This window comes from Chlamydotis macqueenii, chromosome 11 (assembly GCF_036417535.1).
Source record: "Chlamydotis macqueenii isolate bChlMac1 chromosome 11, bChlMac1.mat, whole genome shotgun sequence".
NCBI lineage: Eukaryota > Metazoa > Chordata > Aves > Otidiformes > Otididae > Chlamydotis > Chlamydotis macqueenii.
Window position 1 is genome coordinate 14,233,997 of NC_141566.1, and position 121,896 is coordinate 14,355,892.

At 47.1% G+C, this 121,896-nt stretch overlaps 1 protein-coding gene across 6 annotated transcripts; it reads right to left on the reverse strand.

Moving 5' to 3' along the window:
• Nucleotides 1-5,657: 5,657 nt before the first annotated feature.
• Nucleotides 5,658-104,050, reverse strand: MBNL3 (muscleblind like splicing regulator 3). Of its 6 annotated transcripts, none has more exons than XM_086756406.1 (9): nt 104,035-104,050; nt 40,453-40,617; nt 31,633-31,833; nt 29,973-30,209; nt 22,034-22,184; nt 19,677-19,712; nt 17,501-17,595; nt 15,959-16,032; nt 13,244-13,384 (listed from the first exon to the last, which is right to left on the reverse strand). In XM_086756406.1, the coding sequence occupies exons 2-8, from the start codon at nt 40,504-40,506 to the stop codon at nt 15,976-15,978; spliced, it is 831 nt and encodes a 276-aa protein (XP_086612532.1). In that variant the 5' UTR covers nt 40,507-40,617; nt 104,035-104,050; the 3' UTR covers nt 13,244-13,384; nt 15,959-15,975. The 6 variants fall into 6 exon arrangements, 4 of the variants coding, with proteins under 4 accessions (XP_086612530.1, XP_086612532.1, XP_086612528.1 ...); XM_086756402.1 differs by lacking the exon at nt 104,035-104,050 and adding an exon at nt 68,271-69,098; XR_015259702.1 differs by lacking the exons at nt 17,501-17,595; nt 104,035-104,050 and adding an exon at nt 68,271-69,098.
• Nucleotides 104,051-121,896: the final 17,846 nt, after the last annotated feature.

The following is a 121,896-nucleotide window of genomic DNA, read 5'->3' on the forward strand; positions in this document are numbered from 1 at the left end:
TGGGCGAGCCCAGCTATGGGGTGCTGGGGAGGGGATGCTCTCGCGTCTACCTTGTGCCATGGCAGACCCGGAGGCAGGCCCAGTGCGGGGATGTGGGGCTTGGGATGCTCGGGATGTCACTGTCCTCAGCATCACCCACCAAGTCTCAGCACAACGGGAAGGGGGAGAAAAAAGCCGTGTCCCCGGGCACGGAGAAGTTGCGCCAAGAGCAGGGAAAATTGATCTCTGGCTGCTGAGCCTCTCTAGCACTTTGTGCTGCTGAAAGGAATAATCAAGCCCAGCCCTGGAGAAGACAAAGATGGAAAGAAAACAAAAGCTTTCCCTGTCAGGCTGATTTCTGCCTGGGGTTGGGGCCCTCCCTAGGGACCCCAGCAGCGGTTTTGTGAGACAATGCGCTGGGGCTGCTCTTGCTCCTGAGGCTGGTTCTGTGGTGGATCTGTGAGTATCCTGCAAAATATTGCTTTTCCAGCTCATTCCCACTGGGCTGGAGGGAAGGGGAAGGGGGAGAGGGAGGGCAGCTGCTGGGGCTCCCAGCCGAGCCCCTGGCCGCGGGGCTGCCACATGTGCTCACACTGGGCTTGCCCAGGGGACATCGCTTGAGCCACAGCCACAACTTGCCTCCTGTCCTTCTTGCAAAAGCCATGTCTGGTGCAAAAGCCTGGCTTTCACCTGGCCGCGGCCCTCACGCAGCTGCACAGGTTGCAGTTAGGGGACAAGGAGCAAAGCGCCGACATGCTGCTCAGGAGGCAGAGCAGGGAATGGAGGCGCTTGAGGGCTCCTGGCCTGCAAGCCGAGGGCTGAGCTTTACCCACGGCAAGAGCATGGGACATTTGCTGCAGACACCACCACCAGCAGCTCGAAATCTGGATCTAATGCTCCATTGCCTCAATGATTACCAGAGTAAAGGACAAACCCACACCAAAATGGAGAGTCCAGAGGCTACTCCTGCTCCCAGCAGCACACCCTGAGCTGCAGCTACTTGCAGTCCGGGGGACACAGGTTTCAGCAGGCAGCCCCCCAGCCCCATCCTTGCCAAGCTGTCCAACAGCGGTGGGCAGAGCTGCGGCAGTGCCGGGCACCTGCGGGCAGAGGTACAGGGGGGACCACCATGTCCCCACATGGAGCAGAGCTGGAGGGATGCTGCATCGTTTGGTGTCTGACGGAAGACGCAGGGCCATGAGGCTGGAGGTGGGGAGAGGCAGAGGAGGAACAGCTCTTCTCTCCCCACTCCTGCCCGTGCGCTGCAACCCTGCACCAGGATGTGCCAGGATGGCTGGCGGTGGGCGTTCGTGACTCATTATCCCCGATCGCCATCGGATGACACATTTACTGCCAGCAGGATGGGCCTCCTGCCAGCACGGTAGCACCGGAGTCTCATGGGAGGGTGGCTGGGCTCTGCCGGCGGCTGGCCTGACGCAGATGGGCTGGGAGGTCACCAGCTGCAGCCCTGGGCTGGGTGGGTAATAAGGGCAGAGCAGGTCCCTCTGTCCTGGCAGCAAGTGTCCCAGTACTCAGGGTGTGAGCGCAGGGCCGGCTCTGGGTGCGGGAGCTGCACAGGCAGTGTGTGGCAGGGTGCAGGCAGGGCTGAGAGCGGCAGGTTTGGGAGCCAGCTCAGCACCCTCACCCCCCACAGCACCCATCCCACTCGCCCCAGCATCCTGGCTCGCGACGCCAGGCCCACGATACAAATGCCTTTAAAACACTCTTTATTAAGTGAGAAGTCTGACTCCGCTCCCCAAGCCAAGCCCTAATACAGTGCAGACCTAAATACAGCACTAATGCGAAAGCTTAAAGGATTTCCCATAATTGAGCAAAGCTGGCAGAGGAGCGAGAGCCTGGTGGGGGGAACTGCAGCCCACCTCCCTCCCTGGCACAGGCCACCCTCTGCGCAACCCCACTGGCCCAAATCTGGCCACAGTCCCCACCCCTGGACTGTGTGATGTGGGGAATTAAAAAATCTTCCATGGCCTCATCTTGCCCAGCCCAGAGCCCCAAGTTGCCCTTGTTACCCTCTCAAAAATCCCCGTTTTATGCAATAGCACAAGTAGCATCGCCACCTGTCAATTCCCACATCCCCCCGTCCTCGTGCTGCTGGGACCCTGCCTGCCCCTGCCCACCCCAACCCCCCACTGCAGGGCACGATGGGGCCAGGGGAGCAAGACCAGGCACATCCGGCTCCCAAAGCCCAAAGGATGCTCGGAGCAGGGGAGCAGCCGAGCCAGCACCCATTCCTTCTGCGCACTCTGATGTCAGGGCGCTGGGGTGGCCTTCAGCACCCTGCACCTCAGCAAATACCAGGACCTACCTTTGCATTACCCCCACCCTGGCACCGCTGCACGCCGGCTCTGAGAGCAGCGATGGTTTAATGGGCCGTGTTCTGCATCTCCTTACCGGCGCAGCAGAACGTGACCCTCAGGCAGGCTTACCCCGCAGGGTGAGGTGGCCGATGGCTTTGGTTCAAGCTGTGTTTCTACAGGAAAAAGCAGAATATTTTTCCTCAATAGTTTTCTAGAGGCTTTGCAAAGCACCCACAAGCACCTTTGCTTTGGCACAGACACATGCACCCCAAAACACCACCCAGAGCCCCTTGGCACCCCAGTGCAATCACCAGGTGCTGCTGGCCATCGGGAGCCCTTCCAGGCATCCATGTGTTGCCGCACTGTGGGCAAGGCGGCAGGAATGGAGGGCTGGCAGGGCTGCGGGAAGAGCGGGGTCACTGGCGGGGACACGGTCGCAAAGCTCTCTGCCAGCTGCCATGGCACGTGCAGGACAGACAGAAGCTGCAGCAGAAAGGCTGCCACAGAGATCAGCTGAATTACAGTGGTGCAAAGCATTAAAGCAGAAGCTGCATCGATTACAAATGCAGGCTTCAAGCACGCAATGGCTGCAGAGGGGAGGAAGGCAGCCACTCCCTTGGGAAGGCGCAGATGAAGTTTATGAGCAAATAATTTACATGCACCATGGAGCAAAGCAGAAATACCTCTGCACATCCCAGCTGCAGCTGCGAAGGGATGAATGGTGCAGCATCGTACCATGGCCGCCCACCTGGCTGTGGTGATCCGTGCTGCAGCAGCCGGCGCGGGCGGGTGTCACAGTGCTGTCGCCTCGGGGCTGGATTTACACCTTTGGATCCAGGGCAAGGGCAGCGGGAACAGCCGGGGAGAGGATGGGGTGCACGGCTGCTAAACAGCCTGGCAGAGTCACCCTGGAAAAGGCAAAACAAGGAGAAAGGGCACAGGCATTTGCAGCAAACATCTTCCAGCCAAGCCAAGCCTAGCTGGGACCCCATCAGAGGCAGCTTGCTGGGCGCCTGCTCCTCCAAGCCCAACCCCGAGGCCTTCAGGCTGCGGCTCTTTCCACCTCCATGCAGAGCCCTCTGCCCACAGACACCCCAGAGGACTCCCAGGCCCTTCACAGGGATCGCTTGCTGCCGTTTCAGAGCTGTGCTCGAGGCAAGGTCCCACCTACGCTGGAAGGGGCACCTTGGTCCATCGTCTGCAGTAACAGCTTAGAGCAGAACCAAGAGGGGACGGGCTACTCCTCGTGCTGCAATGGGCTCTGACACGACCCCTCCTGAGAAGGGTTAACCGGCTGCTTACGTTGGAGAGGATATTTCAGATCCACAGCTCATCAGGGATTAGCCAAACATTTCTTTCTCCAGTCTCCTTTTTCTCATAATAAATAGATCAAAGTGATCTATTTATCCAGCACTGTGTCCAGCTTGAATAAAAACTGGCTTTGGACCACAGAGGCTCATCTAAACATGGGGCAAGCCTTGAAAAATGCATTTTTTTTTCCCCCACATTTCCCACTGAAGCTTCAACAGCTGAGGACCTAAATGGGGATTTTTATTAAACTTGGCTTTCCTGCACAAATGCGCCCCAGTGGAGAGGAAGATAGATCAGCTGGGTGCTGTAGTATTTCCAAGTGACACATGCCATAAATACAGTATCATGTATAGTTTGTTCAGATCCTTTAATTCAACTTCATCTACAAAGCGGTTTGCAGCAGCTCCTCCTGTGACTTCTGCAAATGGGACCCAGGTGAAATCCCACATCCCTGGCCCAGAGATGCTGTTCAACCTTGAAACATAATTTAAAGTCTCTTGTTAATGAGCTACCCTTGAATTCCGTGCTAGGACAGGACTCACAGCCCCAGCCCTCCCTCTCCCCACAGGGGATGCTTCTCCCGAGTGGAGCTGGTGACTCCAAGCAGCCAAGGCTCAGCTCTTCCCATGGCTCTGAGGAAAGCATCCCCTGCAGGTCCCCGTCCCCTTCCCGTAGAGAAAGCAAAGCAGAGGAAAGCAATAAAAACTCATGAGTAATCATTCAGGAAGGATCCCATCCTCTAACAACTTAGAAAATTTTCAGTTCTCCCTCTTCTTTGATTTTAGAAACAACTCAGACATTTAATTGTGCCATCAGAAGCAGGAGTCATTTATAGAAAAGAGCCGTAAGTGGCCTTGACACACAAATGGAGCCAATTAACCTGCAAGAAGTCAGGGAAACAGGCTGATGAAAAAGAAACAGTTATATAATTTGTCCTGGGCTAGGTCTGTCTTTTCTCAGTCAACAGCTTGTGCTACTAAGAGTGATGGGGAGGAGCGGTGTCTGCACAGCCTCCTCCCGCAGCGCACCTCCTTGCTGCAGCGCTCCTGCCCTCGACCAGTTCTAGCAGACCTGCATCCCCTGAAAATGCTTATTCTCAAACACCTATCTTCCCCCTCGAGTCAGATTCTTGAATTCCTTTGGGAAAATGGCCAATGATCCCTCCTGTGCTGTGCTCCCCTCCTTCCTGCTGGCATCAAATCTCTCTCGTTGCATGATCTGGGCTCACCCACCACCTGGGTGTCCCGTGTGGCAGCAGCTTGGGTGTCGAAGCCAGACCACCACGTGGACATCAGCAGAATTAAGTTACTCGCATCTTCAGAGGCTTCCCGATGTGGTCTTCTGCTGCCCATGAGACCAGCAATGCTGCAGCCCAGCACAGCCATGCACCCCAGTTTGGTGCCTCCAGCTGGACCCAACGTGTCTCGAGATGGGCCGGCAAAAGCGAAAGCTTATAGGGAGCGAGTGGCGATCTCAAGCGAGTTTAAGGGTAAAACCCCTCTTTCATGGCATTGCTGCTGGCATGCAGGTGGCATGCCGCTGAGCCATTTTCTTACCTCTAAACCTAAGCAACACTACAGAAGGGAGAAACAAACTTGGCAAGAAGCAATTTTTCTCTTGCAGAAGCCTAGATCAAGCTTAGCCACAGTTGCTCCGGGCCACAGCGAGAGGCACCCGCAGCCTGCGCCAGCCAGAGGCGTGAGCCCGGCAGCGCAGCCCAGGGCTCAGCCAGGCATTCGGAGGAGAGCTGGGGAATCCGGGCCGCTGCCAAAGGGAGCTCACTGTTGTATTACTGCACTGGGACGTTCAAAACGGAATCTGACACAAATGCTGAAAGAGAAAAATCAATACACACATCACTGTGCTACAAAAGCTGCAGGCCTTTGAATGATCATTTATTCTTCATGGTTATCTTCAAATGCACAGCTCTGATCTCCTCTCTAATTACATCACAGGGTCAGAAAGGAAGCATGGAAAAATACAAACCAAGCACAGCAGATCATATGTGTCTCAGAAGGTCTAAGGCACAAGAGAAACCAAAAGGCAGCATCTGGAAAGTTTTACTTTTTATTTTTCTAAAATACAAACGTCTTTCTTGTGTTAGTAACTTTAATATGATAGGCCGAATGCATCCAATAAAAAGGAGGCACTGGCTACAGAATTCAAAATACTGAAGGTATTTTCTGGAAAGAAATTTATTCTGTTGTTCTACACTTTAGATATAACATTGAATCAAATTCATTAGTTATTTTTTACATCAGAACCTTTAAAGATCGGGATTAATAAACTGGAACTTGAAAAGTTTTGAAAGTAAACTCCTATTAATGCGTAGATATGGATCCATAAAAAACATAACCAAGAATTTTATACACTTTATTAAAAGATCAAAAAATAAACAATAACAATATAGAAGTAACATACTAAAATGAGTAGCATTATGCACATTTCTAAAGCACGTACAAGCACTACAGCAATATAACGTGGCAAAAAAAAATAAATTCAAAGCGTACACCCTGTTGGTAGCAGTTGAGGGAATGAACTATTGTGTTACGGAACTGAAATATTGCATTAGCCTACGCCTGTCTGGATCCAATGATATTTTAATTTCTTACAATTCCACAGGGCTAACTGTAATCATTTGTATATATTTTCTAAACTATACCATTAAATTGATAGCTAATGTTTCCCTTACTTTGTTTTACCAGAAATGCCTACAAAAAGAAGAATGTGCTTCAAAGATCTACTTCACACAGTACAGTATAAATGTTTTTATATATTTAAATTAAAAATTGACAATTTAGGAGAACATTCTCTCTTTGATTTCAGTGATCGCCTAAAATACAACTCTCTATTTATAAAAAAAATCTGTTGTCAGGTGATATAATAAAGAGTGGGGGAGTCTCGGTTCGTTTTCATGATTTAAAATAAAAATATAATTAAAACAAAGCTAATTGGAATGAAAAAAAAATCCCATAATCCAATCTAAGAATGGTCTTATCATCCCCTCATCTGCTAGGATACAAAAGCCATGGCAACAAAATCATTTGGCTTCCACCACTATCAAATAGCATCTGTGTACAGTAATAAAGAACTGGAACCTTGTAATTTGGTGTCAGGTAATTCTCTCTGTTGTGTGTTTGGAAAAATAACTTAATTTTATTTAATAGTTGCGTTATTTTTGCATGTTTAAATATCTCATTTGAGAGGCATATAGATTTATTTTTGATGATAGAAGATGTCAGTAAAGATCACTAGCAAAGATTTTAGCAGTCTTGTCATGATCATGCTCATACCCCAAGGAAAAGAAGTTTGACCAGCTACGATTCATTTCACACAGTGCAAAATATTTTTCTCCCATAATCCTACAAATGAGAAACAGCTCGATTACAAAAATTGATTAAGGGAAAGAGAAGCCTTAATAGCATGGTGGCTAGAATAATCTGATTATTTTCTATTAAAATCTAAGTTATTATAAAACCCATGAAAAGAGGCAACATCTGATTTTTCCCTCTTTTAAAGACACCAAAATCGCATGATGCTATGGCTCCGATTCAGCAAACCACTTAAACCCCGTGGTGCAATGCGGGCTGGCTGAGCACTCGCTGGCATCACGAGGAGCTGGAAACCCCTGAGACGCCAGCAGCGGTGGCTGAGGTGTCTTGCGCTTGGCGGTAACACCTCAGCCCCCAACCCTGGAACAGGCTGGAAACAGAGATGGTGACATCAGGTGCCACCACCCAGCACTTCTGTTCTGGGGTGCTCGGCTCATCGCTTGAGTCAGAACCAACAGCAAAACCAACGGCCCTTCTGAAGCAAATCTGAGGCTCGGGTTTTGCCAAAAATACTTGTTTGAATCAAAAATAAAAGGGTCAAGATAGGCCTTACACTTTCTCCAAAATCCCCCTGGTACTGCAGAGCCCTGGCAGTGCCACCAACACTGTGCAAAGGGAACCAAGGGGCTGCTCAGCAGGCCGGGGGGTCACCACGGCTGTGCTCTCCTTTGGTGGCAACTCAACGGGGCTGTTTAACCCCAGCCAGAAGCACTGTGCTGGCCACACTGCTACGGTCAGCTTCCACCTCCCTGCCCCAACATCCATCCGGCACGCCGTTTGCGTGGACAGAACCTCTCAGATGAACACCATGGCTGTCATATGGCAGGGCAAACCAGGCCAAGACAACCCAAAACCACCCTTGTCCATCCACAGCTCATCAGTCCTTTCCATTCTGTTACCTTGCCCCAAAAGGTTAAAAAAAAATTAAAAATTTTAAAAATCAGCAAGTTGTGCCATTTCAAATTCCCTCTGGGATTTAAAACACTTGCTGCAATGACAGTCACCTCTCACAGACTAACACTTTCAGCTAGAAATAGGATTAGGTGCTAGGAAAAATGTGTGCACGCCGCCACAGACCCATCGGTCCTAACAGGATTCACCGAGAACACAACCTATCAGAAACATGACCTAGCATGTGTTTGAAAATGTAGGCTGATTAAAAAAGAAAAAAGGTAATTCAAATCTTTGCTAGTGACCTTACTAATTAATTAAGCACTGTTTCCCATTTCTCTGTGCTGCAGGTTGGAGCTGACCTGTTATCAGTCTGCTGTATAATAAGCTATGGCAAACTACAAAGCTTTTACAACAGCAAAGCAACATCATGCTTTCAGATAAGTTTTATAGCAAAAAACTCCTCCTTTTCAAAGCCTTAGTAATACCTATCTCTTTTACAAACTTTTCCTGTATTATTACAGACTTTTTATATTCAAAATAAGTTCCAAGGATTTATTTCGTGGACTATGTACATAAGTGCAAAAAAGGTGTGTCTCACACATTCGTACACGAACTGAATCAGTTTAACTGCAGCATATTTGTATCTTCAACACTGTTACGGGGTCATTCCACAATATTTTTTTTTCTTATGTACAGTTTTTGCTAATATAAATAAGTATTAAAATAGTTATATGCTTAATTATTTAGCCCTGATCGTAACATAATTGCGTGAGTGCTCAATTTCTGGAGAAAAGAAAATTGCAGGCAGAGCTACAGTACTGAAACAGATTAATTCTGAATTCCCACTGTGTGAATGAACGTGAAATGAAAGCAAGACCGGTCACTACATCGTAAATACAGGCTGCCGTGTTTCCGAAGTGAAAATACTGTGGAATAACCCTTGCCACACAACAATTTCTACAAGCTATAAAACCTGACTCTAAATCCATGTGTTGTAAACTTCTAGACTGAAAAAGTGACGTTAAAGACACAAATTCAGCGTTCACATGGGACTTTGGGATTTTAAAAATATTCAATCATATCTTTATCTGACAGTATCGAACTGTACCTTTAACAAGCTCATACTGTTACACATCACTTTTAATTTACATGTGAAAATTTCACAAATAATGTATACAAAGGTAGCCATGTTGTAGTTTTGTTGCCATAGCAACAACAACTTAATATAATTAGTTAACAATGAATCTATCATTGTAGGAGTTACATACAAAGTTAATTTTGTTCTTAAACTGTAAACTATACAAACTAGTTATGGACTGTATTCTATACCTTACCATGCTTCAGTGTTGGTTTAGAATATAACTAAATGGGCTGAATACATGTATTAAAAATTTTAAACTTTCTCTAACTCTCCTTCAAAATTAAATTCATTAGTTACTAAAGATATCAAAAAAAGCAATAATGAAAACCTTAAAAACTAATGGTAGAGAAATGAAAATATATGACATGAATTAATGCGTTGTAGCCTAGTAACAATGTGTTGTAGCTATATTTACATTTGGATTAGGCTATCAACTATTTTTTTTTTTAAAGTTATTACAGTCTTTAACATACAGTATATACTCTAAGGCCTTCAACAGGCACATGGTAAAATCAGGTCAATATCAAACTAAATCCATTCAACAGGAATGGGAAATTAGATTTTCCTCATAAATTTCACCTTTTTCAATTTTCATGTCTGTGAAATGTACAAGGGATAAACAAAACGAGGACTCCAGTTTCTCAATCATTGTGTACCCGCGTGTCCTAGAGCTACTCTACCGTGCCACCCAGCAGCCCTCAAGCTGGAGGAGAAGACATCTCACCCGGAAACGCGTCTCCTCCTCCGGCCAGCCGCACCCGCGAGACACATACCCATCTCCATCGCTGCCTCGACGGTGGTGGCCCAGCTCCGGTGGGACGTCTGCCGCCACCGGCACGCCGCGCAGACCACGCTGTGGGAACCCGGAACGCCGGTGCCAGCGTGGCTGCAGTCGGTAGCCAGCCCGGCGGTGCCGCCGTTCGGGAACACTCCGAGCGCGGTGTGAGACAGCAGGGATGGCAAAGAGGAAAAGCGCTGTGGGGTGTTCGGGAAGGGGGCCGGCACGGGCTGGCCAGGGAGGTAACGGTTTCTAGAACATCGCGATGCAAAAATACACAGTCAAAAATCTAGAAATTTCCAACTAAAAAACACGGCTGATTGTGAAATCATGTTCCAAATTACTAAAAACACTGTATTTAACAAAAATAATCTTACTAGTTTTATGAATCCATTTTATTTTAAATCCCTCTTTTATTGTCTGCTTATGTTACAGTTTAGTAGTAGTACTTCTTATTGAAACTACTAACAACCTTTTTCCATGAAAATGATCAATCTCAGCTTTCATTTTCCCTCTGCATGACCCGTTTTATCCAAGTTTCAGCATTTCTTGCATATTGTTTGCATAAGGCTGAGAGAAATGGACAAAGAGAAATAACTTTGGATAAATAAAAAATATAGGTTCATGGAAAGTGGGAAGCTTATAAAAATGTCACTAAAATTATATCGATTTAAACAAACTTACATACATCTCTCGTCAAATAAAGGATGATATTCATGCTTTTACGACATTTGTTTAGAGTCACTAACTAGCTCGGTGACTTTGTAATAGTCTATTTAGGAAATTTATAGTCTGGCGACTGTTTTTTTTTTTCTTCTTTTCTTTCTTGAACAAAGAAAATTAGAGCAAGTCATTGCACAACTAGTTTAAATAGTGCTACCTCAAAATGGCATTTTTGCCGAGATTGTTTTGAATTTGGTGAAGTTTAGTGCTTCAAGCTTTTCTTTCCTTAAACTCATTTACAAATTAACTCTAAATTTGCCAGCAATATAAAAACTGTTGTGGCACCTAATACAACTACCCTGAACATCCCTCATTGGACCTCTTTAATAAAAAATAATCCTTAAATGCTTTTTTTTTTCCCCAGTGCTTTAAACGTGACATGAAAACAGTTGTATTCTAGGTTTACATTCTATGCACATCTATGCCAGATGTTTAAGTCGATAAATAAAATAGGAGGTTACATCAAAGTGTCAAGATATACAAAAATCCATTTAGCACTGAAAAAATTCCAACCTCCTTGAACTCATAAAGCCATACAAGCTTGAATGCATCCTTTCTGGCTTAAGAAGATCAGGTCTGTTCTTTGTTGAGGCACTGGCACAGGTTGTGCAAAACCCATTTTTGATACACAAATAATTTCAAACAGGAAGTACTCAAATCCACTTTTTCCACTAACAACGTTACGGTTTTGGGAAACAGAAACTTCGTGGTGAAAAGAACAGGTATGCGGTCGCCAGTATAAACGAGAGTCGTTGATTTCAGGCAACGCTGCTGCTTGTGAACACTGATGGCTGGGAAACATCTATGTTGGCAAGCAATTGTCAAAACACGGGGTACACAAAGGAGGGTCGAGGGTGGGAGGGATGGGTTTTTCCCCTCTCTCAGGGTTTGGTTCAAAGCCTGCTGAAATGAACGGAGAGATTCCTTCTGGCTCAAGGTCTTTTTAGCTGGGCTTTTCAAGGTTCTTGCTAGGAATGAGTTTCCACAGACAGATGGTCGGAGCCTGCTCTGGGACACAGTGGTTGTGCCCCAGATGCCCATCGCTTATGGTCCACGGAAACACACTTCTAGCAAACTATCTGTGCTCACACTGGAGGGAGAGGGGAGAAGGAAAGTCTGTAACCAAGGCAAAGGAATTTGGAAAAGAAAATACAACCTGGTTGTCAAAATCTGGCACTCTACAGGACCACTGTGAGTTCAGGGTGGCTGGCCCTCCAGACACTAGGAGCTGGCCTCTTGCTTGGTTTCAATAACAATTCTCTTTCTCCTAGTACAGTTTGTGGATTTACCGGAGCAAATCCATCTTTTCCATAATGCCAATGATACTGTAGAGTTATGACAGGGACAAATTTGGTTGTATCCTCAACCAAAATGCATTCTGCAGCCAGACTGTTCAACAATGCAGCGTAAACGACAGGCTGGGCTGTCCAGGGTGCACGGGCTGGAAATAATTTTACTCGTGCGTATGAAAAGGAGGTATTGAGAACTAGCCCTTGTTTTGTGGCAAACATTGCTATTGATCAAGTAGAAGGTGCCAAAATACATCCACTGACTTACAGGAGCTCTATTAAGATGAATATTTATCTATAGCAGAAAGCTTATGCTGAGCTTTTTCCTGCTTTGTTACTGCTGTGTTTGCTTTAAAGGGCCAGAGATCACAGGGAAAAAAAAAATCACCCACTTACAGAAAATGGTGTTTAAGTAATCGGTGCACGCTGACAAAATTTGAAGAAGAGCCACATAAGATTTCAGGCTGAAATGTTTCAGTATGCTCAGTGGAGACAAATTCCCGTGCATGGTATTACCCAGCTTGGGCTAGTCACAGCTACGGGCCCACTCCAGCTAACGCCTGGCATTTGCTCCTCTCCAACGCAGTCAGTCTTTGCCCAACTGAAGCTGTCTCACCTCATCACTCATCACCTTGTTTTTTTTTTTTTTTGACTGCACCATGAGAACAGCAAGAGAGATTGTGCGCCATTTGCAGCTGAGAATGCACTTCAATGGACAACAGAACTGCAGAAATCCCTTGATGCTTACCACTGTCTGAGCAAATCGTTCCTGTCCCCTTACCGAGCGTGGGCTTTTGTGGGTTTTTTTCTAAAAGTTTCCAGAATCAGCTCATTGTATTGAAAGAAATACGCTGAACTGGACTAAAATGACAGCCATCCTTTCATATCACTTCTACTACAAATTTGGAGACTCTATCTGAAGGCAAATTTTAAATGATAAAAAGAGCTTTTAACACAAGCAACTTTAGCTGACATTAACAGCAAAATCCAGCAAAGGGCAGAACATTCCTGTGTCGTGTTTTTCAAGCACATAATTCCTGTTTCCCACAATAACATTTTTAGTAAAAACAAACAAAAACCCATAAAACCTACAGTATATGAAAACTTAAGACATAACAATAATGAAAAAATGGTATTGAGTATACTTGATAATGATGTACACTTTAAAACAAATCAATAGACTATGATGTAAACAAAACAGTAAGATAACACTTTAAAAACAAGACAAACATTTATCCATCGATAGTATACAGTAAACCAACAGTCCACTGTGCAGATGCACTTATCAGGATGGTAGTCATAAAATGATTAAGTGTGTTAAAGTAATGTGTTATAAAAGTCTATTATAATTTTCTACTTTTATATCTCATATAACAGAGCGCTGTTTGTTAATTGTTTCTATAGTGCTTTTTTTTTTTCTTTTTTTTTTTTTTTTTCTTTTTTTTGACATTCCCATTGATCAGTTTTTGGTTAACATGTAGGCTGCAACAGGCTTACTGTAGAGGTGGTAGAGAACGATAGAGGGAAGAGGAAGTATATACAGAAAGGCCATGCGCAGCTTCCCACCAAGAAGTCCTGTTGCTCCATAATTTTACTGTTCAGAATTTCAACATGGTCTGCTGCAGGTGAAAGAAAACAACAACAAAGAAAGAGTGAGAAGTTAGAGAGAGAAATATCTATATTTTAATGAAAGTCATTCTAATAAGATACATCTGCATCCTCACTGTGTTGCCTAAGAGGTTGCCATTAGTATGTCGCAGAGAGAAAACATTTTATTCCCTTAATTTTCTGACATGGGGTGAAATTCCTAATAACAGACTTGGCATCCTCTTTAATCTGCACTTAGGGCTTCCCATTTCCAGTGTGCTTCACACATGCTGACAAGACAATTAGTGAAAGAGGGAGCTGTGCGAATAGTAGTCTGACTTTTGAGACAAGATGGCAAGTAGAGAGTGACTATGGAAAGGGTCAAAGAAATCCCTGGCCACAGTTAGCTCCTGTTTCCTTTGGAGAGAGTCACAGACAATTTCATTAAAATCTGATCCCAAGGCACCACGAGCCAAAGGTGAATTGCGCCCAGAGACAAAACACAAAGAAACTCTGTGTTCAGGCAACCTTCTTCTGGGAGCAAATCGCCTCTCTTGGGCTGTACTTGTGAAAATCCTCTCCTGAAGGACCCAAGACTTTTATCTCCTGCAGAGCCAGGCTACCCAGCCTGGTTACCGGGACCTTGTCAACCATGGAGGAAAAGAAAAACATCTGCCAGAGCAGCAAGTGTTTCAATTACTCAACTCCCACTCAGGGCAGCTTTGGGAATCGCCCTTCGGCACTGTGCAGTACCAACCAAGGACCTTGTCTGGCAAAACAGTTCAGCACATGCACAATTCCACATGCTCAGGTGGTGGCATGAAACAATGCGTCCTCTAGAGATTTGCTGGCCTTTAGTTTACAAACGGACACAGAGCGTAACAACCCAGGAATGGGATCAAAAAACACACATGCTGCTGCATAGAAATGGTTGCTTGTGGGTCTGTAAGCACTGGGGACACTGGGGGATACTGCCCTTTGCTACCTGCCTCCAAAGGTCCTTTATGTCCTGCAGCTGCAAGGTGTTATGAGGACAAGAGGCAGAGTGGTGGCTCATGCATGTGCTCACACTGCCCTTGCGAAGAACAGGCACCGTGTCTGACCCAGACCCTCTCCATGCCCAGTAACCTGATCCCCAGGAAATCCCATCAAATTCAGTACGTTGCACTACTTCTTTCAAGCAAAGGTTTTTCACGGTCCTTAACAGCACAGCTAATGCTTTATTCAGGCAGACTGTGCCATGCTCCCTACTTGCTAAAGAAATATATCCCATGGAAGTTCCTTGCCTAGTCTGAAATCACTAACTATTGACAGCGTGAGCTTAAGCACATATATATAAAAGTTAAAAGAATTTAGAAAAAAAGAAGTTTCCTGAAATAAATGCTGAAAACAAAAGAGTTCAAGAATGAGGCTCTTCCCAGGCAAGAATCTCCTTATCGGATAGAACAGACTGTTCTGCATGTGTTCTGGAAATGGGTTAACGTATCAGGTGTCACGTCTGCCTGTTGTCTGGGGGAGCAGTACGCTGCATAACACACGTTTTCACTAATGGAGATCGCTCAGTGCTCACCCCTAAACTAGCAGGGGTCCATGGCCATAGTTAGTGGGCCTTTTATCCATACAGTAGATTAGTTAGGTCAGCAGAGATAAGGGCCACCACCAATATGAGTAACTTCTGTTGATTGCTAAAGATGCAATTAGAGAATTGCTTCCCAAATTTATCTATAACCTTTAAGTACTTGCCTGTAATATGTGAACTAAGGAAGAAACGGGTTGCATATCTAGTTCTCCTAGAATTGCTCGTTAGTCTTTTGGGGTAAAAAAGTACAGTGAAGAACTGAAACCCTCAAGGGATTGTCTCTCGTGAACATCAGCTAACACTCACAAATAAAAGCAATGGAAAAATGACAGTGCTGCTACGGCTGTGAAATAATACTCTAAGTCAAAGAAAAGGACAAACTCCTGCACCATTCCCACTCAGAGAAACTCAGCAGCCTAGGGAAGCCCAGGATCTGCAGGCAGAATGAAGGATATGTTGCTTGTGGCATTCACCCTGGTCTTAAACACATACAAGGACCTCTGAAGAAACCCACCATGAGCCAAGCCCCCACTGCAGCTTGGGGAGAGAGAGAGATCAGACCTTGCAGATGCACAGCAGCTGACGATGACCCAATCCTGCTTACCCCAGGAAAGGAAATATGCCACTAACAGCAAAAGAGAAGTTACACCTTTTCAGCCGATTCATTACCAGAGCAGTTTTTGCCATCAATAGTGGAAATCCCTGAGGCATCTGCAGGCAGCTGGGAGCCGTGCAGAGCAAGAGTAACCTGTAAACACAGCCATCAGACTCAGGGGGATGCAAGAAGGGAGGCTATGAACACTGTAAATCAGATTTTTTAGATGCAAGGAAACATTGCTTGTTATAAGTCACAGGGCTGGTCCGTATCTGCACTGCAGCTGCTGAATTTCCTTTGAGCTGGCAGAGCGTGAAGCCACTGGGGTCCTGCAGGCTTGGTCCTTGTGCCCAATCCAGCCCCTTTTTGGGGGATGCAGTGCCCTTGTACAAAACAATCCATGGTAAAGAGAAATACCAAAAAGGAACTTACTGTTCTATTGGGAACTTCTACATCTGTGAAACAAACATGCTGCTACTCAGTTCATCTACTGATAACTGGGATATCTACAGCAAAAAAAACAAAGAACACAACACATTAAAACATTGTCTTGAGATTGGGCTGCTCATTCTGTCTTCAGTATCAGGTAAGTAAGTACACCAGTGGCTTATAAAACAGGATCCATTCCCAAGACATTTTTATTTTGCCACACATTAAATACAACATAGCTGTATCACTACTGATGCCTTGTGCAGTACGTGGTGATTGTACTGGGATTTTAACTCCATAGACCACAAGTAAGACAGAAATGGCCTGAAACTATCGGGCTGAAACAGGACTCATACAGCCACAGAGCAATGCTGCACAGGAATTTCTGCTTTCTTCTCATGACCAATATGAACATGAGTAAGACCTGCTCTACCTGGAAATAACAATAAAGCACAGAAAAAAGATTAACAATCCCTACTGCAAGCAGTAAAACACTGCCTAGGACTTATGCAGGCAAAACTTCTACTGAAAGCCTCATGACCTTGTACTAGCAAAAGACTACAGGGTGCCCCCCGAGATATTACTGACACTCGGCATGGCTAACAGCCTCCTACAGAACAAAATGACACCCCGTTCTCTTTGCAATAGCTCTAAACCTGAGACCATGACAAATAAAAATGCTAAAATTAGTATTGGGGGGGGAAATTAAAAAAAAAAAGTTTGAAATGTTTCTGGTCTAACTGGGAAAAGTTGTGGCACACCAAATTATCAGGAAGCATCACTAGGACAGGTTGTGCATATACAGTTCAGGACTGGTGCGGAAGCAGCCATCACAACTCAGTATTTTCAGAGGAAAGTTTTGGAGAGAATTATGGCTCGGCAGACATGCATGAGATCCTGTACACTTATGGCAGTGCTACAACGGCACGTACTGCACATCCAGAGTCATTTCTGTAGGGATGGGTGACATGCTACTGGTATAAATACGCTTCAGACTTCATAACCTTGCCCCTGGTTTGGGGGGTTTTGGTTGTTTTTTGTGTTTTGTTTTTTTTTTTTTTTTTGTCATTTTTAGAGTCCAATCTTGCCACGGGAGGAGGCCACTTTGTGTTTTCACTTCCACTTTCCAGCCAGGAGAGGACATGCCAAAATACCACGGGGAAGGATGCTCAGGGTGGTATTTCTGCTTGAGACTGAAAGCAGAAGTACTGCAGGTCTTGTGTGACAGTGTACTTGGGAGTTTTACAGCCCAGTTTTTCAGGACCGCGGGTGTTGTTTTTGGACAAGTGCCTGCACCCCTGCCAATCGCCCATCCCTACGCTCCAGCCGGGCTTGCCGCCCATCCCGCACACAGCAGGACTGGCCGGTGCCCCCTCACCAATCCCCGGACACACACACACACACACACACACACGCTGCCTCTGCGCGCCCGAGCCTGCGCCAAGCCGAGTGGGTCGGGAAGGCGCTCGGCCCCGCGCAGGATCCGGCCCTTGCCCGGTCCTCGAGATCTGAACACGTGAAAGAAAGCCATTGAAAGGGCCAAACCTGATTGGCGGTAGCTGTTGCAGCGAAGGGGACGCTGGTGGCAGGAGTTGTTGCTGCAGACACAGTGGTGGGCGTAGCACCGTGCATCATGGGCACTTTCGGAAGGGAACCATGGAAGCAACATACGGGAGGGTGGAGCGTTTTGTTTTTTTTTGTTTTTTTGTTTGTTTGTTTTTTTAAATGTAACCATGGCAACATGTGGTGGATTTGGGGGCGTGGCAGGAATCACAGCAACAAGCCATGTGACATCGTCATGAAGGACACATCGGGGCGCAGCATGCAATCACAGTGCAAAGCAAGACAGCGTTGGGAAAAAAAATAAACAAGAGAGAAGGGGAAAAGCCAATTACAATTATAATTAAGGAAAAAACCAAAACATTCTCAACACTTAGTACATTTATAAGCAGAACAATGATGTATTAGACTCTGAGGGCCAAATTTCCAAAGGGGGGAGAGGGTGGGTGTGCTAGCAAAAGCCCACGTCAGCTCGCACCCGTGGGGAGTTAGACACAGCCAGTGCACGTTCCTTTGGGTGGGGACATTTTGGCAAGCGCACCCTCCCGCCCACCTGGGAAAGCTTGTCCCCTTCCCTCCCCACCCCATCCCCACCAGCAACCAAAGGTACATGATGCACTTTGTGGTGGCCGCCACAGCCCTTTCACTGGGTTTTCTCGCCTCTCTCTAGCCAGGATGATGATTCGGCATGGGACAGAGCTGGAGGCACTGCAAACGAGCGGCTAGCAGCCCAAGATCTCTCTGCACAAATTCAGCATGCTTCCTTTCCACCCTAATTCTAGAGGATTTGGCAAAACTCCCCTCTTGTGGTGTGGGGAGGGGTGTAGAGGGGAGGGGGCCAAGAGGGAAAAATACACAAATGCATCTGAACAGCTACAATTTGCAGAAAGAGCATCCAAAAGGACAACACATTAGCAGGGAGCTCGGCAGCCTCCTGAAGCTGCATGTCCCGCAGAGCACAGTGCTGGAGGGGATGCTCTGGGGCACACACGGGCATCCTCCAAACGCAGGGGGGCTTTGTGGGGCTGGGGAGCCTGCGGGAAGGCCTGGTTGTCCCTGCAAACATGTGGTGGGGAAGCAGACTTGCCTTTCCCTCCACCCCAGCAGAAACGACTGTCCCCAGCGAGTAGCACGTGTGCCTGTGGGCTGGGCACGCTCCAGCCATGGGACACTGGAGCATGTGGGTTGGGGTTTCCTAGAGGCAGAGGTGCATTTGAAGGGCTCAGCTCCTTGTCATGCAAGCGGTGTGTCCTCCCTGTGCTGTAGGGTTGAGGAGGTTTGAGAGCAGAGTGCTTAGCCTTAGCCATTCCTGCCAAAGCTTTCAGATCTGCTCCCTGAAATCCTCGCACTCTCCCCAGGGCTCCTGCTCCCGCCTCTCTCTCCCTCTGGCTGAAGCAGGCACACACTTGGATGCTGGTAGTCTTGTATAACCTTGTTTGGAGGATGAAAACTCAGCTTTCACACACTCTGCTGTGCACAAAGACCTGCACAGGTTCTCATAAAGACTCAAGACTCTGAGCCTGAACGTACTGGATCCCTGCAGCAGCTGTGAGTATGTACCCAGCCCGGTTGCCTCACTGTATCCCAGCTAGACCAGCAGTGGTATCTCCCTACGTTCCTTGTACCTGCACAGCTGACACTCCACTAAAGAGATGCATCTTCAGCCAGTCCACAGTTTATGCCCTGCTTCTCTCACTGTACAAGCAGCCCACTGGTCTGGCAGAAGGGCTGACCCAAGACGTGTTCCCTCCTTAGTGCCTTTATTAAACTACTCTCCTAAAATGTCCTCAGAAGGAAAACTGAAAATCCAAACTCTAATCCACCTGATGTCTGACACAAAAAAAATAAATCAACAGGATCCTCCCACTGCTATTTCCTTTTGTGGGTGACTTAAAAGGGTTGTAAAGACATTTAAATGAGAAATCTTTGTCTCTGCAGCGGAACTAAATAGGGGTGGGAACATATCACCTTGGATTATCTTATTAGTCACACAAAACACTGCACTGCACGGAAATTAAAAGGGATACAACCATTTAAGCCTCAAAGAAGACAGCAGATAGACAGTCACACCACTCAGCCACCCAGGTTCTCACTGATGCATACTAACTTGCTGTCTCTTTCAGATTAGGAAAAGTTGAGAAGTTTGTGTAGAAAAACCTACCAACGCTTGCAGTGGGTGTCATGCACAGAACTGACCCTGCACACCATGCATTGAAGCGTGAAAAGATGAACAAAAGGGATATTCCATTAGTGAAGCTTCAGTGTTAGAAATCACTTTAACTAAAAAGCAGGTATTCTCTTTGCAGCATTCTGTATTTAAGCACATGCAAACAGGTTCTGCATATTGGTACATAAATAGTTTAAATTCAGTTTTAAGAGATCATAGCAAACCAAATTAATTCTTGAATTCTTGGGTAGTAGAGAATATATTTCTTCTCACACCCTGGTATTAAATTATATGATCTATCCTAGAAATCAGGGTTGTTTGGGTGTTTTTTTTGGTGTTGGGTATGTTGATTTCTTTCTGATCCTATCAGCAGAAAAAAAATTGCCCTTAGAGGAACATTACACTCATGTTAAAACTGACTTTCCAAAAGCAATTTACTCCTGCAAGCAGGGATCGGGATTCAAAGTCTCCAGCTTAAATTGAAAGAGGCAGTTTTTTTCTGGACTTGAAACAACTGTAGTGATGATGCCATTTTCAATAGACAGCCTGACTTTCCCACCCATGGCAACCCATGGTGCTGATCTCTCAATAACTGAACAGGAGAAACTAAGAAAAGCAACAGCTCGCTTCCCCTCCTCAAGATGTGAGCTGCTACGTGCCACTTCTCTGCTACACCTTCCAGAGCGCTGCAAAGGCCAAGATCAGATCTGCAGTCTGAGCCATAAGGGAAAATGGGGATGCGTAACGTAAATTCATCAGAGATCTGTCCTCTGACTGGAAATTTGCTGCTCTGCCCAGCACTAATGTCCTCAGAGGAGGGCAAGTGCCAGCAAATAGACCTGTTACGCATCAGCCCTCTGCGTAATTTCATTGCCACAAGACAGGGCACAACAGCACAGTGAGAATGCTGGGTGAAAGCTAATTTATGGTGCTCACACCAGAAATACGTGTCCTTATGTCAACTTTGGCAACTGCGACCTCATGAAAGAGCAGCGTGTAGCCAGTTTGGGGAGCTGGCACTCTCAAAGGTGTCAGTGTTTCCTGGAGAAGCATTTCGCTTGGCAGCTAAGAGAGAGTGGTAAGGTCAGCTCAGCTCAGCCCATCCCCTCTAAGAGCACTTTGCAGAGCACGTGGAGGGAGGCTCCTACCGGAGTCCCTCCCTCCACCTCTCCATAAAAAACTGCACTTCCCTGGAAGAACATCTTGGCAGCTGCTGAGTTCTGAGTGCCTCCAAGTGCTCTCAGAACAGGAAAGCCACACAAGCACAGGGTTTAGGTCTCAGCTCTCTGGACCCATGCTCACACTCGAGACACAGTTTGGTCTCAGTCTAGGATTGCCTCTGAAGCTTTTCCCCTGACCCCAAGGAAGAGCAAGGCCAAGGTGCAGATTCACTGTGTGTTCACCTCGAGGGGCCAGCCCAAAGGAAGACTTCATATATTTTTGTAAATATCCTCTGGCAAGTTAATATAGCAGTAAACACTAAAAACATAGGGCATTCATTTTCTTATGATACTCTGCAATGATAATAATGATAGTGAAAAATAAGCTATCAACTCCAGAATATTCCTAATTCAGCCACTTATAATACTTACTACTCTAAGCAGGTTTTGTTTTTCATTTGGCTGCAGTGAATAGAGGTTAATTGGCTAGTCAGCAGTCACATCTGCCATGTCAATATTTCGAGTCCTATATGAATTACTGAACTGCATCTTTCAGTTTTACTCTGAGACCTTAAAGGTAAAATAAAAGCTGGGAGTTAAATTGCTTTTTAAAAGCTTAGACTATTGTACTGGTCAAAAGACAAGCAAGAGGGAAATATATGCCTTTAAAGAGGATTATATAATTTGTATTTACTAAAGATGAGCTGTTCCCTCTATAAACATCATGGCTGCTGGAATATGTAGGTCACTGAGACAAAAGCTCAGAAAGATACCTGCAGCTTCAAGTGAGTGGGCACAGAGGTCCACAAGACATTTTAACATGAGTCTGTAAGAGTGCTACGCAAGAGTCAAAGAATTAATTTCGGATTAACCACTTGAACCATAAGGAGGAGAAACAGAAAGTATGAATTCGAGAAACATGCAGACTTTTTTCTTAGTTTGACCGCTCAAAAAAAACCCCAAACCAAACAAAAAAAGGCTAAGAAGGGATCTCTACAAGTGAAAAGCTCTGTTTTGTAGGAGGTGAAGGAAAAAAAAAGTCAAACAAACGTTAACTTTTCATCCATTTTTTACATGAAACTGCACACCGATACTCTTTTGCTAAGGACTCTTACAAATCTGCTCATTAGCTCAACATCTAGGTCATTAAAGAGACAACTACAATGCTGGGGAAAGCAAGGAGACACTTACCTGTAGGGATGAATGTAGGCTGTTGCAACTGCATGTTGGCTAGAGCCTGTTGGTAGTGGAAAACGCTTGGGTTAAAGACTGTGGTGGCACCATTGTTTTTTTCAAGTGCTGGCCTCTTTGGTAAAGGTTGAAGTGCACCAGGCGGCAGGGCCTGTGGATAAGGGAGTCATTAAAGACAAGTGGAGTAAAAAAAGGGGCCCAGATGTAGATCAATCATGCAATAAATAATAGGGAGTCTTGCCTGCAAATCACCTGCAACTGTGTCAACTTAACAAGATAGGAAAGAGAAGAGCAGCTAAATCACAGTAGTAGTAGGTGAAACCACAACTTCACTAGGTAAGCAGTTAGTAAATGCACCAGGAGAAGGGGCAGTCGAGAAGGAGGAGGGATGCTAAGGGAGCTTTTCAGGAGGACTGACTTGGGCACACAGAAAAAAAAAAAAACAAAAAAAACCAAACAACAAAAACTTGAGGAAAAAGGGGAGAGGTGGTCACCTGAACAAAGAGCAGTTGCAGGCAACAAGCATTTAAAAAAAAAATACCAGCTAAGAGAAATACAGTTGATTACTATTTAAAAATAAGAAGATTAGCATAAGCAACAAATGCCATGGAAAAAAAACAGGCAAGCCTCTTCCTGTTTCAACACCTGCCTACACATATGCGCAGAAGCACGGAAGTGTGCACACGCATCTGCAGCTGACCCATGTGCCAAGGTGGCAGAGCAGTAGCTGTAGCCAATTACATGCATGACATTATGTTTGTAGTAAAATACATTTCCACTTGTCAGTGGAGAGGCTGAGCAACACGGTCAGGAACAGGCCTGATTCTCCACTGCCTGCATCAGCGGCACAGCTCACCACCAGCAGATCTGGATGCGCTCCTGATTTCTAGAAGGCCTCCAACAGTTAAATACTGCTTGCTCATTATTAACAGTGGAAAAAGCCATTGACAAATCTGGTGTTCAAAGAAGATTTGGGTGGGCCCTGCTATCAGGCAAATCCTCTCTTTTTGTTCCGTCACACCACTGAGCTTCTTCCAGCCTGTTAAACTTGTTTCATGATCAGACTTGGTAAAAAGCATTAACCCGACTCAGGAACTTTTCTCAGTGAGTTACTCATCATTCACCCAAGCATGTCTCAACAGCAAAGTAGTATGTCAGGTTCTTAGGAGACAGGAATGTTTCTAATGATTTACAGCTTTTCATTGTACCCAAGTAGAAACCACATTTTTTCTCCACATTGTGATAGAAAAGGGTCTTTCTTAATTATGCCCTGCAGTCCTTTTGCACGTAAGGCTCCCATTGACGTCAATGAGATTTACGCACGTGGAAGTCATGCAGAATCAGGTCACTTCTGCCTAGCTGTGTTAGTCTATATCATGTAGCAAAACAATGGCTGAAAAATAGGGTTATCACTCCTATTTTTTTTTTTTTAATAGGTGACACTGAAGGGTAGGTAATAGAGGAGGTTTAGCTAATGAAGGGTTAAGGCTACAAACACAGTACCCTGAAGTAAGGAGATTTTAAAGCGTTATGAAGATCGACATACAACAGAATATAAGTGAAAGCTTGCAACAGTTTGTCACCATCTAGAAACAGGTTTCACTTTAAATTTAATTTGCTATAGGAGACTGCTCATCTGAGAAATGTTAAGCAAGATACTTCCATGCAAAATATTACACCATCCTACCTCTATTCATATGGTGGCTTTTAGGTGGTTTTAATATTAAAAAAAGAAAATTAGAGGAAGAAATTGCATTTGCAAAACTGCCCTCAGACATGCACACATCCTCTGCTAATGCTAGCAGGCATTCAGTGCCAGCATTAGGACTTAATCTTTCCAGATTTCTTCTGGCTAGTACCAAAAGACAGCAGTCAAACACGAGACATCATTCTTGGACAAAGAGACCAAAATCTTTTGCTTAAGATTCGTAATTTAGGATAAGGTCTTTTAGTTAAAGATCTAAGAGTTTCAATTTCCAGGGGAGCCCTCATTGGGCTGCATCTATGTTAAATCTGACTGTATCTACATCTCATCTATTTAATGATGGCTATATGAATGTTCCTCCAGGCATGGGACAGATCTGCAGCTTGCAGAGACTGGAGTAGCTCCACTTACATCAGAGGTGTTTGAGAGATTTACAGTGACTGAAGAGCTTGCCGCTTAAATTCACGCTCCTTACTGTGCCTGATTGCAAAACATTCTTTTTCAGATGCTTCCAAAATCTGCCTCAGAAAAAAAAAAATTACTAATTATAGCAATGCAACTGTGCCAGACATAATGGACTTTTGACTCCTTGCTTCTTGGCCAAAGGCTGTCACCACCCCAAAGCCCATTATCCCATAATGGCAGTGCCAAAAGCAGAACAGCTGAAAGCTTTGAGACCTCGCCGTGATGTCCTCCCTCTTTACACGTGAGACAACTCCTGAGGCCAGCTTTGCAGACAGAGGGAGTACACAAACACCAACAGGCTATAGGGATGTCAAGGCAACAGGGACTATCCCATCATCTCTCTAACATCACCCTTCCTCCTACTCTGCTACAGCCCCTTGGGAGGAAGGGAAAGAGAAGCCACAGCAGTCTCACTGCTGCTCCCTGAACAGCACCTCCAAGAAATGCCTGAACAGCACCTGGGCGAAGAAGCCCAAAAAAACACAAAATTCCAGTGTCTTCTAAAGAAATAAGCACACTGCAGCAGCTGCTGTGCAGCCTGAAGGTCAGCTCTGCCATGTGGGCTCTGTGGGCACAGGAGCCCGTCTCGGGCTGCTTCTGGTTCCACATAGCCTTGTGGGTCACCTCTCCCATCCCAGCAGCTGGGCGAGCATCCGTACAGGAGCATGCCCTGAAGACACGCTCCTCCTATTGCCACCCTATCTTATTTTAGATATTAAGGTGCAGGGGGGCCCAGGGTGACAGAAGGATCTGGCTTCATCACTTCTCCGGCCCTTGTGTCAAGGTAAGAGCACCAAGCTAGGAGCACACTCACTGAAACATCTATCTACAAATGCCCAGAAGAGGTAGCTAAAATCGCACATGATAAAATTGGGCCAATACAGCTCCTGCACAGGGATCTGGCAAGGATACAGGAGTCTCATTTGTGTCTCATTTGAAATGGGCCAGAACTTTTATATCAGTTCCAGGACCTGCAGGAATTATAACAGCTCGTAGGGATACAACATTTCTGTCTTGCCTCGTGTCCTTGTTCTGAAGGAATCCCCCAAGTGTGTCCTGCAGCACCTACAAAAGGCAACAGTAGACTCCTCACCACATTTTGACTTTACCAAATTCTGCGGCAAGTGCCTGTCCACTGCAGGACAGGAGCTAGACTAAAACCTTATAGAAAAGAACTTACTTGGTGAGTTTACCTCATCCTGCTGCTTGTGATTTTCCTCTGGACAAGCTCTGACCATCACAGATGTAGCAGTAGCATTTGACGGTAACCTTTTCCGACTTTCTTTTTTGCCTGTGTGTTTGTGTGCACACATGGGTATGCAACCTATACAATATGATCAGACCATCTGCACTGGTACAAGGGTTAATTCAGTTCAGTATCCATGTGATAGCCCACACTGATCCCAATGAACGATTCCCACCACAAAAATGCCAGGCAATCTCCCATTTTTGGGCTGGGAAAGCCACATTCCTGCTGGAACACGAGCATCTGAACAAAGAGGTTTGTGCCACTTCTCTGCATGGCATGGAAAGCAATCTTTCAGCATGACTGACAGATAAAAATGCACTGCATGCCAAAGTCAAAATTTCCCACGTGCCAGTTAACAACCTTCTCTTGTTATTTTTTGCAAGACGAGAACTGGATTAAATCTTTGCAACAAACAATCACACCTCAAAGTTCCCCTCAGATTACTGTCTCTTGGGAGCAGATCACCCCTTTGCACTTAGCAAAGAGGGGCTGGGTCTGCAGCTGACTTGCTGCTTCAGTCCAAGGCACGACAAAAATTATCTGAGAGAGGGCAGAGATAGTGTCCACTCCCTGGCAAGAAGCAGAAGCAATCTGAGCAGTTTCCTCTGAAGATTTACACGCTCTTATCACCACTAAGAATCTTTCTCTTGTGCTGCCTTCCTGAAGGGTTCAGAGCAAGTGACATATTCCAACATTGTGGCTGCAAACCTTCAGATGCTTCTGAGCAGGAAGATCATTAAAAGTAACTTATCTGATGGCGTTTGTTCAGTGGGGGAGGTCAGGAGGGTAGGGGAATTAAAGGGCTTTCCCATTCTCTGCCAGATCCTTTCTCCTCAGAGAGGTGGCTCTTGGAGAGGGCAGCGAGGCACTGGACGGGTCACTGCCTGCACTGGCTTGGGGCTGTGTCTGTGCCAGGCATGAGCAGTGGGGAGTGAGGGGCTGTTATGTCACCTACAGCATAATTCCACAACCGCTAGCAGAAGCTGGTCCCTAGCAAGATTTCCTACTGCTGCTGCCTATAACTCTGATGAGGAAGCCTCTTGATTACTTAAAAAAAAAACCAAACCAAGTCTTCAGAGGGGAAGGGGAGCAAATCAGTCTCTGCTTCTCAGCAGAGGGAATGAGGACCAACACTAGCCTGAAGGTTTCAGGGCTCCTCTGTGTTTACTCTTCCCTTTCTCCTCTACAGCTGGGCTATAGAAGCTGGGAGGTTTTTAGGATGTACTGGATCTCTCATTATTTGGAAAGAATGGGAAGGAGTTGTTTTCTATGGAGCCAGGGCTGACAGTAGACTGGGAGGATGACTTTTGTCTCACTATGAGTGTCATGAAAACAGGTGAAACACTCAGAAAATAATCAAAGGTAGCTTATATGAAGACAGCTTGCAGACAGAAGTCTGGGGAGCAGATTCTGTGCCTGAGACTGAAGCAAAAGACACCCAGAGCGAGCTCGGTCCCTTTGCTAATGCTGTCCCACTGTGGTATGGGGGCAGGAACTGGAGACAGCCAGCTGGAGTGGCAGGCATCTCCCCAGCTTACCAAACACACGACCAAAGTCCTGCACTGCACCTGCTTCAGTGCCCAGCACAGACCTCTGACAGTGCTGCTTAGCTCTCTCCCTCCTAAATTTGAGTTGTGTCCATTGCACAGAACACCCTTCTGCAGGGCAGTACCAGCACGACACTGCCAAGCAAGGCTGCACTTTTGGGCATACCATGAAAAGTTGCTGGATCTGTCCTGCACCACCCAGTCCTCTGGCATGTCAAGGACACTGCAGACCTGATGAGTTAAATGCTCACCGAAACATTGCGTCTTGCGATTCCAAAGCTGCTGCTGTTTGGAAAAACACTTCAAAACCCAGAGCTGCCTCCCCTCGGGATCATTCACTGCCTCCAAAACATATCCAGGCTTTGGGAGGCAAAACTCAGACAGTTAATGGATGGTATGTAGGGTGCAGGACTGGCATGTCTGAACACACACTGCAACATTTCTGACTGGGATGGGCAGTCTCCCCAGGCACTAACACAACAGACCAAGTGCGGAAGGCTTTCATGCAGACTAAGATGGTTACGTGCAAAGCGAGAAGGTGAAAGGTCCAAGTACCAGGTCAAAAGTTGCCTCGAGCGGTCGCTTCAGTGATCTGACAGCTGGCTGAGTCTTAATTAGCAGGCAGCGAGCACATGATGGCAATGGGCCGGGGAGGGGGGATCAAGCACAGTAACAAAAACAGCAAGCAGAGGTGTGTCAAGAGAGAGCAACATTTTGGGGAGGCGAAGAGAAAAACAACAACAAAAAAAAGAATGCATTATACAATATATTAAAAAGACGAGGCATGCACAACGTGGGGCGTCTGAGTAATTACCTGGCCTAGTGGCTACTCAGCTATTTTGCCTTGGTAAGTTTTAAAAGTAAAGAAATGTCATCATGGGACATGTGCTTTAGAGCATCTTCACTGCAGCTGGCACAGTGGGTCAGGAGTGCACCTGGAAGCGGACTTGCATTGAGCTTCAGCTCTATTTCTGCAGCTACACGCCATGCAGAGGTCAGCAGGAGCGCTTGTGGCAAGGGAAGGACCACTGGTACAGAACGGAGGTTCAAGCACACGCTTAAGTGCCATCCTGAACTGGGGACTGAGCCTGACCCAGTTCATCTGATTGTGCTGCACTGACTTCATCCAAGCAGGAGTGAGTAAAGCTACTACTTGTGCATGTCAAGTAACTGCAGGATTGGGTGCCTCAGAAACTTCTTCTGAATTTAGATTTAAAGTCATTCCAAATCTATTTTAGAAGGTACACCCATTTGTCTGGCATATGTTTTTTGATCCAAGAAAACTGGGCACCATTCTTCCCTTTATTAAAGTCTTATTCCTCAACAGGTACAGTAAATGCATCAAACCTTGAAAAATCAATGAATAATGTAAGCTGTTTTGGTAGCAGGGGTGATGCAACAAGCCATCAATAAATATTTTAAAGATTCTAGTTAGCAGCATACAAATAAGGTTAATTACATTTTTAAGAGAAGCCAGCAGCATGAATAAAACATGAATTGGCTTTGGTTAAGTAGCAATGTCCTAGATAATTAGTGAAAAAGTGAAGATTCAATTGTAAAAAACACTAGAGTTTCCTTTCAGAAGGTTCCTTTTCAACAGACCTGGGCCGTTGTTTCAATAACTATTTTTATAGTAAGAAATCTAATAAATAAATTCTCCAGGACAAATAAATAGTATAAATTGGTTTTTCAAATTACATTCCAGGTAACACTGATGCTACAAGCAGGGCAGCTGTTTAATTTCTAGAATCTTTCCAGTTTCACATTACATTTCACCATGAATGAAAGGCAACCTCTTTTACTGCCTTTAAAAAAAAAAAAGTATTCAGAAAAATTTTAGTAGCTCTACTTGTAAATGAAAAAGGAGGCAAGAACCTTTTTAACATTATGTATAAAAAAAAATATCACAAAATGGATGAGGTGATGAGGTTGGACAGGACCTCTGAAGATGATCTAGTCCGACATCCTGCTCAAAGCATGGTCAGCTAAAGCAGCTTGCTCAGGACTGTGTCCAGGAAGGTTCTGAGTATCTCCAAGGATGAAGCAACCTGTTGCAGTGTTTGATCACCCTCATGGTAAATAAGTTTTTTCTTATGTTTAAATGTAATTTCCTATATTTCATTTTGTGCCCATTGCCTCTTGTCCTTTCACTGGGCACCACAGAGAAAAGTCTTCCTCAGTCTTCTCTACTTCCTCCATCAGGAATTTATACACATGGGTAAGATCCCCCTGAGCCTCTTCTTCCATCCCTAGGCTGATCGTCCCAGCTCTCTCACCTCTGGAATAAAGAGGTGCCACCAAATAAAATTCAACAGAACGGCAAACATTTAGTCCAGCTAGAAACTTGATCTGGTAAGTCTTCCTTGACTTGTTTTTAGAATTGTAGGTATCAGAAGTTACAATTTAAATTAAAATGTGAGTGGGACCATATCTACCAGGTCCAAAGTGTCAAACAGGTCAGGAAGTCATCCTTGGTTTGAGTCTTGGCATTTCACTAAGCTTTGACAAAAGTATCAGGCACAAGTTGAACAATTGCTATCTTGTCTGCTTTTAAGTCAGTGGAAATTTTGCTATTTCAGCAGGCCAGGATCTCCCTGCAAAGGATGTATTATGGGATGGGCAGTCTTTGCTTCTGTTGTGTACTGAGGAAGCGAAACTGACACCTATGACTTCGCCAGGGAAGGTGTTGGTTCCAGGCGCTGCTGTATGTGCATTCATGTCACCTCACGATGTCATGTCAGAAAATCACAGGGTTTGCCACTGGGTCCCTAACTGGTGAGAAGTACCGCGCCACTCAGGGCTTCATGCTACGGTGAGCACACAGAAAGGATGAAGAGATGGGATTCATATTGCACATGCTCTCAGCTCTCTAGTCAGCCATTTACAAAGCACTTACTTTTCCACAAATGACACACGTGACACAAATGAAATCTCTTAGCAATGGAAATACAGCTTGATAAGAGCTCTACTTACCATTGCAGCTGCAGCTGTCTGGTTCACCTGGTGTTGAGCTGCCTTGATTTTGGCTTGCAGGTGTGCAGGGGGATGAAAGTACTTGCATTTCTCCCTAGAGCATCGACCTTTGATGTAATCCATGCAAACTGTAACAGTATTTTCATTTGTGTCTATCATTGCAATATCTATAGGGTGAGCATAGCGGCAATCATTCTCACCACGTGTGCAATTTCCACGCTGAAACTCTCGACAAACCTTAAAAGAAAGTCACATTGTTGAGCAGAACATCAAGTCACTCTTCATTCAGTATTTTCAACACAGAATATCAGTTCAGTTGGCCACATTAAACTACTTCTGTATTCTAAATCCACACTCATCTTGGGTAGCACATATTCCTACAGTGACAGGGGCAACTGGTGCTACTCACAGTTGGTTCAGGGTATGAACACAATGTTACCAAGGCCAACTACCAAATGCAAGTGAAGTGCAGAATTTGTGCAGGATGGAAAGTGACCCCAGAAAGTTAATGTCTTGCCAAAACTTTTGGAGCTCAGGATTCCTCCCCTGCCTCTAAAGCTTAAATGTTAATAACTTTGCCATTTGTGTCTCAGCTGGCATATTTCTTATGGAGCATACTCTCGGGGAGGACATTTAATTCTAAATGTTGTATGCTGCTGTTATTTGCAATAAGTACCTTTTCTCAAATGGGAGGAGCCTCTTTCACATAAATAGTCTCACTGCCCTCCACAATAAAACTCTGAGTTTTATTGTAACCTGTGTGTTCACCTTATGTGTTCATAAGGTGCAACCAAAATGGCTAGCTTTATGAAGATCTTGCAGATCCTCGTAAGCTATGAGCACAGAAGCATCAAAGGCAGAAAAAAAGGTTTCACAAACTGGATCTGTACGGTTTCCTTGTCTGAGGAACTAAGAGAAACTGTTGAAGACTATAGCTGGTGGTGTGGATCATGTACCTATGCGCTATCAGACTGAGTGTGGCGAAAGGTGAGACATCATGTGAGAGTGGAAGCAATCAGTAAGGCAATATAAAGTACATAATACAAAACAATGTGTTTTGAAATTGCACCCTTCTCCGCTACCTTCCTGAGTTATAATTTACACCGGCAGGGGCCTTTGAATTCAAGTCCTCAGCCCTTATCTCCTGCAGAGCCTCTCCTTAGGGTTTGGAAGACATTTACAGCGCCTTCAACACTTAAGTCTCAGCATGCCCGGCCAATTGGGGGCGGAGAAGAGATGGCTTTACAATGCCCTGTACCCAGCATTCCCAACAATGTAATGCTCAAAGCTTCTTGTAAAAGCTCAATAAGACAAGGGAAGTGTTTGTTACTTCCAAAACATCTCCCACTCAACTCACTGAAACTGCAGACAATCCACTTGCATTCTTAAAGTGTGGCACGTCACACACAGAAAACAACAATCCAGCCCTGCTCTAACGCCCACTGAAATCAGAAGAATGAGCGCTCCAAATTTCCAGCGCCTCCCAAGGTTTTGTGATCAGGCTCTGCATGAGAGTCTGCTCAAGCAGAGCACAGCAGCCCTATGTTAGGAAAGCTGCAAGTTAAATTCTGTGCTGTGCTGCATCAAGTCATTCTAGCAGAGAGCAACAGCTGGGCCCTGTTCATTCCCATCAGCAGTATTGTATCAGACATCCAAATACCTCCAGTTTATCCGTACGCATCAGTTTCTGCCCAGCAGAGCCTCCTGGTACTGTAACAGTAGGATTTCCGGAAACCAGGACAGGAGTATTTGGTAAAAGCTCTGCGGGAACCAAGCCCATCCCAGGAGAAACGTGACTCAGGTAGGGACTAAAAGCCATTGTGGGGCTTGTTGCAAGCGATGGAGTCACAGGAAACGTTGTCTGTGTGTAGAAAGAGGAAAAACAAAATATTAGTTAAAAACCTCTGTCTTGGATTACCCATCAAAGCCTTGCAGCACTTCAATCCTTTTAGACAATTTGATTAGCAACATCAAAATGCCGTGCTCTCCAATCTATTAATTTATCGCCATTTTCTTGCGATCCATTCGTTTCTCCTGACTCACAGATTTGTGACTCATCCTGAACACAAGGCATCTTTATTTGCCAGATCAAAGCATGTTGGTGATCTTTATAGATTAATGACACAATTAACGATTTCATGCCAGCAATTAGGGCAGGCCCAAATTAAACAGATTTCTCATTCCCAAATGAACATCTCAGCTTCTGTATGCCTACACTGCAATGCTGTACAGAGACCTCAAGGCAAGCTGCAGCTTCAGGATCTGGAAGCACGCAACTCCATTAGCTACACAGCTGAATTCACTATCAGCCTGCACAGAGCTCCATGTTATCATGGCTACTGTGGCTCAGGTAGACAAATGGGATCATTTAGAGTCAAGCGAGACATCTACTACAGTACGCTGGGAGGTCTAGCTTTCTGCACATCCAGGGTTTGTTTCAGACTTTCAACAGCCTCTAGGCAAAAGCAATTTTGCAGGAGTATCCTGAGCCTATGCTCCACAGGAATGGCAGCAAACGGAGACCAAACTCACTAGCGTTACAATCACAGAATGGTTTGGGTTGGAAGGGACTTTTAAAGGCCATCCAGTCCAAGCCCCCTGCAAGGAGCAGGGACACCTCCAACCAGATCAGGTTGCTCAGAGCCTCATCCAACCTGGCCTTGAATGTTTCCAGGGCTGGGGCATCAACCACCTTTCTGGGCAACCTGTGCCAGTGTTCCACCACCCTCAGTGTAAAAAAATTTTTCCTAATATCTGTGTGTCAGACCTCACGGCTTTGGCAAGAGCAAGTGGGTTGTGGGCTTGAAAGAGCCACAGGCAGAATCATAGAATCATATGTACCAGATGAGATGGCCCAGGTGGGTTATAGCATGAGGTCCAGGACCCCAGCTGTGCTGTGAGGAGCAATGTCCCCATAAGGAGACAGAACAATGAGCCATAAGGATCTCGACTGCTTTTGATCCTTAAATCGTGTTCAGTAGGCCCTGCAAGCACGGCACAGCTTCAGTGCGGGTGGTCAGAGCAGCTCCCTGGCCTGAACTGCTCTGGCAATGCTGTTCTGGGAAAGGAGCTGCCATTCTGCCAGGCAGGAGAGATCACACAAAGCTCAGCTTAAAGTCTGTGAATAGCCCCTATAGACAGGGAGTTTGTGAGACTTTAAAGCCCCAGATCTGAGGTGTGTTTGGGAATGAAACCAATTCCAGCTGATGAAAAATCCCTGCTGCCCACTCTGAAGATCAGAGCCTGCAAGGTAGCGCTCCTGCTCCTGTAGCAGGGGCTCAAGTAGCCCCCAGGGAAAGGAGCCTGTGACTTGCAACTGCTTTTATTTTTCCTCTGTCACCTGCTCCACTGTGAACTCTGGGTTGCAGTTAAAGCTGCTCACATTTGCAGGTGTACATAATGCCGACCTCGGTAGCTAGAGCCTCTACTTGGGAATAAATGCAAGTGTGCTTACAAAACGGCCTGAGGCATTTTTTTTGGCCACACACATCATCCCCTCTTTGCTTTTATTTTTGTACCTCTAATCCTGTGGGCTTCTAAAAGAAATCACACATGGACAGTGTTTCTCGACAGCATCTTCATCCCAGTACTTTCACAAGCTAGGAAACACTTTACTTCTTGTGATCTGGAAGAAGCTAGCCCACAGTGACACCAGCCAAGGTGTCCTAACCTATATTTAGCTTAATGATACTCCTTTCCTAAGGTCAGAGTGACAGCAAGCAGCTCCTGAGCTGATGGGAAAGGAGATGGCAGGTCACTGCCAGCATACGTCTGACTTTCTCCTCCACAAGAAGGAGACATGGCCTCAGAATCAGCAGTGCTGGCTGCTTTAAGTGTAGCAGAACCAAATAATCCTCTCTGGGAAGGATTTCCAATTTTCCTTGTTTTCAGTCTAAGTCAAACCCCGCTTCAGCTGATAGGAGACTTTAACCATTAAACCCAGAGATCCTCCAGTCCATGGCCCTTTATTAAATAATTTTCTTCTGTCTTTCAGTTCTCTGTGGCTCCCATACTTTTTACACCTTTTGCTGCTAGAAAAGCTCTCTAGCTCTCAAACGCTGTGGCTCCCGGAACACTTTAGTGAGAAGGCAGCATCCATCAGATTGTTTTCTTTTGTGCAAGCACCAGTAATTACAGTGGCATCTGCTGAACTTCTGCCACTATTTGCACTGTAAATGCTATTTTAAGGAGATTCTCCAGCCTGGCCCGTCTGCACAGCGTTACACTGGGGCCCAACACACATTGTCAGCACTTGTTTTGTGTGTAGCCATAGTAGCCCAAACCTTGCAGCACATGTGGCTTGCAGAAACGTGTGGGCAAATGTACCCTACGTGTTTCCAACACCTAATAGAGAGCAGGAGTCCTGAGTATCCTGACAGAGCAGGTATTGCACAGACATTGCTCTAAAATATCTGGTGATCCTTTAAGGCAGGCTTCCCCTGCCTGGGCTCAAACACAACCAGGAGCCAGCCCAAGCACCTAGCTGGTTTCTGAGACAGAGGGGAAATGTTCCTCCCACTGCTCAAATGGAGGATGCTAGGGCCATTGTGCAGCCAGGGAGAAAGGCTAGGGGCTTGTAACACCTCATACTGAGTGAATTAACTGGAAACCGGTGAGAAGGGCTGTGAAATATTTGTGAAGAGATGATACACCACCCCTTCCACCAAAGCCACTACAAACTGGGAGGCAGGTCCTGCTCCATGAGACACAGTCCCTATCTCCAAGGCTGTTCCCTCAAGAGCACCCCCTTCTCCTCACTGGGAACAACTGGCAAAAAGGGCTAAAGGGATTAGAACCCAAGCTGAAGAGAGCGGAAGAAGGATGTCCATGAAGAGCAGGTGAGGATCTACCCGTGATCCTGGAGACCTGCAGAGCGGTGCATGAAGGAGCAGGATGGGTTTTAACCGCTGCCGCTGGTTGTTCATCCATTTCAATGCCCTGGCATCTGCTGCTGCTTTCCCAAAGTTTCACAACTGCTTCTTCTGCCCACCTGAACCATGTGCCTGGTGAGGGTGACTGAAAGCAACAGGTCTGCACCACACCCTGCCCATGAGCAGTACACTGATACTCAGGAGCCACGCAGAGTTTTCAGCAGATGTACAGCCAGAGAATGAGCAGATCTCACCCAACACATTAAACCTAGAACCATGGGGGTTTTTAAGTATGAAGTGTGCTAAGTGCATTAAAAACTGCTCCTTTGTAAGCTGGCATCAAGGAGCTCTCTATTTATTGTGGCTGATGAGGGGAAAAGATGGGCTGCGCTCACTGCCAGCCCCGACTGCCTGTCTTGGATTGGGAAATCCAGTCTGGCTCATGCATCAGTACCAGTAATAAAGATGCTGCCAGCCAAATCTCTCCTCCCTTTACGTCTGTGCAGGTCCCCCATGCCAGGCCTGTCCTGAAGGAATTCAAGTGAATTTCTTCCTTGCAGCCAGAACCCAACTGTAATTTTTACTCCAAACAGCACTGCTCTCCTCAGCATGCCTCCCATCCACCTCTCGTGGATTGCACCGAGCTAGGAGATCTGCCAGATCAATATTATGACTGTACACTAAAAAAATTAAGTTTCAACTGAGTTGCTGGTGTGCTCTAGGGCAAAACAGTCGGATAGAAAGTTTCAACACTTACCCCTGCTGCCTCTCTTAAACCTCTTGCAAATTTAGGAAATATAGGGGCAGGCTTCCTTGCAAACTATCTTTTACTAACCATAGCACATGCAGACACTACCAGCAACTCCTAGGCAGAGGGAAACAGGTTACAGTGTAGCTGCAGAAGGGTTCAGAACAGTAGCAGCTCACAAGACTGCTTTACTGAGTATTAAAATACTTATAAGAATAAAGAAAGAAAAAAAAAAAAGTGAAATGGCTGTTGTGAGACCACGCCTCAGGGGGAGGACTGCCAAGCACTCCGACAGCTCTGAGCTCCTCACAGACCAAGAGCACAGGAGCCGTTGGGTTGAAGGTGTGAGCAGAGAGAAGGGACCATCCCAGGGAGGGGCATTTGTCACCACTGGTGGTGACAGAACCTGGAACACCTGATTTTGTTAACAAGCTAGAAATTGCATTCAATTTGCCTAGCAGAAATCATGCTAAAACTAGAGAAGAAACATAGAGTGAGTGTGAAGAGGAAGGCAGAGGAGCGGCTGGTGTTTTGTCAAACATAAGCGCTGTCTCAGCCAGGAAGTGTTGATTCTGAGTAACCTCAGACCCTAAAAAGGGAAAGGCTGAAAATGAGAGACTCAGGATAAATACAGAAGTGTTGATGGCCTGAAGGAGGGGAGACAGGTCACTGCTAAGCAGCTACACAGGGAAAGCACACAAAAACCAGCAGCAGCTTTTATTACAGTCTGGTGATAGAAATGTAGAAGATAAAGATCTCATACCGACAAGGCTGAAGACCCTGATATTGTAAACACAATTGATGCTGTTCAGAAAAAGCAAAAACCTCTGTTCCCCTCCAACGCAACTGCATGGGGCTGGCTGTAAAACCACCCCTCTAACATGAAGGCTGAGTACACTGGATTGAACCCAACCAGGCAAAGCATCCAGCTACCTACCACCACAAATGCTCATTTCCCCAGTCTGAACACAAAGACATACTCCTAGCTCAAAAGATATCTCTCTTGTGGGCTGCTGTAGCATAAAAGTCAGGTGTTAACGCCCCACAGCACTGTCTCCTGGCTGACATCAGCTCCCAGTTGGGCCAAGGTATGTGTGTTTATTCATTCCTAGTGTGTCTTCGACTAGAGGCTGAGATACAGATCAGGTTTTTGCTGCATGGAACAAATGCATGCCCAAAACACCCGTTGAAATCTGCTCCAGCACTTGTTCCAAGCATCACTGGCCAAGCAAGTTGATCATGCTGTGTTTTAACTCCTTCATCAGCACCAAGGGGCGGCAGCAGGGTCCCTCTGCCCCAGGATAGGACGCAGAGCTCAGTTAAAGTCCAGGCTGTCTTCAGGGGCATGGATGACTCAGAGCTGTAAAGATACTCCTGGCTACAAAGAGCTTGACAGAAAAGATGAAGAGCTTTACAGAGAGCTCAGACATGGGAAACAACTTTCCAGGGCAGCAGCATGGCAGGAGTGGAGGCAGGTGTGTCAACACTGCCATGCTCTACCCAAATGCCTCCTCAGACACAGCTAACAGGGCAGCACCATGCAAGCCACTGCCCTGCTCCACAGGATCAATTTGGAGCCAGTGCTAACGCACCTCCCTGGCCAGCTCCAGGAGTCTGTCTCACACTGTCACAAAGGGATAAAGCACCCAAAGTGCAGCACTTTTTGAGGGGCCTTGCTTTGGCACATACAGGGCTCAAAATTACCGCATCTGAGGAACCAACAGCATTGACCTACACGGCTCTCCATATCAATGCCAGAGCCCAGCTCTACCCACCTTCAACCTGACTTTTACAAAGTCTAACAGAGACAGAGGCGCCAAAACAGCCCAGGGAGCTTCCAGCACAGCTCAAGCAAACCCAGCAGTCAAGGTGAATTCTGGCTTTCAGAAGTCAAAACTTTACTAGAGTCTTCCCACTTGGCACCTATGTGGTCTCTCCAAGGTCTCTGCCAAACAAATACGCCATGCTGAGCAAATACTCCGCTCCGTGACCTTGCCTGACTTGCTTTAAAGTGCTGTATGAAGCAGTCTGTTTAAAACTGCATCGCGGGTACCGAACATTCACGTGATTCTCAACTTTCCATGGACGGTTAGCAGCAACAACAGAGAGCACCCAGAGACTTCAGAGAAATAAGCTCCCACTAGCAACGTTAATTCACACCTAGTAGGCTTCTGTGAGCAGCGTGCAGGCAGCCTGCCTGGGACAGGGTTCTTCTCCAAGCAGTGCCTTCATTAAACAGCTATCATCAGGGTCCCGGCTTTTGGTTCAATGGGAAGATTAGCTCTTGCTGGATGTCAGTGGTGGTGCAAGAAGATCTGGTGGTGAATGTTTAGACACAGACATAGCTCAAACAGACACATGCAATGCCATTTTAGGAAGCATGGTGAAAAGCTGCTATGTCAAGCACTGGGTTTTGGGGATTTTAGTGTTTTCTTGTTGTTGTTTTTTTTTTTGTTTGTTTTGGGTTTTGTTCTTTTTTTTTTTCTTTTTTTTTTTTTTTTTTTTTTTTTACACGGTAGCTTTTCTGGTGAAAACGCACTTTAAAATGCCTAAGCATTCAGCTATTGTTTGGCGCTATTAAGCGCACTGTTCCAAATCTGGTCTCTGGCAGGCATCCCAATAAAGCAGGCATCTCGTTGATCAGCTTTCTGATCACATGAGATTTGTTCTGCTGCTGCTTCTAATATAATACTTTCTGCTTTGAAGAATTTCATGTGCAGTCAGAAGGAGGCCCCACCCTTCTCATTTAGAGAGAAAAAAAATTCTCAAAGCCTGCTTCCACTGGCAGCATCTTTAGGAAATCAAAGGCAGGTGAAAGAGCAATCTCTTGTTTGTCCTGAAATTGGTGTGGAGCAAGTTGGGCAGCAGGAATTAGACCATGAGCTCGTTTACTCTGAGCAAAGTGTGGGAAAGCAGGAAGGGAACAGTCATTGCAGAACAAATTTTTATTTTTCTTCTTCGCCCATGTCTCGCTCATGGCACAATTTAGAAACTAGAGCCCTTTCTCATCAGATAAGGTTACCTCTGAAATGAGAGCACTAACCAGACAGACAGACAGATTCAGTCTCAGAGGCAATTTAAAAGGCAGGAATCAAATTGCAGGAGTGAAATGGACCTGCAAGATTGCAAACTGGGAAGATGGGAACTTTCCAAAGAGGAAATCCCAAAGATGTTTTGAACAGCCAGCCAGAGAGAGTCCACCGTGAATTCCCCACAGAGGAAAACCCCAAACAGGAAAGGTTTGTTTTTGGTATAGGGCTAGGAAACCAGGCTACCATTTTGCGGGAATTCAGGATTTCCTTCTGATGTGCACGTACTTTCAAACTCCACAAAAAGAGGTGCAAAGATTACAGCAGATTAGAGCTTAAGGTGCAGAGCAACTAAAGACTTTTTCTGTGGCCCATCTTCTCTTCTGCCTCACTTTTCCATCTTCAAAACAGGAAGAATAAAAGCATTTTCCTGGCTTACACAGCAGGATCAAGATAAAGCTGCTAACACACACAGGATGACCAGAGTGAGGGCAAACATGAAAAACCCTTCATAAGAGAGGAGGAACATGCCAGACTGAGGAAATGCCCCAGTATGGTGACAGAACACCATCACAAACGGACGCTGGCCAGATTTTCCTGCTGAAACACAGCTCTATCACAAGCTCTTACACCAAACAGCACAACAGCCTCCAGCAAGAACAAATTCTTCAGTGGTCTCTTGTGAGGATAAACCAGAGACACCTGAGCTTTTTGAAGCTGGGGTGACAGATGCTGAGTCTGAAGCCTCATTTGGGCAGAGAAGCCAGGTGCTTTAGGTGGGACACCAGGAGGCCAAGTGCAGGCTGCTGCATAGACTTCAGGCTGGAAGAGTCTGTCCTAAGGATCCAGCCAGACCTCCCAGAGGGCACAACACAGGGAACCTCATCCAACAACTGCACATCAAGTGCACATTGTTGCCACAGGAAAGACATTCACCTCTGACTTTAAATGGAGAATTCCTAATTAGGCTTTTGGTTAAAAATGTGCAGCTTCTTTATGTCAGCACTGAGGAGCTGCTTCAAGACCTCTGACATTTCTTAAAATATACATAATAACAGACTCAAACTTAGCTGACAAATGTCACCCCCTCCTAGATACACTAACCAGCAGATACAAGCCATCCTCCCCCTGTTCTAACAGAGTTCTCCAGCCTGAAAACCTGTTTTAACCAACAGACTACAGCAGGGACAGCCAGTGAAGGCTTCTCTGAACTATCTGCTCTACAAACACTCATCTCCCACAGGCTTCCCTCTCTACCTCAAAAGAAGGAAATCTTTCCTGCTGTTAATATAAAACAGCATTACTGTGAAAAACAAGTGACAGGGCTGTAACATTAGCATAACTCTGCTGGGACAACAGCAATGAAACAGGTCTTCACTCCCAGGCATAAAAGTCTTACAGTCTGGCTAAGATTAATCTTCTCCAATTTTAGCCCACCAATGCAATGCATCTAGACCAAGGGAGTCAGCTGGCCTCTTGCGACAGCGCAGAAGAACTCCAGCATCCTCACTCCAATGTAAAACAGCTATCCAAAATAAGTTCCGTTGGAACCGAGCTGCTCGGGACTTCTGGGATGTGCATGCATCACCTGGTCAAAAATCCACCTGGTGCTAAGAAAACTTGATGCCCTGAATCTCACTTAGTCATCAGAAGAAAGTGGAGCCACAGTGTGCAAGAAGGTACAGAGGCAGCATCAGACATCCCTCTGGAAGACGATGCCCAACTCTGCAGCACGAACAACTGCCTGAGCAAAAGCACAGTGCTGAGGCATCTGTAAACACACAGGAAAGCAACGTGGAGCAGTGTGAACTGGATTCATTGCTGTAACTTACAATTGGCTGTAGCTGCGCGCCTGGTAGCATGAACTGCATTTGCTGAGCAAACATGGCTGCGGCTGTCTTCTGCTGGATCAGGTTGTTGCGTCCATTTATTTCAAGCTGTGTTTTTAAGTGTGGGGGAGGGTGGAGATATTTGCAGTTCTCCCGGGTACACCGGCCCTAAAAAAAAAAAAAAAAATAAAAATAAAAAAAAGCATTTCATTTAATGTAACACTCAGGGCAGCCAGGGAAATTTAATTACGGATTGTTTGGGTTACTGTAACAACACAATCATCTAAGTAGAGGCAGTTTGGTAGCTACTATGTCTCTTTTGTGATTTTTCTATAGCACTGCAATACTTAGGTGAAAAGAAGAGCAACATGACTTCTCCTGCAGTAACACTAACCAAATACTATCAAGCTAAACTTTTTTTACTGCTGTAAAAAAAAAAAAAAAAAAAAAAAAAAGTAACACAAATGCCAATATTTTCAGAAGCTAGTGGCAAGAGTTCCAGAAACAGCAACAAAAATTTCCCATTTTCTTGTGTGGGTTGTTTTTCCCTCCCTCCCAACACCAGATCACTTAATTGGCCCTGACAACCAGACAGCAAGAAACAAAACTCTATCACTTCCCCAGCTGCACCAGGTAAAATATTGAGGACAGCTCTGTAAAGCAGCACCTCTGATCTTCAACATGCACGTACTGAGATGCTGAGAGCTGGTAGTCACAGGAGGAAGAACTGAAACAATTTCCCCTTTGCAGTTTCATCTCTTAAGAGCCACAATATGTTGCACCACGGACTACTTAGCCTCCCCCTCAATAAACATAAGCACTAGGGAAGCCAGTGGGTCCTAAAAAGCAAAGGATCACTAATCAAATGAGAACATCACTTCCAAAAAATATTTACCAACTGTACTTCCTTTAATAGTGTTTGCAAGTAAACAAAGGGAGATAAGAACCAATAATCCACTAAACACAGAAAACTAGTAATAAATTTTGTCATTAAGACGAAATAGTTCTTCAAAAATAGGGACTTCCAACCCCCTTTCTCTGTGTATTCTCTCCTCAAGAAACAGGCATAGAGAACACAAGTAATACTATATGCAACTTTATGCATAAATTTCATAAACTACTTTTGGTGAATTTTTTTGAGGAAACAATTCTTCTGCAGCTATTCAGAGCCTAATAACACAAGGCCAGGCCTGGGAACCACAGAGCTGCTGCATGACAGGTAACTGATAACTGTTCCTGCAGCCAGCAAAGGAGCAAGACCATCCATTTCCCAGCCTGTCCCTGGCACTCTCATCAAGAGTTGGACACTGAGTTCCCAGTCTCCATATAATTAACTTTGCTTTCAAAAAAAAAAAGGGGCACATCACGTGACCCCACATACCTGCTCCCACCAGCAGGATCACACGCAGCAGAGCCGTAGCCCCACGGCCAGGTCCACACGGGTACACCCATTACCCACCACCGCACCCAGGGCACAGACTGGTGGAAAACCCCTGGGATGGGCCCTTGCCTGCATCCAGGATACACCCCTGGTGATTTTGAAGTCTTGTTTCTGCCTGTACAACATACAGGTGGAACCACTGGACAGCTTGGGTACCACTGCACAAAGCCAACACCATGATCCTCTGCTGGGGCTGCTTTTGAACCCTCAGCCAGGCTCCCCGATACGTCAGGAGAGAGACAGGTCACTGGAGAGCAGCTAAAGGTCTGCAAGCTTTGTGTGTGCTTTCCTCTGCCCTGTTTCCTGGTGGGGATAACAGCTTCACTGGAGAATAGGAGCCTGTCCGCAGCATGAAGGGGGCTGTACAATGGAGCATCATGAGACACAGGCTTTTCTCTTATCTGCTCTAAGGAGATCAGAGAGTTAAACAAAATTCCTGGCTCCCTGTTGTTATTTTCATTTAGAGGCAAATAACTAAATGCAAGAAGTGATGAGCTAAACCCACTGGGACAGGAAAAAAAATCACTCCTAAACTTCATCAGCCTGCCTGTGTGGAGTGAAACTCTGCCCTGCTCCCAGAAGAGCCCAGTGGCTCCCAAGAACCCAACTCAAAAAGAAAGCAGCTTTTTAATGCTATTTTTTTTCAGCTTCTCAGTAATCCAACAGTCCCAGATCTCTAGCAGTGAATTAATTGCTGTCAGGCCCTGAGGACATGAATCTTCATCACCAGACACTTTCTTACATCTGTGTAAAGTGAGGTTAAAATGGCACCATGCAGCTGGCTAGCGCTCTGATGACCCAGCACAAGGCAATCAACAAGGTAAATAACTGCGTTAATCTGGAAGGAGAAGGAGACTCATTAGCACTAGATATGTTGGGATCATCCCTCTCACGGCATCTTTCGAGCTGCACAGGATAAGGTCCCTCCACCACCCAGGACCTCCCCACCAGCCCTTTCCATCACCTGGGCCTCAACAAGGGTCCAGTATTCAGGCTCAGAGCATATCTGCAGCATCCCACATCCACAACTTCTGAAGGGCTGCTCCAGCTGCTGCAGACCAGTGGGCTGCCGATGGCCAGAGAGCTGCTCTATTTTAAGCTCCAGCCTTCGAGGGCTTACACATCAGCCTTAGAAATTCCTCCTGGTTCAAACTTGGCACAAATGCTTCGACTTGGGAAAATACTAATTTCTACCAAATTTGGACTAAATCTATGTAGATGTTTCTACACTGCAGGAATGGAGAAGATTAAAAAAGAGCTACTACTTTTTGCAAACAATACTTATGGGGCCTTTTTCAACTTGAAAAGGACACTGCTATTGCAACTGAAATTTTGCTTGTCATTGATACTACCCACCCCAGCTTGGTGTGAAGCTTTGTTCTACTTTTTTTCTCAAAACAGAGTTTATTTAATTCCAACAGGGGGTTCTACAAACAGAATGTTTTTTATTATCAACAAAAAAAATCCCCATACAGCATGAGGCCTTGATGCTGCAGACAGAGCTGTGAGCAGAAACCAGTGCCCACGCAGAGTGCTACTGGTTTCAATGAGGACATGCATTTGCAAGGTGTAGCTGTGCAGATGCTACTGCAGAGCGAAGGCTGCAAAGTGCAGCACGGTTGTCAGTCAGGCCTTCTAGGGCTCCAGAAAGACTAAATGAATCACCACTGCACTTGGATTCAAAACCACGCCTCCAGTCTAGCTCCTCCTCGCCATAATTTTGATCCTGAGCATCATCAACCACTGCGTTTCACCAGGACAAGTTAGAAGGCATAGCTGAGTCAGGTTGCCTTCTCCAACACCACAGTAGGTTCTTCATGTCTCAGACAATGAATTTTAGGAATGTGACTGAGTGACACAAAATGTTCCCAGTTTAGACATCCAGCTAAGAAACAACTTTCAAGATGTCTCGCTCTAAAGCAATGAGCACCTCTAGTATCCTCTGAACTGCAACACTGGTGGGGTGATCCCTTCTTCTATGCTTCCATCACAACGCCCACAGTTCTCAGTACTTCTCAGCAACACATACACTCTTCAAGACCAATTTCAGCTCTACAAAAGCCGCCAGAAGGACAAAGGAACTGCCATTATTCACTTCTCAGTACCAGCTGCAACACAGCAGGGAAAACAACAGGGAACTGGTAGCAAATCTGCTGTGTGGATACTGGGTTGGGGACAAATAAGGACAACTCCATTTTACACCTGGGTGGCCTAGGAATACCATATGAGAAAACAGAACAGGAGTCAGGCCCCTAAGTTTCAGATGAGCACCTTTATGCTAAAAGGCACAGTTCTGCTGCAGTGGCTCCAGCATGTTGAATGCACTGGACAGTCCCAGTGTCCTGCACAGGGACCTGCTAAGACACTCTCCAAATTCAGCATTGCACCAAAAAGCATCATCCTAGCACCCGGAGTGGGTCGCTGCATGTGTCCAGAAGGGGCACAGTCCTCAGAGACTGACCTGTGTCAGTGAGCGGCACGCTGAACCTTCTGGGACCAGTGCAGCCGTCCTGTCCTAACTGAAGGAGTTTGTTGCTCTTAATTTAGCATGAGTATCGACTCCAGGGAAGGTGCATTCCCACCCTGTCCCGGGTGGCACACGAGCCTGCAGCCAGGGAATCACCACCCAGCAACAGACTCTGCTGCTGGCCTTGGTAACGTGCTAAATATAGCTGTATTTTCTGGCTCCTTGCAAAACTGAAGGAGTCTGAAGGACCATATTCATCATCTTCTTTGCCAACTGCAACCAGGAGGGAAAAGCATATGGACTGCACTTCCCAAGGCTTGAAAAATTGATATTAAAAATAAATCATTAAAAGGATTTTGTAAGAGTATCTTCTCCCCCTTTCTTCCCACACACTCCCCCACCCTTACAGTAGGCTACTGGCATGTGATTGACTCTGTGTTGCCAACTTAAGTCATGCTGTGATGGCGCACACTGTAAATGGCTGGCATCTGACACTAGCTAACATGACAGCAGCTAGCAGTGCAACAAAGCCAGCTGCTTCAAGTGCAGTACTGATGGAAGCATACTTAAATCCAGTAGAAAAACCTGCATTACACCTGGCTGTTTGGAGTACGCTGCACCTTGTCACCTGCATCGTAGCTTGGAGGGACGCAAATAAGAGCACACTGGGTACCACACCAGGCTGTGCGTGAACCTACCCTAAGCATGCTGCACAAATTCTCTTCTCACTGGCTGCTGAAGTGAGCTGAACTGTGCTGCAGAAACAAGGCTTCCTGCACAAACCCAAGGCTTGCTCATGTTTGCACCAGTAATGCAGTTGGTTACGGTCTCTTTCCTGGACACCAGTGAGGTGTTCTGCAGCAGACACAGGTTTCTGGTTTTAATGACTGCACCGTATGTCCTGTCAATCACCAGCAGTTCCCATGTGAAAATCTTTAAGCTAATGTTGCTTTTCACACACTGGAGCCTGCAGTAGACTTGTGCCCTGACTCTGCTGTCTTTTCCATAGACACTGATGACATGTGCAATGACTGACAGCAAAAAGAATGAAAAGAGACCAGGCAGGAAAGGATTTACATGTTTTGCACAAAACCAGGCACCAAAACACAGCTTGTCTACATAACTTTTCCCTGCATGAAGCAGCAGATTTCCAGTCTCCCCAGGAGGAACTCAGTGGGGAGTCACATTCAGAGATGCACTGGCCCTGCTTACTCAGTGCCTGTCACTCCAGCGCTGAGGCACGAAACACTGCTTTCCATCCCACTCAGCACATGCACAGAAGCCTTCTCCTGGCTGGGCATCCTCACTCCTGCCAGAGCCTTACATGGCTTTCACATATGCAACACAACCTCAGCCACCATGGTGTCTGCCCCGCATCTGGAGGGCAGGCAGAGACCAGGCTGCAGAACTGCCCGCAAAGAGTGCATTGTCATGCAACAGTGGGAGGCAGAAAGCAAGGAGCTCTGGGCTTCACCCTTGTGTCCATACAGCAAAGCTAAGAACATGTACTGAGCAGCACATGCTGCTCCAGGTTTAACCCCAATGCCAGCTGCTCTCTAAGAAAAACAGAGATACTGGCAGGCAGACTTGGTATCTGGTAATGCCCAAGCTCCAAGTCCTTCACCCACCCTATAGTGACTTACCGTTTTCAAAGTCACCCTTTCAGGAAAGCAAAGCACCAGGCTGTTGGAAGCACTCTCCATCCACCACCCCAATTCAACTGCTTTGTGCTCGCTATGATTTGTCCCTAAGCAATCTGCTCCAGGGCTGAGCAACTGGCATGCTGACTGGATTGCGTGGCTCACCCTGCCATCTCCAATGCTGTATCACACTCCTCCTTCCACACAGGTAGAGAGTTGTGCTGGAGGGAGGAAGTGAGATGGCTGTCCATCACACTGCTGGAGCAAACACCTTCCACTCAGCAAACAACATCAAACAGCATGGAAATAGTATGTTCTCAACTGGAAAACAAAGGAGGCTGGAGCCAACAAGTCAGCCTGATCATTAGCAAGTGCTACATCTCACTGATAAGTGTTCCTGCAGCCAAGCTGCCGCTTGCTGCAGTTCAAAGCCTAGCTCTGTACATACCTTATCTGCAATTCCTTTCTACAGGCTAATGAAATGTTAAAAGTTATGCTCCCAGCCGAGTCAGTGAGAAGTACAACTTTGCAACCTCCCTTGAACATTGACCCTGGCACAGTACATCAGATAACTTCTGCTTAACAGCAACACTTTTCTCCCTGCAGTGTTGGAGCAGCTCACTTTACAGAAGAGTTTTAAAGCGTAATTACATACAAAGCACTCCTCAAATGTGTTCTCATGGAGGGCTGTTAGCGTACCTACAAGGATCCTAAAAAGTAGGTCTAGAAGGATGTGGAGAAGTGAAAAACAATCCCTAGGCCTACACTGACCAACTTCTCCTATTTTCTTCATACCTATTACTTGTGCATTTCCCAGACAAGGGCCTCCAACACACGACTCTCCCTGCAGCCGTAAAGCTCTTCCTGATTCTCAACTGCAGTTTTGCTACTCCTGTAACTGAAGCGCGACTTCCCCCAGAGGATCAGAACAAGAATTATTCCCTTGCTCTTTGAGGAAGGGCGCATACCTAAAGGCTGCAGTCACATCTATCCCCCTTCCTCAAAGCTCTCTGCTCTAGCCTATGCAAACTATGTTCTTTCAACTTCCCGAGCTCGGTCTCCAAGCCTTTCACTAGGCTGTTCCCCCAGTCAGCCTGCACCCCTGCGGATGTGTGCGCATGCACGGGGCACTGCGCCCCAGCTAACCCCTTCCCAGCGCTGTGTAGACAAGAAGATTTTTTTCATGTCCTGCAGATGACACTGCTGCTTATACATCCCTGCATGAATTTTCTTTCCTTCTAACAGTGTAACATTTTTGACTGACTCTCAACAAGCCTTTTCCAGAACTACTGCCTACCCAGCTGTGCTGCATTCTGTATCATGCAGCTGATTTGCTTAAATGCGGTATTTTGTACTGCTTTTACTGAACTCGTACCCCTTTTCATGGGCTATTTTTTTCAACCTGTGAAGATTATCTCCAGAGCTGGTTCTTTAAAGTGTCTGTGGTTCCTCTCAGCTCAGAGCACCCTACCAATTTAACAAGCATGCTCTCTCTATTCCATCAGTCAACCAAAGCCGAAGAGTCTTGCCAAACAAATCATTCCCGACTGCCACGGAACTCCGCTTTCCAAGCAGTTGCAGGCTGTCACATAAGTTTCTCCTATGCTTTGCTGTTTGTATTGTTTGGAAACTGATTTGTGACATGTCAAAAACTCCCAAATTTAATGCCAGTACTCCATCTTCCATATCTCTCTGAAACAACCCATCTCAAAGGCTTTCCACTTTCACTGTTTTTTCTGCTTCTCTCTGGTCACCTGCAGGGATGCTGAAGAGTTAGTGCTCTGTACCTCCCTGTGCCAGCACTCCTACTTGCCATCAAGTATGCGTTTGTATACGATGTTTGGGACAAAGAAGCTGGTGGTCTGAAGTTACTTGTAACAGCAATAAAAAAAAAAATACACAGCACTGCTATTTGCCAACATTTTTCAAATGCAGGTCTAACATCCATTTACAGAAAGCCGAAAAGACTGCTGTTACGGTGTGGATCCTGCTGATCACAGCTGAAAAGAAAAAGCAAAATATATCTTTTAGTTAGCATTACCAGACGGCAATCAGCCTTAAAGGGAAGGGAAGCAACACAGACTTCCTATCATACAGAAGTTTCAATTTCAACGTATGTGGATAAAAATGCTGGAGTTACAGTTAATCTGATAGCTTCCAGGTACGGATGATACAAACCCTGGGAAATGCATGTTCTAGGTAGGAATGAGTATGGTTCATGAATATATAATTTGCTGGAAACAGGATTCAAACAGCCCGTAAAAAGCACAAACCACAGTTTTGCAACGTCTCTACCATGAGCTTTGCCTAACTTCTTTGAACCTCCCACCTCTAGGTCCAAAAAGCCACCTCCCTGAGCCTGCGCAGACAGATGAGAAGAAAACGGCTAAAAACACCCTATGTGTTATTTCGGTCCAACTCAGCTCCCCTAGAGTCACTTGCAAAATCTCTTCAGATTTTATACTATTCCAAATGATGCTCTGAACGGCAGCAGCAGCACATCAGCTGGGGCTTCTCAGGCGAAGAGGGACACGTCTTTTGTCTGGGAACAGAGGACAAGAGTCAGATCTATCTGCCTTTCCACACAGCTTCAGTAGAAAAACCTGAATATCTATCGCAAGCTCCCAGGGCTACCAATGCTCCCAGCACTCTCAAGGCAGCCCCAGCTCATCGCTGAAATAGCGACTGAATTTCATGGCTTCATTGAATGTCAGGTCAAGCCCTTTCTGAGCAAGCCTAGACTTGATTTTGACTAAAATAAGTGAACCTTGATGTTCTGCATGATTTCAAATGAAAGTGGGTGACATTTGGCAGCTACGACAAGAGTTTTGGGTCCTTTTGAACTCAGTGCTCAAAGCAAAGCTCAGTGGCATGTGCAAATGCAAGGCAGCTAGAAAGCCTTCAGAGGAAACCAAACAGATCTGCTGAAGTGAGCCTAGTGCATTCTGCACAGTCCCAGTCTGCCCAGTTCTCCTCTCCCTGTGGCTGTCAGGCAGAGCTCTGGGAGGATAACCAGGAGGTTAATAAATAACTGTAGGGGTTAAGGCTTAGAAGAATTATATTGCTTATAAAACTTAAAAAAGCAAGTTGGACAAACACAGCCACTTCAGTCCAGCAAGTTAGAAAAATGCAGAAGGAATGGGAAGCAGAGACAAGAATCCCTTGCTTTAGCACATAGCTGCTGCTCTTCAGCCTCCCCATCTCACCCATGTGACTGCTCTGCCAGGATATTTTTACTTTGCAAGGAGATGGAAGGAAGGGCTGGAGGAAGAGGAACATCAGCGTCATTTTTGCAAATGTATTCGAGTCCAGAGAAAAGCTGCCAACAGCCAGCTGAGGGGTTTGCTGAACAAATACTGCTAGAGACCTGTAAAAGCTCCATCTCCTTGTCATTCCAGCCTTTGCCTATGAAGGCCAACCTCTATCACAGACACAAACCTGGGCTGAAGAGGCTGTGCCCCTGTGAGCCACTGGCTCAGGGGGATACGCTGTGCTGAAGCCCTCTCCTCCATCACAGGACTGGAAAGCAAGCTGCCCCTGCCACCAGACACACACCCACTGTGGCATGTGGCCAAGCCGACAGGGCTTTGGTCATCTACCCACTGTACAACTGAACAGCTCTCCATCAATGGGCATTACGTGAGGAACAGCAGCACTTTGCCCGAGCAGGGGACATGCTTCCCATTGTGTGGCAGAAATAGTTTAGCAGCTGAAGAATTTCACCAGTATTAAAAAAAAAATAAAAATAAAAAAAAAGGAAAAAGGAAAAAAAAGTAATAATATTGCTTCACTCGCACCAGGGTAAGATACAGTCATCAGATGCAAGATGCTGGGAACAAATAGATGCACAGCGTGGAAAAACCCTACTGCAGATGCCAGTCCTTTCAAACAGTGTGTATGAAATGGCAAAGCACTTGGACGGGGGGTTGGCAAGATCAGATGCACTCTGCTGGGATTCAAACACGCTTATCTAGGACTCGCTCACAAAATCTGCAACCTCAAAACGTTTCTCAAGCTTGTTTTTGTTACACAGCTCAAACCAGAGCAGAAGAGAAAAATAAAGCAGAGACAGCAGTCTTTGTACATCCTTGTCCCCCTTTTTGGTATCACCTTAACCAGTGACAGTTAGTCACAGCTGTTGCCAAGAACTTCAAACCACTGAACTCAGTAGGCAAATTCAGCTCCATACAGAAATGATGGCTTGTTAGCATTGAGCTCAAGTATTTAAACAAGTACCATCACCCCACCATTTTTTTAGATTTTAATTAGAAACAGCTGGGTGGGGGGGACATGAAACTACTGTATTCCAGTAGACTCTAAGCAGGCACGGGCACCAGCCTGAACTTCCAAATTCTCATTGACCTGGCAATTAGGGAAGCCGAGAGCTGCTGCGAGTGAAGTTTTACTTTTGCACATTGCTGAATACAGCAATGTTCTACTGAATTTCCCCAGGACAGCACAAAGAGGTCGTGGCTGTCCTTCTGCTTTCACGCAGGATTTTCATTCCAAGCTGTTTGTTATACTTGAAGGTTCTTACAAACTCAAAGCAGTTATTTTGTTGGGGAAAAGCCCTGTAGCTCCTTCATTATATTTTTACATCTTGACAATTCTTTCCAGCTTTGTTCTCCTGCCAAGCCCTCTTCATTCAGGCCAATGGTATGCTCTGTTATGTTCAATGAAAAACGTGTATTGGTTTCAACGTTTTTGGTTTGTGGAACATTTTTGCTTGCTCCAAGCAATGGACAGTGTTTACCAAGTCTGAGAAATATATATTAAAAGAGTACGGCACTGTCAAAGTATATTTTTTATGAGCTGCAGAGCAGAAAAAAACATGTTTATCTGAGAGATTGCTACTTGCAATGAACAGCAATCTCATTCCACAAAAGAGGAATAAAGACTTAATCGAGTTCTTTTCTTTTGTATCCACTGATACATTTTGATTAGGCTTTTGTGAACCCTATCAGGCTGTTAGCACCACATATCCGGAACAAGGTTAAAACAGAATAGAAGTATCATCAACTTAGAGTTCTGATCATTTTTAATACCTTCCAAGTATTATTGCACTACTCTCCCAGGTTCAGGAATGTTAAAAGCAGAGTAAAATAGGTTTCTTTCATTACAGCATCAAATGCAAGCTCTCTCCAAGCGAAATAAGCTTTTACAGACACCCCCGGCCACAGACCTGCTCAAGCAGCTGATCGATAACAATTATGAAGGCAGGCACTTAGCGCCCGGTAAAGAGGGCACATCTAGGAGCACGTTTAGCCCTGGGATCGCTGCATGTGTTTAGAGCAGGAGGTGAAGCAGGTGATGTCCTGCATTGTTAATATTCCTGTGAGTGAACATTTCAGTGTGTGACTATTTGAAAGTAAAGAAATCAATTCTACCTGGAAGCCAGAAACACTGGCATGTTATTGATTTTCCTTCTGTAATAAATTACAAAATAAAATAAAAAAAAAAAACACCCATGCCACTCTTTGGAACAATATTGCACAAATACTGTATTAAAAAATCACCAACCACAAAACACCACAGAAAACCAAACAAAATAGAATTTCTCATGTTTTCTACCTTTTGTCTTCCCCAGTTCTGTCTCTCCTGATTGCCATTACACCAGGGCAGCTTTTGAAAACACCAAGTGTAGTTTCTCTTGTCCCTTAAACCACTTTTTCATTGCAAATCCCATAATCCAATTCTACAACCTTCACTGGCTGATTGAATCTGCCAAGGTCATATGGAAAGTTGATGCTTCTGACCTTCCTCTACCTGCAGTGTCTGTTGAATATTACAATTGCAGCAGGCAAACCACACGTAGACAGAACCAAGCAAAGTACATTAAAGCCCAGGAGAATAAATGTTAAAGCACTGTGTTCATGAATACAAATATTGGACGCGTGACCACCTCCGGCAGCCTCCCTCCTTGAGTTTACACAAGGGAGAAGGCAAACAGGGAAGTGCAGAGATTGATAACTAAGTGTCCAACCCAAACCCTGCCTCCTGTTCTGTGGAGGGTAAAGCCATGCTTGGAAAACCTCATTCTCGCTGCATTTTGGAAAGCAAAATGAAGCTGCAAATAAAAAGACCTGTGGGTGGCTGGGTTTTTGTTTTTTGGTTTTTTTAAGAACTTGGCAGAATATAACAATTTACCAACTGAGGATTAGCCCAATTTTTGTTTGTGTTGTTGCTTTGCTCAGAAAGCAACAGCTTAATGTGAACAAACAGATTCCTGGTTTTCAAAAAATAATGAAAAAAAACTTAAAAAAAAGAATTAATTCCATCTGGACTGACAATTCCCAGGGAGAATCTTCAGTCTGGAAAAAATAGCTCTGCAGGATGTGCTTCAGCCTCAGCTACTGAGGGGCTGCCAGGGGGTAAGGCAGCAGCACCCTGCGCAGGGAAGGATGCTGGCTAGGCTCTGCTAAGCATACTGATGACTCCTGCTGCGACTGCCACGCTGTCTTTCCACCCTTTGGCTGGAAACACCAAGGGACACACTGGTCCCTCTGTGCATTAGCTTAAGCCACCACAGGAGGTGACTGCAGGGCAGCAGGCAGATGGAGCAACACAGGAGGGTGACGCCCTCAGTTGCCATCACAAGATCTGCTCACAGACGTCTGTCAGAGCCCAGGGGTCTCATGCTGCAAGGCACAGGACATCTTTCTGCTCTCAGCTGAGGCCCACCCAACAGCAGAGAGGTAGAGAGCAAAGCCTGCTCCCCCTCCCCCTCACCCTGATGGCCAGCTCTCTGATGTCCCCAGCTCCTCTCCTACTTCTCCTCCTCTCTGTCCCATTCCTTGGCTCCCTTCACTGCTTCCCATTCGACTCTTTCCTGCTGCACTCCAAAGCTCACTCCTCCAGCCACTTTCTCCCACAGCGGTGCCTCTGGCTACAGTTAGGTTCACCAAAGACCAAGCTTTGTCCTCATGCTCCTGTTTCAGCCACAGGTGCCAGGTAGGTTTGTGCACAGCATCCCATCTCCCCTCCACTCCAGCTTTGCAGAGAAGCTACCAGACTATCAGGAGAAGGGCTGACTGTGTCCTCAGCTGTGGAGCTGTGCCATCAGGTCCACATGCTCTCTTGCATCTCTGAGCAAGGATCCCAAATCTTTCTGGTCCATGCCAGGCCTCGGATTTCATACCCATCATATAAGAAACTTGTTGCTGGTCAGAGGATCAAAGATGCAGATACAAAAAGCACCTGCAAGAGAGCTGTTGCAGCCTGCTAAGCAGAGCAGGCAAGGACCACACATCTCACACAGGCCCTGGCTTCCAAAGAGGGCATCCAGGCCAAGCAACATTGAATCACAGCCCTCCATCTAGGAGGCAGCAAGGCTTGAAGAGAAAGGAAGGAAGAAAAACAAAGTAAAAGCCAAAGAAAAAGAAAAAGAAAGCTTGCTTTGCCCTAGGCAAATATTCCACCTCGGTTAGCTTTTGCAGACTGATCTATTTTAGCATGTTCTTTATTACAACCAGTAACGTATGCACAGTTAAGTCACAGAGGGGATTTTTCTTTTAAGGAAACACCTTCAGAAGTGCTCTTTAAGCAGCTCCTGGCACTAGAAAGCAGATATGTGACCAATCTTTGCTACCATCTCAAGTGAAAGGGAGGTTAAGGCACTATTATCGTTTGTTAGGAGTTTTGCCCACCGAGCAGCTCAGCAAGCTGCAGTGGCAACAGGACAGGCCTTTTTCCATGGAGGTAAACACAATGGGCTCGCAATGCGGAAGATAATGCACCGCCATCTCTATGGGCAGAAGGAGAATTTGGCAGTAACACAGTTCTGGGCTAAAACTGCTAACTGTGAGACATACTTAACTGCAGTTCACATGCACTAGTCACAAGTACCACGCATGCAGCCAGCCTTAAGGGACGGGATGCTAAAGTCTGTGCCAACATCTGAAAACTTGTTAATTTATGATGGATTTATTAAAACAGCCTCAGCCAGAGCAAAACTTCTACCTGCCTTAATTGCAACACTCCTCACCGACCCCTGGTCCCCGAGTCTATTATCCGGCCTCACGAGGGTCTGTGCAGATTCACATGCCCTACCTCTCTCAGCCAAAGCAGACCCCTGCTCTTGTCCCTAACTGAGCACACAGTCCACTAATAAACCCTTTCCATGACACAGTAAGTTAACTTGGAGGCTGCAAGGCAGCCTGCTCACGGAGGCTTTCTGCTCACCCTGACATACAGACCCAGAATTTAGAGTTACTATGGTAATGTACAGCCCAAAGACCCCAAAAAAATCTAGTAAGAGTGGTCTGTTTTCTCCACACAAAGCCAGGAATGAGGATTAACTGATAATGCATTTTTGTAGAAACCACAATTTCAGATGCTGAAAGGTTAATTCCATGTAGCTGCTGATTAGATCTGTTCCCTCTCCTGTAACAAGAGCTATAGGACAGGACACTGAAAAGGTTGTACAGCTTTCTTGGGCGGGTGTATCCACTTTCTCCTGTAGGATGCAACTTTTGCCCTGCCAGAAATCCTGACCTAAATTCTCCTCTGAGTGACACCGGTACAAGTGCCAGAACAGCTAAGAAAGGAATGTGTCGTGTGTGTGCATACATGTCCATCCATCCGTCTGTCGCTACAGACCAACACGAATGGAACTGATCAAGGCTTTCGTTTCATTTGCTTGGGGGATTGGAGTTTGTGTTCTTAATAACCGCCAGATTCACTTATTTAGGTTTAAGAGCACAAGAGGAAAAACTGGGAGAGGGGGAAGCAACTAAGGCATATCCATGTGGACACGCTTGCTCATTCAGGTTTCAGTCACAAAAAGCAAACCAATCAAATTACTGAGGGTTTTTTCTGCCCTTTCCATATTACTGTTCTGCTTTCCAAACTCCTGCCCCCAACTTCTACTCTGAGCTGCTTATCCTTGCCCCAGTCACCAGTGCAGTACAGACTGCCTGATGCTCAAACTTTTGTAGATGAGGAGGAATGCAAGGATTAGCTTTTAAAGGCTGTTTTCTATTAGAAAGCAATCTCTACAACATGACTTCCTCAGGCAGGCAGACACCTGACCTCACATATTCTGCTTCTGCCATTGAACAGATACCTTCAGACACAGCACAATCCCTTCCTAAAAGGGCAACAAGAAAACGACCTTTCACTACCCTGATCGGGTACAGCCACAATGATGCAAACATTAATTCTCTTTTAGGTGAGATGGGTCCATATCGGATCTGGCTAGGAGAGATTTTGTTCTGCAAGGAAGACTGACCTTTCCTGAGGACATCTGCAGCCTTGTGCCACGTGAGAGGAGTAGCTGCAAAGAAGCTCCAGTGTCATTAGCAAGTCTGGAATGCAGCAGGACAGGGTGCCGACGTCAGGGAACACCCGGCTGGAAAAAATGCTCTCACTCGCTTAAAACAGAAATAAATGGCCGTCTGATAGGGCCCCTGCAGAAATCCCTGCACAAACTTTTGTGCAAGTGCCTCCGATATTAAGAAAGAAAGAATATTAAGGAAAGTGTTAACACTTTTCCTCTGGTTGGGCTATGCTCTGAAAGGATGCTTAAAATGATTCTCTGAAAATTAGCACAATCAAGACCAAAAAAAAATAATTTTCAGTGGTGTTTCTGTACCAGCTAACGTGAGCTCTATTCCAAGTAAAGACTTCTAAAGATTTTACTTTACTGTGGGCTCTTCAAAAAACTCACACAGAGAAACACAAAACAACAATGAAAATCCTCTTAATTCAATCTGTGCTTTATTGCACAAGGCCACAGCAGGGGATTTTTGGCTGTGGGAATACAAATACTCATCGATGCTACAGCTCAGGGTCCTGCTCTGATTACTACTCAAACACAGAATGAGACAGCCCCAGCCTGAAGAGTTTTCAATCTAAACACACTAGACTTGGTGGAATAACCCCAGGTAGCCAGGGGAAGCCTCAGCAACACCGAGACAGCATGCCAGTCACTCTGTGCTGGACTGCTGCAGCTGTGATGCCCTCGATGCTTTGAGCTCCTGCCTCCTGGCAGCAGGCAGCCTGCCCTTCCCATCTCTGCATCGCTAGCTAAAAGCGATCCTGCCCATTTGCCTCTCAGTCCCCAGGGGACTTTTTTTTCCCCCCTCTCAACTCTCCCAACTGCAGCACAGCAGTGTGAGTGGGCTCTGGTGACAGAAGCGTGACACAGAGCTGGTAGAGAGGCTGTGCCTGTGCTGCGGGGTAATCTGCACCCCGCTGCGCCAGCCAGCAGATGCTGATAAAGCTGACAATGATGAGTGGCAGAGATCCTTGCCGCATCCCTGAGCTCCCCTGTCCCACGGGAAGAGTGCCTTGGGGAGCCTCTCTGCTCCTCCCCAGTGTCACCCTCATCTCCTTCCCTCGCAATCCGCCTCTCACAGCTCAGTGAAGGTTTCAGAGATCCCTGTCCTGCTTTTATCAACCCTGACGGCTCTCCTGCTCCAAGTGCCTGAGTCACTCTGCCTGCTTGCCTTGCTCCAGTGCCCACCCTGCAGCACGCCACAGAGGCTTTACAGGCAACACGACTGACACAGCGGGGAGCCAAAAGTGATGATTACTTCTTCATCTGCAAGTACAGCAGATGCACAGAAAAATAAAAATGACTGCTGAAGCAACAGGAGTGGAGGAGGGCAAGAGACTTCCTGGGTTACCTTGTTCAATCCCGGCAGACACCACACCTAACGACAGGGACAGAGAGGACAGGGGAGCTGCAGGAGGGCTCAGGGACAAATAAGCCCAGAGGGGAGGAGGAAACAGAGCAGAAAGGAGAAATAAGGCATTAGAGTAAGGCTGCCAGTCTTGCGCCATGGGAGCAAGATTTCAGAGAAAGCAGCAGGAGCGTCTTTAACTCCTTCTACAGCGCTTGGGAAGGAGCAACATCCCCTCCAAAGACAACTCTCTGTCTTGGAAATCCACTGTTTTATGAAGTAAGACTCCTTCACAGGGAGAAGAGCACTTCCTACAGCTGACCTCAAACACCATCACCTCTGCCATATCTGGATGACCTTCCAAGCCCTCCTTGAAGGCTCATCTACACGTCTGGCTTTCAACTCCCGCTGCCCCGGCTACTGAAGCACTACTGCATGGGCTGAAATGCCCTGCGAGGCTCTTGCTTCTTCCTGCCAAACTCATCCAGCGCTTGGTATCTGCAGCACCACGTGGAAGTGACCCCAGGAGCAGAGCCCAAGCACTGCAGGAATGGACCATGTGGGACCAAGCATCACTTAATGGCGAGAAAGCAGGCTTTACTCACACTGTGATCTTTCAGGAGCTGACAGCAAGAGGAAGAAACACCAGTCAGTGGGATCAGCCAGCACAGTTGGGATTACATGCTGAGGTTTTGTTTTCAAACTTTGCTCAGTTGTGACAGGGCTCTTTAAGGACCTAATCTCCGTGTGACTGTTCCCAGCACCAGCCGTGCCTCTGCGGATAATAAGGACTTAGGGAAGCACCGTCTAATGACAGCTGCGCTCTCAGGCAGGCTGGCTGCAGCTCTGCTGTGTCAGTGCTGCCCCTGGGCATCTCCTCCACCACAGCTAAAGCAGCCTGACAACACAGTGGGGTCACAGGGCAGGTGAAGGGAGAGCTGTTTTCTCTCAATATGCTCCTGGAGCTGCTCACAGCACCCCAGAGCTGCTCACTCAAAGCAGAAACAAGGAGACAGTTAAAGCAGCATAGTTTGGGCTACTGGTTTAAACCCTCATCAGAACCTGATGTAGGTACTGATGGGCAGAGATGGGGGCATCACTAATGCAACTCAGCTGATCCCGATATGCCTGTCTGTAGCAGCTGTTTTGGGGCTTTTTTTGACCCCTATATAGGAGAGATCAGATAAAAGCAAGTGCTGTGTTAATGCAGAGAATGTTCAGAGGCATGATAAAACTCAGTGCACACCACTAACCAGTCATCTGTCTGGGCAATGCCTTGTGATAACACACCTGGCCTGCAGGACTAGCTAAACTGCTCCTGGTTCCCCTTCTCAGGGCTGTTAATTTAGGCAAAATTAGTTTCCACCTTTTAATGGTGCTCTGCGCACCAACCTCAGTGAAGGGTGGGGGCTAGCGGCCTCCCCAGCGTCCTCGCAGCAGGCACGCTGGACTAGGCAGTGGGTCTTTCTCTCTACTGTGCAGCCAGATTAGTACACACCAAAGTAGCTTGTTATAAACATTCACATTCCAGTACAGTAAGAGAAAACTTCTTCCCCAGAGCACAGGCTGACACTTTTCAAACAAGGTCAGATACCAACCTCCCCCACCGCCAATGACCTTATTAGCACCGATCATGGTTCTAATAATATCCTGCATTGTAAGCAGGCCATCTGCCGTAACATTTCACTACAAACTTGGGGAATTGCTTGGTTTGAGCATGCTCACAACCCAGCAAGCCAGTTGTCCCCTCTGAGGAATACACACTTTCCCCACAGCTTTAAACTAAATGTTGCAGAAAGGCACCTCCAGCTCCCAGCTTTCCAGCTCAGAGCTCGAGCACGGAGAGGACAGCACGGAGCCGTGCCCAGTTGCTGGCTTCAGACAGAGGAGGTAAGAAAGCAGAGTGAGAGGTTAAAAATCCATTACTCTAGCACCACAGCCTCCAACTCCTCTGACGATGGGGACACCGAGTAACCACGTCACTGAAACCTAAAACCAAGCCCAAACACTAACCAGATGTTACTAATCAGAAGTAAAGCACCAAGGCTGCCAACAGCAGGATCAACCATGTACTTTTGTGCCATGTACTTTCTCCCGTGTAGGCAGCAGAAAGATTTTATTAACCCAACTATGGTTAAGTTGAATATTTTCACTGCCATTACAGGAGAGGGGGCTGTCGTAACAGACAGGTAAGCTTGCAGAAGAACTAACCATGTTCGACAGCTATTCATTTAGAAAGAGCCGGGGTTTGAAATGCTTACTCAGTTAGGATACCTATCTAAAATAGAGTCTTGCTACTACAGTAGCTCAGCTCCACTCAGCCTTCAAAGACATTTTCTTTGTACTGCTCCTGTGATGTCAAAAAGTGCAGTTAGGCAGAGAGACTGACTTTACAACAGTTAAAAGCAGCCTGCATCATCACAAGGCTTTGGAAGCTGGTTTTCCAAATTCTTGTCCTTTCTGCTAATCAAAAGGCCATCATCAGACATGGCATGAGACACTACATCTGGCAAAAGGAAGGGGGTCAGTGCCTGGTTCTCTGTTGTTTTATGAACAGCAATAAAACAACATCAATAAGCCATAAGTAAAACTGTGCCTGTATGGGGCAACATTCACCAGAGTGCCCCCAAGCATTGATTGTAATTCCAGCACAACAATATTTATAGGGGCAGATTTTCAAAGAGCTCAGCTCCTCACTTGGAAATCTAACCACTTATTTAAATGCTCTGCGGGAGATGTCAAACGATGGGCTCTCCAGAAAGCCTGGCACATCTTGTTTATATTTGTTTTAAAGCTTCTAAACAGCTCAATTACATAAATGCATATTACTGCACCCTCCTTCAGATGGGTGAACCAAGTGGCAGAAAGCTATTGTCAGCAAAAGGATTACATCAAACTGATGCTACGCTGCTGAAGAAATCCACCAACTCCATATGCTCGTTCAGAATCATTCTCCTTGAAGGGATCCTCCACCGCCTTTCCGCCAGCTGGCTTCGCTGGACTAATGCAATAACGAGCAAGAGAAATAGCTAGGTAGCTTCCACTCACACTGCAGCAAGACAAGACACCATGCTCAAGCGTGGCTCCACATTCACACGGAACCTCTCTGCCCCAAATTCTCTCCAGGGACAGAGATTTGCAGGTTTGGGGTGTTGATCTGAATCACAGTGACAGCTACTGCTGTAGATCATGGTTAGAAGACATAAAGCTTGAACTCCTTTCCCCAGGTGGATATGGTAATGCCGCAGCTTGCAACATGGCACCCGTTGAGGTGCCAGAGCTTGCTGTACAAACACATACCCACTTCGTGCTCCCTTGGCCAACTTCTGACTCACAGCAGTCACACAAAGGTAAATGCAAGCGCTGCTGCAGCTTGCTAGCTGGGCTTCAGTGCCCCATCTCTGTTCTTCCAGTGCAGGGGAAACCCCTGGGGCTTGCAGAGCACCGCATTGCATTTGCACTGGGTCACAGGCACAGAACTTGTGCTTGCAGATCCAAGCAGACTTGGCAGGACAGCAAGCTCCAGGTGTGTGTGCTGAGCATGTGCAAAGAAACTTTCCCAAACTGGAAACCCAAAGGTGGCAGAGAAGACCACCACAGGTAGTTCTCCCCCTTTGGAGAACAGCCGAGGATTGTTTCCCTCTCTCAAAACCTGGTGCAATAGCTCACTTCAGCACAAGAAGCTCTTTGCTGCCCACAGGAATTCTACAGTGCTTAAAATCAGGCTTAAGTATTTTGCAGAACTGGAAGCTCAGTCTGGAGGGCTGTGCCCTTAAAAAAGGAAAGTAAGCCTCAGGAGCAGGAGATGGCATGCCATGGCCTGTGCAACATTGCAATATGCCCATAGAAGGTTTCAAAATCTATCTACTTAAGTGCATGCAACAGCTCAGAAGTGTTTAGAGTCACATCCCAAAAGAATTTCTCTCCTGCTTTTTTAGGCAAGTGTGAGCAGCAGTCAGCACTTTACCACTTTATCATCTTCCCAACCAGAAAACCAAGGTTACTCTTGGCTGATATTAATAATGTAAGTGCTGCTGGCTTTAACCTTTGGGGACGGTGGTTTGCTCACGCCACAGGGAGAAGACTGGGGCAATGTGAGCTGCAGACAGGAGCAGAGGCCCTGCATTGCCAGGGCTGACTGGTGAGGACAGGAGAGGCTTGCAGGCAAATGCCACTGCTGAATTTGCTTGCCCTGCCTCCCTGAAGAGGCTAGCCTCCAAAGTGCAGTCTCAGGACAAATCTGTAGCCACTGCTCTGCTTTCCAACACGTTCAAGGGAAAATGCACAGAAGTCTGAGGCCCAAGGAAAAGCTGTAGTAAATTAATTCACTAGCTGCAGGAAGAAAGAAAAGAAAGACAGCAATCTTGTGCCCACCCCTTGCACTAAGAGTGCCTCCCAACATGCCAGCCTGCACCCACACTTCTGCCAGCCTCTTGAACCAGAGCCAGGGACACCACATGAGACTGGCACCCACAAACACAGGGTAACAGTAAAGGCATCTGCCCCTTTGCCAGCAAGCCCTCAGGAGATATGTGGGGTCAGGAGGTCTGAGGCACAGACCGTGTTCTCCATGTTCAGAAACAGCAGACCTTTAGAGGACATTTCTACAAACACAAGGCCGGACCTGGTGTTACCCTGTCACCATGCACTGCCACAGACAGGAGATCTGTTCAGCGTCCCCTTCATGAGCCAAACCCCAGCCTCGCCCCAGCAGAGGCTGCCCACCCCTCAGGCACTCCAGGAAGGCTGCTGAGACACTCTGCTTACAGGTACCCACGGGAGAGCAGAAGAAGAGTCCCAATGAATTCACCTTGCAGCACAAGGTGGGCAAAGACCCACCAGGGTCCCTCCCCACTGATACTTTGATACTCATCACGCCAGAGCCACCCCAAAGGCAAGTTGATCACCTTGGAGACATCTCTCACTCCCAGGCCTGGCTTCAGCAATGCCACGTACCAGGCAGGGGAAGAGTCACATTGCCTTGTGCCATCAAAGGAGTCAGATGTGGGACAATGCAAGAGATATACCAGAGGTGGAAAAGAATAACAGGAAGAGACATACTCCTCTCCACAGGAAAATGTGGTGGATAGGGAGAAAAGTGCTCAGAAGTGACTTTCACTTACTGATATTGGTTGATGAATGTCTCTACGTTGACCAACCCTGTACAACGGTCCTACAGCTTTACATGGGGAAAGTAACACAGATGCTTAGATTTGCCAAGCACCCACTGCAAAACAAATACCCAAATTAATCTAAAATACACCCTTCACATGAGTAACAGTCTGAGGTCTGCTAGGCAGGCCAATCTGGCATATGAGGGATCAATACTTTCAGAAGGAAGTTGCCCAAGCCTAACCAACTAAGAAAACATGAACTCCAAGTATTTCACTATTGCTACTACCACAAGTGTCACAGTGATAGCTTTGGAGGGCATTTCCTTTCAGACATCTCCCTGCAAGCCTTCTCACAGGCTCTTAACATCCACCTCTGCTGATGGCAGCAATCTCTGTACTGACTGACTGGCCATTAACAGCACGGCCCCTCCAGCTCAGATCTCCAGGAGCCCCCAAGAAAGCCCTCTATGCTGGGATGCGTCTCGCTTCTCATGGTTTCCATCATAGATACACAGCACTCCCAGGACTTCCTCCACTCTTTCAGCAATGAGCTAATATGGGAGTACCCCTCCAGGACAGCACCAAAACTAGGCCACGCACCATACTGACATCCCATCTTTCTTGCCATGTTACCCCTGGACCCAGAAGGGCCTAATAGAGATAAGGACAAGGCCAATCCCTTCTGCCTCCACAGCATGCCTCAAAAAATCACCTGCTTGCTTTAAAGCATAGTCAAGGAATTCCTGCCAAGGACTCTGCTTTATATCTTTGCAAATAGCTGCCACAAGTAAGACCTTCCCACCCCTTGCTGACTATTGGCTGTCCCTGCAGCAGTCACCAGGTAACATCAGGCTTTTTCCAGTTACATGCTTTCATCACCCAGCACCTCCACAGAGCCAGGACCAACGGGATTTCAGCTCAGACGCTGGACTTCATGTTGAGCATCTAAAGCACTCTGTCCTCCTGCTAACCCTGCTGTTTATGGCAGTAACCTGCAATGGAGAAGCAAAGGGACAGCTCAGGGCAGCAACCTTTTAAACCATGATAGCAGATTCACCAGTGCTCATCTGTCATGGTTTAGCTGTCAAAAAGTCACAGATAAATGAAGTGAGACTGCTGGGATATCAGAGAAACCTATGGATAATGCTAAATAAATCAAACATGCTCTCACAGACCTCTGTGCTACAGAAAGAACAGTTAGGCAGATTAAAGCAAAAAGGTATATCTTTCCCTGAGAAGCTGAACATGCCTAGGGAGGTTACACACCACCCAAGTAACCAGCGTGACCCCAAAAGAGAGCATCTGCAGTGCAGACACTGGGGCAGGCTTAGGAGATGCTCAGTCACAGGCACTGCCAGGTGAGCTTCTCCATCAGTAGTCTCCATCCCACAGCTGTGCTGAAAACCTTTTGGAGACATTCGCAGAGCATAAACAGCATGTGTGCCAATTAAATTCTACTGCGAAAACACAGAGCTTGTTGTAACCCATACACAAAAAGAGATCAGATCTAAATATTGTGTTTTTTTAATTTAAGCTCTCTTATTCTCCTTGAAGTACCACTCTACTTTAAGATAAATACAATAGCAACAGTTCTTATAAATAAGTCTAAATACATTTTCGCCACTTTTAGATGTTTGATTCAATAGTTATAAAAAGCACTTATGATGTGTCATAAGACACACAAGCATCCAGACAAGACAAAGTTGCTGCAAATCTGCTTCTCATCACCAAATGCTGATGCCACGCAGGCAAGTGCCTTAACGCCCGATGGAAAGTAAAGGTTTCTCACAAAGGTGACTTGGCTCAAAATTGTTCATCTGGTTTATTTGCATCTCCATTACACTGAGCTGAGACACGCAGTCAGAGTGTCTCCAAAAACATCTCTATGGCTTTGTTTGCTTTCTTCTTCCTCTGTAAGAGCGTAACCATATGCTCAGTTTAGTGGGTGTTTTTAGTTGTTTCCTAGTTTGGAGTTTATTTAAATTTTTTAAAAATAGATTTGATTGCAAACCAGGAACAATCAGAAATAATTCTACTGAAGTCAGCATAAAGCAGGCATAAATTAGCATGAAAACTATAAGGAACAGCCTCAGGTACATCAGTTTCATGATCATACGGTACATTTATTGCCCAAGCACACTGAACTTTTTAGATAGCTGTGGGACTTTGAATACTATTACCAGATAATAACACTTATTTCAGAAAACAGACAATTTAGACAAAACTGTACTTTTAACTCCTGATTTTATGCCTGTTCACAGACAACTCACCTTTTTTCAGATAGAATTGCTTAGAAACATGCAATAGCTTAATGTTTTTTAATTCAGACCTCCCAAAGTCAAAATTCATACCCCTGAAATTTTCACCACACTATTTTCTGTCTTAAAATGCTCTTCAAAACCTTGATTTGCATATGCAAACATCTACATTCATAAAGCAAATTTAAAAAACAACAACACACTCCACAAAGCTGGGCTTGTAATTTTTTTTAAACCATGAGTTCATCATAGTGCAGATACACAAACTGTGAGGAGTATAAATCAAAGCCTCTGTGAACACTTGGTGTGCACTACCTGTATATTTTTTATATAATATGTCACTATCTCCTAATACCCATCTCAGTTTACTGCTCCATTAGTGTTTCCAGTGACCAAAGAAGGTGCTTTTTTTCCTTCCTGACGTCTTTAGAAACCAAAGAACACAACTAACGATTTGCTGGCCAGGGAATTAAGAATCAGACAAGCTCATGCCACGCCCGCCTGCTCCAGCCTGAATAGGAAGGGTAATGACTTGACCAGCGCTTGCAGACAGCCCACCGCAGTGCCATGACAAGCCTTTGTAGGAACCACCACGAGCCAGCAAACCATGTCCTGACCCTTGCAAAAAGCACCAGCTATGCACGGGACAGTGCACATCAAGCCAGGGAAAGAAGTTGACAAATGAACCCAAAGGCCATCTGGGTTTACAGCGATGACAGCACAACCCGCTCCTTTGCTCCAAACATCTCAGGGGTGCCATGGAACATGTCTAGGAGGTACCACAGAGCATCAGCTGCTGCCTGGCAGCTCTGGTGGTCACTTCTGGAAGGGGGGTGGCCCAGTGGTGGCTGGCTCTCATGCCTCCAGACTGCCCTCCACCAAGCAGCACAGCTTGCCCTTCCATTCACACAAATTAATTCAGACAACACTGTTCTTCCAGAATAACGAGGGAGGAAGCACATGTAGAGAGTGAGAGCTCTCTTGGCATCCAATTCAAATCTGTGAAAGCTTCTCACAAGAAACTATTTTTAAGTTTTCTATCAATCTGCTTGAGAAAGGTTCCGTGTGCTGCCTACAAACGTGCACACTCCCCTTTTGAAGAACCACAGCTCAGGACAGCAAGATCCAGCCCTGCACTTAAAGCCTAATCAGTATTTCACGACCAAGGCATTGCACAACCACACAATGCTCCTGCAGAGCATGCCCTGGTGAACCCCCACCCAAGCACCAGTGAAGCCCCCTCCATTACCTTTCAGCAGTCGTGCGTGTTCTTCACAAGCTTATAGGTAGCACACATTCACCCGTGAAACAACCCACAATGAGGCAGCCTGACTGCTTCTGGAAGTATTACTGCTCTTACCACTGCAACAGAGTCAGAGCTGCCATATGAGATTGGGGGGGTGGGGGGGGGAGTGAGATGCAGTAAGCATATAGATGCTGTGCATGACCTGACCAGCGAGGTGAAACCATTGTGCGCTGGGTTATCAGAAGTTCCTGTATGAAGGCATTGTTCAGGCTTAAGAGGTCTGTGAGAAAAAAAAAACCAAGGAACAGCTCTACACAATGGATGCAGATAAGCAACCCCTGAACAAAGCCCTGGGTGACTGCAAGACTGCAAGGGAAAACTTATTAGCTGCAAGCATCCTATATCCTGTCTCCAATAAAGGAACACAGATGTTCTGCTAATGCAGGGCATGAAAAGATGAAAAGAGCACTAAGCAGCTATCGAGCCCTCCGAAGGAGAGAGGGTCAGTGTTCAACAGCTGTCAGAGGGAAATAGTGGCTGAGCGCACAAAGATGTTCACAGGATGGGCAAGAAAGGCCTCTTCTTAACAGGTCTGAGAATGTAACATCTCTCTCTTGTCACCAGTAAGGGAGACCATCGTTACGACCACGAGCCCCTGGATACCATTGCAAACAGGGCTTTACAAGCCCAGCTCCAGCCCAAGAACAGAAAGACCATTGTTCGGGAGTTTAGTCACCAGGGCGGTTATCTCTCCTGGGAAATACACGGTGTACACACACACAGAGCCTGCGGCATTGGGGACTGCACCTCTCCATGGTACAGCAGAACTGGGGCTCTGCCTAGCAAGAGCAATCGGAGCCATGGGGCTGGAGGAAGGGCGGGCTTCAGGACCCATTTCTTGTTTGAGAAGTGGGGCGCAGAAACAGCCCACCATCAATCCTTGGCCATGTGCTCTGCATAGTCTGACCTCTCCTCCCAGTCTGCATCCCAAAAGCAGAGCTGTCGGCCCTCTACAAGGCTCTCCTAAGCCTGAAAAATCTGGAAAAATCTGTTCCCTGGAAAATTCAGGCCACTTAACTAGTACATACTGGGCATCTGCTGCTGTGTCAAGAGGAAATTGCAATGAGAACATTAGTTAACAGCTAGTTACACAGGAAACATGCTGAGCTGTAGATCATACTCTTCTCCTTTGCCGTTTTTTTGCTTTCTCAACATGATGTTCCCTATCCCATTCCCCACCACTGAAGTGGAAGAAGCGTTTGCTCGTGCCAGCAGGTGGGATTTGAACACCCGTTCCCATACACTTGGTCCTGCACATCTCAGAGCCCCAGCTGCACAGAAAAGGGCCAGCACAGAGAGCCTGGGCATGCTGCAGACACTGCACCCCAACCAGCACACATGGGGAAGTGTCACCCACCAGGTGACACTGGACTACAGTGCAGCTCAGAGCCAAGCCAAACTGGGTGGCTGCACAGGAGACACCCTCCCATGACGCCGCAGGCATCAGGCAAGTTCTGCAAGGGGCACAGTACTACCCTACACAGCATGACACCACTTCTCTCCGTTCAGAAATAAATGCTATAAAATATAAACATATTAATTTCTTCATTTAAAGTATCTGCCCTGCCACTGGCTACAATTCAAAAGTTTCAAGGGCATAAAGAACATGACATTTTTTCCCTCTAATAAAAATATTTTTGGCTCTCACTGTCAGCAAACCAGTAATGTAAATGAACAATTGAAAGTCACTGTATAACTAGAGTCATTGCATATAATCAGATTAAAAAGAGCAAAACCAAATGCAAACAGTAAGTTTGAGCTTCTTGGTAAAAGGAACAGAAGTGAAAATATGAAGAAGCCACAAACAGTAATAAAACGGGTAAACCCATGTTAGACTGGATCCAGCCCTGGTCTAAACCTGTATATACATAATTCCACCAGTTCTGTTACTCATTACATTCATAAAAATAAATCCAAATCTTTTCAAGCAACAGTTGAAGTTCACGGGAAAATTTTTAAGCTTGTAAAATTTACCAGATTCCTTCCAGAAACTCAAACAGATTAATTACTTTGATCAAAACAGTAAACGCAATGTCAAGACTTCTCAAAAGCAGTTATGTATACTGTCCCAGGGTTTTTACCATCCTATTTAAAACACTTTTGAGAAGCCTCACTTTTGAGAAAAAGAAAAAAAAAGTGGATGTTCCATTCCTGAGAACTGTGGTGAAACAACCATGAATAGAGACGCTCACCCTCTCTCCTGGGAACCCTCCAACCTCCAGCCCTGAGTGAGAACCTGGGTATCTGGTAAATTCTGAAACTCACCCCTGGAGCTTCAACAAGCAACCAAGACCCATTTACTGCCTGCAAAATCAACTCTGCAGAGACGAGCACAAGCAAAAAGGCTCAGCTATAACTGAGGCCCAGCAGAGCCATCATCTTCACATGACCCTGCAGAAAGCGTTTTCCCAATGCACTTTTTTTTAGGAGCGCTGCTCTCCAAATATTCTGGCTGTTCCTCATCTACTGGACGACATCAATGTGTATCTGCAACTCTGTCTCCAGGAAATACATATAAAGCTGATTAACTATCTTAAAATGCTGCTTTTGTTTCTGGTCATTAAAAGCACATTTCAGATCCCTGTGCCAAACGCACAGCCGATGTGCTCTGGACACAAATTAAAGTACTGGGTTTCTGTTCTCTACTTTTCACATTTCAGTTTCATTTGCCTCCCACAACATGCTTTCTCCATTTCAAGGACAGCTACATCAGACCTGAGCTACTGTCAGAAAATGCTCTGAATAAAATCCTCCCTCTCCCTGCCATGCCTGGCACTCCAGGCAATTGCATCTGGTATCAGACTCAGCCTAGATTTCAGGAGCTACATCCCACACCAGCAGCATCCTCCCTGCAGAAACAAAGCAATAAACAGTTGCTCTGCCCATCCCACATCCCAGCACGCTGAGCCGTTCAGAAGAGAAGGGAAAGCACGTGAGCTTAGGTAATGCATGCGTTAAGATAGTCCTCACCTTTAGGGAGTCAAAGCAGGCAATAACTCGACCATTTTCCACATGGCAACTCCGTGACGGATGGGCGAACTTGCACTCTGCATCAGACCGAGAACAAGTACCTCTCTGAAACTCTCGACACACTTCTAACGTCAGCCATTTTGTATCACGAACCAGGGAAACGTTTACAGCCATATTAAAAAAAACCCAAAAATTAAAATGCAAGCAATCACACCCTTCTTCAGGGCAATATTTACTGCTGATCTTTTTTTTTCTTCTTTTTTTTTTAAAAAAAGGGTAAAAAAGTGAATTCAAGTTAAACGTGAAGAAATAACTAACTTGTTGCTTTGGTAGAACTCCTATTCATCAGCACTTAGGTTTTCATTTAAGTCAAATCGTGTTTGTTTAAACAAGAATTAAACATAAAGCCAATCATAAAATAGAAATCTTATCAGAACAACTGAAAATCAAATTAGAGGCCAGCTCCTAAAAGTGCAATTGTAGAAGTTAAAATATAAGCGTTATATTTTGTGCCACTGCCGAAGTTACTTGCAAATAACTGGCAGACTTTCAGAAGAATTCTGTGCTCTCCAGTTAATGGTTTCAATTACTCTTGCAAAAAGCATATGCTGCTGGCAGCACTTCAGTCTGTGGAATGGTCTCGGTCCTTGGGGAGAAAACTTCGGGTGGTTTGGTTTTTTTTTTTTTTCCTATTTCTTGCTTCTAAAAATTACGGTTTGCGAGCATCAAAACGAGCAAAAGGACGTCTGACTTTTCTTTCTTTCTTTGCCTTTAAATATTTGCTACATACTCGGGGAAGAAAAAAAAAAAATGGCTGAGCAAACGGGGAGCAAAAAAAAAAGGGCAAGGCTGGAGGAGTTGCCGTCAGGGCACGAACCGCAAGCAACGCCGAATTAAAAAGAGAGGGGGGCGAGGGGCAGAGAGAGGCAGCCCTAGACAGAAATCCAAGCAGCGGTGGCTTCAGGAAAGGCACTTTTCAGCAACCTGCAGGAAAAAGAGAAATAGAATCAGCCACGAGCCGACGGCCGCCCCCGTTCAGGCGGGCGCGGGGCTGCCCGCCCCCCGGCCGTGCGGCGCGGCCGCGGCAGCCATTGTGGAGAGCCGGCGCATTTCCCGCACCAAGCTGCGCATGGGAGGAGAAAGCGGCCAATGGCGTTTATCGTTGCAGCAGCAGGCCCGTGCAGCCGACCAATAAAAGAGACCGTTTCATAGCGACCCAGGCCGGTAGACGCTGGGTTTTGTGCCGGCCCCGGGGAAAAGCGCCGCAGCCCCACGGCGCGGCCTGAGGCTCCAGGCCCCCGCGGCGCCGGGCAGCGCCCGGGCGGGACGGGCCGATCCCAGCCTCCGCCCAGCGCGGCGCGGCGAAGACCCGCTCCGGCCACCCTGGCAAGGCGTCCCGCAGGGCCAGCAGCGCGGGGTGGGCTGCACCCCCCCAGGAGCCCTCCCAGACTGGGAAGGGGATTTTGCTTTTTTAGTTTTTATAGGGGTTGGTTTGTTGGTTTTGGGGTGAGGTGGGTTTTTTTTTTTGTTTGGTTGTTGTTGTTTTGAATTAACATTCCCGCCACCCCTCGCCGCCCCCCCACCCCCCCTTTTCTGTGCGGGGAGAGCAGCCGCTGACTTTCTTGTATACGAAGCAGAAGGAGCTGCTACAGCTCAGCCCCATACCCACTTCGCCTTTGTAAGGTGTTTATTGAACCCATCTCTAGCTGCAGAGCTATTCTAGCAGCAGCCTGGGATGGCAATGAAGACAAACGACTGGTTCACAGTTGCTCCTCTATGGGTTCAAAACCTACAAAACTAAAAGCAAACGCGACAGGGAAATGTGAGCCACATGCACATGGATAAAATTAACTCATTGCTCACAGCTGTAGTTTTCCACCAGACTAAATACAACTCAGATTACTCTGACTCCAGCAACTCATGTTATACAACAAGCAACTTTCAATGCATTCCTATTCAAGGCTTCCTCGGCATCCACTAAAATGTTAAGCTGTCCCTAGAGTTTCCCATTCTAATATTAGCTGTACCAATGCAGCCTGATAGGATTGGGTTGCTTCCAAGTTCCCAAAATCCAGCCTTTTATCTTCCTAAAGTACTGCCGCCCAGTTTTGCAAACACTTGACAGGCACGGGATGTTGCTCGTGTGACTGCTATTAAGATTTCAAGCTTTCGCAGAAGAGCCTTCAACTACAAGAAAAGGAAGCTTAAATTCCTCTCTCCTTATTGGTGTGTTATTGCAATTACAATGATCAGTAACTGAAACCTAGTGAAGCTGGAACAGTCAAACAATGCTACCAAGGAAAAAGTGTGGGAAGAAGCTGTCATCAGCAACAGGGGGTGGGGCAGGGAGGCTGTTTGATTCACAGATTGAATTATTTCACATTTAAAAAAAAACCAAAAAACAAACAAACAAAAAAAAAACCAAAACCCCAACAACATTATTTAAACCTACATTGCAAGTATTTTCTAGGCTAATTAAATTCAAGTTCATAACAAAAATTGCCCAGATCCTTGCAATCTGGCTGGCAGCATCAGCACAAAGGTTAGTCTGACCCATGCTTCTGCAAGGACCTTCACATTTTTGCACATCAGGTGGGGAACAGAGACTGCAAACATCAGATTTGCTAGGCATGTTTTAAACTTCAAAGGGAAGGAAAAAAACCCTACATCTAGCCACACTCATGTCTTCGGGGTTTTGTAAGGAGCAGAGATGCTCTAAATCAATTCTGATTTTGCAAACGGGGCACATTTATACAGGAATCCCATTCACTGATGTGTGGGCTCCCAGTCCAAACGAGCAGGAAAAGATGTGTGGAAACCTTTCTGCAGGGAACTAGGGACTGGCTGGGTGCAGCTCTTAAAAACGAGCTACAACAGGTCAGATATGGGTGGGGATTAGAAAGAATGCTCTCTCAGAAGCTGCTTCAAGCAGACTGAAATACAACCATCTTGTGGATTAAGTGTCTATTCCACAACCGGGGAAGCAAGGATCTGTTAATACTGGAACCTAAATACAGTGGGTCTGAACACAGTTACAGCAAGAGGCACAAACAGTGTAGTAACATCTGCCACTTCCCAGACCTTCTACCTTGAGAAATCCCAAAGAACGTAATAAACCAAACATTCAGCCTCTCACCCATGTAGCTCGGGAGCACACGCACACAGGTACATGCCTGCACTAAGCTGCTCGCTCAGAGTCCTCAAGACGAAGGGAATCATGTTAATGGAAGGTAAGGCACATGGATCCTACAAAACAGTAACTACAAATATTGAGACATTCAGATACATGTAGCATAGTTGATATTTTTCTTTTACAACTCTCAAGGGAAAAAAAAAAAAAAACAAACCAACAACAACAAACCCCAGACAGAAAACTCTGAAGAAATACTTGCTGATGGAAACTGAGAAGATATCTCCTGCCCCACACCCTGCAGAAGGGCACACTCATCTGTTGAATGCACAAGAGCAAGACACAATGAATATTCTGTGCTACAGAAACAACCCACCTTCCTGCAGAAGTACAGGCTATCATCTCAGACCCTGGGACTAGGGCTCCTGTACTGGGGGAGCTAAAAAAAAAAGAATAAAATGTTAACACAGGGGCGTCAATTCTGTAGCCCGTGTGCCAACCAGCAGAGCACAGCAGCAGCACACACTGCCCCCATCACTTGTTTGCTGTGTGCTCAGGGGTGCACTTAAGCAAATGCTTAACTTTGAGCATGCCGACAATCTTACTGGAAAGAAAACCTAAGCACATACTTAAGTGCTTTGCTGAATCAGGGCCTAAATAAATGAATCTGGTTCACAGGTTTATCGAGGCTGGGAGGCCAGCAAGCAGACAGCAGTCACCGCATTTCAGCTTATGCGGTCGCAGCCGAGAGGGGCAGGAGCTCGGCTTTTCTGCAAGTCAACAAATGCAGTTCTGTCAATGTTTGGATTGCTGCAAATTCCCTCTCCATGTGGCCACAGGGAAAGCCGAAAACGCGTGCACACAGGGCTGACATCACACCCAGCGCTGTATACAGCTGCAGTGAGGCTCTCATGCACGCTGCCAAAGGATAACACACAGACAGGAACCCACCACTGACACTGTAAAGCTTCAGTTCTCCATGTTTCAACTCTTGGCAGCAAACAATTGCAACCATTCTCACCATAATGCATCCTTAGAATTCCCTTGTATTACCCCTTTTTTTTTCGGGTGGGGGTAGGGGGAACCAGCACTTTATTCACTTTGTTCTCCTGCTTATTTTAAATGGGAGGAATAAAAGTATTCATGCCAAAACTAACATACGCTAAGGATAAAAAGTAGCTCCAGAAAACATGGGCTTCGTTAGCGTGCAGGAAATATAACAAAGGGTAGGTGCTGCCTTTTGAACCTTTCCCAGCAAGCCAGATCCGTCCAAGCTCATCTCCTCTGCTACCAGATGGGCCAATCTAGTTTCAACAGCAGCAGCAGCAAAGCTGGAGAAAGCAGTAGAGCAGAGAGAAAAGCCTGTGGCCTTTGTCCTTGTAAGGAAACTATAACATCCCTGAAGCCTCTGCTCCAGGGCCACTTGCAGGCTCAGGCGCTAATTGCCTGAGATGCAGGGAGACAGGGCTTGCTCCAGATGTCAGATCCATCCTCCCTACCAAAGTGAAGGGGAATAAGGGCAGTCTAAGGAACAAAGGTCACGTCGGGGCTCAGCTCTGGAGAGACTGAGATGCCTCTGCCCCCTGAGGTAACATGAGGACGAGCGTATTCACTCAATGGTTGAATTCCTGCTTCCCATAAACCTGATCCCCTTCCACTGACACCCCCCATGGATGTCAACTCACGAGGATGCTTCCTGACAGCTGAATTCAGAGATGGTAATTTATGTGACAGGGTGGATTCAAGCAGCTTCCAAGTGTAAATGATGCTATTTAAAGTGGGTTGGTTTTGGTTTTTTGTTTTTTTTTTTTTGAGAAGAAAAAAAAAATGACTCAGTAGAAGTAGCAAGGTCGGTTCCCTATTTATTGTTCTTCAACAGTTTCTGGGTCACGACTGCTCAGATAAGAAGTGAAAGTGCTGTTGCCCTAACTGATAGTCCTGATGAATGAGAATGTGTGTTAGTTTTATTTAGTGAGGGGGGGCTACAGTGGCAGCTTCTGTAAGAACCTGCCAGAAGTTTCCCCTTTGTCCAGTGGACTCGGCCAGGCCTAGGGCGGACCCACTGCTGGCCAGGGCTGAGCCAATTGGTAGCAGAATGTTCCCTGATAACACCTCTGTGATAACGTATTTAAGAAGGGGAAAAACAGGGGGGAGTGGGGAAAGAAGATATGAAGAAGCTGAAGTGGGGGCAGAGCGGGGGAGGCGCGAGCCTTGTGGGCCTTGCAGGCCTCACCCTCTGGCCTCCCGCTGGGCAGCCAACTGGGCCCGACTCGGCCCAGCCTGGCTGCAAGAAGTGGCGAGGAGATGAGATGTGAAGAGAACCTGAGAGGCGTCTGCCTGAGCCTGTTGTGAAGAATTTCTTGTGAGAGGAATGGCTGCAGACACCAAGGTCAGTGAAGAAGGAGGGGGAGCAGTAATGCTGCTCCTGGCCAAGATTCCCCTGCAGCCCGTGGTGCAGCCCATGGTGGAGCAGGCTGTGTCCCTGCAGCCCATGGAGGCCCACGGAGGAGCAGAGATCCCCCTGCAACCCATGGAGGACCCCACGCCGGGGCAGGTGGAGGCCTGAAGGAGGCTGTGGCTCGTGGAAGGCCCGCACTGGGGCAGCCATTCCGGAGGGACTGCACCCTGTGGAAGAGATGACCCAAGGCGGAGCAGTTTCACGAAGGACTGTAGCCCGTGGGAGGGACCCTGCGCTGGAGCAAGGGAGTAATGTAAGGAGTTCTTCCCCTGAGGAGGAAGGAGCAGTGTAAAGCGACAAGTGATGAACTGACCATAACCCCCATTCCCCCCCCTGTGCTGCTCAGCAGGGACAGAAGGAGGTAGAGATAATGTTAAGCCTGGGAAGAAGGAGGGGGGTGGGGGGAAGTTATCTTGTTCTCTGTCTCATTATCCTGCTTTGGTTTTAATAATCAACAAATAGTTTTCCCCAAGTCGAGTCTGTTTTGCCCATAACAGTAACTTTAAAGATCTCTCCCTGTCCTTATCTCAAACCTCGAGCCTTTTTTCTCATATTATCTCTCCCTATTCCCTTGGAGGGTGGGGGGAGTGAGAGAGAGACTGCGTAGCTTGGTCCAGAGTGGGGCTAAACTATGACAAAATAGCAACTATTCCCCCTTGCCCGAAGTAGGGAGACATGGCAGATAGCGAGGGGACACTGGAGCTTTCCCAAAGCCAAGCTCCAGCTGTGCCTTTTATTTAGCTTATCTAATACAAGCCACGCTACTCTCCTCAACACAAACCAGCAGCACATAACAGAGGAACCGGGATCCCGCTCTCCACAGTCTGAGCTCAGCTCTGTACTGCCAGGCTGCAGCACACTTTACCCAGTTTTGCAAGTTATGGTCAACAACAGCTCAGACCCAGCCAGCCTGGATGGATGGACATCCTAGAGGCACAGCAATAGAGAAACTGTGCTCTTAAGCTTACAAAATTCAAAGCTCAAATCTTTCTCCAATTTCACTACAACTTAATCCCAGCCCTGAACTCTTAAGGTTCTCTGTGTGTCCAGATATCATTTGAGTCAAGACTTTTTTTTTTTTTTTATACGACCTTTCCTCAAAGCACTAAATTCAGCTGGCAGAACAAATGACACTGTCTCTCATCAGTCCTTGCACCTTTGAGGCGATCTGTAACCTCAGCTTTTCACTACACCTTAATGGGTACGGAAGAGCTTGGCACATCCACCACCCCCTCCTCAATAAATCACAACAGGGCAACTCCTCACTCAAACAGCAGTGAGATGTTTCCGCTATCAAAAAGTCTTCCAAATAAATGCTGTGTTACTGGAAGCATTGCATGGCAAAGAGAATTGGGAACAATGGAAATAGCACATTGAACTGTTTTGTTCTGAAAGAGAAAAAAAAAAAAAAAGTCTTTAGGAGAATACCACCACCCATCCAACAGCATTTTCACATTCCCATAGAAAACTAAACCTAGGCATCTTCCCCAGTCCTTTCCTGCTCCTCCACTTTCACAGCAGTAAGAAAGAAGATCACACGAAGCTGTACCCTTGCTCTTCAAAGGAACCAAAAAGGTATAGTCAAGGGCAAGATTTTACTAGGGAGTGCTACATGGGTACATTTATTGGCAGCAACGTATTAGAAAAGATAACCCACGTATGTGGGGAGCTTTCGGAGTCAGTAAGGGGAGGGGAAAGAAAAAAAGAAAAAATCTTCATCTAGGACCCAACCAAGCTAGGAACATGATGACATTAGTTCAGTTGGCTGATATTAGAAAAGCTTATTTTGGGCCTCACAAAAGCCCATGGCAAGTTAGGTGCTGCCACAATCGGATCACAAAGCAGCTCTGGTTCATTTGGGACTGGTTCAAAAGTGGAACTAGCAAAGCTGTACAACAAGGAAACCACAAAATAACACCCATAAGGTCAAGGCATGGATCCTCCACTGCTGAAGTCCCAATTGGCAAGGCTCTTAACCTGTATCACATAAAACGCAGCAGCGCTCAGATTCCTGTAGATTCTAATTCCTCTGCTGTTGCAACACTGACAGTTTGCATGCAGCGGGACTGCCTCCGACGTGGGCCAGCTCCCACCTCCCATGGTTACACAGGCTGTGCACCTGGGACAGGAGCCATCTCTGCAAACAGTGCCTTCTCCCTAGCTTCTCATCGCCTGTGCAGTTAATGGGCTGCAGTATCAAGCCCAAAGAAGGTAAATTTATTTTCTGCCACCTGCAAGAGGTATTTTTGCTTTCAAATTAGAAAATAATATTCTTTTTTTTTTCCCCCGCTCTAGCCATGATACTTTAAAGCAAACACTTCAGGGACACAATAGACACTTTGAATATTTCCTTAGTGTCCAGGTACAGAATGTTCACATTCTCCCTCAGGGAACAGTTTACTTAATTTAAGGTAGACCTTTACGGCTAGAAGAAAATAAACCCTCTTTTGTTCTTCTAAGAGTTACTCAGAAAAGGAGCAGGTTTCCTCTACCATGGCCATGCGTTAGAAGTTTTTGTTCAAGGTCTAATCGCAGATGTTGGGGGCCATGAATCACCAGGGATCACATCGCTTGCCAAAGAGTCAACTCAGTCCCAAGTGCCATCTGTTCAGAAGAGGACAGCAGAACTTAGAAGCCACACATGCAAATAAAACAACCCCCCAATGCTGCTGCAATGGAAAAGCCTCGTTGGCAGGACACAAACCCACTACAGAAGTGTCTGCATGCACAAAGCGGATGTTTGGAAATGCAACTACCACACATCTCTATGCTGAAGGAACCACTAACACTCTTCCTTCTTCCCCCACAGTTGCTCAAGCCACTGGCTTAGAGCAGCTTTGCAGAGTGTGGGTTACTGGTTGTGACCTCTACTGAAAGAGCAGCACAAGAAAAATCCTTCTGCTCCTCAGCGGGGAAGGCTGAAATTGCACATACTGCATCCCATGTCCTAGGAAGCTCGCCTTGCTACATCTCATGGATTTATCGCACTGCAGAAGATAGCTGTGGTGCTCCGCGGGGACAGCAGTGCTGCCGTCCTCAGGAAAATAGACCATCCATCACTTGCCTCTGGGCACTCCACACTGCTCTTAGCTGCCCTGGCATGACCTAGCCTCCTCTCTTACCTGGAAGAGGTGGCAGCTGAGGAACTGAGGCGGGAGGTCAGGGAAAAAAAAAAGAAAAATGACAAAGAAAAACCCCACACCTAAAAACACAACCGAAAAAAACCAAACAAACAAAAAAAAAAATCACACAAACTACCAAAGCACTGTGAGGGAAGGAAGCCCTTCACTGGGAAAAAAAAAAAAAAAAGTACAAATAAACTTGGGGAACTTTATTCTCCCTTGCATACATGCAATTCTCCACATTTACACTCTGCAGCAAACAATCACAGGAAAAATAAAAGCCAAGTTTAAGGAAATATTTGAAAAAAGTAACTTTGTTTCTGAAATCTACCATTCTTTACTGTGAACTACGGTGCTTCTATTCCCTCAGCTGCCTGAAATCTTCGCAATCTGTTTTGCTTCTTCATCAACCTCCACGACTCTCCTGTCCACCAAAGCTCAAACAACTCCTCTCCCCTTCACTCCTGTGGGATTAGCTCTTCTCCAAAATGCTTCCCCAGGCAAATAGCTGGGAACTATTTGCTGGGGATTTCTAAGCCAAAAATGCATTACAACAACATTGCAATTCAAGGAGCTTTTTTGTTTATTTGCATGTCTTTGAACAAAGTCACAGAAGCTGCTGTGCTGGACCCATACACGTGCCTCGGCAGCACAAATACGTTTCCATAGGGTGTTCCAGGGCAGCATGCGGTGCAGTGCTTCAAAGGGAACTTCCCCTTGTTTCGCTGAATAGATTTGTTGTTAGAATAACCACACACGCACATTTTTGTTCGTTTGGGCTTTTGATTTCCTGCCATCAGCTTATTTGGACCAGTTAGAGGTCAAGACCGCTTTCGTACTCCAGCTCTCTTCTAGGAGCGATGGTGGCCCACTGTGACCCCACACTTGCAGGATATGGGCATTCCTGAGGGATGCTCTTCCAGTCAGGCATCCAAGCAGGAGTTTTGCTTGAGCCGGGCTCCAGCACAGCGCCCATCACCCATCGCTCCCCAGCCACTGATACGAGAAGAAGGATGCTCCCTTCTACAGGGACCCACCTGTCAAATCCCTTCTAGACTCATACGGAAGGCAGCTTCCCAGTGCCAAGGGCCAGGGAACAGTGTTAGAGCAAGGTAGCTAACCCAAAATAAGCATTTCCTCTGCGGTGCAGAAGCAGCTACTGCGCTGCTGTGAAGCAGTGCTAAAATCCCCTCCAGTGCCAGCACCACTTGGGAGGGGTTAGGACCACAATTACACCAGCTGCAAACGCAAAAGAAAAAAAAAAAAAAAAAAAAACAACTTGGCAGGGATCTCTGGAGGTCAGCTAATCCAAACCCCGACTCAAAGCACAGCCAGCTTCAGAGGTGGATGCTTCCATCTCCAAGCACAAAGAAAGCTGTCTCACACAAAGAGAGCTCAATTGAGTCAAACAAATTTACAGAGGAGACAGGAAAGGCCAAGGCTCATTAAGGCTTGTTCCCCACCACGTAATTGTAAGAAATAGGATCAAGCAGATGTATCCCACAATCTATCTGATTATCCTACTCAGTGTTCAAGAAACCCCCAAGGTCCTTGCCAATCAGATAAGTGTCTGTGCATGTTTGGGCTGGTTGATGGGGATGGCTGAGGGGAGGGAATGCCTTTACCCAACTGCCCTTTGTGGGATTCTGCTGGTGGAGTGACCTACAGGCCTCTCCTAAGCTCCAAGCACAGCCCTAGCCCTCAAGCCAGGCAATATACTCCATTAAGCAGGAGAAATACTGAAATAGGAGCCCAGCCCAGCCATTCATCATGCTACAAAAGAGGCCTGGGGCTTTTGGGAGGTATCAGACTTGCTGCATACGCAGAGGAGACCTGCCCAGGTCTGGTGCTTCGTAAGTATGTCTGCCCATGTGCCTGGAAAATTCCCACTCAATCACAGAACTTGCTGCTCAAGGAGACAGGTTTTCTCAAACAGGAAGGCATTTTCCATTCGGGTCCCATACTGCATCTCCTCAAAACACACACTTGCTCCTACACACACTATAGTTTCACATACTCACGAGTTAGCTGTCCTACCTGGTGACCACAGGCCTGCAGAAAGAGGATACAACATTTGAACAGTGGTTTGAATTCTTTCTCAGCTGGAAGAATTCACAGAAAATAAAAATAGTTTTTCTTTTAACATTCTTTGTACTGAGCGCTTGGGTAAGCCATAAGTAACTTGGCAGCAAACCAGTTTGGTACAAACACAGAACACCAGAACACAATGCAATCATCACAAAGCCACTGCTCTGGGCCAGACAGTAATTTTCCCCTCCGCAGAGGGCAGGCCTCCAAAGTCTTTATGCTACTACATTCAAGTCCATTTGAATTACACAATGTGTTAAAAATGAGGACTCATGCACGATAACAAAAACATCTATAATTTCTGGGCTATGCAGAAGGGCATACCATGCACAAAGGTACTAAAGAAATATTTGTAAAACGATTGAAGACTCAGAAGAAGAGAAGCCTTGACTTATTCCTCAGCTCAGACCTCTAACACCATACTCAGGTTGCAAATCAAATACATGACGACAGAAGGAAACAGAAAGAGCAGTAACAAAAGCATCCAATGTGTTTAGGATTATTTCTTTCAGGATTAAAAAAAGAAAAACAGAACATGAAGGAAATCAGGAAAAGCAAACACAGTGACAACTGAGAGTGTACTTTCCACTTCCATACGCCACTGAAAATCCAGAGCAGCCTAGTCCCAAACCCTAAAGGCATTTTCTTCACACTGGTAGTCACCGCAGGTCACCACTTCGATAAGAAAAAAGCTCTCGTCTCTAAGTGTCAGAGTGGGACCCTGGAGACAGGGGCTCTAACCCATTGCAGCCACGGGTGCCACAAGTGGTGCATCACTTCATCCCTCTGCAAACAAGGTCTGTTACTTTCCTTTCTTGTTGTCAGATAAAGCACAGGAACAGCAATCAGGCATTAAAAAACTACTGTGGTAAAGGCTATATAAGCACTAGATGAATAGATCTGTCTCAGACCCCACAGTCTGAGTGGGATACAGTATGAAATGGGATACAGGAGGGGGAGCAGAAAGCATGCGCGCACACACACATCCATATATCTGCCCCATTAATCCAGCAGGCTGCAACAGGATGAAAGGCATGTGCAACAACTCTAATCTTGCTTGCCCAGGAATAAGCACCCTCCCAGCGTGGAAGGGAAGCAATGCTGCGGTACATGCAGGGGAACAGCCAAGCCAAGAGGCACCTGGAAGGTCTAAGTGCTAGTTGGCAGCATACTTTGGCACCAAGTGCCACCTGCTCAGCTAGTGGCCAAGGGCTGTCTGCCTGGTGACCCTGTGGGACACAGAGGGCTTAGGAATGTATTTGGAGAGGAGCCAAGACAGCTAAGCCCTGCAAAAACGCAAGGGGAAGCCAAAGCCCTCAAGGCACTTCCCAAGCCATTCACAGTTCGTGTGTTGGCCTCTCCTGCCTTCCACACACCCCAAAATCTGTTATTTATTGCTCTTCATCTTACTGCCATGAGTGAATCAACGTTTCAGAAACTGAACAGCCTCTGTTCTCCCCGAGATGCCCAAGTCATGGACACAAACTAAAGTCTTCAGATCTTCAATTCTCTCCTTACCTTCCTGAATCTGTAACATGACAGCCTCCAGCTTCTCTCCCCTGTAGAAGTCTTAGTGACTTGAATTACTTTCAGTTTCCCATTTAACACCCATGACATGCTTTTCTTCCAGAAAGCATCTGACTCAGCATGAAACTATCAAAACCAGGAGCCTGAGAAGGTGGGCTCTAGCTAGCCAGGTCAGATATACAGATGCACAGTGCCTTCCACATGCCCTGTCTTTCCTGCCACCACCCTGCAGCCCCCAGCCACTCTTGGCCAGCAACATGTAAACATACAAGCACCCACCCCTGCTTGGTTGGTCTGTCTGAGCTGACTTCTAAAGCAGCAGGCAAAAACCAAGTAAGTATACATTCCCCTAAATCTTGAGTGTGCACTCTGAACCATCACCAGTGCACTTATTTCCCCCTCAAGAGAAGGAAGCTTGGGTGATAACAGAGAGAAGAGAAGATATATGGCAAGTGGACTCTTTGTTTTAATTGGCTGCTGTTAAGAACATTAGAAGGATGTTTGAAGGAGAATGATTACAGGCAGAGTGCAGAGGAGGTAATCAAAGGTGTCCGACAAACTGAATTTATGATGTGGCTTAGCAATCCATCACCTGGCTACCATTCCTACGTACATGCACACACGTAAGCCTCAAAATATATTTAGCTCAGGGGAGTCTGGAAAAAAGCAACTGTTCTTGCAACCCCAGCTAACTGCACTTTGCTCCTTATAACATTACAGAAGCAGTTTATTTCAAATCGAGGAGGGAAATCATTTCAGATATAAAGGACAAATTGTTTTAAATTCTTCTAAGTGTGAAGATAATTTTGTTTACTAAATGCATATGAGGGAACATATGCATACAGCACAAACTCAGCAGTGGAAATTTGGCTCCCTGCAATTCCCTGTGATATAGATGCATTTTTTCCAGAGGAAGTCCAATGGTCTTGTTTGTTTTCACCACTAATAGAAGAGTTCAATTAAATTTTCTATTGAGAAAGTCTAATGAGGTCAGAAAAACAGAACAGAGTAACTAGGAAGGAATGTCCTTGCATCTTATTTTTAGAATAAGGATAAAGGTGGGGCCTTGCAAGAGGCAGGGGATGGGCCTGTTTTGGCACACATGGCCAGGCTGGAACGCTTGGTCCTCTGAGGTTGAGGGGGTTTTGAGCTTATTTTGCAACAGCAAATCCCTTGCCAAAATCAGCAACAAGAGAGTGGAAGGGTCTGGCTGGGAGAAGAGCAGAGCAATGCCCAGGGAGGCTCAGACAGCCCTGGGGACCAAACGCAGCTGGCTCCCAGTCACACTCCCCACCTCAACCTGTTTTCCTTTCTTTGCTGGGAAGATGAATGCCTTCAGCAGCTCTGCTGAACTGGAGATCTCTCTACTTCTGCACATTAAAGGGAATCCAAGTTACAACAGAGTAAGCATTGTGGAGGGAATCAAGAGCAAGAACAGCCCAATGCAGCAGCATGGGGGCACACGGTGCTGCAAAGGGAGCAGCCAGCAGTATGACAGGGACCAGGATTTACTCTGTCGTTAAGGCTGGATGTCAAAACTAAGTGAGATACCCCCGGGGAGAGAAGAGATGGGTCAGAGTAAGGCTGTGAAAATGAAAAGGAAGGAACAAAGCTAAATAAAAAAAAACCAAGGCGGAGCAGGAAGTGGCTTGACTGGGATAAACAGGTAAGGACGAAAAAGGGTGCATTCAAAAGCAAGCAGGCCGTGGTCTGTTTCCTGGCACCAGCTAATCTGATTGGCACGGAGATACAAGAAACAGAGGCTTAAATAGCTCATGGGAGCAGATCTTCAGCTGGGGAGAGCCATCATCATTCAGCAATTAACCCTCTCCCAAGCTCTGCCCCTAAAGCCGAAGTGCAGAGCTGACCAAGCCGAGCACAGCCAGCACAGAACAAAGGAGAACAAGATGAAGTGTCTTTGTAAGGGTTAACAGGCAGCAGAGAACAAGCTGTTCCATGCATTCAGGTCAGGAAAAACAGGACTGGGACTTGACACACACATCGTGCACACGTTGCTCTGCCAGGATCACCAGAGCTCAAGCAGAGGAGCAGCCAACTCTGCCCGCTAGGAATGAGACTGCAAGGAGCTTCACCTTAAAATCTGGAAAGACAGAGTTAACCCAGGAGAGTCTCTGGTTGGGGTACAGTTTAGGGAGCATTAAGGCATCCAAGAACACTAGAGGCTAGCATCTCTGCTCTGCTCCTTGATATTCTCTCTAGGAAAGGAGTAAGGGAAGGCTAAGTGGAGGGAAATTGTGCAGGACAAGGTGCAAAGTACCCTTTCACCTCTCCTGTGCTGCCCAGAGCTAGTTCTCCTACTTCTGATGAAGGTGTAGGTGGAAATAATCCAGCAGACTTGAACCAGAATGACAGGAATGGTTCAGGGAGGGCAAGAAAATGCTCCCTGACAGGCAGTCATGGGAGGCTCGACTTGCCCTCCAGCAAGAAAGTCGTCGATGTTTCAGAGTGCTATGTTGAGTACTTCCTCTGCTCCTGTCTGCAGGATGGCGTGAGCAGAGTACAAGTCCCCCAAGCAGTGAGCGAGGGAGGGTGGAGGAACAACCCTCCTTCCACCCTAAGCCCAGCTGGAGACAAAGAGCTGGAAGCACCCACAAATGCCCAAGAGTAACAGCAAGGCAAACATGCAAGATCTGCCACCCCAATGCTCTCCAGCCTCCCACCATTTCTAACTCTAAGGACTTCCTGAGCCTGCTCACTATTCCTCAACCAACTCCTCACTTAGTACTTGCCCAGCCTCCCCAGCACTTATGCAAGCTTCATGTGCCCACAATACCCTCTGGCGAGGACATCCGCAGCTTCACCATGCCTCAGTGAAGGAGGAAGATCTCCTTTGGAGACCCTGGCCCACAATCACGGCCTTATCTCCCTGCCTTCCCCATGGTTGGTTTTATGATATGCTGCAGACTGAGGATCAGTCTCTTCCCAGAGACACATCCTTTTACAGACTCCTAATATCAAAAATGAAGTTAAAAATCTACGTACAGCAGTTTTCAAAGCTTACTTTCCTCTTGGATAAAGGGGAGGGTCAGAGTGACACAGAGTAATCACGGGATGCAATGCCACAATTTCTAACACTTTCTGAGAGCTCAATACCGCAACTCTAATTTGCAACCCCAGACTTGGGAGCAAGCTTGCAGTTAAAAAAATTAACAGTGACCTGGAATACAAGTGCTACAATTTAACTAACCTGCATTCAGGCTTTGTTAATAAAGAAGCTTTTCTGTAGGCTACGGCACAAAGGCACTTTTCCAAAGATCAGTTTACCTCTGCCCATCTATGCCACGGTGGAAAAGTTTAGAGACCTCTATACAAAAGCTTGAAGAGAGTGCTCCTCTGCAGACACTTCTCTGCCCACTCTTCATCCTCTGCTCTGCTAGGAGCTGAGTAAGCTTGAGCTTGGCTCAATCCATGGGTAAGGCAGGGCTTGCAATTAAGCAGTAATGATCACAATCACAAGGCATTTTCAAGGGACTGATGACCAACTGGGTGGGGTTACATTACAATCCATTAACCTAATCAGCAGTTAAACCTCCGGATCTGCACACCAGAGGCTGCCACTGAGATTATAAAACAAAACGAGAACATAGTCTTAAAACATGCGACTTTCAAGGCTCTGGAGAGCCTTACAGCTACGTCTTCACAGATAATCACATCACAAGTACAGGACAAGGTTAGCAAATAAGTGCCCAGAGCTAACGAGCCAGTTTATTCATCTTATCTAGCAGAGAAGTGTGTTTTTTCCCCTCCATTCCATGGCAATGTTACCTTGAGAGGTGCAGTGCCTGCAGTAAATACCTGGTTTGTCCCATATTCTGAATTATTCCTTTAGGGATGAGAGCAAAGATAAATATTCGAGGAATGGGTGGTTCCTACAGCCTCCTGCACAGCTCGCAGCATGAGAAAATTAAGCTGACTGCAACAGCAAAGCCTGAACTGCCCCCCAAAGCAGAACTCATTTGGTATCATTACTCGTAGGTCAGTTAAACCAGGGAGCTGCTACTCTGGAGCCTTCTCTGCTTATTTCTCTATAGATAGTAGGGCAAAGGAAAAACACAAATTTCAAAGAAATGTTCTAGAAATGCCACATGCCCTAAGACATCCCATATATCCCACTGGCAGTAACACTGAGCCTAACTTTACCCCTCTCCTTAATTGCTACTTACCTCTTAACAAAACATCGATTGCATAGCTTTGCTGTTATTGACTAGCTGGGACACTACTGAAACATGGTGGCAGTTGGTAATTAATATTTTTAATTCTTGGGGAGTCTTTTGTATGGCAGTACTTCCTGCTGGGGTGGGTTTTAACATGCTGTCCTCACTCTTCTGGAAGGCTGACTCTCCAACAAGAGGGCTTCCACCTGCACGTGGATGGACCAAGGTCTCAGAAGTGTTATCAGAATACAAGGGACCTATCAGGACAAAATGGTCTCATCTCCACCCAGGCAGATGTTCAGAACTGCAGCAAGGATTTTGCTGTTTTCCCCATCACTCTCCTCTTTTTGTGGTTTCAGCTGCTAGTTCAGTAAATCCCCCATGCTCCACACCATTTCTGCCCATCCGTGGGCTCTGCCTGCAGACAGGAGGGCTCTTTTTGTCTGGATCTTTGTTCTTCCAACATCATCTAAATATCACTCCCTTAACACCTGATTTAGTATTTCAACCCCTTTAATTACACACAGTGGAGATTTTATCGGAAATCTGATTATTGTTTGAAAGTCTGAGCATTTCATCCCAGCCTCAGAATTGATCTATTGACTGCTTTTAAATCTCCCATTTTAATTTAACATTTAACACTTTATACCCACATTAATTACCTTTCCCATGATCAATATCAACAAACACTGTCTCTGGCCCTCTCCTGATAGAGAGACCTTGCTCTGCCAAAACCCTCAAGATAGCTTTGCTCTTGAACACAGGCATTTACAGGGCTGATCTCTCCAGTGGCAGAGGAAGAAAGAGAAAAACCCATGAAAAACAGTAGTATTGAGTAAGTAGAAAGGTTTAGTAAGCAACACCACCGGCAGAGATGCGCAGACACAAATCTGTCCCCGGCAGTGACACAGGGACTGGCCTGGCCCCAGGACGTGGGCAGCAGAGACCCCAGCCAGCTCGCTATCCATCTGTCCCACCCCCGCCTCAGCTGGAGGGGGACCAGACTCTGACACAGGGGGCCAATGTGTACAGGCTCCATCACAACTCCTGCCCATGCTGAGCAGCGGGTGAGCTGGGCTTGGCCTGTCCAAAAGCTGCGTACAAGCACTGGGGCACAGGGAAGTACCGATGGGTCTATCAGGGAAAGCCAAACTTTACCAGCTCAGTATCTCCTGGCATTTAACACAGACTGTGCTTGTACCAGCCTGCAGGTCTACATCCGTCTGCTTCCCTCACTGCAGCACAATATGGAGAGCAAAGCACACCCTGCAGAACTTCTCTGGTCCCTGAGTGGAGCAGATCTCTTGTTACCAGACACAAACTGCACAGACTAATTAAGGAAGACACTCATCACACTGCCTTTATATCCAGCCACTGCCAGCTCTCAAAGGCAGCTGCTATAAGGCACTGGAAGGGTCCAGCTTCACCAGGAGGACAGTACCAGATTTCCTTCTCCAAGCCATGGGAAGCAGAACTGGAAGTGCTTGAGGAGGGTCAGGTGCTCCTCTTACTCTGTCTGCAATGCATTTGTGTTTCCGTGTTGCAACTGGAGAGGGAAGAAATTAGCGTCCCCAGTGCCACAGAAAACAGAAGTATTTGTCCCAGAATAATTTATCTAGTATATTAAGCACAAGTCATTCTTACGCAAAGGCTGCCCTGTACAGCTGGCAAGGTCAGGAAGACCTTGCTTTATTTGCTGCATAAGGGCGCCTGCGCAAGTTTTACCTTGTACATATTTTTTCCATGCATTCTCCTGTCTTAGATTTCCCTGCTGCTAGTGCCTATGCATCTTGCTGCCTGTTCAGCAGGTCATGCTACCTTCTCCGGCTGTTGATAATGACTACCCAATATCCAATCCTCCACAACAGTCAAAATTCCAGCAAACAGATTCTTCACAGTATGTTTAATTCAAAAGACACCAAGGACCAATATTGAATAACAATTTCCAAGGAAAACATGCTCCACAGCTTTTGCTAACAACATCAATATGTTTCTATTTTCAAGGGGTCTTGACCTGCTATCCACTCACACAGCCATCACTGTTCACATTCTAGTATCTACATACAGATGATTTTTTTGTGCGAGGATTGCACTCAACCAAATGGCACTGCCTGCACACACAAGCTCTGGATTACAATACCAGCGAGTGTAGATTTCAGGAAGCAGCCAAGTACTGAACAGCCTGGATCTAAATAGATGTCAGGGTCTGAAAATAAGGCTGTATGCTTTTTAAAATGCAGATACATTCTTACAGACTACAGCCAACGGTTATACCTAGACTAAGAACTGTCCTTCTCCTCAGTTTACTAAATCCAATGACATTGCAGGGACAACAGCCAAATTTAGGTATTTGCACAAGGAAGAAAAATCGTATTTTGAAATTGTACAACATCATGATACTGCAAAGGATTCAAATGTCAAGAAACTTTAATCCAAGCAGTCCCTTTGCAGACAAATTGAGTTAAGTGTCCTACCTGAGGGCAGTGGCCAAGCAGGAAGCCTTCACAATCGCCTGCCCTGCTCAGGAAGCATGCTGCCCTGCTCCAGCCTCTAAACTCAAATCAGTGGGAGATGGCAAGTAAAAATGTCCAACACCTCCCCTGATCTGCCAGGAGCAACGCAGCAGAGTCCCCTAGTGAGAGCAGCTCTTCTTTCTTGCTGGTTTATTTCAAGCTACACCTCACCACACCTGATCTAAAACAGCAGCATGCAGCAGAGCTCTTGCTTATCAGTGTCTGATGCAAACAAGCTGCCAGCCAGCAAGCAGATCTGGTCTGGTGGGAACAGCAACAGGACTCCAGATGAGGGCTCACACATCCCTCTTCCAGTCCACAAACAAAGTCGTTTTGGCCATTTCACTTTGCCTCTCTGATATTGCTTAAACCCTGTTCACAAGTTACAGTTAATAACACTAATGTCACATAATCCTGAGTATTTGCCCTGAGGGCCACAAGCTCCTCAGGATAGAAGCCCTCTCCTCCTTTATTCTGCAGCAGACTCTGACCTTGGTAAGATCCCACAGCCGTTGAGGTAACACAAACCATCATTCAAGCTTAAAACACATACAGGTGCCAGAAGTCTCTCAACTGGAGACTGGCAGCATTACAATGGGGCTGCGCAGAGGGGTTAAGAAGCGCTGCTGAAAAGGGATGCAAACAAAGACTTCAGGCTCTGAGCAAGCACACTCTGCCATACATGCAGCTCAAAAGGTCAGCATCACTTGTGAGCAAGAACTGTCTGGCTGAACGTACTGTCTTTGTTAACCGAGAACGGCTACATGATGGAGTGGGCTAATTAACTGCATTTTACTTTGGGGGACCCAGGCTTAAATCCTGGCTCTTGTCACAGCTGAAAATGAATTTAGGGGCTACAATGACAGCCAAGATAATTTATTTTCTACAAAATCATCAAATAATTGCCAGTCTCCTGACAGAGGCCCAGAACTCTATGCAAGTGCAGTAGTGCTTATGCTGTTATTTCCCCAAGTATAAAAGTTATTAATGATTGATGTGAGCGGTCATCACAGCTATCCATGCTGCTGAGCTGGACCAAGCACCTGAATGTGAAGAATCTCATCATGCAACATGGTGCGTGCCTCATGATGCAGCGCTGTGCAGGCTGCAGGTCCTACAGGGAGGGAAGCCACACCTGGCAGGATTTAAAATTAAATTTTCATAGATTCATATATCCCTTAAATTTAGAGGGCCAAAGCGCAGCCCTGGCGTAACTCTAGTTACTACCCTGGAAAACCACCGCGTCTGGTTGTGGTCCAAGGAAGCTGAGGGTGATGTCTCCACTTCCTCATGGCTGAAGGCTGCTCAGCAGACTGTAGGGAAGCAAGTACTTTCCCCATAAAGTAAATCTTTCCAAGGAAGTTTTTATTTTAGAAACTAAACCTCCTGCTTCAGGGAGAAGCCAAGCACCCTTTTCCTTTCAGATTTTTACCACAGAAGTTTTCATCTAATCAAATGAGCCATTTTTCCACTGAAAGGAATCGTCATGGAAAAACCAGAACCGCAGATCAGCCCCTGAAGTTCTTCAAGCAAGAAGTACGGATAAATAGTATTTCTGGCGCTGGCAGTGGCATGCTCCTTCATACTACTCTTTGCAGTGTCACCTCACGCTTCTGTGCCTCAGGTCACACATCCCGAATGACAGGGATTCTCGGTGTCAAAGGACATCCACGAGCAACATGCTCAATGTGTAAGTTAAGCAGCAGCTACTGACTATGAACCACAGTTTTGGACAAATATGCTGCTCTACTAAAGCACAGGGGTTATTGCTTCTTAAGTGCCATCATATTCCTCTTTCCTGCTCCCTCAACAAAGAGAATCTCCAACATCCTCAGCTGCCAGCACAACTGAGGGTGGGCAGGAAGACGCAACAGAAGTCAAAAGGAGCACAGAAATGTTTTCTGAAGCAGCCTCCAGCACATAATGCTCAGCAACACAGCATGGCTCAGCAATACAGCACCTTTCATCTGCACCAAGCGAGAGATCCAGACACTTAACCCTCTAACACAACAAAGTGAAGGGTGGGTGTTGTCTTCATGGTAGGGTTTTACAGCAAGCCAAAGGCTTCCCTTGAACAGCAAAAAAGAAAGCTTAAGTCAGACTTCTATCCAAAAAGTCAGAGTTGGGGGGAAGGGATCGGTCAGAAGATGTCCATGAACTGGGGAAGAAGGGAACAGCAGCCACAGTGCCCTAGGGGCTGATGAAAAACTTAGGGACCAGGTTCCCCAAGCAGGGTGAGATTCCCAAGGCCAAACCAAATTCTGCAACTAAGGGCCACACGTCTCCCCTCACTATTATCTTTAAATCCTCTTTACTCCATGGAGCTATTCTCCACCCTCCTTCCCTTTTAATCAGGCCTGACCTACAGTTGTCAGCTTCATTTCGGCTAAGTCAACACAACTGCCACATCTAGGATGCTGCTACAGGAAAAACCTTACTTACACTCTTGGCTGGATTCCAGAGTCTACTTCTTGGTCTAGATCTGACCTCCTTACTCTTCTGCAAGCTTAATCCTTTACCTTAAGGGCACAGCAAACACACAGGGACTCCAATGTGGTCCTGTCTACACTCCATCTCCCCTTCAGCCTGCAAAGCCAGGAGACACTTTTGATCATGCTGCACAAACACTAATGGTTATTGACAGGAGGCTCCCTCAGAACCACATGTTCTTCAAAAACACACATACTTTCAAGAGCCAAAAAGCAAATGTGAAACATGCTTTATGTTCTGCAAGGTAAACCCCTACTCTAGAGCTCACTCAACAGGACATGAACCTTTCGATCAACAGTCCCCAAAGTTTCCTCAGAAGAGGGCCTCACCTCGCACTGAAACCATAGCCATGTTGATACATCCAGCTTCATCTAAAGGTTAGAATAGAACAGAAGAGTTTGGGTTGCAAGGGACCTTAAAAATAATCTAGTTCCAACCCCCCTACCTTGGGGAGGGACACCATTAGGTTGCTCTACACACCATCCAACCTGGCCTTCAGCATTTAATGATCCTTCAGCAGAAACACAAGACGTCAATACAAGACACTAACTGAAGACAAAGGACCTCAACCAGCTACCACATGACCCTGCAACAGAACCTCACCAGGCACAACTCAGCCCCTTACTGTAACAGTACAGTCCAAGCAAGAGCTAGCTTATGGCTCTTCCAATATGTCACACCTGGCCCATTCCTTGGTGTCCCCACCCCATATGGCCAACACGCACGAGTCACAGGCTGGAGGTGGATGGACAACAGCTTGTCCTTTCCTGCCCAAACACATAATATAAACAGAGTATCAAGACTGAGCAGGATCTGGTTCATGCACTCCACCTCGTGACCCAAAAACCTTGCCCTTGGTCACACATCAACAGCAGCAGTGGAAATATCAACCTGTGAATGAGATATTAGCAACTAATCTGTTATGAGCTTATTCCAAGAAGGCAGCTAGCTGTGGATTCAACCTTCAGGCAAAAACACAGGTGTTTCTTGGCTCTCAAAGGCATTTGCATGGTGTTTACGTGTTTGTGGGGGATGTTCAAAACCCCAATTATCTGCATCTGACACGATGTTGAACCAATACCCTTCTCATTCACAGCAGCTCTAAAAACAAAACTCCATCGAGGCTAGGAGGAGCCTCCGGATCAAATTCTGAGCTCTGAAACAGTCCTTGAATGTGTGCTGCAAGAAATCCTCCACACAGATGCACCTTTCATATCATGGGAGGAGGAGGGGAGGGAGAGGAAAAGAGATTAAAAACAAGATAAAAGCCAGATCCTCAGGTAACAGAAAAATCAGAGATACTCCCTCAGTTTATACTACCACAGAGTTGAGCCAAAGGTGCTTTTAAAGTCCTTTTATGAAATATTTTAATTTGCCTTTCTATCTGCTATGAGGGCAAGCTAGGCAGTGCTTTTCAGAGCAATTATTTATTCAGTTTTACAGCAACTAACTTGAATTTCCAGACTTCTTCAAAAGAAAAACTGAAACATTTATTTTCAAAAGGCAAAGAGCATTAGGCTTCTTCCCCTTATGTTTTTCCTTCTCTTTTTTTTCCTTCACCTCTCAGCTGAAATATCCCTACTTCTCATCTAATAAATAATGTATCTTTCCACCAAAAAAAATGCTCTTCCCTGCACCTCCATGCCAAGAATGTGTTGGCAATTTTTTCCAGTTTTTTTTTACTGAAGCCACCCAAAGTAGAATAAATTCTCCTTTTTTTTTTTAAAAGATTGATTTTTCAGTTTAGCCATCTGCTTGGAAAAAAAAAAAAAAAGCCAAAAAAACCCCTAGCAGCTAGCCTTACATCCCTGGCTGCAATCTTACAACCTGGAATAAACACAACACAAAGCTGAAAGCACAGGATTACCACTGGCTTGGCATTAGTGGGGCACCCATATGAAAAACATCAGCAGTCAAAAGCAAGTTGCAGGGTAGTGAAAGTAGCCACACTGTTGCATGATCCGCCTCAATGTTACTTTCCAGATTAAAGAACAGAAAGTAGCAGCACAAAGCCTAAATTAAACACAACTAAAGCTCTAATCCAAATCCATCAAATTAAGAACCAGTTCCAGAAAGCAAGGACTCACCGGGATGTGCTTCTGGCACCCCAAGGAGGTGTCCTGGGGATGGGGAGCACAGGTAGCACCCACCTATCTTCACTGAGTCGCCTACTACGTGCCTGCTGCAGGGAAAGTGATGTCACACACAGTGGGTCTGGCTTAAGGCAAGGTTTAAGGCCCTTAAAACTACATTTCATCACGAGTAAGCTCTAATTCTGGGAGGTGGAGGGCAGATGTACATTTTCTTGTGTGGAGATGCCCTCTACTCAACCCAGCCTAAGACCTTCACTTATGCGAGGCTGTGATTAGGGGATTCAGGTCATGAGCAAGCAGATCTCACGCTTTAATTCTCTCTCTCTCTTGTTTCGGTTGCCTGAATCTCCAGGATGAGCAACGTTACATTCTTGCAGAAACCGAAGCAAACTTATGTGTACCATCTCTCTCACCCAGAACAGGAAGACGCACAAAGTCAATCGTGATAACCGCCCACCTGAAGGTGTTGGAGGCTGCTGCTGTGCCTTGCTGCTCACTCCCCACAGTAAAGGCTCGAACAATCCAGCTAATGTTACTGCATCAAGTACATCAATATTGTTGCATTTGTAGCTCCCTTCTGGTACACCCTCTAGAAAAATACACATCCAGAAATACAGCAGCCTGCACCCCCTCTCGCTCTCTTAGCTAGCAGGTTTCCTCCCGAGGTCACTCTGCTGAGAATAACTTTGGGAACGTACAGGTTTAAGACCATCCTAAAAACACCCACACACCTGATACAAGACTGCAGCCCCAGCTCCACCCTCCTGTAAGCATCACGCGGGATTAGACCTTTGCTAAGTGATCTGGGACTGCAGTAACATGCTCCCAGCACTGCTATTTATTTGTGGCAGCTTTCACTACCTGCAGATGCTGTCCAAAAATACAGAAGAACAATCTGTCCTCTTGAGAGCTCATGGTCTAAAGGCAGAGGTCAGGAGAAACACTCTACTCTTATTAATGCAGTTCTATGGAGAGGAGAAAAGGAAAAAAAAAAAAGTCAAGCTGTATGCTTCTCAGAAGCAGATTATGGCTAATAATTCAAAGATTACTGACATTAACTGAATTTAAATTCATTCTTCTATCATTCAGAATATTAAGTTTTTTACCTTCCTCTCAGTATCACTCCCATTTGTAGTCAGCTTCACTTTCTGCCGATCACAAAGATGTATATTTGGACTATAATCACCATAATGGACTTCTACTTGGCAGTTTTGTTGTACTAGGCATCTTAAAAAAAAGAAACCAAGCATTTGTAGTGTCAACTTAACAAGCATCCTATCTTCCTCCCTCTGCCTTTTTTTTCTTTCTTTTAGGTAATTGCAGCATAACTCTACAAACAAGTTCTGCAGTCCTAATGGCTTTTTTGCCTATAAATAGACAAGGGGAAAGTCTCACCAGCAGTGTTAATCCTGCAGAAGGAGGAGTGCTGCTCAGCCCAGGGGTCTGTCACAGAGAGGGAGCGGGTAGCACTCACCGGCCAGGCCATGCCACAGCATCAGTGCACATCGCAGGCAAAGGGGACCAGCAAAAAGTATCTGTCACTGGTGACCAAAATTCGATTTTAAATTCGGGTTGCTCCTCACAAATGTTCAGACTCAATCTGAAGACAGTGCTCTGCATTACCCCTCTAGGAATTAAATGTTTTTAAAGCCAGCACCAGCAAACTGAAGACAGAGCACAGTAACAGGAGCAAAGTCAGTCACAGATCTACTCAGGAGGAAAAACTCCTTTTGAAACTTAAAAGTTCAAATTCAGTCGTAGGATCCCCCTCCCTACTCTACTGACAAACAAGTATCTAAGGATGCTTAAAAGAAAGCCATCAGTCAAGCAAATCACCAGCCACGCGTTTGCTGCTGAACATCCTGAAGGCTCCTCCCAAAAGCTTCTCAGACACATTTGCATCTACCTACATTTTACTGGAAGAAAGGGGGCTCCAGTAAACAAACTGCCAATTCCTGCCTGTCAGCCCTAAATCTGGACTGCTTGGCTGGGCTGTGGCTGCAGCCCTGAACTCCAGCCTTCCTCGATTGTTCTCCTGGTCCCCACATGGGGAAGGCAAGCCAACACATCCCCAAGCACACACAGCAGGAATCAGCAGGCAGTTATTTGAAATGTCGTTTGCAGTAAACTACCATAGCACAGGATCAGTCCATCTCAACTGTCCAGTCCTTCTGTTTCAAAAAGAGAGTTACTGCTGGTGAAAAGCACCGCCTTAGCTCACAGCCTTACACAATGGCTGTATTACGCACTACTCTTAGTAATCAGTACATAACTATAATAGTTAGCATTTTATTGAATTAAAAAAAAAAAAACATATGACACCTTGCAAACAGCCACGGCTGACCAGCTCAGCCCCGCCCATTCATGCAGACACTCTCCTGCAGGTCTGGGCATCCTCCAGCTCCGATTTCACCACTATTTCCAGCTGACCCAAGCACAGGCTGCATCAGCCAATGCAGCTCTGCCCTCCACGGGGCTCAGGCCTCCTTCCTGCCCTCTCCCTTGGCCAGGACCAAGCACCCCTCATGAGACCGAGCAGAAGGCAGAGGAATGAGGACAGCAGCAAGGAGGAAAGAGAGTGCACCTTTCAGTGCCAAAACCCATTTGAAGGGCAGGAAACAGCAGGCTCAGCTCCTCATGGCACCCATGGAGGCCAAGGGCACTTTGTACAGCCTGAGGGCTTGAGCAGCCAATGGCTCTGCCTCAACAATGTCCCTCTCTCAAGAGGCTTCCACAACTTCCCCAAATACCCACGCTCACCACAAGTTTGCTTCTCTCTTTCTGTGCACTGAAAGTCATATAGATTAGAAACACATGGGAGGAACTGGGTGCAGACCCTATGACTGGGACGAGCTGGGTGCAGACCCTATGACAGGGATGAACTCCACAGCACTGTGCAACCAAACGCTCTTCCCATCCAGAAATCACCAGATACTGCATCCCCCAGGTTGGCTGAGCAGGTGGAGATGCTCAAAGACCTGGGGGAGATATTGTTGCTCATGCAAGCCAGCATGCAAAATGGTGTAATCACCCAACTAAGGGCATCTAGGACACACTCTACAGCCAGGCTGAATTTACAAATTCTGGTATCTCTAAAGGAACAAGATGGTGGCACTGAACAGAAAATAAATAAAACTGTTGTTAGACATATCAGAAACTTTCCTGTACCTTCTGAATGGATCTCAGCATATTGTCAAAAGGGTAACTTTCCACCTCACATGGGACGTGGAATGAATTTGCCTTTCGGCAGCAGCATCCTCATTCTAATCTTGGTGTCTAAGCATCAGCTACTGAATGCATCATAGTAAAACACAGGCACCAGAGCTGGAAAGTCCCCAACCCAGCAGGTCTCTCCCTTCAGCAAGGCTGATATAATCTCATGCAGAATCCACTCCACATGCCCTACTCATCTCCTCAGTCTCACAAGAAACATGGATCACAGCTATTTAACCAACTGCTCTGGAGACCCTGAAATTAATAGTGAAAGAGGTCACTCCCGGGTGAGAACCACCCAAGGCAGCTGCCCTGGACAGACTGGTCCAAGGCAGTGCACAGAGCAGCAGGGGAGGAGTGGACACAACCTACCTGCACTTCCAAGCAAGGTGGAGGAAGCTGGTTGTATACAGAAGCTGTGAGGAAGATGTCACCTCTCTGCAGACATGCAGAAGGGAAGGGGCTCGCTGTTCCTCCGGCAGGAGAGCAGCCCATTCTGATTGGCCTCATTTACATCACCTGTAGCATAGCTTCCTCAAGCACCACATGAAAGGTGCTGCTGCATTAGCCTGACCACGCCTGAGCATTTGGTGCACAGCCCACATTAGTTCGTCACCAAGGCTATGCTCAACCAAGGGCACCACGGTTGTTGCACCGAGCATTCCACTGAGTAATTAGTCAAACCAAATTCACGTGCAGTGGACTTGGTCTGAAGAACAAGCTGAGGACCTAGAATGGAGGCGTTCAATTGCAGATCCAGAAGTTAAGGGCAAAGGCAAGGTGGAGATGCCAGTGTCAAAGCCTGGACAGTCTGTCTGAGGGCTTGGAGGCACTTCACAAGATAATTCTGCGCTCTGGCTTGGTCAGATACACCACCAGCATCTGGAGGCTTCAGAGAAAGAAGGATAGATCACCTGTAACCCTACTGATGGCTCCACACTACTGTTTCTTTTTTGTACCTCAAAAACAACTTTACTGAAATGCATCTGAAGAAGCAACACAAGGCCCCTGAGCCAGCACTGCTCATGACCGTTAGGACTGTATTTAAAAGGATCCCATTGATACCTGGTATGGCTATAAAGAGACCTATCCATCCTGGCTTGCTGGCTGCAGGCAGGGTAGGACACCCTACAAATGAGCAGCTTGATTAAGAAGAGTGAACAGCACTAATGAAGAGTTTTGACCAGATTTTGAGGAGAGAAATCCCATGCCCTTTTGCTGCCTAGTCCAGACAGTGAAGGACTCAACCCTCTCTTCTCTATCAGTTTTGTATCTTATGGCCTGTGGTAACACTTTGTGTGCTATGGACTAACGCAGTGCTCTGCAGAACAACTCCCAGGAGCAGCCCAGCAGGCAGCCATGGCTCAGAGCAGGCAGTGTTCTGTTGCAGAAGCTGGTTTTCCTTTACAGGACAGGATTCCCCATCAGCAGGCCAGGGACGTTTGGCAGCTCACCATTCCAGCCTTTAATAACCAGGCTATCAACCCACAGGCATCTGTCCCAGCATCACAGCCCTGCACAGCACCACCGCCTGCAGTCCCAGGACTTTTCACCAAAAGGTCACCAAATGCTTCACAAACATTAATGAATAAAGTCCCAGCATCCCGATTAACTCCAGCAGCATTATCATGACCAGGGAGCACAAAAGCAGGCTGAGGCATCCTCATTTCCCCATGAGCCTGCCAAGGAGCCAGGCATAGCAGTCAGACCTTCCAGCTCCCTCCCTCTGCTCAGCTACCTGCAAGCTATTTCAAAGGCTCTTTCCAAAACAGAAAGAAGGGGGGGGGAAGGGGGGGAAGGGGGGGAAGGGGGGGAAGGGGGGGAAGGGGGGGAAGGGGGGGAAGGGGGGGAAGGGGGGGAAGGGGGGGAAGGGGAAGCAGCCTTCTGTTTTCCTTGAAAAGCAGGTCTATGCAACAAGAAAGGTACTAATAAAGGTTTCACCATCCAAATTAAAAGTCAAAAGCAGCAATAAAGAGTCTCTGAAACATAAAAAACACGTTGTGCGCAGTGTGAAATTTATTGCTGCCTTGCAGAACGCAGCCAAACATCTTAATATGGAAGAACACCGCTACTTTTGACCCAAACAGATTGGGAACAGGAAGTAAAACCAAATTACCCAGCTGCAGCCTCCCTGTGTTACGAGCAGGAGCAGCAGCAGAGATACCAGCATTTCCTGACCATGATCACCCCAGCCATGGCTGCCCAGGTCAGCAAATTGTTTGCCTGGGGACCAATCCCACCTAAACCAGTCAGAGTTTGTTATTAAAGCTCTCACAAGCAAGATCAAGCCTTTATCAAAGAGGAATTAGCTGGGGAGAGCCAGGAAAACTGAGACTGCAGGAATAACTCCAAATGCTGCACCCATTTGCAAACTGCACAGGGCCAGGCTCCCCTGTGAGGGGATTCCCCTTCTTTTGGTGGCTCTCTTGATTTTTCACCAGCCAAATTCCTGACTCAGGACAGTCATATTTCAGGAGTTAATTTTGGTTTTACTGCATCATCACCAAAAAAAACCCCTGAGAAATTAAGTCAAGCCTCAATTGGCTCAAAACATAATTGCATTTCTTTTAAATAATAGCTTTGCATTACTTTGACTTTTGTCAGGTTTGTGGGGTTTTTTTTGAGCTTGTGCATATTACATCCTAATTATATTTTCAAGCTTTCATTTGCAGTTAACAGGAATAATCCAGAAAGAAATACAGATGATCTAATTTTCAAATCATCACTTGAGTAAGGAGCTGGAGCTTTAAAAAAGAAAGTGACAGATAGACCAAGGGGCCTGCAAGAAAAAAAAAAAAACCCACACAAAATTGACAGTCCGACATCTCTTTTGTTAAAACTGGTAGCTCAGTGCTAAAGAGAATGGCTTTAAGACCTTAGCAGAGCAAACACTGAATATCACACATGTAATGCAACAGACAATGCCATTTACACAAATGCTCTACACTAAACAGCAGCTCAGAACCTGATATTTTGATTAAAACTCTGCTTTCAGAAAATTCTGTAAGCAACATTCTTACTAGCTCAAGCAGATTTTTTTTTTTCATGCAAGATTTTTAAAAGATTACATGCCAGGTGTAGAATACTTCATAAAGCAGAGTAAGATTTCTGAATCATGTGAATTTTTTTTTTTTTTAAATACCAACCAGCAAATTACAGCCCTTAGTATAACATTGCCTTCAGAGCAGATTTATACCAGCATTACCGAAAGCAGAATTTCACCCAGCAACACTTCTGGCCAATACAGACACTCGCAGAATCGAGGGAAAAAAGCACATAAATGTGCAAACTCACACATCTTGTGCATTATCATCCAAGACTTCTAAAAGGATAGGTATTTCATGCCACTGTTTTGCAAGAAAGTACCCGGCATGAGCCCATAAGTATGGTCTCCCCCACACAGTGACCTCCAGTCCTGCCTCGTATTCTTTAAATTCATCACCTTCACGCTCCTAAATGATGCGTTGGTGGAGGGGATGCATTGCAAGGAAGGAAATTCTCCCCGCACTCCCTCTGCCTCAGCAACCTCCCAGCAAAAAGACCCAAGTTTATCACGCTAAGGAAAGAACAATAAGCATGAGTCCAAAAGGCAGTCAGAAGTGCCACCAAAAAATCAGAGCTCTTTCTCAAAAAAAAGGCCCTCCCTTAGGAAGCCTGCCAGTCAAACTCGATCACGAGGCTGTTTTCTGAGGGTGAATAGAGTTCTTATTGACACAGCTTATGTCTGCAGCATGCAGCCCTCCGCAAGGCTTTCAAGAGCAGATCGGATTACACAGACACATTCTCTCTGATTTTATGCATTCAGAAGCCCTCAGACATAAAATACCCAGCTCCAAAAGGCCACTGGTTTTTCAGCTTGCTATTGGCCTACATGCTTTTACAAAAAAAAAAAAAAAAAAAAAAGAAAAAAAGCAGGCAAATAAATCTTGGCACCTTAACTTGAGCTCCAAAGGACCTCACCCTTGCTTAGCAGGGCCATATAATTTGGAGGCCAAGCCACGGATTTGCTCCACGTGAGTAATAGGAGACGACTCATTCCCATGGTGGGTACTTAGCATCGGGACAGGAGAAGGGGAAAAAATAAATATCTGCTGACACCATTTAAAATGGAGGAAGATAACATCACTCTGCGTAGACAATCCTTCCTGGAAGAAGGCATGGAAAAAGGGGAGGATACACACCTTTTAAAAGAACAACACGCGCTGCCACAGCTTAGCAGGCAAGAGATGCCCAACTGCAAAAGCATCACAAGCACAAATTCTGGCAAATCATCTATCCAGGAGCAACAATTTGCACACACACAGGAACATACAGAAAAGAAACTAAAAGGATCCATTTATACTGCTTCTATATTTAGGAAGCACAAGGAGGAACTCCAGTTCTGGAGCAGACACACGTAAAAGTCTGGAGTATCTGTGATGCTGCATTAAAGGTGAAGAGGGAATTACAAAATGTCTTGTTATTACAAATGCTCTGGCTTAAAGACTGTGCTTCAGCAAGAGAAACAAGCCTGTGCTTAAACCATGTGACAAATTAGGACCTGAGCATTGTCCTAGAGAAGGATGTATGAGCTGTCCAGAATAAACTGATTAAAAAGAAACTCACAAAACAGTGTAACAAACAAACCAGTGCCTTACAGATGAGTAACTGGTTCCCCATCACCTAAAAGGGAACAACTCCTGCACTGACTCATCCACACTGAATTGAAACTTCTCACTGAAATATTACATATGGCAAGCTTGAGCTTCAGAGCTTTTAAGGGATTGTAAGAGCAAACACACACTGGTGAATAAAGACATCTTCTCCCCCTCTGGTTCCAACTCCCCAACTAAGTGTTTCTGTCATGTTGCAAAAGATTTTTCTCACATTTTTTCTGCTGGGTGGTTGAAGGCTGGACCTGGGTAACCCAAATGTGGGGTGCCATGCCTGTCTGCAGTGGCAGTTCTTCTTTGGATGGACGCTTACACTCTGTTTTCAGAGCACAGTAAGAGAGCCACAGCTCCTACAACTACCTTTGGAAACCAAGATCTAAGCAAACTCCGCTTTTCAGTGCGCAGCCTCCCTCTCAGTGAGCAGCCTCATGTTTCTAGTACTCATTGTAGTTTCCACACGTGACTTCTAGTAAGTTCATGGTCAGAAAAGCCTGCTGCTATGAAGGCTGCTTACTCTTTCCCAACACGTCTGAGTCACGCAATGGTTTGCTCCACCACCAAAGCCAAGCTCTCACCACCAGTACGGCAGGAGTGTCCAGCTGCAGGCATCAGCCACCAAGTCCTGACTGCAAGATTCATCATTCATCACCTGTGCCTGCATTAGCCACAAAGAAAATATTCATTTGCTTTCAGGCTTCTGACTAAGCTGCAGGCACTGGTGACTATGAAAGCCACAGTTTGACTTGTGCATGAAGAGAGATATATTTGCAAGACACTAGCAATGCAGTTTTGCTGTCAGTTTAACTCGGCATAAGCCAGTACTAACAGAAGCAGCAGTCCAGCCTCATCCTGTCCTGCATGTGCACCCCAGGTCCTCGAGCCAACACAACTATTTCCGTGGCCACATGGAGAAGCGAACCAAGGAAGCAGTGATTGCTAAAATGAGCATCGCTTGCTTTCTTGTTATTCTGCAAGGTTATTCTTAATCCACAAGGATGGTGAAGAGAGTAGAGCAAAGGGCTGGAAGCAGGACCACTTTTTCCACAACAGCACCAGCTTCAAAACTGATCTGCAAGCTATATTGCAAAAGGTAAGAAAGCCAACAACCTCCCCTTTGCAGACACAAGTTTTTAAGTCCCACTTTGAGATTCCCTTAAACACGCAGAACAGCTTCTCAAAACCTCACTTCTGCTGGTAGCACAAGTGCAAAACTCAAAGGTCCACGTATTCACGTTGCTAAGAGTGGGCAAGCCCAGGACAAAACTTCTACATCTGTTAAAATCTAAGAATAACACTTAAGCCTCATGCCAGCCTTTCTCCAACAGAGAAGGAGGAGGCAGAGGAGGCCACCATTGCTCATGAACTGGAACCGGGCATGAAAAACATTTGAAAGTCCCCTACGTGGACAAAACACCCCAGCTAGACAACTGCCCATCACCCCTGCTCATCAGTAAGCCCTGTGCAGCACATAGACCAGCACCAGGAGGGAGGAATGGCAGCCCAGATCCACTCCCTCATTCTCCATGGGGACCCTTGACTGCCCCACAGGAGTGGGAAGGATGTGGCACCCTGACTTCTCCTGATCTGGACAGATGCTGCAGGAGGCTGAATGGGACAGAAATCACAGCATCGAGGGGCTAATTTCCTCACTGACCACCAGGTCTGCTTCAGATCTACACCGGTATGTCCCAAACCACCTGGAAGACAACACCAGACCTGCTATGCAGCTGTATACGCGCTGAACCTGGTGCATACATAAAACCCAGCCACTTCTGGGAAGGCTGACTGTGCCCGAGAGCAGACTGCACCTACTCCTGCTGTAGGCACATCCCATAATACCTTGAAGCTTCTGCATAGTCCATTGTCTTTCAAAGAGAAACACTCAAATGCTGAAATAGCTCTCAAACTTTTCTGGGCCATCACTACTTCAAAATTACTTTATTTAAATATGTACCATGTCTATATATATACACACCAAGGGAAATTAGCATCCGTGAGAAGGGCTGGTGCCCACACATTGTAACTCTGCATAGCCTCCCAGGCTTGCCTGTGCACGGCTGTACCGCCACAGCTCCGCACTAGTACAACCCTACAGCAAACCAGAGCAGCTTGAGAGCCCCATGAGGATCCTGTCCCACTGGCAGGAGCGCTGCAAAGACCACAGCCTGTGGGCTCTCCACTAGACCACTTGGTAACACACATCTCACCAAAGGGTGTAGGGAGCAGTGGGGGCAGGGAAGTCTTAAGACCAAACTAACAGAGTCCTTTAAATCCTTTAGTTCTGCACATAGATGAACCACTAAGTCCTTTCTTCAGGAGTCTGTCTATCCCCCCTCACCAGGTCTGAGATGCATGATTTGGACCTTCATTTGTAAATAAAGCTCAAGGGAGCAGGACTGTGCCACCTAAGGCATTTCTCCAAGCTAAAGAGCAGCACCTGTAGTATGTGCAGCCTGCACATACTACCTTAAAAGCAAAATACCCACAAGGAGGACCCACAGGGGGAAAACATCTCTGCAACCCCATGGAAGCCCCTGTACGGAAACTTAAACTCTAACTGCATTACTTCTGCTTCTGCATAATCCCAGAAGAACTAGCTTAATTCAGACTGCTCCAACTCAGACACTGGATAGTTTTAACATGGTAGAGGCTATTACCTCGCTCTAATTACAGGATCACGTTACATGTCCAACAACTGTTGCAATTTACTCCTGCCTGATACACCCCAGCTCAAAATTGCTCATCCCACCTCTCACTCTTGTACTTTTCGGCATCCTTTGAATAAAGGCAGGGCTACCTAGCAACACTTCAGCATCTGACAAAGCTCCCCCAAAGGCAAAATCATTATTTCCTTACAGTAATGAATGCAATGACTTCCACCAGCACAGAACAACTAGTTTTAGGCAAATAGCACAGACACGACACTACTGCTCACACACTTGTCTGTGCAAACGTGTTACAGGATTACCACTAATAACCACCACTGCACAATACCAGGAATTTGCACATCGCTCCCCGCGCCAGGTGTTGACGTCGCACGTAGCCTATCCATGCAAGAAACGAGTTTTCAGAGAAGCAAAAGCTGCAGGATCAGGCCCTCGGAGTTCCACTACCTCAAAAGGCAGGGGACATTCCTTACAGCAGCACACGTCTTGCCTTTCAGCTCAAAAGCACATCCGCGGCTCCCGCTGCCGTGAAAGGGAAAGGTTTTCTCCCTGCAACCGTTTGCCCGCGCCTGAGACGAATGCTAACAGGTCTTTTACTTGCGTCTCGCCTCGCCACCGCCTCATGCTCTACAGGGGAATATTTTGTTCCCTGAGCGGACGAGCTGTCCGGCCATCGCTCCACGATGATTCAGCAAGGGGGTGGCTCCCCGTTGGAAGGCACACCTCCCGCGAACTGTCATACCATGGGGCTGGGTGAACACAGAAGTTGCTGTATCTATCATGGCTGCACTTTTAGAAATGCGTAGACCTGGCCTGGCAGGGTCGAGGGGCCGAGAGTGGGAGGGAGGGGAGTTTCCATCAGCAGGCACATGGAAATAGTTCAAGGAAATATCTCGAGGCTTTTAACTACGGCATAAGTAAATGAGAAGAAAAAAAAAAAAAAAAAAAAAAAAAAAGCCAGACACTTTCAGAGCCAGCATCAACTTCGCCAGGCTGTGTTCTTTGTTTCTAGGCAGACTCCAGTGCGGTGGCAAGAACGAACAAATGCGCATGTCTTCATAAGAGTCAAAAAAAAAAAAAAAAAAAAAAAAAAAAAGAAAAGGAAAAAAAAAATCCCCCCTCCCCTCAGACCCCTCTCTCATCGCCGTAGCGGTAGGAGAGTCCTCCAGATAGTTTGTGCTGCTTTTTCAAAAGTAAAACTCGACTTCCACCCTGCTCGGAGCAGGCATTTCGCTACGCTACGGGGCGTGCACGAGTAAGACAGCGCCTGGAACACTTTCGGTTGCAAAAATTAGTTTTGGTGCGGGGTTTGGTTTTTTGTTTTGGTTTGGTTTTTTTTTGTTTTTTAAGAACATAACGACACCCTAGCAATACACCGCGACGCGCCGGCCACCCCCCGGAGCCGCTCCCGCCGCCGGCAGACAAAGGGGCGATGGGCCGCCGTGGAGCCGCGCTGGCATCCCCGGGCCGGCCCGCTGCCGCTCCCGGGACAACAGCCAGCGGCCGCCGAGCCCCCGCCGCCATAGACATGGTCCCCCCCCCGCCGCGTCCCATCCCCGGACGGCGCCAGGCCCGTCCCCGGGCGCCCCGCGGCTCGGCGGGGGCAGCCGGCCCCCCGCGGCCGGGCCCGGCCTTACCTCAGCGGCGGCGCAAGCAGGCAGCGGGCGGCCGCACCGTGCCACGCGCGGCGGCACGGGGCGAGCCACGGGGGCCGGTTTAGCGCGGGGGCCGGCTGCGCGCCGCCATTTTAACACCTCCTGCCCGCCGCCCGCCCTCCGCCCCCCCCCTTCCCCGCGGCGGGCTGTCACGCGCGGCGTGGAAATGCCACTCAGCGGCGCCCCCCACCCCCGCCCAGCCCTCCGCCCCGCCGCCGCCGTTACATTGACGCAGCAGCTCCTGGTCGCCGGGCCCGCCGCGGCGGAGCTAGCAGGGTAGCAGCAGCAGCCGCCGCCGTCGTGGCCCCTGCGCCGCCTCCCGCCGCCGGGCGCACATGGTACACTCCGGGGCCGCGCCGCGCCCCGCCGGCCGCGCGCGCCGCCTGGCTGCTGCCATGGCAACCGGCCGGCCGCGCCGAGCAGGCCCGGCCCGACCCGGACTCCGCCGGGCCCCGCACACCCGCCGCCGGTGCGGGGAGAGCGGCGGCCCACCCGTGCAGCGGCGCTGCCGGGCCCCGCGGGAGGGGCTCCTGGTCGTTATTGCCCCTCCGGGCTCCCGGACAGCTTTGTCTCCCAGCTGCCGCCCGCGCCGGCGTGACTCGGGCACCGGCCGGCGCACCGGAGGAGAGCCGGGCCCGGCACCCGCACCTCTTTCCGGTCGCAGGACGCCAAGGCCGCCGCTGCACCCCCTCACCGCGTCCCCCCCGTCCCCAAATCCACCACCACCGCCACCTGCTGAGGGGCTGCATCCCCACCATCCCCAAAGCCACCATCACACCTCCCCACTGTCCCCAAAGCCACCATCCCACCTCTACGCCGTGTCCTTTCTGTCCCCAAAGCCACCATCCCACCTCCCCGCTGTGTCCCCTCTGTCCCCAAAGCCACCATCACACTTCCCCACTGTGTCCTCGCTGTCTCCAAAGCCACCATCACATCCCCCCCTGCACCTACCTATATCTCCAAAGTCATCATTGCATCCCCTCGCTGAAGATTTGTATCCTCTCTGTCCCCAAAACAACCACCACATCCCCCCAATCACACCTTATCTGTCCTCAAAGCCACCATCATAACCCCCCGCTGGGTCCCCTCGGTCCCCAAAACTATTGTCACTCCCCCTCCCCACAGAAGGGGTCATGTCCCTGCCAGGCTTGGCCACCCTTACCTGGGTAGTGGCACAGCTCTTCCACACTGCAGTGCTCATTTTCGCTCCTGTTTTGCAACAGAAAATTGTGTACGCCAGGACAGTCGTGAGGGAAAACAGGCGCAATGTGAAGCAGATGAGGGAGTAAATCATAAAGCCGTCGTACATGTTCTGCATACTGCAAACGAGGAGCTAATTTCCTGGCAGCCGTCTTCAGGAGGCTTCAAGTCAGTCTTCGCCAATGTGGCCCTTAAAAACCTCACAGCGTTCAGCTGCAAGCAACCCCACTCATTTCTGACTTTAGCATCTAATTCCCGCAAATAGAGATATTTTAATTACACATTTTGTTAGGGTAAGCTGAAAACAATCAGCAACTACCAGATCGCTGAAGAAAACAAAGTCAATCGTGTATTTCTTTTAAAGATCAGGTTTTTATGGGGTTCAGTGACATTCGCTACATTTTGTCAAGCGTGAGCTCAATCAGAAGCAGAAAGAAGCGGCCGAGGGTCATTTATTGCACACAGAGTGGCCCTCCCTGACAGCAGCACGAATGGAAATGACTGTAATAAAACCACTGGTGCTTGTGGTCTGAGCAGCAAAGCGAGAGCCCTGGTTTCTGCACCCTGCTCTGACAACCGCCTCCCCAGTCGCCAGGAGCAGATCACTTTGCCTCTCTTCCTAGTTACCGCCGCTGATTCATAGCTGAGATCAATTAGTTAATGTTTGCAAAGTCGGTTGAAGATGAAAAAGCATTACATACTGCTAATAAAACTGTAATGATCCCACTGTTAAACATTAAACACACAATGATCTGTAAAAAAAAAAAATCACATTTATGGAAAATTCCTCTTGCTGCAAGGACAAAGGATTAGCTCCTAAAAAAGGAAAGACAAGCTCAAATTTGCATCACAGGATTGTGTCTCGGGGGTTTGGCTGCTGTTTAGGTCTCTGCTACTGATTATCTGTGCGGCCATGGACATGCCACTTGGGCCCACAGTTACTGACCCACCTGAAAGTGGCAACCTAATTCAGAGCTAGCCAAAAATCACCAGATGCTTTTGGAAAATGCTAGTCCTGGCCATTTTGTGCCTCTGCTTCCTGGTCTGCTAAATGGGATGAGAATTGCAGCTGCATAGCCTGATTTTTGCAGGCACGATAACACAGGAGCAAGCAAACCCTGGGAACACGGTCCTTAAAAGCCAGGAGAGCTGTACTGCTCGTGAGACACTTGCATCACACTGCAGTGTGAGCAATAAAAGAGGGCATGTGGGACTTGCCAGGAGGTTTTTCTTGGCAATGAGTCTCGCTTTAGATGTAAAACCAGTAGCTGTGCCACTGGTAGGGCTCCGGGTCGCCATACGTAGAGCAACGCATGTCTGATGCTCTGACCTAGGGGCAAGAAGGAGGAGAGGAACCAGGAAAACCATGTTTGCCTGTACCTTTGGGCCCGCACAGGGCCATATTCACAGTGATGAGACACCAGTGTTTCTGTCAGGGCAGAAGCCATGGGTGGGGATCTGCACAATAGAAGCTCCAGGCAGTTTAGGATTTGGCACAGCGATCTCAGAGAGGAAAACGCTCCAACAAGAGCAGCCCTTTGACAAAGTAACCCTCATTTCCTCAATCGAACTGCCCTTTGCAAGGAGCATCCCTGAGCTGCAACAACCTATTGCATCTTCCTCCTGAAATCTGATGCTACCTTGCTTCGATGGTGATCGGTTGTTGACTGCAGAAAAGCTGAATCATGAAACAGAGGTTATAAACAAGGTTATTTTTAACAAAGGAAACTAATCCCACATCACGCAGAAGTCGGAGCAAGGGACTGTCAGCAAGGGCTCACGAGTCTCACCCCTGCCCCGATACTCTCCATGGCCTAAGCAAATTACAGTCTCTCTAATCTTTAATTTACCTGCTTTGGAACACAAAGCGGCAGACTCCAGTTGTGCTTTCTTTGTACAGCAAAGCTCCTGGTGCGCCAGTAAAGCGGTGCTGGGAGCTGCATGATGCCAGGGGCTGGCTTTCACAGTCGCCCAGCACCTTGCAGAGCTATTTTCACACGCAGTATTTCAACAATGTTTGTAGGCTTTTTGAAAGCAGAGAGAGACTACCCAGCCTGATTTCCCTCACCCATATTTCACAGTCTTATATTTCAATTCCCACATGCAACCCAGCAACTTCTGCTTCATTTTGCTCACTGAAAACTCAAAATATACAAGTTTTGTAGCCCAGAGTCTCCTGTTACATCCTTCAGGTGCTGGCGTGCGGCAGGCTGCGTGCTGTAGATACCCAGCTAAAGGGGAGGGAAGATGAGTCTGGTACACTTACAGCTAACTGGGAAATTTCCCAATTATGCCACTTCTTATATCTCTCTCAGCCTTAAATTCTTCCCCAGAAAAGCGTATTTCATTTTCTCTAGGAAAGATGCCTCAACTCAGGGAAGCAGGGGACTGAGGCTGGGACTGTCCAGGCTTCCATGCACCGCACGAGGAATACGAATAATCCCACCTACAGATCCTTGTGAACCTCTCTTCTCTGCTCCATGCCCTGGTTAACAAATTCTTTGGGTGTGTCTCCAGCTTTACAGAGATAACTATTAAGGTTAAAGATCTCTAGCTTTTTTGAACGTATTTTGCAACTATATCTTTATATATATATATATATATATGCATACATGCAGAAATTTATGAAAAATTTAGGAGATTGGGACTGTCCTTGCCCAGCCCCTAGCCAGAACTAGGACAGAGTTAATTTGCACCTAAGCTGGGAGGAGAACTGGAGCTGGTGGCCCCTATGGCTGGAGGACACAGCTGGGATAGCTTACTAATTAGCCAAGAGCTGGGGTAAGTTTACCCAAATTGGGCAAAGGGCTGTTCCATCCCATGTGACACCATGCTCAGTGTGTCAGTGAGGAGGGTGCTGAGGGGAGCCTCCTGCTACTTGGGAGGAAATGGGGCATTGGGATTTTCTGTGAGCTACTGTACTGTAGTTGTTTTCAATCTCTGTTTTGTTTTGTTCTTTTACTCTCTCTTTTTTTTTTTTCTTCCATCTCAACCCATGAGTTTTGCCTTCTTTTCTTTACTAATTCTCTTCCTCTCCCACTGGAGGGTGGGGGCAGTGAGCAAGAGACTGCGTAGCTTGGTCCTGAGCAGGGCTAAACTCCAACACATACTTCATTTACAACCCTGCTAAAGCTCCTTGCTGCTGGAGGGCTTTACTTTTCTCACTGAACTTTTCTTCTTGCTAAATAGTGATTTCCACCTAGAAAACATCAAAGGCATTGATAGATTGAACCCAGAATGGGTTCTGCTCCCACTCTCTTCCCTGGCCCATCTTCACCAGCCTGCTGTGGAAGCAGACACCAAACCTGCACACGCTCGGGATGCACACCAGCACCTTGGCACAGGTACCGGGCACCTCCAGTGCAGCCGTGAGAAGTGGAACAGGACCAACCTTGTGAGCCAGTTCTCTCTTGCAGGTGCCTGCAAGGACACGTGGCCATGTGCCAGCTGATGGAATAACCATTTCCCTGCTGCTAGTTATGGGGCAGGGATGCTGCAAGGCTGCGTTAATTATTGCTTGAGATGCCTCTGTGATCTGTAGATGAAAGGTGATTTACAGCTGCAAATTATTGCTCTTCTTCATGTGAAGTCTATTATTTTCTGGTGTTCCTCATTTTGATTCATGCTGTGTCCCATATTTGGTGTGGGGCAGGCTCCTCTCTTCAGGGTGGCCATATAGGTGCTTTACATCTCCAGCTGGCTGCATGCTGTCGAAGCGTGTGATCTGCTTGCAGCATCCATTTGCAGCAGCCTGGCCATGCCCTTGCTTGGGTAACTTGGGCTGGGGTTTGCGCAAAACGGCAGCACTTCAGCAGGTTGCTTAGCTGGTGGTTTTTGAGGGCCGGTATTAGAGGCTGGATGTTCAGCTGGGTTGTGCACTCAGCTCTGAATGCGTAGAGGACCAACTTGAGTGAACCTTAAATCCTGCAACAGGGAGAAGAAACAGGAACATCCCAGATCTCTGTGCTTGGGGCTTCCCCAGAGAAAGAGAGGAAGCCAAAGGGGACTGAACTGGAGCCCCTCAGTTTACAGCTCATCTGCATCCCAGGTCTCCTGGGCAGGAATTACAAAGCAGGAGAACTCTCTGTCTTTGGCAGGTGTCTGGCAAGAAGGGATATTGGGGTGGTTTTGTGAACAGCCCATGGATAGCGGAAGGAGCAGGTAGATGCAATGTCCTTCCTGCATTATGCACCATGGCACACTCACAGCACTAGGCTGCAGTGAGCAAGCGACCTTTTGCTCTTTACTGCTAAATAAAACAGCAGAAAGTAGCACGTGGTGTAAGGTAGTTGTAATGATGGAGGAAGAAATATTCCTGCTACTCTGCACTGCATATGGCTGCCAAGCACACACAGGTGGGAGCGCAGAACTGGTGGCACTGGGCAGGCATGGCTGTCTGGGCCTTAGAGAGAGCAATTCCAGCACAGAGTGGGATTTCCTCCCACTGCACACACCATGCAGCTCTCCAGCTGGGAAGTAAATGACCACTCACACAAACCAGCACAAGGCAGTCACAGATTTTCACAGTTGGAAGTAATCTCCTACCTCTTGCTTACCCCACACAAGATTTTCCCTTCTCCTCCAAGGTCCATGAGGTTTTTAACCCCTTCAGGATGAGATTCCCAGGTAGCCTCACATACCAGTGAACAAGAAGGACTGGACGGAGTCGCCAGCATCATTGCAGCCCTCGCTCCATCACCCTGTCCTCCTGGCTCCACCAAACCCTCCTGGCAGCTGTTTTGCCTACAGCACCTCTGCAGCTGCTGTTACTCTTCTCACGAACACAACAGTCACACTCTCATTCCATCTTTGGCTTGCTCCCAGCTAACCCATTTGGGTCCCATTTTCAAGAGTGGTGGCTGCAGCATGGAAGAGTACCCACTGCATGTCCCGTGCCAGCAGCCAGGCTCCCGCGCTCCCTGAAATGCGGGCTGTCACTGACTCTCGCCTGTCTCTGTCATGTCCTCGGGGCCAGCTGTGGCAATGGCCTCACTTGCCCTCTGCAAAGCCCTGCTAACGTGCCCACAGGCAGCTCACGGATGCAAAATGTGAACAAATCCGCATGTGGGGCAGGAGCAGGGCTGCAGAGCTGCGCTCAGATGGCAACGTATATACATATAGGAAGAGACTATTTCAGAAGTGTTTGGGCCAAGAGTGCTAATGAAAGCTGCAGTTGTTCTCTGGACCAGTGTCACCTTCACACCCACTTGCAGATCACCTTACAGGGCCATGAGACCCAGCACTCCTCCCATGCTGGAGGGACCTGTGCTTCAGGATGATGCTGTGACCCCTTCTCGTGCCCCACATTCTTGTGGTACTGTGAATCCTCTGAGGTACTAAGAAAGCCACAAGCTAAATCCTTTTCTTGCTGTTAAAGGCTGCAAGAGTGAGCCAAACACTGCTACGGGGAGCACCAGGGAGGTAACTCATTAGAGCTCCCATCCCTGCTGCTGCAAGCCCCAAGGAAAACATGGAAAGAAAGTGTGTGGAGAAGATCCACCCTTACCCCTACTGTGAAGTCCTGCCCTGGTCTCTAACCTGCTGTTGTGTTGCATTTTCTTGCTGTAAAATTTTCTTCAGGACGTTTTGTCCTAAATTCCTCAATATGCCGTTTCCGCCGTCGCTCTGCCCATCACTCACCTTTGCAGCAGCAAAACCCAGCACTTGCTGTGAGCGGGTCCTGCACTGCACTCCTGCGCTCCCCTACTGACTGTGCTAACTATGGGAAATGCTGACAATAAGTCTGCAACACCAACCTCACTCAGGCAGAAGTTGCTTTTAATGGTCACAGTGGACCTTACATGTGTTACCGAGAGGTAAGCAGAGACACAGGCTGTGAAAAACAACATTTTACACAAACAGCGGATATGCCGCTACCAGTTTGACGCCTTCAATAAGAAAAATCCTTGTAGAGTATTAGGCATCTTTTATTTTTAGCAGCTGAACACTGGCAAAAACCAGCTTTTAGTAAACACAAATGACAATATCAAACTGCCACACCCCAAACTGAAATCACTGCTCACTTCTTGGCATGTAGGGAGAGATTTCTCAGCTTTCCTCTTTTTTTTTTTTTAAAAAAAAAATGCTGCAGCAAAAAGACACTAAAAGGTGGCAAAAACATACAATCTCGCATGGTGATGGCATTGACAGATGTGATTGTGCGGGCTGTACGTGACGTTGTGATTTTTTATTAATAACTCTGCACTGCAGAGCTGTTAGGAGAAGAAGGAGCACCTGAGTGCATGGGGAGGACAGCTTTGTTCTTTGGACTTGCAAGAGAAGGAACATAACGTGGAAGGTAGAAACAACAGAGGGGAACAAGGCCTCACAAGGGAGGCAATGGGCCGTGGGTGGCACATGCAGCAAACAAGACCCCAGCCATCGGGTATTCAGACTTTTAAATGAGCTGGACTTGGATTAGCAACAAGAGAGCAGAAAAAGATGCTCTCATTTTGTGGGAGCAGATAAGGGAGGTCCAGATATTTTAACCGAAAGGTTTTGGGAATTTTTCTTTGCTGATTGATGTGGTGGGATACCCACAGGACAATGCTTGGTCCCTTCCTCCAGCAAAAGAGTGTTCCTGTGTCCCCTGGCCCACACAAGTCACCCGCACAGAGATGTACAGAGCCAGGCAGGACGGGGAAGGAGGGCTCGCTCCTCCTCTCCAGTCTGCAAATGGTCACCCCATTTGCCCCCCTCCTAAGCAGCCACGGAGGAGCCGCTGTGCAGGGAGGACATGGGGGCTGTAGAAGCAGCCGGGCACAGCCCCACGGAGAGCGAGAGAGCCAGCACGCGATGAACACACTGTCCCCAGTCACGTCGCCGCACCGCCGAGGGGAAGGAAGCCGAGCTTCAAAGGGAGGGGAGGCAGAAGAGGCCCGAGTTTCCAGGGACGGCGGCTCCCCAGTGTTTGTCATCAGCTGAAGGAAGAGTGAAAGTTTTTGCTCTTGGGTTAATTATTAAAGACATTTGGGGTTTGCTTTCACATGTCCTCTTTTTCTTTTTTTTTTTTTTTTTTTTAATTAACTCTAAACTCTGTCCTGGCTGTTAAACAGGGATCTGCAGAACTGAAGCTTGTACAAACGCAGTGATTTACGTTTCTCTGGAAATGAACTGGCATTTGTGAGGAACCCCACCCAAGCCTAGCAAATACCAAGGGAGCGCGCTGACTCACTGGCTGCTGGCACTCATTCCTCTCCCTCGATGGCCAGAGCCTGCAGCCCATTTGGCCACAGGCGAGACGGTCATGGTAAATGAACCCCAGTCCCCAGTGACACTACCTTACCCTGGAGAAGTGCCTGCCGAAACCTCTGGCTCCCAGGAGAGGCTTGGATGGGAAGAGCAGCAGCACTGCAAGGCTGAGCCAAGCTGTAATCACAGGAGCTATGTGCTGAAGGAACCAGCACGTTGGCACAGCCTCTGCCTCCAGCAAGGGCTAATAACCCACCGCCAATTCACAAGCATTCAAGTCATCTGAAGACAGAGGAGAGCCCTGCAAAGCGGCTGGCCTGGCAAGCCTTGGCAGAAGCCCCTTTGCTTTGCTACAGCAGGAGAGCGGCCGGGAGGGTAGACGAGCTTGAGGAAGCTCTCAAAAAATCCAGCGCTTACTGCAGAAGGATCAGCCAAGAAAGCAATCACCCTCTAAGTACTTGATACAGAGGAGGCTGAGTTACAGAAATCAGTTCAGCCATTTCCAGGTGTGACCTTGGTATTAAAAAAAAAAAAAAAAAAAAAAAAAAGGCGTTACCACCTTGTTAAAATGGCCCCTGCCTACTCAGCTGTCTGCTCCCTCGCATTAATGCAGTTGTGTTTGACGACTTGAGGGAAGAAAGTCCCTTTTGATTGCAGAGCCAGCCTTGCAGGCTGGTTCTTGCCCAGTTCATGGGGCATCTCCCAGTGTTCGCACACGTCCTGTGTACGCGAAGCTCCCCCGGGACCGCCAGCTCACTAGCCCACCTCCTGCATGCTCTGCCCTGAAGAAGACCCCCTTCCTGCACACCCGGAGAAAGCAGCACCGTCCGTGGGGGCACCTGGGGGGTGTTTGCCTGGAAGACTGTGTGCTGAGCTCCCACAGTTCCCAAATATCTGAAAGCCAACCAGCTGGGCTGGTCTTTCCCAGTTTTTATTTTCACTAGCTACCCATCCAATGTCTGTTGTCATAAAAAGGCAAAGCAGAAAACAATGCGGTCTGTTTGTATGTTGTAAACCAGGAGAACAGCTGCTACTCCTGGGCTAAATGGGAAGCCTTGCTACGAGAGCCATAAAAAGCAGAGTTTCTACTTTCAGTTGCTGCATCACATTGCAAAAAGCAGCTTCTGCCATCCTTGCTGCCTTTTTTCTAACTAAACTAGGTACAGTCATGGGGAACAACACAGGGGCCACAACCCAGCACTCAGCTGTGCCTTCAGAGAGTCTGAGATGCATCCGAGAAGGAGAAAAATTGTCTCCCAACAGTGCCCCACATGCAGGGGAAGCCTAACATATACTGTCTCCAATGTGTCCCTCTGAATTGCGGCATCACCTCCGAACACAACCAGCTCCATCCCCCTTGGAGACCTTTCCCTGCAGATCATAGCACCAACAGATACCATGTCTGGTGTGCATTTCAGATCCCGTTAGAATAACGTCTCCATCTCTGATTCAAAGAAACCTTCCTGGGTCATCAGTGGACTCAGGATGTGGCTGAAGCTAAGGGGGTCTCTCCCTTTCCCAAATGGGTCTCCATTGCTTTCTCCAGTGTCACAACTCCAGGCAGAAGCGTATGTCAGGCTCCATCAGAAGCTAAAGGCTGCTGTCAGTTTGATCTTGGGCCAGGCTGGGCAGCACAGCCTGCATACTCCCCAACATACCAAAATACACAGATGCTTGTTTAAGCATTACTCAGCTCATTTTTTTCCCCCGATGATTTACAGAAGGTGCACTAATCACTGTGGGAGGCCAGGAGAGGCTGGGAAGGACTGCTACTTCTCGCTCAAACCCATGGTCATCAAAATGGGACGGTGTGCATATTGCGCACACTGAGCCGTGCAACCACTGCTGTGCCACAGTTCGGCTGAAATCCTAGAAAGCTTCCTGACTACTTAGCTACTATCTGCTTCCCTCTCCCAGCCTGTTGCTGGATTTCTTTATCCCCAGTGACAGGTTATTTGGGGAATAACCTTACAGCATCAGACCCAGAGCCCCTTTGAAACTTTACACAGCTGGGCGCACAAAAAAAAAAAGTACAGGAGCAAGAAGAAATAAATAAATAAATAGATGTCTGCTCTTTGCTGAGAATAACTCTGTTTGATGGGAGAAAACTTTTGTCCTATTTTCTGTTTTATCAGTGAAACAGCACTTGACAAGACCACCGCTCAGCTTTTCTTTTCTTGTTGTTCGGAGGGAAATATTCCTGCCTCAACAGAGATGACGTTTCCTTACAGACAGAAAAGCAGCCCTTACCCAAGCTGCAGCATAGACAGCTCATCAAAGCTGCAACAAAGATGCCGTTGTACCCTAACACAGCAAAGCAAACAGCCTGTGCCTGTTATCATTCAGGCCTCACGTATGCGGCACTGTAACGACCATTAATAACAGCATGGGCTAATCCTCACACCTCTGCACTGAGTTCAGCCCTGTTCCTGTAACAGCCTCACTCTTTTCCATAAAGCTGTCGGTGCAAGGAGTCGCTGCGAAAATACAGCCCTCGGAGCAGCTGTATGGCACATCCTGTCCTGGCCTCGCGGGGCATTAACCTCCTCAAGGCTCCATCAGCGCGTGGGGATTGTATCACCGGCTCCTAATATCAGCTCCCAGAGCAGGGAAAAAAATATTATCTGCATTTCTGTCATCATAAGTCAGCCTTTATAAACAAAGTAATTTAGCTGAGGAAAACGAGGGCCTGGGAGGCAGTCGGAAGTTGGGACTTTGCTGGTGAGCTGGGAAATCCCATTCCCTGTTTCCCAATGCAAAGAGGGATCAGGCAGAAGAAAAGCAGAAGAACTCCCTCTCCCCTAGCCCCAAGGACTCCCTTCCGTGGGAAGCTGAAGATATTGGGAGCGCAGGGGATTTTAAGAAGAGATCAGGCAAATTTGTGGGTGATGGGCACGTGGGGATTATGGTAGTCCACTCCTGCTCCAGTGCTGGAAACCAAAGACGCTGGAAGCAGTAGAAAAAGGTGGAATTTCAGACGGAACAAGGCTGCAAAAATAATTTCCAATCCCCTGAAACATTTTAATTGGGTCCTGACTACCAGGCAATTTGTCCTGCTGAGAGCAGTATACTGTGTAAAAGCATTTCCCAGCTGTATACAGAAAGTTTTGGTGTGGAGCAGGTAAACCGGGTAAACACCCAAAAGGACCAACATCACCTAAGAGGGACATCCTCAAAACGCAACATTTTGATGTGATGGAAATAAAAGACTTTTTGCCATCTAAAACTTTGACAAACATCAGCATATTCAAGGAACACACTTTACTTTCAAAAAACCTGCTCTTCCAACATCCCCAAACAGTAATTTTCAGGATTTGCTCCTAAAAGACACCCATCTTCCCAGGGGAGAGGGCTGGGGCCAGGGCTTTGGGGAGAAGGGCAGGAGCCTGGCAGAGCCCGGGCATTGGTTTTTCTGTAGCTCCCTCTAGTGTGTGCAGCCCAGAACGGGATTTAACGCACGCATCGAATTTTATGGACCTGACGCCATCTAAAATAGATTTAATACAACAGGCACTTAAATCTTATTTCCAGAGCAAATGTTTGCTCTAGTAGAAATTCTATCATTTTGCACAGAAAAATATGCTCACAGAGTCTGATTTCCCATGTTTTGAACCAAAAAATTAAAAGGTCAGAAAGACTCTTCTGTAATAGCAGCTCTGGCCTATTTTTCACCTATCACTTTTTCATTTATTCATATCTTCCTCAGGGACTAATCTACTTCTTAGAATAATAAGGTTATTTTCTGAGTCTAATCTAAGAAAATAAATTAAAAAGTCTAAACCTTTCATTAGATCTGAGAGAGACAGAATTTCTCGGTCAAGGAGAGCTGAGACACTCAGGAATAGATGTCCAGCAAATAACATTTATTGATTATGCATATTCATACCCTCAGCTGCGGACAGCAGGCAGCCTCCACAAGCAGACTCGCAGAAGGCTGCCTGCAAACCAATGTGTTAAGTAAATAGCTCTGTTATTGGCCTAAGTAGTCACGTAGTAAAGGAGCTCACATTTCCAAGTATCCATGGAGCAAAATAATAGAAAAGCTATTAAAATCCAGAGAAAGATAGATTGCATTATATTGCCTAAATTAAAGCCTAAATTGGTACGGATGTAAACATTAAGGTTCCTACTTTCTTCCCGTTCTGAATAACAAGCAGAACTTGGCCCACACATACAAATCCTTTCAATAAATGTTTTTTTTCTGCTCCCTGTAAGGTTTTGGGGGTTTTGTTTGTTTTTTTTTTTTATCTTTGCATTTATTTTTAGGCCAAAAACATGACTGCACTGGAAAGAGTGGGGCCACTATGGCTCCAAGTAAATAACATACCAGTGGCAGCTCACCCTCTCCCACTATCTGCCAGCCAGGAGTGGCTGAAGGACCCCACGTCTGATGCTCAGCACCGCCGAGCTCAGATCTCCACCCTGGAGCTCCAGCAAGGTAGGGGAGGAGGAGACTTTGCCCCTGAGGGCAGAGGTCCTAGCAGTGGCAGAGTGGGCTGGGATGTGATGAGATGTCCAGGTATCTGCTGCTTGGCAGGCGAAGGGAGCATTGAATATTCAGCCCCACGATCAGCAGCAAACTCTTCCTCACACAACTGCCTCACACAAGGATGCAGGGGGCATCCTTGGCTTTGGGGGCCCAAGAAGTGGGCTCTTCTCTGACATCTCACCAAGCACCCCTAAGCCATGCTAGATATGTCACCTCTCATCTCAGCTGCATCCTCTTTGCTCCCCTGGACACTGAGCCCTCCCTGGAGGAGCCAGGTTGACCATGAGTAAAAGCAAAACAAACTTGTGTTCCGGTTTTGTTTAGTGAGGGGGGGCTATGGTGGCAGCTTCTGTAAGAACCTGCCAAAAGTTTCCCCTTTGTCCAGTGGACTCGGCCAGGCCTAGGGCAGACCCTCTGCTGGCCAGGGCTGAGCCAATTGGTAGCAGAATGTTCCCTGATAACCCCTCTGCGATAACGTATTTAAGAAGGGGAACAGTAGAAGAAAAAAAAAAAAAAAAAAAAGGAAGAAGATGTGAATAAATTGAAGAGGGAGCAGAGAGGGGGAGGTGCGAGCCTTGTGGGCCTTGCAGCCCTCACCCTCTGGCTTCCCGCTGGGCGGCCGTCTGGGCCCAACTCGGCCCAGCCTGGCTGCAAGAAGTGGAGAGGAGATGAGATGTGAAGAGAACCTGAGAGGCGTCTGCCAGCCTGTTGTGAAGAATTTCTTGTGAGAGGAATGGCTGCAGATGCCAAGGTCAGTGAAGAAGGAGGGGGAGCAGTAATGCTGCTCCTGGCAGAGATTCCCCTGCAGCCCGTGGTGCAGCCCATGGTGGAGCAGGTTGTCCCCCTGCAGCCCATGGAGGACCCCACGCCAGAGCAGGTGGATGCCTGAAGGAGGCTGTGGCCTGTGGAGGGCCCGCGCTGGGGCAGCCATTCTGGAGGGACTGTACCCCGTGGAAGAGATGACCCACGCCGGAGCAATTTTACAAAGGACTGTGGCCCGTGGGTGGTGTTACGGCCCAGAGCTGTAGCAGGTTTGTGATTCCCTCGGACTAAATTAAGGTGAACCGACACCAAACAATCGATTTAGGATTTTATTTAACATTTGAAGGAACGACTTAACTTTGGAAACTTGGAAAGCATAAAGGATCAGAGCTACGGAGCCTCGTGCAAGTGTAGGGGGTGCGTCCAAGCCCAGAGCAGCCTCCTTCCCACCCCATAGCCTTTCCAACCCCCAAAGCAAGGTGCTGCACCTCTCTATGCCTGCGTTTCCCTGCCAGGGGAGGCTGTACGGTGTGCATGAATGGCCCCGCACAGCATCCCTCTGAGCACTGCAGGGGATGGAGCAGGCGGCGTATTGCAGCATCCCTGGAGGCACACGGGACAGCATCGCCAGCCCAGTGCCAGCTGAAACAGGTTTCTTTAAAGGGTCAGAATGAACTGACCCGTGAATATTCAGAGCTTGCATTAACAGCAAGACCTTTTTTTAAGTGCATGTCACAACTTTTAAAGGTGGCTGAGATGATTAGATCATCTCCATTGGCCCCCTGCACATGGTGGGCTCCCGCCACGGTTCAGCCGCTTGCACTTTTCACTGAGTCCAACAACTTTGGCAAAAGCATCCCTTGCAGAACAGCAGCCAGCCTTCATCTGGAGACAGCAGGAACCAGAGAATCCCCTGCTTCCCTTGGTGGCTTGTTCCAGCGGTTAATCACCCCCGCTCAGAAATTTGTGCATGAACCAGTAACGTAAAATTAATGATTTCTTTCATCTCCAGCCTTGGCAGCCTGCTTGAGCTGCTTGTTCTACTCAGAGCAATGATTCAATAATCTGAAAAACATTGTATTTCATTTACAGTATTAACAGCTGAGTGTACAGATACAGAGATTGTATTTATCCTCAAGGAAAGGCTGTTCTGCAGTCTGCAGAAGGTGACAGAATGCATCACTTTAGATCTTAATTTCTAGCGTTGCCTCTGCAGTCTTTGGTTTGTGTTTCATTTTTGTACAGAAGAAACAGAAAAGCAGCCAGGTCAAATGGGCTAGTTAGGGGTTAGGATTTAGGGCACGGGCTGCCAGGTTTGGCAAAGAACTAGCAGTCAGGAGCACACGGGCCCCAGTCTCCCTTTATCATGGTCTGCACCTTACCAAATCTCTAGCCCAGGCAGCGACGTCTTGTCCACCGCCCAGGTGGCTTGGCAGGAAAAACTCTTGCTGGCAGATTGTGTTCAGTGAGTGCTATCCTGCTCAAGAGCTGAGCATCACTGGGGGAAAACTGAGTCAGATGCTTCAGTTCTGATCTCCATCTCCCCATCCAAAGTCTGACCCACCACTCACAGAAAATCAATGCAGCCAGACCAGATAATGCTGCCCCTCTGCCCTGCCACGAGGAAAAGAGAGAGATCAGCTTTGACAAATGCAGAGGGCCATGAAAAGTGCACTGCCTTAAAGAGCTATCAAAGTAATTTTAAAATCAATGTGATGTTTGAAAAAGAGCCAGCATGACTCCCTCCAGATGGGCAGCGACATCCCAAAAGGCCCTGGGAGGGAGTTAAAATTCTGCAGGCAGCACTTTGCATGCGCTGACGCCGATGCAGCATTTTCTCAGCAAGGCCATTAAAAGGGAAAAAAACCCAACAAGGCGGAGGGCAAAAAAAAAAAAAAAAAGGCATTGCAATAGTGTGACCCGGCGGTGAGGAGAAGCTGCACCACGGCGCGTGATTCAGCAGCACCGCAGCGTCCCCGCAGAGCCAGCCCTGCGCATGTCATCGGCGAGGCCGGCCAGGCAGCCGCAGCGCGTAACGTGCTCTGAAGGGCACCGGAGGAAGGCAGGGCGTCATTAATTTTAATTTGTGTTCTCTTCGTGACAGAGCTTGAGGACACGGCGGGAGAGAGCAGCCTTGTTCTTGCTGCCGTGAAATCTGTGACTGCTCAGGAAAGCTGCCGTTGCAAACCTTGCCCACCCTGCTTTGGAGATGGCTCTGCCCGGCATGCCACATTGGCCCCAGCAGCCAGCATCATTTTGGTAGAGCCCGATGCATGTGGCCTCCCTGGGCAGGATCCAGCACGGCGCTGGGCTGAGCCGTGGAGGGACCCGTGTGAACAACCCCAGCAGCCAAAACGCAGCAGTGCTGCGCAAAGTGCGGCAGGGCAGAGGGGCATGGCGCTGTGACAAGGACTCACCATGGACACTGTCCTTCTCTGTACCCCCACTCGTCTGCCTTGAGCAGTCCTGGCACTGCACCAGCAGACTGGGATCCCTGCTCCCACGTGTGTCCCTCCAAGGAGGGAACTAGCACACTCGTGGCTCACGTCTTCCAGGGTGACGGTCGCATCCCAGGCTTCGCGACGAGGGGAAGAGCTCTCCACCGTTCCTCTTGGCCATAACCACCCACGTGTCGCCTCTTGGCTCAGATGCCCGCCAAGGACAGAGTGGGCCCTGCACCAGCCACAGGGATGCCTGATGGTACCTGGCACGGCCTGGGCCACCTCCAGGTGTGAGTCCTCTGGGTGCAAACTCAGATACTGGAGTGTAGGACCTGAGGGAAACCGTTCTGCAGCTCCCTCCCCATTATTCCCATACATTTGTACTGTAAGAATGCATTTTTCTATATTTTAAAAATTCAGCATATCACTGCTTTTTATTCACAATTCATTACTCCCGGGAAGCACCTGTAACTTTTATAGATATAAATAAACAATGCAGCCCCATTAATTTTGCACAGCATCAAATTCAGCTTTATGTTCTTTAATCAGGGGTGAAATGCTGGCTTGCACAGCTGCCCTGCTCCCTCGTTTCCACCTTGTGCTTCCTGGAGAGGACGGGCAGCTTTTCACCCCAGCTCCAGACCCCCTCCACCCCCAGCCCAACCCTCACCCCCTGGAACACCCCACTTTTTGGCTGCCCGAGCCCCAGTGCCCGGTGCCGTCAGCCTGAGCTGCACGGTTGTGACTGCAGCTCCCAAACTGATGGTAACAAATATGTCTTCTTTTAAAAAAATCCAAGCTTCACTGGCCCCAGCATCTTGGGAGCTGCTTATTTGCAAAAACGCAACGTGCTCCTTCACTCTGGGACATTGGGGGATTTTCAAATGGGAGTGGTACCTGTGGTGCCCAGCGCAGGGAGGATGGCGTTGCTTGCGAATCCTTGGCGTGAACAATTTTGGCCTGATATAAAACACCCTTTTCCAACACCTACCACTGATCTCTCCAAGGGAAAAGAGCTGCTTTCTGAAGAGAAATCAGAGAAATTTGTTTGCCAGTTATCTCTCTTTCATCTGCAGGTATTCGGAAACCAAAGGAGCTGCCATTTGAAAGAGGGTGATGGTGGCTTAGCTGAAGGGAGACAGGGGCGGCAGAGCCACCCCTGAGCTGGTGGGACCTGCTGACTGCATTCCTCTGGCCACCTGAGCAATTAGCCCATCTTGATCTGAGGGGCAGAAAATGTATTTTTTTCTGCTAAATCAAAATAAATATATGCCCATAAAAAGCCTCTGAGGATTACAACAAATGAGACAACGGCAGCAGCAAATCCACTTCCCAGCAGCAGTACAGGTTACCCCCCAGCATAGCCATACCCACTGCACTGGGAGCAGAGGAATGGGGAGTTTCTAATGCTGGCCTTCACCCCAAGCAGTGGGACTTACTCCAGGTGTGGCAGTTCTCCAAAATCCCAGTAATGACTGTAAATCTGTGGCTGGTTTCTGCAAACAGCTCTGAGGAGACACAACCATGGGGCACACTGGGCTCCAGACAGCCAAGTACGGTATGCGGTGGCTTCTAGCACCACGGGCATCCCGACCCTGACACGCAGCCGGCGTGCCCCAGCTGTGCCGGCGGGTTCCCGGGATGGCCTGGGCTCAGCTGGGATGTGCATGGCAGCACCTTCCCTGCGGGGAGGATTTTGGTTCTTTGTACACTTACAGCCTCATAAAGGCACCAAGCTGCCCAAGGGGAGCAGAGGTCCCT

Coding starts and splice junctions, on each gene's coding strand:
- MBNL3 (XM_086756402.1), bottom strand. CDS start 68,444: ATGGCTGTAAACGTTTCCCTGGTTCGTGATACAAAATGGCTGACGTTA. Junction 22,185..29,972: donor AGACAGCTGCAGCTGCAATG/GTAAGTAGAGCT, acceptor CCTTATCCACAG/GCCCTGCCGCCTGGTGCACT. Junction 17,596..19,676: donor GACACCCACTGCAAGCGTTG/GTAGGTTTTTCT, acceptor CCCTTCCGAAAG/TGCCCATGATGCACGGTGCT.